Consider the following 144,179-nt stretch of genomic DNA (forward strand, 5'->3'; position numbering starts at 1 on the left):
ACATGAAGGAATGACTGCTAGTGAAGTTAGCTCATTGAAATGAGTGAACCCACAGGCAGGTTTTTTTTTTAAGCTTTATTTATTTTGAGAGAGAGAGAGAGAGAGAGAGAGAGAGAGTCCCAAGCAGGCTTCACAGTGTCAGTGCAGAGCCCGATGTGGGTCTCGAATTCAGGAACAGTGAGATCATGACCTGAGCAGAAATCAAGAGTCTGACACTTAACCGACTGAGTCATGCAGGTGCCCCTCCACAGGCAAGTTTAATCTGTAACAGCAGGAATGTTCTCTTGCCTCCGAAAGTTGGCATCAGCCATAGTTTCCATGAAACTATGCTCCAGAGCAGAACTCTTGGAAACTGTAAATGGTTTTAATTCCTCAAAGGAAGACAGACAAACTCAATCAGAGTGACTTCATAATTGGCTTGGTTAATGGTGTCTATGTGAGTTGGTCATTTTCAGCAGCTCTTAAAATCCTAGACTGTGTGTTTCTATGTTCCCTTTGAGTGGTGAGTGCCTAAAGCATCCTTGATAGTTATTACCAGTTTGATAATGATTTCCTACATTTGTCTGGTGCTTTTTGTCACTATGTAAAGTGGCCATCACATAAAGAGACACACAAATGACCCAATATAATGAACTAAATTGTGTCCCCCCACAAAAAAACTCATATGTTGAAACGTAACCTCTAGCGTGACTGTATTGGAAAAAGGACATTTAGGGAGGTAATAAAGGTTATATAAGCTCGTAAGGGTGAAGTCCTAATCTGATAGGATTGATGTCCTTGTAAGAAGAGGAAGAGACATCCAAGATCGATCTCTCTCTCTCTTTCTGCATGTACAGAGGAAGAGCCATTCATGACATAGCAGGCAGCCTACAAGCCAGGAAGAAAGCCCTTAACAAAACCCAAATTTGCTTGCACCTTGATCTTCAACTTTCCGGCCTTCAGGACAATGAGGAAATAAATGCCCGTGGTTTAAGCCACCCAGTCTATGGCATTTTGTTACAACAGCCCACGCTGACGAAGATACCCAGTCTACAAGGTGACTGTTGTAGTCCAAGCAGTGTGCAGTGCACGGCACATACGACCGTACCCCGTCAGCTGTACACACTCATGTACTTGATTTCAGCATGATATTCATAGCCCCTCTCTAACTGATTTGGTAGAAAAAGTCGGCTAAAACCATGTTTGGATCATGGGCCATGACTTCCCGGCTATGGGATCTTTAGCAAAATCCTAAATTCCTCTGAACCTCAGTTTCCTCTTGTAACAGATGTTTGTCAAGCTGATTAACTCTAGCCTCTCCAACAAATTTAACAAGACTCAGTACCGTGAAGCATTTTTTATCCACTACAAAGAATCTCACTTCATGTATGTTTGGCGTGTGTTTGATAATCTCTAAATATTCAAAAAGAATATTGTGTTGGTTTCTTTAAGAAAAGACTAAAATACTATTAAAAAAATGTCCATTAGTATTGTGCTGAGAGTTTCTCTGCCTTCGAGCCTAAAAATTTCACTTCCTTAATTAATCCTCAGTGGTTTGATCAGGAAGTCATTCAGTGATAACGTCTCTATGCTAGTCATAAGAGACATGGGCTAAAGCTGACCTCTGGAGAGCGGAGGCTTCTTAAAAGTCTCCTTGGGTCATCCTGACTCTGCTTCTGTAAACTCAGAAAATTAAATAGAGTCCATGGGTCAGATCCATCAATATCAAGAATGCAACACAATAATAACAGTTGACAAGAACATGAGGCATCAACTTATTAATAATAATAATAATAATAATAATAGCTCAAAGGTATTGGGACTTTATATGGGCAGCCACTAGCTAAGACTTCATGTGCATTATCTTAATAACCCAGTAAGGTTAGATCCCTCTACCCCCACTTTACAGGCAAGGGGATTGAGGCACAAGAAGGATACTCTGTCCAAGGGCCTACAGCAGGCAGTGGCATAGTAGGTTTGAAATAGTCTGGAGGACCCGATCACCGAGCTGTGCTGCACTGTGTCTGCTTTGGGTCCCTGCTGCCTATCATCTGGGCTGTGGGCTTCAGGCCAAGTGAGTCCTCCTCTCTGTGGCAAGTAACACTGTGAAAGACACCTGATGTTGGAGACATTTCCACACACTTGCAAGTGACACACAAGTGTTATTTCCAAGAGTACAAGTCCTCCCGAAATCATTCTGTGTAGAAAATCAATCTGCGTGTCCTTAATTTGAAAATATAGAAAACATGAAAGGAATTGGAGAAGACGCACGTAAATGGAAATATATTCCGTATTTAGGGATTGAAGGAATTAGTACTGTTAAAATAGCCATACGAACCAAAGCAATCTACAGGCTCAGTGCAGTCCCTATCAAAATTCATGGCATATTTCGAAGAACTAGAGCAAATAATTCTAAAATTTGTGTGGAGTCATAAATATAAATATAAAACCCCAAATAGCCAAAGCACGATTAAAAAAGAACAAAGCTGTAAGGATCATGCTCCCTGATTTCAAGGCATACTACAAAGCTATACCACAATACTGGTGCAAAAACAGACACACAGATCAATGGAACAGAACTGAGGGCTAGAAATAAATCCATACATATATGGGCAATTAATCTATGACAAAGGAGCCAATAACAATGAAGACAGGACAGTCTCTTCCATAAATGGTAATGAGGACCTTGGAGAGCCACAGGCAAAAGAATGAGACGGGGGACAAAACATAGGCAGTAAGCTCCCTTGACATCAGTCTTAGGGACACATCTTTGTGGATCTGACTCCAACAGCAATAGAAACAAAAGCAAAAATAAACAAATGTGACTACAGCAAACTAATGAGATTCTCCTCCACAAAGGAAGCCATCACCAGAATAAACGAGCAACCTATTGAATAGGAGAAGATATTTGTAAACCAAACATCTGAGAAGGGGTTAATATCTAAATATATATAAAGAACTCATACAACTCAACAACAAAAAAGTAAACTACTGGCTAGAAAACGTGCAGAGCACGTGAATAGACATTTCTCCGAGAAAGCATACAGGTGGCCAGCAGGCACAGGAAAAGATGCTCAACATCATTAATTATTAGGGAAACGCACATCAAAACCACAGTATCTCCTAACACCTGTTAGTGTTATGGCTAGTATCAAAAAGACAAGAAATAGCAAGTGTTGGTGAGAGCGTGGGGAAAAGGGAACCTTTGTGCACTGTTAGTGGGAATGTAAATTGGTGCAGCCACTTTGGAAAACGGTATGAGGATCCCTCAAAAAATAAAGAACACAACTGCCACAGGAGTCAGCTCTTCCACTTCTGGGTATTTATCCAAAATAGATGAAAACACGAATGTGAAAAGATATACGCACCCCTGTGTTCACTGCAGCATTATTTTTAATAGCCACGATATGAAAACAACCTAAGTGTCCATTGATACATAAATGGATAAAGAGGTGGCTCCACACATACACACACACACACACATAGCCATAAAAAATAATAAAATCTTGCCATTTGCGACAGCATGGATGGATTCAAGGGTACTATGCTAAGTGACATAAGTCAGAGAAAGACAAATATTGTATGATTTCACTCAGATGTGAAGTCTAAAAAACAAAACCAAAGGACAAACAAAATAAGGCAAAGACAAAAATCAGAGATACAGAGAACAGACTAGTGGTTCCCAGAGGGGAAGGGGGTGGAGGGGTGGGTGAAATGGGTGAAGGTGGTCAACTGTGTGGTGATGGGTTGTAACAAGACTTATGGTGGTGATCACTTTGTAGTATATACAGATGTCAAATGATAAAGCTGTGCACCTAAAACTTACGTCACAAAAAATATATAGAAGGACAATTCTCCCGACTTTTTCGAGTTAACACCAGTGATAATGAAGCCAACTCTGCATAACCAGCCCCCTGGAAAGACAAACTACTGTGTCCTTAAGTCTGAGTTCTTTATAATCATTACTCCACAACCAAATGGAGATACTACCTTCTCTCCAAATAGAAAACCAAGAAAAATTCCAAGATGTTAGTTAGCGAGGAGGCAAAACATCCAGAGAAATCTCTGCCTGTTTCTCTCCCTTCTGAAAGTACTCGCTACTCTCAGGAGCTCTAAGAACTCACCCTTGCAGGTGAGCAGCAGACTCCGGGAGTAAGAAAGTTGACAGCTCTGTTCCTAATGAACACTCTGGACACTTCTAGAAAGTGGAAGCAACACATACAGATGTCTACTTGTTTTCTCGGAAGGTGAATAAAGGACTGGGACTCAAGGTGCAGGGAGGTGAGGGAAGCTTGAGCAAGTTTATGGACTGAGGAACCGGCAGAGTGCAGGCAGCAGAGACTATATGGATGGGAAGGGAATTGATAGAACGAGGTCCAGGGCAGATGAAGGATTTGCTCTAGCAGCTAAGAGGAAGGCTACTTTGGTTGGGGGTCAGGGGGACCAAACAGCATTTCTTTATTAGCGACGAGAAGGAGGATGAGTGGAAATGAGATTTTTCAGGTCGAGAGGAGCTATTTGTGTCTGTCGGCCTCCATTTTCTCGGAAAAGGAGTGAGGGAGTTGAGGTTTGGATAAAGAAATCTTGAGGACGGTGGAACATGTTGAGGGCAAAAGTCAAGTCGAAAGCGTTAAGAGGGTCACCAAGTAGAAGTGACAGCTGGGTGAAGTTCTGGAGGTGGGATTTGTAGGCCAGAGCAGAGAGCTCAGTGCGTCTGAGCTGGGTCAGGCCCTCGGACCACGGTCTCTGACCTGACCCCCAAACTGCAACCTCCCTGGCTGTGATTTATCCAGGGTCAGGTCCTCGCCTCAGTCATTTCAACAGTTGCCTTTGCCTGCAAGACAATTCAACGTCCTCTGCGTGACACACAGGCCTTTCGCCACCTGACCCCACTTACGTCTCCAGCATCCTTTTATACCTTCTGCCATAGCGAGCTCATTTCAGTTCCCCCAAAGGCCCAGGCCCTTTCCTTGCTTCCGGGCCTTGGATCACACAGCTCCCCTGAAATGTTTTTTCCCTTTCATGTCTGCGAGGCAAGCATTTATTTTGTTTCTTAAAGATCACTTCCTCTGAGAAGCCTTCCGAGATCACCTAAGGTGGAACTCATCACTCGGTCTCTCCTCTTGCCAACCTACCTGTGCCCCAGATAGGTTCCTGACATCACACAGCGCTTCCTATTTCGTCAGTTCTAAGATGCACCTCTTTTCACGAAGTTTCAAAAATCTCGGAAGTGGCGATACATCTTAGAAACGGCGCATCATAGTTTAATTGGCAGGGGTTTTTATTTCTTTGTGGTACCAAATACAAGGTGCATTTCACACGAGAGAGCATTAGTGAAATGCAGCTGCTTTTTTAACTTTCTAACATGAGTGGAGCAGCACCTCCCCTTTTGCCCCCAAACCCTGGCTTGTAGAGCAAGAAAAGCAACTCTTGAGGACAGCTCTAGGCTTTCTTCAACATCCCTCCCTCATTTCCTTCTGCTAGCCGCCTGGGAGGCAGCAATGAAGCAAAACTGGAAAGCCAGAAGATCTCAAGATCCGTGACCTTCAACCAATTAAGGTTAGTTAATGACAAAGCGGAGACTGGATCCCAAGCCCCCCCAGGTTTCCACAGCCCCACTCGGGCTGAGAGGCGGCCTCTACGTTCCCCCGCTCCACTGACTTAACAGTTTGGTACCGTAAGAGGAAACGTGCCCTACAGATACGAGCTGCGTGACTTAGCAGGAGTTTAGCATTAGTATTCACGCTTCAACACCCGAAACCCACCCCGCTCTCACCCCACTTTATGAGAATTTAGGTTGACTCTGTAAGGCCTCTGAACTCTGCGGGGAGTTGGATTTATGCAAAAATAATCGTGAGTCTTAAGTGTGAAGGAACTTTAAATAAATCTAGGTGATTTTGTCATGCAAAAGACAGAGGGGACCTCATACGTGTATGCAAGGCTCTGGAGAAAGGGCTATTAATTTAGAAGGGGGGCCAGGGGGAGCGGTCCTCCATCCACAGACGGCTGCACATGTGGAAAGGGCCTTCAGCTGGAGCAGGAAGCTGATTTATGTGAGAGACAGAAAGGAGTTCCAGAGGCAGGTTTTGGCAAGGCTTCCCTGCGTCTCGGCTCCGCAGTCAGGTGGGCTCCAGGTGGGCCCGAGTTCCTGGACTCAAGTCCCCGGGGGTGTCGCCTCCCGCGTTCTCTCTCGCCCCGGCGGAAGGTCTGTGGCCAGCGCGGCCTCGCAGTGGGCGGCCCCGCCCTGCCCGGGGATCCTGCGCCCCACGCGGGTGCGGGAGGCCAGACTCGCCTTCGGATGGTTGGGGAAGGACCTCTCTTGCAGAAGGGGGCCCAGCAGCGTCTGCTCCACGCTGACCAGCTCCGAGGTCGAGGCCACCACGCGGGCCAGCGCGCTGCGCATGCCCATCTGGGCCAGGGTGCATCTCCTTGCCCCCCTCGGCGCCTCGCACCGCTTCCGCTTCTGGGGAGCTGACCCGCGCCCCAGAACCCCCCATTCCTGCCCTCCCCCCATCCTGGCGCCCCAGGACAGGCCCGGCGGCCGAGGGCCTGCCTATGCGACGCGCTGGGGCGGCGGACACGTGGTCTGGATCGCGCGGGCTCCCGGGGTCGCTCGGACCGTCCCCTCAGCCCCACTCCTGCTGCAGCAGCTGCAGAATCTGCAGAGCCACCATTTGGTGGCTGATGGAGGCCACTAAGGGCGCGGGGCTAAGCCGGCTTCCCTGTCGGTGGCTCGGCGCGCTCCGCGGGCAGGTGCAGCAGTGAGCGAGAGGGGCGGGGGCGTTTGGGGTCGCCAGGGTCACATTTCCTAACCCGCGGCCTCGCGGCCCCCTGGCCTCTCCCGGGTGGGGCCGGCCCCGCCCCCGCCCCCGGCCCGCGGTGGGTGACCCGGGCTGGCCGCTGAATTCGCTCCGTCTGAATGGGCGTGTGCAGACCCAAGGCTGCCCGAAGCGCTGCCTCTGTGCGCTCGAAAATCAGCCAAATGCTAAGCGCTGGGTTTTCATCGACTCCAGGACTTTGCTGGGGGAAAAAGCGTGCCGCTTTGAGCGGATGCATCTACCTGCAGGGATAGCCCGCCCCCATCTCCTTTGAAAGAGGCCTGTCAGTGACCATTCATGCCGCGGGTGCTGGAGGTGGCCCGTGAAAGACCCGCCCCAATCAAAAGTGCGAAGAGCCAGAGAACGCTCACGAAAGGAAGACTGTGCCTGATCATGCCCCCCCCTCCCCCCCCCCCCCCCCCCCCCGCTTTCCCAACCCTGAGAATTTTCAGGAACTTCGTCAAGGCCTTGTGTTCCCCCAAACCAAACCAGGGGACTCGGGTATGGGAAGTCCTGCCCCTCTCTGCCTTGCCCCATGCCACGTGAGCTCAGAGGATCTGACCCCTAAAGTAGCATCAGGGCACAGCATGGGGGGGGGGGGGGGGGGGGACGCTCCTGAAGTGACTGGGGAAGCGCGGGTCTGGTAACTGCCCAGATGAGGGGCCTAAATGGCTTTGTGTGAAAGTCCCAGAGGACAGGGGCAGGGAGGTTTGAAGCTAAATCCTTTTACGAGCCATGAACCCCGAGACAGCTGTACAAATAGTTGCTGCTTTTAATTAAACTTAACTTCGCCGCGTCCTTGACTTAGGAGAGAAGACTGGGACATTTAAGCTTTGATAGATTGGAAACTATTGGTGTGTGGTTACATGTTAGGAGGGGGGAGAAAAGCAACACACGCTAGAGGAGAATGGTTGGAAGAGTGTTACAGAGCAGCATGGTCTCTGCTTTCTTCCTGCATGGGAAACTGTTTGCATAACTTAGCAGGTAAGGAGGGTACAAGCCCAGGGACAGACACATAGACCCTAGCCCGGCGGAAGGGGGGGTGATGGAAAATGGGATTTCATTCTTCCTTTAGAAGGGAGAGTCCACTCTTGGTGCCGTCCAGTAAGAGCTGGAGAGACCTTTGTGTGGGAAGGCTGCTCCAATGAGTCTGTTAGTCTAAAGGGGAGTCCTCAGAGCTATGGGGTGAGATTCAGGGTCCTTTAAGGTTTCTTCAACTCTGGGATAACATGACCCCATATAATCCTCCCAATTCTCCAGCGAAGGTTCCTTCTAGTTCTCAGTGTTTTCTTCGCCTATGAAAACAAATCTGAATGCCAAGGTAAAGAAAACCTTTCTTAAACAAAAACGAGCATGTTCACACTAATTATAACTAAGTAAAAATGCATGTCTGTGCATTGACAGAAAGGAAATTACTTTGGAAGGAAGTAAATAGCTTAACATTGATGAGATTCTCTTGATGAAGTTACTTAAGTTCATGACAAAAAATTAAAAAAAAAATCTTTGAGTTTGTGTGTGTTTTAGTCCTCAAACATTGAAATACATTAGGTTTAGCGGAGACTGACCAGGAATAGCAAAAACTAAGCCCTAATTTGCACAGAGCACGTCAGATCTCCAGGCGTGCTCCTCTTTCTAGATAGGCAGGAAATCCAGCTTCGTGGGCTCACTCTTCCGCTATCAAATGGCTGACTGCAAAACCTTCTTGACAGATGAAATTCCAGCCAACAGCAAAATTGAAATGGCTAGACACAGCCTGACCTGAGGCCCCACTGTTCTACAGAGCAGGCTGATTCTGAGACCCAGGAGACCAGCTGAACTTCAGGGACTATGAGAGAAGGGGCCACAGAACCGTGGGGTCCAGGGGCTGGTACATACTCTTTATACTGTCTGGGTTTCCTCGTATCTTTTAGAGAGCCCTGGATCGCCCGGCAACTCAAGGCCATCTCCGGCATCTGTCTTAGCCATGGACCACATTTTTCTTTGCTATGACCTTCTAATGGCTGATGTCCCAAAGCTGGAGATATGAGGCCCTAAGTGAGGAAAAGTATTCATAGGCTTATTGAGATGGGTCAGCGGCACAGCAGATCTACCTTTGGTTTAAACACCCCCAACGTTACACATGCTAGGCTACCAGACCAAGCAACTAATTACACACTCCCAGCTCACTATGGTGACAGTTTGAGGCCACTGTGTAACAGAAGGCACACTCAAATTGGATGAGGTACTAGACACCAGATATTGTTGCTTCACAGCATCTATTTCACTCTTTAATGGAAACAACACCCTCATCACCCAGTAGCTATCCATCCTCCTCCATGCTCAGTCCATGTAGTCAAGTAGGATGAAGCTGTCCCACTGCACAAGTGGACAGGGGCATCTTAGGCTGGGGCCACTTACACATCACATTCTCATTGTGAATGATCAGGAGTGGGCACACAACCCAACTGGAGCAAGTATGACAATAATATTTAGGATGCCTTCAGCTGAATGTACTATATCAAATAAAATGATGGAACTAGAAGAAAGTGTGGACCAAAAGATGAAATAGCAAAAAAAAGGTGAATTCCTCTTTTAACAAGAAACCAATATAAAGGCATTTAATCAATCAGAATAAGCTATTGTCTCGGATCACACACCTTAAGGTAGGATGGCTCCAGGGTTGGTTAATCTCTAGGGGTGTCTCATCTCCAGGCATGCTCCTCTTTCCAGATACCCTGGAAATCCAGTCTCATGCAGCTAATCCTTCTTCTATCAAATGGCTGACTGCAATGATCCCTTGTGGATGTGGAACTAAGAAGACGTAAGCTCCGGAGCTTCTGCAGCCATCTTGTGAGTCTGAGGGATGAGCCTGTCCAGGAAGGAGCCAACACTCCAGAGAGAAGAGCAAGGGGTCCATAGAGAGAAGCCAGTGGCCTTACAACACACGTGAGCCCTACATTTGGCAGCATAACAAGATGACCCCACCTCTGAGCTCTTCAGTTATATAGGCCACTAAAATCTCTTTTTGTTTGAGCCCCTTTAGGTTGAGTTTATGGCCTCTTGCCACAGAAAGTCACAATGAAAGCAAATTGCTTGACATAGCTTATAGGGTGGATATGATGTTACAATGTTAACAGGAGTGATCCTGTAACCCAGTGCCCCTCAGGCAAAACACTGCTAAAAGGTCCTTCCAACCAGTTCCAGCAACACCTCTGTCATTCACCTCAACTTTCTATTATTTCAGCACTTGTGGGGAAAACTCTTGGAGCAAGTCTGGTATTCCGGACAATTGATAGGAGCATTATGAAATGAGCAGTGGAAACACTCATGACCCTGGGTGATGTGGGGTGAAAAGGAGAAGAGGATAGAAAACTCGGTGAAATGAGAAGCAATATTCTCTCTGTTAAGAAACGTGATAGAGTGTGGTTAGAGGAATACGTATTCCGGCGCCTCTGTTCATCCAAAGGTTCTTTTCCACATGAGCAAAAGATACGAACTTCTTTCTTCTTTTCTCTCTCTCTCTCTGTCGTTTCTTCTATTGGCATACAGTCAATGCACAATGTTACACTTGTTTCTGATGTACGGCGAGTGTTAGACATCTCTACACGTTCCACTGCGCTCACCAAGAGTGTAGCAAGATACGATCTTGGATGTGGAATCTTGAAGAAGCCTGGCACAGTGAGGGGAAGGGAGGTGCAGCTACATGAAGCCTTCCTCAAAGGACTTGGTAGAGCCCAGATACATTTGAGCTCTCCTTATATACTTTGGCACTTTTCTCCAAAAGGGATCCAAGAGCATTCCAGAAATGGAGCTGGTAACCTTCAACACACCCTGGCAAAGTTCATAGGCGGGAGCAAAACAAAACATGTCCAAAGAGACCAAAGAGTTATTATTTTTGAATGAAAATTATGGTTGAGGAGAAACAGATGCTGAAGAGATATCCCAAGATAGGAAAATGTAGCGTAAAAGAGAAAACAATGGCACTAGAAAGGATGGAAACCTGAAGAAGAAAGAGCAAAAAAGATCAAATTCCCTTTTTAAACATACAATTGTAATGTTTGAATATGCCAGGTCATAAAAATGCACGTGCAACTCCAAGTTTGGCCTAAACATTTGATTTTCAGAAAAAAAAAAAGAAAAATGCAGGCCTGCCACGAAACCTCTGAACTGCCAAAAACAATTGTTTACATAGGGCAAAGTGTTTTCAGGACATCATGTACGCACTGCCTGCCCAGACCCTATTAAACTGGTGAAGCTAAGTGAAGTTTAGTAAAACTGAGTGGAGAAAAAAAAGGGAAGTGTAGTAAAGGGAGGGGGAGAAAGAAGAAGTTTAAAATGCTGAATCTCACCTGACTGTGCCGACATAATCTGATGTGCAAGTCACATCCTCACCAGAAAATGCAATTCTTTCTGGACATGTAAATCATTTTACTTGGTTCTGTCTTTCTGATAAATTTACCTCCAGGAGGAATTCTTGATGTTGGCAGAAAAAAAAAAAAATCAAAAGTGGATTTTAAAAAGCACAGATAGGATTTTTCCTAATTCTTGTAGCTTTGGTGGATGATTTTATGTTGAAGAGTGACAGAGTTGTTTTGGATTTCATGCTGCCTACACATAATTTCAACAAGACAACCTGGCTGGGTTTCCCCTTCAATTTCTGATTACAGAATGTAACCCTTGAAGAATAACCTTTCCCTTGGAGGAAAAAAAGTTAAAAGCTGCTTAATTCACTGAACTATTTGCAGGTTCTTTAATGTTGGGGGGGGGGGGGCTCGTGAGGGTGTGACCACCCTCATCACTTCCCATGACCATCCTGTATTTCCAGTAGGTACTCTCTTAATACGATCTAAAGAAATATACTACTCCTTTCCTTATATTTATCCTCACTCCCCGCTGCATTTTTTTTTTCTCTAAGGAATTTTCTGTTCTTGTTCCCCAATTCCTCTTCTGTCAGGCTTTATGGTGGAGCAGGCGTTGGTGTTTTTATCTACGTTCTCATTTCCTCCTCTCTCCCTTCTATTTTTCCGGAGCTCTCTTTCCTAAGAGAAATAAAAGAAAGGGGGGGCAGGGAGGAGGGATTTGGGGAGGTACCCAGTTCTGTACAGCGTTCGCTGCAAGATCACTATGCTTATGTTTCTGCGAAGTCAGAACTTCTTACTGGAAGCTTCAATCCGGTTTCCAACTCTTAAACCCTGCGTGAGGGGAGGGGGAACTCGAGCAGTTTTGAGAACTGGATTAGTGCCTTCCCACATTGGCAATCTGTGTTAGGAAAACAAGAGAGGCTGACAGATCTGCTTGTTTTATTTGTTTGGTCATTTCAAACCTTTGTTTCAAAATATTATTGAGAATAGTCAGAAGAGTTGAAATAAGGTAAAAGACATTTTAAAAATAAAGATTTGTTGAATATGACTGGAAGCAATCCATTTTCCCCCCCTTGGAGGAAAAAATATAAACTATTTTAAAACTTCTGTTTACAGAAAAACATGACATTGCGTATTTTGGCATTACGAATGTCTATATTTTAATCCTCATCATCTGTTTCTTTGTTTTTGTTTTTTTTACTGTTCACTGTTAATTAGCAAGTGGGGTCTTACAGATGCTAATCTGACCATAAAACACAAATGGTCCATAGAAGTGATCAAATTTCAAGCATTTGTTGAAAAAACCCATATATAAATTTTATTTGGTCTGTACTTCCCATTTGAAAATTGAAACCACATCCAGTAGGATCTATAATGCTTCTGTTCCAATATCTAAGCTTACTCATAAGCTTAAATTGTAGTCTTTAATGGATCATTCATAGATAATGGTAGATAATTTGTTAAAGAAGCATTGAAGGAATTCTTAACATCTCCTTCATTTCAGCTAAGAATGAAATTTAATGCTTTCTGGGTAAATGTTAATTTTAATACATGATTCTATTTTACAAAGGCTTCGTTTTCTTTTTCTTAATTTTTTTTAACACTTATTTATTTTTGAGAGGTAGAGTGTGAGCGGGAGAGGGACAGAGAGGGAGGGAGACACAGAATCCAAAGTAGGCTCCAGGATCCCAGCTGTCAACACAGAGCCCGACGCGGGGCTTGAACCCACGAACCGTGAGATCATGACCTGAGCTGAAGTTGGACGCTCAACCGACTGAGCCACCCAGGTGCCCCAACAAAGGCTTCGTTTTTAAAAAAAAATTAAGTAAATATTATTCCAAAGTCAGCATAAAATATAAAATGCGTGTGACGGGATGCCTGGGTGGTTCAGTCGATAGAACATGTAACTCTTGATCTCGAGGGCATAAGTTTAAGGCCCATGTTGGGCATAAAGCATACTTAAAATAAAATAAATGCATATGATGAGCAAAAATATATACCTTAAAAACTCTTATTTATCACAATTTACACTATGCTTCAAAATAAAACCTTTTTTCGCTTTCTTAAATTTCCCTGTTAATATTTTAAGTTCCCAAATTTAACATGCATGGAAGCTAACAGATTGGGGTATTGTGGATGATAGAAACACCTGCCTGTGGAATCCAAGAAAATCACCTTAAAACTGTAAGAACAAGTGAAATTTATTTCAGATATATATAGAGTCAACATACAAAAACTGATTAGCTTTCCTATTTACCACAATAACTGATTAGAAATGTCAGGGGGGAAATGGTCCATTTCATAATAACAACAAACCTAGAAAATAGCTGGAAATACAGTAAACATGAACATTTTCAAGACTTACGACAAAAATTATATGTAAAACAAAATTACTAAAAAACTATAAAAGAAGATCTAAATTACTAAACTGTAAGAGAAGATCTAAAAAGAGAAAAACACTCCCTTACAGATTGAACAGTCCAAATTTATAAAGTTATAAATTTTCTCTAAATTAATCTAGTAACTCAATGCAATCCCAATAAAACCTCAATAGGATTTTTATGAAACTCAGCCAACTCATTTGCAAGTTCATCTAGAAGAGAAAACATCAAAATAGCTTAAGAAAATTTTATTTAAAAAATTTTTTAATGTTTATTTATTTTTGAGAGACAGACAGAGCGTGAGCAGGGAGAGAGAGGGAGACCCAGAGTCTGAAGTAGGCTCCAGGCTCCAAGCTGTCAGCACAGAACCTGACACGGGGCTTGAACTCACAAATCGCGCGATCATGACCTGAGCCGAAGTCAGATGCTTAACCGACTGAGCCGCTCAGGCACCCCAAGAAAATTTTAACATGAGAAAAGTTAGGAGGGACTTTCTATCCTGTGTATGAAAATGTGCTGTAAGCTATACTAACTTTAAAAGTGTGATAATGGTACTAAAATGGACAAATGGATCAACAGAGTCAGAGCCAGGTATGTGTATATATACTAGAAGCTGCACATATGGTAAGGGCTTTCAACAGGAGCAGGGAGCTGATTTATGTGAGAGAGGAAAGCGTTCCAGAGGAAGCTTTTGGCACGGACTTCCTGCATCTCTGTTCTGCAGTCAGGTGGGCCCCACGTGGGCCCCAAGTTCCCTGCCTATACTGAGTTCCCATAAATGTATACAAGGTACAGTATATATACACCACAAAGGAAAAACTGGATAGATTTTATTACATAAAATTGTAAAACTTTTATTTGATGAAGACCATAAATAACATTTGAAAACTAGTGAAGTCTGAGAAAATATATTTGCAGCATAAAAAACAGGCAAAGGATTAATATATGGACACACAAAAAGAAACTGTACAATATTTTAATGAGACAGATTTTAATAAAATATAGGCACAAGAGGGGCACCTGGGTGGCTCAGTTGGTTACGTGCCTGACTTCTTGATTTCAGCTCAGGTCATGATCTCACGGTTTATAAGTTTGAGCCCTATGTCGGGCTCTGACTAACAGTGCAGAGGCTGCTTGGGATTCTCTCTCTCTCTGTCTCCCTCTCTCTCTGTCTCTCAAAGTAAATAAATAAACTTTAAAATATATATATATATACATAGGCAAAAGAGATAGAATCAATGGCCTAATAAATATATGAAAAGATAGCCTCACTAGTTCTTAGGAAAATGCAGGTGAAATCAACATTGAGATATGGCCTTCTACTCCTCAGCCCCTCAAACTGGCAGAAATAAAAGCTGATTAAAATACATGTGGCCAACAATGTAGGGTAATGCCTACTTTCATATACCATTAGTAGAAGTATACTAAGTCAACTGTTTTGGAGCCTTTTATCCTCCAGAAAGAGTCACATGCGAGGACAGTTGTACATACACTGTGTGCAATAAAGGAGGAAAATGCAAATAAAGGAAATGCTTCTCTGTAGGGGAATGGGTAAAGAAAATCATGGGACACTGAGAGTATATATCTCTGTTATAAAGAATGCTGATACAAAACATAAGTAGAACTATAGCCCTTAACATGGAAAGAAGGAAGTCACAAGGCAATGCCCTCACCTGACAAATATTAATACTGATTGAGCTTCTCAACTGGTCAGGCACTGCCGTAGACTCTGGGACACAGAAATAAGCAAAACAGGTCAAGTTCCTTCCCCGAGCAGCTTATACTCTAATGCAAGTTTGAAAATAAACAAATCAACAAATAAATGTCACCAATCGTGTTCAATAAGTGCTGTGAAGAAAAAGCAAGCATTGTGTGTCATTTTACTGCATTCAGCTGTAGGACAGAAACCCAAGCAGCCAAGGCTTGAATAAATAAGGATTATTTATTTATCAACGTGTAACGGAAATTCAGGCTAGGGAGAGGGAAGCTGAGGGTAGCTTACCAAAGAACGACGTTCCTTCCAGCTTTCTGCTGTACCATCCTCACTTGTGGCTTTTGTCCTCTTGCCTACAAGAAGCATACTGGCTGTGTGATTCGTCAGCATTCCAGGCGGGGACTATTCTTTTTTCAGTAAGCTCTACACCCAGCATGGGACTTGAACTCACGACCCTGAGATCAAGAGTCACGTGCTCTACCCACTGAGCCAGCCAGGTACCCCTCATGGGGCCTGTGTTAGATATGGCAGTCAAGGCGGTGACATCTGAGTAGAGACCTAGGTGAGGTGGAGGGAGTGAGCCTTGAGATGTTGGGCCTGAGGGAAAGGCTAGCGGTGAGGCCCATGGCGGGAGCAGGCCCATGTGTTTGAGAGCAGCAGGTTTTGTGGCCGGAGCAGAGTGAGGGCTGGGGTCAGAACACACAGGGTGTTCTGCATGGACCTTGGAGGTTTTTTTCTAAAGTTTTTATTTTGGAAAATATTCAACAGAAAAGTTCTAAGAATAATGAAAAGGACTCACGTACTCCTCATCTAGAATCTGGATCAGTGGTTGGCATTTTTGCCCCATTTGATTTATCTCTCACTCAAATCTCTCTTTCACTAAACGTATTTTGTATAACCCATTCAAGAGTAAGTTGCAGACATCAGGACTCTTAATCCCTATGCACTTTTCATGAGTCCATTAAAACAAGGACGTGTTCTTATATAATCATGGTGTGATTGTCAAATTCAGGAAATTGAACATTGATTAAACACCACTGTCTAATACATCCAAATTTCACCAATTGCCCCAGTAATGTCCTTTTCTTTCTGAATCAGGATTCAATCCTGGATCACACATTACCTGTAATCGTCATGTGTGTTTAGTGTGTAAACTGGAACCATTCCTCAACTGCTTTGTCTTTCATGACATCAATCTTTTTTAAGAGTACAGGCAAGTTTTGGGGAGGTTTTCCCTCAATTTGGGTGTATAAACGTTCTCTCATGATTACATTCAAGGCCTGTGCTTTAGACAGTGATGCTGCACAAACCACGTGTCCTCCTCGGTGTGTCGTATCAGGAGGCACGCAATGCCAGTTTGTCCCGTTGCTGGTGGTTTATGCTTCCGATCGCTCATTGAAGACGGTCTCCTCTGCATAGACACCTTTTCCTCTTGGTAAGTAATAAATCATTTGTGGGGAGATATTTGAGACTCTGTAAATATCCAGTTCCCCCCTCCCTCACCACCACCACCAATAAACTTTGACCCAATGGCCCCAAGGACTTCAGACTTTATATTGTGGGAAGCCACTAGAGGGTAATAGTGTGATTCCAATATTTTAAAAAATTACATCTGTATGTAAGTGCTCAGTGCTAAAGGCTGGGAACATTGTTAAGCAAGTGATTAACTGTAGACTTCTACATTATTTAGGTATTTGAGAAGAATAACATGTCCTTGAACTACCTGGGTAATTTTTTTTAAAAATGTGTATTTTTTTTCATTGAAGTGTAGTTGACACACAATGTTTCAGTCGTTTCGGGGATACAACAGACTGATTTGACAAGTCTATACATTATGCTGTGCTGCAAGTGTCGCTCCCACCTGCACCATAGAATGCTACTAAAATACCACCGACTATATTCCCTACCCTGTACTTTTTATCCCCATGAATTAGTCATCCCCTGACCTGAAGCCTCTATCTCCCACTCCCCTTGACCCACTTTGCCTATCCCCTTACTCACTTCCCCTCTGGCAACCATCGATGCCTTCTTTGTATTTCTGGGTCTGGGTCTGCTTTTTTTGTTTGTTTGTTTCTCTGTTTGTTTTGTTTTTAATATTTCACATGTAAGCGAAATCATGTGGCATTTGTCTTTCTGTACCTGACTTATTTCACTTAGTGTAATGCTCTCTAGGTACATCCACGTTGTTATAAATGGCAAAATCTCATCTTTTTATGGTTGAGTCATATTCCATTGTATATATACCATGTCTTCTGTATTCATTCATCTATAGATGGACCCTTGGGTTGCTTCCATATCTTAGCTGTTGTAAATAACGTTACAGGAAACACTCAGGTGCATATATCTTTTCAAGTTAGTGTTTGCATTTTCTTTGGGTAAATACCCAGTAGTGGAATTGCTGGATCGTATGGTATTGCTTTTTTTTAATGAAATTAATTTAAAATTTAAATTCCAGTATAGTTAACATACAGTATTATATTACTTTCAGGTGTACCATGTAGTAATTCAACACTTCCATACATCACCCGGTGTCCCTCACAAGTGCACTCCTTAATCCCCATCACCTATTTAACATATCCCTCCACCCACCTCCCCTCTGGTAACTATCAGTTTGTTCTCTAGTTAAGAGTCTGTTTCTTGGTTTGTGTCCCTCTCCTTTTTCTTTCTTTGGTCTTTTTTTCTCTAATTACTGTACCCGAGTGAAATCATATGGTATTTCTCTGAGTTATTTTGCTTAGCATTATACTCTCTAGCTCCATCCATATCATGGCAAATGGCAAGATTTCATTTTTTATGGCTGAATAATATTCCGTGTGTGTGTGTGTGTGTGTGTGTGTGTGTGTGTAATCCATTCATTTTCTTTATCCATTCATCTATCAATCAATGGACACTGGCTGCTTCCATAACTTGGCTATTGTAAATAATGAGGTATAATAAACGCAGAGGTGCATGTATCCCTTTGAATTGGTGTTTTTACATTTTGGGGGAGTACATCCCAGTAATGTGATTACTAGATAATAAGGTAGTTCTACTTTTAACTTTTTGAGAAACCTCCATACTGTTTTCCATAATGATTGCATCAGTTTGCATTCCCACCAACAGTACAAGAGGGTTCATTTTTCTCCACATCCTTGGCAATACTTGCTCTTTCTTGTGTTTTTGATTTTAGCCATTCTGACTGGTGTGAGGTGATATCTCAAGGTAGTTTTTTTTTTTTCCTCTCATTTCCCTGATGATGAGTGATGTTGAGCACCTTTTCATGTGCCTGTTAGCCATCTGGATGTCTTCTTTAGAGAAATGTCTATACATTTCTTCTGTGCATTTTTAAATTGGATTATTTGAGGTCTTTTGGTGTTGGGTTGTATAAGTCCTTTATATATTTTGGATGCTAACTCTTTATTGGATATGTCATTTGCAAATATCTTCCCCCATTCTGTAGGTTACTGTTTAGTCTTGTTGATCATTTCCTTTCCTGTGCAGAAGCTTTTTATTTTGATATAGTCCCAACAGTTTATTTTGCCTTAGGTGATTGATCTAGAAAAATGTTGCTATGGCCAATGCCAGATAAGTTACTGCCTGTGCTCTCTTCTGGGATTTTTATAGTTTCAGGTCTCATATTTGGGTTCTTAATCCATTTTGAGTTTCTTTTTTGTTTTTCTTTTGTGTTGGTGTAAGAAAGTGTTCCAGTTTCATTATTTTGCACGTAGCTGTTCAGTTTTCCAAACACCATTTGTTGAAGAGACTGTTTTTTCCCATTGAATATTCTTTCCTACTTTGTTGAAGATTAACTGACCATATAATTGTGGGTTTATTTATGGGTTTTCTATTCTCTTCTATTGATCTATGTTTCTATTTTTGTGTCAGTATCATACTGTTTTGATTACTAAGACTTTGTAATATAACTTGAAATCTGTAATCCTGATACCTCCATCTTTGCTTTTCTTTTTCACAATTGCTTTGGCTATTCGGGCCTTTTGTGACTCCATATAAATTCTAGGATCATTTGTTCTAGTTCTGTTGAAAAATGCTGTTGGTATTTTGACAGGGATTGCATTAAATGTGTAGACACTCTGGATAGTATGGACTTTTTAACAATATGTGTTCTTTCAGTCTCTGAGCAAGGAATGTCCTTTATGTGTCATTTCTTGGTGTCATCTTCAATTTCTTTCATCAGTGTTTTATAGTTTTCAGAGTACAGGCCTTTCTCCTCTTTGGTTAGGTTTATTCCTAAGCATCTTATTATTTTCGGTGTATTGTAAATGGGATTTTCTTTTCTTTTTTTTTTAATGTTTCTCATTTGTTTATTTATTTGTTTGTTTAGAAAGTGCAAGGTGGGGGAGGGGCAGAGAGAGAGAGAGAGAGAGAGAGAGAGGAGAGAGGAGAGAATCCCAAGCAGGCTCCACACTGTCAGCACAGAGCCTGACACAGGGCTCGAACTCACAAATCGTGAGATCAAGACCTGAGCCGAAATCAAGATTCAGATGCTTAACCTGCTGAGCCAGCCAGGTGCCTGGGACTGTTTTCTTAATTTCTCCTTCTGCTGATTCATTGTTAGTATATATAATGTAACAGACTTCTTCATATTGCTTTTGTATCCTTTGACTTTACTGAATTCATTCATCAATTCTAGTAGTTTTTTGGCAGAGTCTTTAGGGTTCTCCCTATATAGCATCGTATCATCTGCAAATTGTGAAACTTTTACTCCTTTCTTACCGATATGGATACCTTGGTACTTCTATTTTTAATTTTTTGAGGAAACTCCATACTATGAAAATAATTCTTCCAAAACATGAACAAAGTCTGGAGTCAGGCCGATATGGAGTTAGGCCCAAAACATCTATCACTAGCTGCGTAAATTGAGGAATTTATTTACTCTCTGTGATTCAAGTTCTTCATCTGTAAACTAAGACTAATATTAGTTTTGTATGAATTAAATAAGAAAAAAATAGGTAAAACACCTAGTACACAAAGCAATCTCTGAATTCTTTTTTATTGTTTTTTCCCCTCATAAATTTCCAATTGCACTCTTTATAGTGGCTTCTTTCCATCAGATATGCTTGTTATTTTTCACATCTTAAAAATTCCATCTTCCCTCAGTCCAGTTTCTTTTCTTCCTTCACCTCTTGAAAGACCTGCCTATTCTCTGTGTGCTCACGTCCTCACTTCTAACTCTGTTCCCATGCTGCAGGGATTTGCCTGCCAAACTTCCTCCACTCCAGAAACAGGCCCTTCCCCAGGTCCCGTCAGCCTCCTGTTGTCAGTTCAGTGGTCACTTGTCAGTCTCTTAACCTTTCCATTCTTGGAAAGCTCTCTTCTCGTGGCTTCTGCCACCTTTGTGTATGGATGCTCTCCCAGATCTCAGGTTGGGCCTTCCCAGTCGTCCTTGTGGGATTCTGTCTCTTTGGCCTTTAAAAGCCAGTCTTCCTCTGGCTTCAGTCCTTGGCCCTCTTATCTCTTGGCTCCAATAATACAACATCCCTCAGAGAATTCCTTCCCTAAACACCTGATCTGAAACACAGAGTCATTCACTGTAATATTTTTAGCACTAGGACTAATTGGAAATCTTATTCATTGATGTGTTTACATGTTTATTTTCTGTCCCCAGAGGTTCCCCCTCTGGATTGTAACTTCAGTGAGAAACAGATCTCGCTTCTTCAGTGCTTTTTCCTAAATGCTGACAGTGAGTGACCAGTTTGATGAATGAATGAACTCTACACATTCTTTTTGAGCCATTTCTTTACTTCAGGCATTACCGACTACCTTTATGATAATGACATCCCAAAATAAGACTCACTTAGCTCTCTCTAGAGTTCTGTGGATGAATATCAACTTGCCATGAGACATCTCTCCCTGGATATATCATGATCACTTCAAACTCAACTTATTCAGGACTGACCTAATTTTCTTCACTCTTTGTAGCTACTCTTCCTGCTGTGTTTCCAGCTCCTCTTCCAGTGTCCCAGACAAAAAACTAGATGTCATTCTTTACTCTTCCCTGTCCTTCACCTTCTCCATAAACTCAAGCCTTGTGATTTGTCCATCTGCCTCTGAAATATCTCTGCAAACAACCCACTTCTCTCCACCCACCACCTACACCCTACTCTTACCCATCATCATCATCTGACATCTGGGTGGCTACTACTTTGTCCTGTTTTCTCAGCTTCTGTTGTTACTACCAGCTAACTCATCTTCCATATGGCACTCAGAATAGTTTCTCTAAAATACAATCCAACATTTAGAAAAACAAATGTTCACTAGCTTCTCATTACCCTGAAGATAAAGTATGAACACAGTAAGACAGCTTATATGGTCTTCATGAACTTGACCATGTTCCAGCATGTGTCAGTTTCCAGCATCATGTCTCTTTCTTCCTCTTTCTCACATTACACTTTGCCCACTTAGTGTCACATTCACACTCAGCTCTTCGGATTCAGTATACTTTCTCTGGCCATTGGAGCTTTTTCGTATGCCGTTCTTTTTGTCAGGAGCAGGGAGCCATTCTCTTCCTAGTCTAACTTCTATTTCATCGATGCTTAACTTAAGTATCACTACTTCCAGGACACCCTCTCTCACCTTCTAAGGATGGCTAATTGTCTCTTCTATATACTCTCAAAAACCCCTATCTTACATTATATTAATTAAAAGCTAAAACAAGTAAATTTCAAAAATTCAGTAGTTTACCGCAATAGCAGTTTGCTTCTTCCTTCATTGACTGTCCAGTGAAGATGCTCCTGGTTAATGGGGACAAGAAAGAAGGGCACTCACTCTGCACTTTAGGTGCCAGTGAAGATGAGAGCCGTGGAGATTTTTAGCACCCTCAGTAACTTTGAAAGCTTCACAAGAATATAGCGCAGATTTCCATCTCAGGGATGCCATTGTTGCATTTTGGTCCTACAGGAGTCTGAGGACTTTCAGTTATGAAATTTTAGATCCAACCTAAAACTTTAGTCTATGTTGTGGTTTCATGGCTAAATATTTTGCATAAGAGAGGATGTTGAGCATTATATGGCTTAAAGAAGTATCAGTCAGATAAAAGTAATAGCCCTCACAAAGGAAAGACAAGTGTATGTGGCAGAGTGGGGCAGGATGTTTTCTTTATCCTCATCAATATCACCTCTAACTTGCTAGGACCCTGGGTTCTCACAAGGCCCGAGGTCTAGCTATGTCTCTGTAACTCATCATATGTGAGATCTTGAGCAGCGAGTTAACTCTTTGGTCTTCGTCTTTCCGATTTGCAGCCTTTACATGTGTGATTTCCAAATATCCCTGCTGGTTCTGATTTATATTTTGTTCATTTTTTCATTCTTTCATTCATTCACTCAACAACTATTACTGAATGTCTGTTATGTATAAGGCATTGTTCTGGATATAGCAGTGAACAAAACCAGACAAAATCCATACCTCTTGGAATTTATGTTCTATAAATCTGCTTCCTTACCATTAATGCAGTACAAATTATAAGTGGTCAGAATGCAAATTTTTTGATGCCTTAGTTGATTGTGACTTACATTTCTTGATTTTTCTGATTCTAAAATGAACCCTCAATTGATAACATCCTGGATTAGTGAGGATGTAGAAAACAGAATGAGCAGTCTCTGAGCCTGTAGGTGCAATGTAAATTAAGTCAGCCATTTTAGAGGATGGTTTGGAGGTATTATTAAGTTGTCAACCAAAATTTTAAATGCACATGCATTGTGATCCAGCAATTCCCCTCTGTGGAATATTTCTTATGGACACACCATGTTACCATTCTAAAAAAGGAAAACTATATGATTGTATCAACAGATACAGTAAAGGTATTTGACAGAATCTCACATCCATTCCTGATAAAACTTGCAGCAAACTAAGAGTGGAAAGGAATTTCCTTAATCTGAAAAAGTACATCCTTGAAAAACTTACTGCTACACCGTAAGAATGGTAAAAGACTGAAAGTTTTCTCACTAAGATTTGAGATGAGGAAAGGATATTATTCACTGTTACCACTTCTATTCAATATTGTTCTAAGAGATTCTAGCCAGTGTAATAAGGCAAGAAAAATAAATTATGCATCTAGTTTGGAAAAGAAAAAGTAAAACTATTTTTCTGTTTGCATTCAACATGATCATCTATGTAGAAAATCCAATGGGAACCTATTAAAAAATCACTAGAACTAACATGAATATAGCTTATTTACAGGACAGAGGTCAATATTCAAAACTCAATTGTATTTCTATACATTAACAATAAATCATTAGAAATTGAAGCTTTAAAAGAAGTGTCATTTATAATACATCAAAAAGGAAGAAATAACTAGGGATACATTTAACAAAACATGTACAACACTTGTGTGCTGAAAATGATAAAACATTGATCAGGGAAATTAAAGAAGATCCAAATAAATGGAGAGATATGCCATGCTCACTGATCGGAAACATTAAATATTATTAAGATGTCAACTCATTGTAAATGGATATACAGATTCAACACAATCTCATTCAAAATTTTAGTATTTATTTGTATAAATTTACAAACTGACACTAAAATTTATATGGAAATGCAAAGGCCTAAAATAGCCATAATATCTTTGAAGAAGAATAAGGTTGATTTCACAACTTTTTGTAAGCTACAGTAATCAAGACAATGTGGTATTAGAATAAGCTAGGCAAAGAGATCAATGAAACAGAATAGAGTCCAGAAATGGACCCACACATATCATCAATTGATTTTTTGACAAAATTGCTAACGTAATTATGTGGGGAAAAATCATTTTAACAAATGGTGTTGGAGTACTTGCAAAGGATTTATAATAGTGAGAATTAATTCTGAAAAAAGAAGAATGAAACTATAGAACTTCTATACAGACATTTCAGATAATTTTTTTGACAAAACATCTATCCATGGGGGGAAAGGAAAGTCTTTTTACTAAAATAAAGTGCTAGAAAAAAATTGGATATCTATATTTTAAAAACAAACTTCAACCCCCATGTCATTATAAAGAAGAAAATTAATTTAAGATGCACCACAGCCTTAAATGTAAACAATGTGTACTTATACGGCTTCTAGAAAAAGAAATGTTCTTAGAGAGGGCTCCAAAAACACTAACCATAGTTGCAAAACTATTGATAAAACGGACTTCATGAAAATTAACTTTTCTGCTATTTAAGAGCTATTGTTGAGAAAGTAAATAGGCAAATCGGAGACTGGAGAAAATATTTAAAATTAATATATGACAAAGGACTTGTATTCTGATACATACATGTTAATAATTGAGAAAATCCTATTTTTAAAATAGGCACAAAATTTGAACAGACATTTCACAAAAGAAGCCATTAATAGCCAACAGGCACAAGAAAAGTAGCTGAACATCGTTAGTCATCTGGAAAAGACAAATTAAAACCACAACGTGCTACAATTTCACACTCACTAGAATGGCTTCAAAAAAAAAAGAAAGAAAGACTGGCAATAACAAATGTAGAGAGCATATGGCACAGTTGAAACTCTCATACATTGCTAGTGGGAGTGTAAAAAAATTGTACGAGCAACTTGGAGAACTGTTTGGCAGCTTCTTATAAAATTAAACATACATGTCCCCTATGACTCAGCAGTTACATTCCTAGGTACTTACCCGGAGAAATGCAAACATATGTTAACTAAAGGACTTATAAAATTATATTCACGGCATTCTTATTCACAATAGCCAAAAATTGAAAAAACACACATGTCAATCACAGGAGAGTAGATAAACAAACTATGGTATATTCGTGGAACAAAATACTTCTCAAGAAAAAAAAAACAGTTTAAAACTATTTACGATCGCAAAATATGCCTAAATCTTACAGGTATTAATCTGATTGCAGCAAATGAACCAAAAAAGAGGACTCACCACAGGTGACGGAATTTTGTCCCCATGACCTTGGTCATATGGTTATAAGCTTGTGAATATGTTACATAACTTGGCAAAGGGACTTTACAGATGCAATTGAGGAAACTCATCAGTTGACTTTGAAATAGGGAGATGATTCAGGATTATCCTGGGAGGCCTAATTAAGCATATGAGCCCTTACAAGCAGAGGCTGAAGGGAAAGTCGGAGAGGTTCAAAGCTTGAGAGGAACTCCTACTGGTTTCAAGGCGGAGGAATCCACGAGGAAACTGTGCGAAGGCATTGGATTCTGCCAACAACCAGCGCTCGGAAGATGACCCTGAGCCCCAGACGAGAACTCCCCTCAGCCAACACCTGGATTTTGGCCTTGTGAGCCCCTGAGCAGAGAATTGAGCCATGCGGTGACAGATTTCTTACCTACAGAAACTGTGAGGTGATAAATGTCTGCCGTTTTAAGCTGCTCAGTTTGTGGCCAAGTTTTATGCAGAAATAGGTAACTAGCACGCTATGTGATTTCATCTATTTTAATTACTAGAACAGCAAAATGGATCTATGATAATAAAAATCAGAAAATGGTTGCCTGTTAAAGGAGAGAGCTAACTAAAAGGGGCACGAGGCAAATTTCTGGGGTAATAGAAATAAGTGTTCTATATCTTATTTTACACAGTGACTGCATGGTTTAGAAAACCTTCAAAATTCAATAAACTTTATATGTCCATCAGAAACAAAGAAACACAATGAATGCCCACCAGAGTGCCTAAAAACAAAACAAAACGCAACCGAAACCAACCAAACCAAATACTGACAATAAGCGTTGGCAAGAATGTGGAACAATTAGAGCTCTCCGGCATTGCTGGCCAGAGTATAAAATGGTACAACCAATCTGGAGAATGTTTGGAGGTTTCTTAAAAAGTTAAATACACATTTTCCCCATAACCCAGCAATTCCACTCATAGGAATTTACCTAAAAAAATTAAAACTCTGTCCACAAAAAGACTTGTGCAGGAATGCCTGGGTGACTCAGTCGGTTAAGCATGCACTTCAGCGCAGGTCATGATCTTGTGGTTCATGGGTTCCAGTCCCAGGTCAGGCTCTGTGGTGACAGCTCGGAGCCTGGAGCCTGCTTCAGATCCTGTGTCTCCCTCTGTCTCTGACCCTCCCCTGCTCACACTGTCTCTCTCAAAAATAAACACTAAAGAAATGTTTAAAAAATATATTTGTGCATCAATATTCAAAGCAGTCTTATTCGTAATAGCCACAAATTGAAAAATAACCTAACATTCACCAGTGGGAGAATGGGAAGACAAATTGTGGTATATCCATACCATGAATACACTGTATACTAAGTGGCAAAGAATGATACGGCCACATGGATGAGTCTTCAAAATGGCATATTGAGGGGTGCCTGGGTGGCTTAGTTAAGCATCTGACTTCCTTCCGCTCAAGTCACGATCTCGTGGTTTGTGCGTTCGAGCCCTGCGTCGGCTCTATGCCGTGGGTGGAAGCCTCCTTGGGATTCTCTCTCCTTCTCTTTCTGCCCCTTCCACGCTCTTTCTCTCTGTCTCAAAAATAAATAAATCAACTTTAAAAAATTTAATAATAAAGTGGCATAGTAAGTAAAATAATTTCGGCACAAAAGAATGCATACTGTTGATTCAATTTATGTGAAAGTCCGTGAACAGGAAAAACTAACTATGGTGATAAAAATCAGAAAATGGTTGCCTCTGGGTTAGGGGGATGGGTAATGAATTGGAAAGGGCCAGTAAGAAACTTCTGGGGTGATGGGAGTATTCTATATTTTGTTTTGGGTGATGATGACACAGGAGTAAGTAATTATTAACAATTGTTAGACTGATAGCATAATGTAGAAACTTGTCAAATCACTAAATTGTACACCTGAAACTAATGTAACATTGTGTGTTAACTATACTCACATTAACAACAAAATTATTGGACTGAATACCTGAGTTCTGTGTATTATATGTCAACTGTATTTCATTAAAAACGAAAAAAAAATCCTAAGGAGGCAGGGATAGTATTTATTTAGTCAGGATTTACTCTCTTACATAGTTAATTGAGTCCCTTCTATCTGCCCAGCCCTGTGTGAGCTTTGCATCGGAAGACCATTTTGTTTTGACATTCTCTGTCCTGTTTTCCAGACAGATGTGCCTCACAACAGACATATTCCCTTCCTTAATGGCAATTTCATAATTTCAAACAGATCTCTATCACATCCATAGTGGAAAGCTACACATTATAAATACACTACTAACATGTAACATTTGCATTTTGCAACAACTATGGTATGAAACAGGACGTAGCTTATTTTCCTAGGAAATGGAAATTGTGTATCTGCGAAATGATTTGATTTAGAATTCTGGGTCCAAGCAAACGTTATGGGTTTGAAAGTTTTGAGATTTACGTGAAGGAAGACAGTGAGATTTATATTCCTTTTTCACCTATTTTTATGCTGGCAGGTGTCTACTAGGATTATTTATTTACTGCTTCCAACTTGGCTGATACCATCCAAGATGTTTTTAATATTATATTGCAGTGATTATAAAGATTTCAAAATTTGCTGCACAGTAGAGGGATTATTACAGAGATAGAAAGTTTACTTAAAAAGTCCACTCAGCCTTTGCAGAGCATTTTGCTTCAAAATTTAAAGCAGTTCAGGAAAGGAGAAATACAAACGATTAATAAACCTAGGACAGATGTTAAGGTCTTCTAACAATAAAAGAAAACTAAATTACCAATTAGATACTATTTTTTTACCTCTCAAATTATCAACGATTTTTAAAAGTGACATTATTCAGGTTTGGCTGGGATGGACCATAGGTTGCATCCTATGGTACCACTTTGGAAAAGCAATCTGGCATTTGTGTCTGTAGCCATCTGAAGGCAGGTGGCCCTCTCTTTTGCACACTGTTGTGTGACACTGAAACTCAATCATATAAGAACCATACAAAGTGAGGAGTGTCTTCACGGCTTTGGACACAAAAACCTCCACCCCCAAGAACCTGTGTCGAGGTATTAAATAGGGATGCCTGAAAAGATTAACTATGGTTATTGAGGCATTGTTTATAATAAAAAATGGGAAGTAATCCACATGTCCAACAATAAGGAACTGGTTAAATAAGTTCTGATGCTTCCATACAGTGGAACAGCACACTTCCATAAAAATCATGTTTTCAAACAACAGCTAAAGACATTTGGAAATGCTTATGATACAGTATTCAATAAGAAAGCAGGATGCAAAAAATTACATACAGAATGATCTCAATTTTATGTGCATCCGTGCAATCGTGCTCCCAAGGAATATACACACATGATACTATTTTAAATTGAACCAAAATGTTAAGAAAGCTCTTTCTGAGTGATGAGATTATGGGTAATCTGTAATTTTTCTTATAAGTTTCTGTACTCCCTGAATCTTTGTTATGAAACCGTACCTTTTATAGTACGTTTTAAAAATCTGGACCTATACAGAGTAAAAAGTTCAAATTTCCAGCCTACCTCCCTGTACAGAGGTGATGGTCCAAACCATTTTCTGTGCTCTTGCATATGTCTGAAGTTGTATATCCATATTAAAAAATGGCTTCATTGAGGTATAAGTTACATATAATAAACTGCAACTTTTTTTAGTTAATTTATTAACAGAGAGAGACAGCATGAAGGGGAAGAGCAGAGAGACGGTGAGGAGAGAATCCCAAACAGGCTCTGCTCTGTGCTGTGAGCACACAGCCTGAAGCCAGGCTCGATCCCAGGAACCATGAGATCACAACTTGAACCAAAACCAAGAGTCGGACGTTTAACCAACTGAGTCACCCAGGAGCACTCTAAACTACATCTATTTAAATTGTACAGTTTCATAAATTTGACAGATGTGCATCCCTGTTCAACTGGCACCATAATTAAAACATAAAACATTCCTATCACCCCCCCCACAAATTTTTTCACGCCCCTTGGCAATCCAATGTTCCCTCCACTAATCAATTTTTTGTTACCATGGATCAATTTTTTTCTAGAACTTTATAGAAACGAAATTGTACAGTATTTAGCCCTTTGCATTTAGCTTTTTTTACTCATCATTATGGTTTTGAGAATCATCTATGTGGTTGTAAATAGAAGTAGTTGTTTTCTATTGTTGAGTAGTATCTCAATGCATAGATATACTACATTCTGTTTATGTATTCACCTGCCGAAATACTGGGGTTGTTTCTAGTTTTTGACTAATATGAGAGCTCTGCTTTATCATTTAGTGCAGAAGTTTTTTATCTTGATGAAGTCCCAAGAGTTTATTTTTGCTTTTCTTTTCCTTGTCTCAGGAGACCTATCTAGTAATATGTTGCCATAACCAATGTCAAAGGAGTTACTGCCTGTGTTCTCCTCTAGGATTTTGATGGTTTCCTGCCTCACATTTAGGTCTTTAACCCATTTGAAATTTATTTATGTGTATGATATAAAAAAAATAGTCTAGTTTCATTTTTTGCATGTTGCTGTTCAGTTTTCCCAACACTATTTGTGGGAGAGGCTGTCTTTTTTCCACTGGATATCCGTTCCTGCTTTGTCGAATATTAGTTGACTATATGGTTGTAGGTCCATTTCTGGGTTTCATATTCTGTTCCATTGATTCATGTGTCTGTTTTTATGCCAGTACCATGCTTTCTTGATTACTACAGCTTTGTAATATACCTAGAAGTCCGTAATTGTGATGCTTCCAGCTTTGCTTTCCTTTTTCAAGATTGCTTTGGCTATTCGGGGTCTTTTGTGGTTCCATACAGATTTTTGGATTGTTTGTTCTAGGTCTGTGAAAAACACTGGTTGTGTATTGATGGGAATTACATTAAATGTGCAGATTGCTTTGGGTAGTATGGACATTCTAACAATATTTTTCTCCCAGTCCATGGGCATAGAAGGTCTTTCCATTTCGTGGTGTCATGTTCCATTTCTTTCATCAGTGTTTTATAGTTTTCAGAGGACAGATCTTTCTCCTCTTTGATTAGGTTTATTCCTAGGCATCTTATTACATTTGATGCAACTGTAAATGGGATTGCTTTCTCAATTTCTCCTTTGCTGCTTCAATATTAGTGTATAAAAATACAACGGATTCCTGCACATTGACTTTGTGTCTTGTGACCTTACTGAACTCATTCATCAGTTTTAGCAGCTTTTGGGTAGAGTCTTTGGTGTTTTGCTTTGGGTAGTATGGACATTTTAACAATACTCATTCTTCCAATCCAGGAGTGTGGGATGTTTTTCCATTTCTTTGTCTCATCTTTGATTTATTTCATAGGTGTTTTATACTTTCCAGAGTACAGATCTTCTATCCCCTTGGTTAGGTTTATTCCTGGGTATCTGATGGGTTTTGGTGCAACTGTAGATGGGATCGGTGCCTTGATTCCTCTTTCTGTTGCTTCGTAATTGTTAATTACATGTATATTGGATGATTTGCTATTTTCCCACAGGTGTTTTAAAACAAACTTTCTTAAAGGAATAGTTTTAGATGACAAAAAAAGCGCAAAGATAACATAGTTCCCATATACCCCATATCCGATTTCCTCTGTTGTTAACATTTGGGCCATCTGTGGATCTGCTTCTAATAACATTATTTGTATCTTGACTTTGTGTCACATTGTCCTATTACTGTCAGTAGCTCATGATATTGTTGTTTTATACTGGCCATGGGGTCTAATAGAGCAACAAGGATGGAGGTAAATAATATTTACTCCTACTGTGCAGCATGGATCCTGCTCTCTGTGTTTGAGGGGCTGGTCAACCTGATCTTTAGTTGGGCGGGTTCCAAGCTTTGTTGCAAGTTTTTGGATTCAGTTTATGACTGGTTTCATGAGCTTTAAGAGTGGGGTCAGGACTTTCCTTTTGGTATGTCTTGAAACCCTAGAGCCTGCAAGACTCTGGAAATTTCCTCAAGCTTCACAGGCCAGCTCAAGCTCTTCACAGGCCAAACTATGGAAACCTGTTTGTGCTTTATAACACAGCCACCAAATTTTGGAGGTTGTTGTAGCATTTTCTTTGCCCCCCCCCCACCCCCACTCTGCCTCTTCATCATAGAAGTTTGGGATATCTATTTCCAGTCTTTTGCCCTCCCCCAGCTTTCAGTAGGCAGCTGCAATGTGTTGAGTAAGGGCCTGCTGTGCCTCCAGTAGGGGGCATTCCTGTCAGTTCTCCTGCTTTGCCTCAGTTTCTACAGGCTGCTTCCTGGCCCCGGGTGAGAGCCCGTGCTCTGAGGAGAGAACTCCTCTCAGCTTTGCTGGCTACACCCAAGCTTTGCAAGCCAATGCCTAACAATCAATGAAATTCATGTACCTAAGAGAATCTCTCTTCCCGCTCCCGGTAGGCTTCCACCTCCAGCAGGCTGCTTTCCTGTACTGGGGAAGCCTTGATGTACCTCTGGGGGATATTTTTTGGCACCCCTGCCCTGGCATGAACTTTCAGTGTACTCAGCCCATGTACTCAGCACAGGTATCATGCCTCCCCACATACGATCATTGCAAGTGTGTTTACAGATAGGCTGGTCTCTCCCTTCCTTTGCTATATCCCGTCCAGACTGCCCTAGGGGTGAAAGCAGTGTGGGACTCCTCTTCTAGAAAGTACCTGATTCTTTCTAACATTTAGTTAGTTTAGTTATTTTTGCCTCACGAATTCTCTGATGGGTATAAAACAAGTAAACAAAAACAGCAACAAATCCAACTATGATTTTTTAGCATTTCTGGCCTGTTCTTGTTAGGGTAAGAGTGACAGACTTGAGGGGTTCCTGAGTGGTTCCATCAGTTGAGTGTCTGACTCTTGATTTCAGCTCAAGTCATGATCCCGGGGTCATGGGATCGAGTCCCATGTGTGGCTCTGGGCTGAGCGTGGAGCCTGCTTAAGATTCTCTGTCTCTCTTTCTCTCCCTCTTCCCCTCTCCCCCACTCACTCTCTCTCTCTAAAAATAAGATAATTTGTAAAAAAAAGAGATGAGTGACAGACTTGTAACTTTCTGCATCTTATACAGAAATTAAGTCTTGTCCCCTCACTAGATGTGCATTGTCCTGAGGGGGTAGGTTGTATACCTGTCACAAGGTTACCTGAAATACACACACACACACACACACACACACACACACACACACATTCCTTTCAAAAGTGGCTAAACAATGCTTTAAAGCCTCAAAGTTCAACATCCATACTAATGTAAAGGAGCTTAAACTTCCCTTTGTCTTCAAAAATGCCCTGTAGCATCTCCCATATTAGTGATGGACTTTATTCACATAATTCTTTATCCAACAAATGCTTGTTGTGTGCCTACTGTGTGCTGGGGGCCATCTCAGGGCCTGAAGGTACAGGATAAAAGTCCCATGGAGCTTACATTTTAGTGTACTTGTAGAAAAATAAAAGCATCATGATTTAGATGGGAGAACTCCCACAATGTACAAGTTCACCATGCTCTAACATTGGAAACAGCCATTTCAGGAGCCAAATTATTAAGGATAATTTATTCCAGATCTCTGCTGAAATAAACAATGCTTCTGAGTTCTGTACAAATGTGTAGCCAGCAGGGAGCCGCCTGACTCCATCAGTTTCTAGGCATCTTTCAGCAAAGTCAGAGCTCCACAAGGAAAGCCGAGTATTCAGGGCCTCTGTGCATATGCAGGCATGCCCTGGGGTCTCAGGCTAATGAGGGGATTACACTCTTCTTTGTGTGCCATTATTTCATTGGTGACAGACTTAATGTGGACAGTAATGCTCACTTAATAAGCAATGCAGTATAATTTAACAGGAGTTATGAGTATACGTTAAAGTGAATCTTCATCTGCAATTTGAAGAGCTTCATGTGTATGACAGAGCCGTGAATGAAGAACTCACCTAAAAATAGTGACATCCCGAATTATGTTACTACATTCAGTTCTTTTACTTAAACTTCTTAGACGATGAAAAGTGGAAAAATATATTTCATGATTCGGGTATAATACTAAGAGCTTAAGCCAGAAGATGGTACTATTCACCGAATGTATCACAAGACATGAAACCATGTTTACTCACACAGTTTTAGCTTACCAACTGAATCGGGGTCATGCGTAATTTGTATTGATCCATAGCTGGCTACAGGCAGAAATCCGTGGCTGTGTGTTATGCGTAAAATATGACTCTATCATGCAGATATATATGCAGACGTACATGATGGAATTTATGAGTGAGAATCATATCGGTACATAATGACGCTGTGCCTGAAGGTAGTCAGGGAAATAGATTTTCAATAGACTCTGATGTAGTAGCTTTCCTCTGGGTGGGGAAGAATTAATTAGATTAAGGTCCCTTCAAAGTTAGAGATGTTTTCAACACCATTCCTTCGTCCGGCCAGCACTGGTGTTGTTCACATCATGCTAGGATCTGGGGATTCAAAGATAAATAGAAAACAGTATCTGCTCCCAAGGGCACACAGTCTAGTGACAGAAAGTGTTGAAAAACTAAGACTTAGAGGGATCTGGTAAGTTCCGTAGTAAAAGCATGAACAAGGTACTCTGATATGGAGAAATGGAATCTCTCGACTTTTCCTGAAGATATTAAGGAAGACTTTGTGACAAAGATGTCATTTATTTGGTCTTACAAGAGTCAGTATTTGCCAGGCAGACAAAGGGAGTAGATAATTTCAGACAGGCGGGCAAGTTCATGTCTCTTTCTTCACTTTTCCTTAACTCCCCGCCATTTGGCTTTTGTCTCCGTACCTTAAACTATTCTGTCCTGAAGGACACCAAGCCATTAACAGTTTCTCGGGCTGCATTCTCTCCTTGACCGTTCTGTCTCATTTCACTTTATTAACCACTATCTTCCCCACGCTTCTTTAAACAGATTCCTCCTTTTGGAAGATCACTTAACCTGAAGTATGAAAATGACTGCAGGGAGTATTGGTTAGGATTTTATTGTGTTAATCAAAGTGAGAAATGATAGGGCCTGACCCGAGACTTGGAGTGCTAATACAGAGGGGGAATAGGTTCTAGAGTGATTCGACAAACAGACCCTAGGGAGGAAGGGCAGATTGGAAGTACACTGTGGGAGGTGGGTAGGGTATGACCCCACCAGATTGGACTTAATGTCTTAGAACCTTGACAAAGCACTTAACTTCTCTCTCAGACGGGCTGTCATCCCTGGACACGTTATAAAACAGATCCAAAAAATAATGTTACTCATTTCTTTAATTATTTTTAAAACTGTCTTAAAACACACATAACAAAATTTATCACCTTCCCTATTTTTAAGCGTGCGGTTCAGTGGCAACAGTTACGTTCACATTGTTGTGCCACCATCATCACCATCCATTTCCAGAACTTTTCTCATCTTTTACAAAACTGAAACCCTGTATTCATCAAGCAATAACTCCCCTAGCAACCACCGCTTATATTCTATCTCCATGGATTTGACTGTTCTAGGCACCACATATAGATGGAAGGTCATACAGTGTTTGTCTTCTGATGACTGACTGATTTCACCCAGCACAGTGAAGCCTCCTGGTTCATCCGTGCTGTGGCACGTGTTCAAATTTCCCGCGAAAGCTGAACAATATTCCATTGTACCTATTTAACGGATTTTGTTTACCTGTTTAATCGTCGATGGATACTTGCGTTGCGTACGCCTTTTGGTTATCTCCTTGCTTCTTAAGGCTGAAAATAACATTTGAAAGATGCTTATACTATTCCACACTGAAAATATCTGCAAAGTACCCATTCTTTAGAAAAAGCATAAATCTGTTATTTTTTTTTTCTTACTAACTCACATCATGGAAAAAAGAGGCAAGCACCAAGTTTGATCTCAACCAGCACAGATTTCTCAGGATCTTCACCTTCTATTGAGTCTTTCTGTTCTTCTCTCTGCTTTGCCCTTTCTTACCTTCTATGATATCGTTAAGAAGAGATTGGCTGTTAAGTAATGGTTGGAAGAGCCGACGTGTATTATGATCATTGCTTGATGGTCGGTGCTTGTTTTGTTTTAGTTACATCTTTGCCAAACAAAGCAAAGATGCACAGCTTTTCTTGTATCTTAATTCTCTCATCTGGTTTCAATTTTCTTCTGCCAGGGGTGTATCTTTCACAGTAGTTCTTTTAGCAAGGATCTAGTAAATGTACCAGGCTTTGTTTCTCTGAAAGTCTATTTTGCCCTCGCTCTTGAATGAAAATAATAAGACCACAGCTAGACCTGTTACAGTGAAACTTCAGAACGCCAAAGACAAAGAAGTCTAGAAACTTCGATACAGACATTTGAAACAGCATTACAAGTTAGTAGTCTTGAGGAAATTGTCTATTCAGACACACGAAAAACCTAAACGTCAGAAAAGCAATATTGTAAAAGTTTGGACGAGAATAGAAAAATAATATCTTTATGGCATTAGAATAGAGACGTAATTATTATGTAAAATTCAAGACCATAAACCATGAAAAATAGAATATACTTGAATATCTTAAACTTTAAAAAAATCCTCCACCCAGTACCATACAAAAGTAAAAAAGCAAATAAAACAAAAACAAAAACAAAAACAAGACAAACAAAACAGAAGTACAAAAGCAAGATGCACACTAGGATATTTGCATAGTACACAGAAATTATTAGTATGTAAAGAATTCCAACCAATCAATAAAAAAAAAAGCCCAACAGCCCAATAGAAAACCTGGACAGAGGATGTGAATAGGCAATTTATAGAAGAAGAAACATGAGTAATCAGTAACCAGGTGAAAAGATGGCTAGTCTCACCAGTACTCAGAGCAATTAAAACTAAAACAACATTGCAATGCCCAAGACACTCATTGGCTTGACAGAGAATACATTTTAACCTGACAACACAGAATGTTGGTGGAGATGTGGGAGAAGAAGAGCTCCTGAAAATCACTGGTTCTAGAGTAAATTGCTACACTCACTTGGGAAACAACTTAGCACTACCACAGGAAATTTACTGGGGAGTGACCGCAGGATCGACACCTGTAAGGGAACGAGAGGCGCTGAACCGGCAGAGGGGCAAGTTGAATCGCAGCTCAGCTGCAAAAGAGTCTGTCTTAATTCCATGGGGTGGTCTGGAGCTGCCTCTCCCTTCAGAGTTCCCCTGCATTGAGGCAAGAGACCAGGTCTTTCCATTGGCTCTCCTCCCCCATTCAGATGCTCCCAGGCAGCAGGTGTGACTTTGGGCCAGGTATCTCCCTTTGGCCAATGGAAATTTTCAGAGAGGGAATCAACCATGGTCAACACTACCAAGTAGAGGAAAAGTACCTTGCATCTGACTTCAGCTCAGGTCATGATCTCACAGTTCGTGAGTTCAAGCCCTGCGTTGGGCTCTGTGCTGACAGAGCAGAGCCTAGAGCCTGCTTGAGTTCTATGTCTCCCTCTCTCTCTCTCTCCCGTTCCCCCGCCTCAAAAATAAATATATTTTAAACAACTTTAATAAATAAAAAATAAAATGAGGATAATAATAATAATACCTATTCTATTCTACATGTCTCCCAAGGTTATAATGAGGATCCAGAGAAGCATTGTGTGTAAATGGGAAACAAATATTCTGTAATAGTACAAAAAGTTTTCCATTTGTAGTCAGCAGGGCAGTATTGGTGACTTGAAATCTGTTTTATCTTTTCTGAGAATGTATCATGACTATTGCAGCCTTCAGGTCTTCCCTGGCCTGGAATGGCTTCTCCTCTTTCCTCCACATAGTGAAGTCCTCAGTGCCCTTCAAGCACACTTTCCCCACCAAGGTGCCCTTCTTTTGAGCTTTTCTGAGTCTCCTTAGTGGAGTTTGTGGGATCACTATTGCATACTGTCTTTCTCTGGCCATTGCTTTAAGTCTCTTTCTCCCTTGTCGGGGACATTATTTTATACACTTTCTCCTCCCACAGTACATGACAAAAACAGCGGACTCACAGTAAGTAAATGTTTGTTGAGTAGCGTTAAAAGGTAAACTGAGACATATCAAAATTTTTAAGAGCATGAGCCAAAATTAATTCGAATCAGGAGGTAGCCAGTGAGGCAATGTAGAAAGGAACTCTGAGGAGCCATACAAAATGAAAGACTTTTACAGCCAATGTAGCAGGATCAAGGAAATGACACTAGGCAAAAAGGATGTTGGTGATTGCAAGATTATTTTCCTTTGGGGGAGAGCATTGTTCCATCAGGCAGTCTACCTAACTAGTACTGGCCAGGTGATTCCTGATTGGTTCAAGATTCCATTTCTGGGAGAAGATTCCATTTCTGTAACTAAGTCTCAGTTTGGTGATGGGGGGTGCTTAGCATAAGCAACTCCATTTTGGATGTGTTGTTTTTAACAGTAGTTTAATAATCTCTGAGTTGGCTCGTATCCGTTCCCAAGAGCCCATTATGCATATCACTTCCCAATTTTTCACTTAGTGATGTCAAGTTGGTAGCTTGAAAGTGGCAGTTCTGGGAGCGTTTCTGCCACAGGAATTGGCAAATGCTACAAATTATAGCCCCACGCTCTACCATAGCCAACTGTTGACATTTATCAGCACACCGTCCACGAAGGTTCTGCATGAAGATGGTCTGCAACGGAGAAGAGAGCACAGTTCCTAAGATGGAGTCACAGCTGGTAAAGGGTGCAGAAGGGTGGCCTGAGCCTTTAAAGATAGCCTGCACTGGGGTGCCTGGGTGGCTCAGTTGGTTGAGCATTCAACTTAATTTCAGCTCAGGTCATGGTCCCAGGGTTATGGGATCAAGCCCTGCATTGGGGCTTAGGATCCTCTCTCTCTCCCTCTGCCCCTCTCCCCGACTGTCATTCATATATATATATATATATATATATATATATATATATATATATATCTCCATATTACAAGTACATGTGGGAAGGCTGCCTGATCTTTCTCCTTGAATTCCACTGATGCCCTCTTTTAATCAAGAGTATTACAACTATGATAGACATATAGGAATAGGGGAGGCAAGGTATTTTTATCATTACCGTCAGAGGTGTAGAAACAAAAGAGCAGTTTAAAAAATCTTTAAAAATATAGGTGGGGGGGAAAATATAAAGGTTTGACCAAACTGTACAATTACACAATTAGTTATGGGGGGAAATGTGATTGCTGGGTCTTCGTATTTTAGCCTTACTATTCATGGCATTGAATATGTTAGTATATAAGAGATTTTGTTTAGAGTGAACGGAAGTGAGAGAGGATATAATCTCCTGGAGGGTGCAAATGACAGCCTAAAGAAGGAGGGCATGGCGACCAGCCTGGGGTGATCAGGAGGAGAGTAGGTTGGGGCATGATCCACAACCTTTTCTACTAGGTTTTTCAGTCCCTTTTCTTAATGCCAGTTATCCATTACCTAAAGCAAGATAAAATAGAGATTTTTCCCTCAAATTAGGGAATAGGGTTAATCTAAATCGTATGTTCCCCTTTTATGAATTAATACACTTTTTAAAGGCATTGTAAGAGAAGAGTACTTTTTGGCAAACCTCCAGCCAAATGCCTATCAAGATAATGCTTTCCACATAAGTTTAAATCTTCAGTCACCTGATTGATTTTAATGTAGAAATTACAGTATCATAACCTATCACCCTTAAGGGTAAAATCAAGAATAAATAAAGGCCAGCCTTTTGGTCCAACCACTTCCCACTCAATGAGTGATCTCATTATTGTCAAAATATTTGCCTACAGTTGTGGGCATCTGTGGTGCCGTGCACAGTCTCGTCCTCACTGCCACACAAGAAACAAGGGTGGGGGGGGGGGGTCCCTGGGCCGTGTAACATAGCTCTGGGATGGTGCCCGTTGTCTCCTTGCTCCTGCTCTGCTGTGTGGGCACTTGGCTGCAGCTCATTTTCTCTGGGAAATCTCATTTTTTCTGAGAAACCTTTCCCTCTGTAAAAGAAACATGAGTCAAAGAGCAGAAAAGAAATTGAGGTGATGGAGGAGAAAAGCAAGAAAGGGAAGATGAACTACAGAGTGTGGTTTGAAATGCAAAGCCTGGATAACAGAAAATTAAAACAGAATAGAGGAACACAAATTTAAAAGCTTTGGAACAAAGTAATCAGAGAAACCAAATTTTAAATCTGGAAAAAGAATTATCTGATTATAACAACGGGAGATGGAGACTAGAGCATCCTGAAGTCTCCTTGATTACAGAGAAGGCAGAACTGGACCGAAGCGTTTCCCATGGTCGTTTTATGTCGTAAGGATGGTCACTAAAATTTTAAATGATGAAAGATAGCCGTGTAGAAGAAATCAAAGAACTCGCGTGAGTTAATATGGGCCTGCCTGAATGAGTTAAATACATTCCCTCCCTCCTAGTGCCCTGCAGTAGTCAGCTTTCCAATTCTACGGGACCATGACAATCTCAGCTATGCTTGGGATTCTTTCACTTTATAATGTTGGTACCAAAGCCTTATAAAATGCTGTTTGTGTAGAGAACTCAGTGATGTTAAAAAAGCAATCGTTCGTAAGAAAAATTCCGAAGGGAGCAGTAACACGAAATGATGAAAATGCCAAAGATATGAAAAATAAAGACAATTGTTACAAGACGCAATAGCTCTGAATGTTTGCTTTTATGTGACAGATGTTTTTAACCAAAGCTCAACGTTGGCTGTTTGAGTACACTTATGATTTTAATTTGTGCTCTATTCCCTTTTCATATCGATGTCTACTTACAACATCTGTGAAGGCTCTGTAACCTGAATTTGACAGGGGAAAGTGAACAGACTGCTTTTGGAGTGTTTCCATTAAGTCCACATAACAGACTGTTAACAAAAATCTTAAATAGCTATTCTAATCATCAACAGCAATCTTACACAAATTAAATTAGACCCAAAGGGCCCGATTAACTTTAAAATGCCTTACAGGCATGTAACATAAATTTAACTTTTTTTTTTCCTTTGGAGAAGAAATAGGATTTTTCAGTGTGAGTCAGATATACAGTTAAAAAAAAAAAAAAAGCCAGCATGCATGTTAGACTCATAATAACGTGGAGACAGGATTTCATTTTCTTTATCAGGAAACCACACTTATGTGCATAGAAATTCAGTTAGGCCGCAACCAAGCTCCCTGTTTACATGCAAAGTAGATGCATTGAATGAGGTCTTATTGCTGAAGAAAAGAGGCATGTATCAATTGGCCTTACCATTAAAATGATGCCATGAGCAGAGGTAAAGCTGAGCTAGAATTTCTGCGGTTCGTCAACCCCACCTACCAAGAAATAGGCTGAATTCATGATTTAAAGCATAATTAGACCATGAATCAAGGAAAAACCATTAAAAAAGATATCTTCCCTTCTCTGCTTTAGCTAAATCCCCAGGGGTCTGTCCAAATTCATTTCTTGAATTTTCACTTATTCCAAATCCCAGCCAGCAGGTTCACCATCTATATATTTAATAGCCTCCATTCCTCACACACATTGGATAACTTCTCTTAGGCAACTTCCTTCCAGCTGCATGAAACATGTGATTTCTGCCCAAATCAGTAGCAGCAAATGAGAAACTTCATATTAAAGACCATGAACTGTCAGAATTAGCAAAGCTACATTTGGACAGCCTATTGGTTTGAGGAAACCGTGTCCTTTCAACTCTTGGAAAACTATCACAGACAACCTCCTTGGCAGGCAACACCCGCGGTGTTCTGGTGCCCTCAAGGTAAGTGTTTTCAACCACTTGGAGATGCTCTCTTCTCCCCCCCTCTCCAGATGCTAGGTAAGAGTCTTGGGAGATGTTCATTGCCTGCAGAATATTCATTGGTACCTTACAGTACAAAAGTGCTTTTCAGAAACCTACCCTCTTCCACACATTGCTGGGGGCTTTGACCGCCACCTGGATCATCAACAATAGAACCTGATTAGTTCAAGTTCACATCAATGGCCGTCTCCCAGGCACTGTGTTGGGCACATAATCTGAGATGAGATAGGCATGAGGTATTTCATGCCTCAGATAGACCAGGAAAGCAAGTAGCTCCGTTGCCACTGGCAGCCAAACTGGGACTACAAACAGAACCAGTCTTAGGAGAAGACTAAGGCTTCTCTACCTTCAGGATCTGGGTATAGAAATAAGTATTCTGGTTATTTATGCCAGGTGGAGTCAGCTATTTTGATTCCTCACAGTCGAAAATACTTGGGGCACCGGGGTGGCTCAGTTGGTTAAGTATCTGACTCAGTTTCAGCTCAGGTCATGATCTCATGGTTTGTGAGTTCAAGCCCCGTGTTGGGCTCTGCACCAACAGTGCAGAGCCTGCTTGGATCCTCTCTCTCTCCTTCTTTATCTGCCCCTCCCTTACTTGTGCGCACTCTCTCAAAATAAATAAATAAACTTAAAAAAGAAAAGAAAAAACTACTCCACTGATTTAAGTGGTCTTCTGAGCAATTTGTACACCAATATCTCAGAAGTTTTCCTAGAATTCAACCACGAGTCCATGAGGGCTGGGCCAAAGAGGCTCTAAATAGCAGACAACGCGCTTCATATTGTCTCCATTCTCCAGTGTTGGAGAACTGATTGTGAACCGTGTGTGTGCGTGACTCTCTAGGACTGAGTTCTTTTCCCAAGAGACTTCCTCATGCAACTAGACCTCTTCTGCCCACCTGTCAGGTATGTCCAGTGATACCCTAGAATATGCCAGGTTAAACTCAAGCTAGAACCCCAGGTACATAAATAAATATATTTAATGTATTTTCATATAAAGTTTGAACTGAAAAATGTTGTTTTGTTTTGTTTTCATTTATCAGACTTAATTCCCCTTAGTTTTAGATAAAACCTAGACTGGAGAAGTGACTTGACCTGACTTGAGTCCGGAAACACTGACGAGGCACAGAGGTAGGACAGAGCCCACATTTCCTGCTCTCCACTCAGTGCTCAGCCTGCTGCTCTGCAATCCTGAACCTTCGAGCATAACTCTCGTGCCCTTTTCCAGTAGCAGATGAGCATTCTTTTAAATTTTTAACTTTTTTTTAACGTTTATTTATTTTTGAGACAGAGAGAGGCAGAGTATGAATGGGGGAGGGTCAGAGAGAGAGGGAGACACAGAATCTGAAACAGGCTCCAGGCTCTGAGCAGTCAGCACAGAGCCCAACGCGGGGCTTGAACTCACGGACCGCGAGATCATGACCTGAGCCGAAGTCGGACGCTTAACCGACTGAGCCACCCAGGCGCCCCTAGCAGATGAGCATTCTACAAGCATTTTTTGAGGATCTGAAGTAAAACTGTTGAGATCCTATATTTTAGGAAGTCTGAATTTTTCATGGCTCTGCCGTGTTAAAACTGTTACTGCTACTTTCCAAGAAATTGTCCTCGGATGCAATGAAAATTTCAAGAAATACTAACTGTCAGGAAAAGAGTTTTAAGCTCCAGGTTAAAGCTCAGCCTAAACTGAATGATAAGAAGGTTATTCAATCATACCTAGGCTTCTTTCCTTCAGTGTGTTCTAAAGTAATTAAGAGTAGTCATTTAACAATAACAAAAATCCCAAGTTTTAACATAAAAAAGAAGCAGAGGGGCACCTGGGTGGCTCAGTCCCCATGTTAAACTTCCAACTTTGGCTCCGGTCATGATCTCCCAATTCGTGGGTTCGAGCCCCATGTCAGGCTCTGTGCTGACAGCTTGGAGCCTGGAGCCTGCTTCGGATTCTGTGTCTCCCTCTCTCTCTGACCATCTCTCAACTGCACTCTCTCTCTCTCTGAATAAGTAAACATTTAAAAGGGACTCATCATAAACCCCTCCTCAGTGACAGTGAGCCCAGCCCATAATCTTTCCTTGCGTTCAGAAGTACTTGCCATTGATTATCAGTCAGTGTGTTGTTTTTCTAATTATTTCAAACATATGAGTCCTTTCTAAGTTGAGTGTACACTTTTAAGGATAAGCAGTAATATTATTCTTCCTATATTCATTCTTCAGAGCACTTTGCACATTATGGATTTCTAACGCTCCTCTACGAATGCTTATTGACGGGTGAGTAGAAATAACCTGGAGTACAGATGAAGCCACACCTTACCCTGCATCACGGGTCCCCCAGAGCCCTGGTCACCACTAGTCCGTTGGCGTATGACAGTTTGTCATTAATTAGTACAGGCTCTTATAAGGGCTGAGGACCAAGTTTCTTGTTCTCTTCCTCGGTGTTCTTCCTGCCTTGCTGTAGATTCTGAGATCTGTTGAGATCTTCATACCTGGAGAGTTCACAGACCAAATCTCAAATTTCAAAGGACACCTATGACGTTGATAATCCTTTCTAGTTCCAAGTAGGCTAGGATCTCGGCTATTTCAGCAAAGCTCTTGTTCTCCAAATCCCCAGGCAATCTTGAATGTCTTGCAGAGATATGTAGTTATTTCTAATGTCTAATCTAAATCTCTTTGGCTGCAACTCAAGTCTGTTGCCTTTATCCCAACCCTAAGTGGAAACAGGGACCAGGACTTTCTTTGCTGAAAAGCATGTCTACATCATATAACTGATTTCTTTAAATGGTATTTACCAGCCTGTCTTCTTTACAAATTAAGGATGTGGTATAGTGTTTTATATCTGGTCTCAGTTTTGGTTTTTTTTTTATTTTTTTAAAATGTTTGTTATTTATTTTTGAAGGAGAGAGAGAGAGAGAGAGCATGAGCGAGGTTGGAGCAGAGAGAAAGGGAGACACAGAATTCAAAGCAGGCTCCAGGCTCTGAGCTGTCAGCACAGAGCCCGACGGGGGGCTCGAACTCACGAACCGCGAGATCATGACCGGAGCCGAAGTTGGACGTTTAACCACCTGAGCCACCCAGGCGCCCCAACAGCAAATTATATTTAAAAAATAATAATAATAAAATACAGTAAAATCTTGGGGGAAAAAAGGCATTCTAAAAATTTGTGTGCTATCAACAAATTCTTCATTCTTGAGAAATCATTTTGTACTTTGTGCTTTAAAGGCTCAAAATCTTTGGATAAAATTGTCTGTTTAATCCAAAGTGAATCACAATTAATAATCACTAATGATTTTTTCTTTTTGTAATTATTCTCAAGCAACTATTTTGGGTTTTTTTAGACTTTAAAAAATTTACTTCCCCATCCATTAACAAGCATTTACTGAGCATTAATTATATGCCAGGTCTTGCTATGGGAAAATAAGACAAGATAGACAGAGCCCCTGCCTTATGGAGCTTACAGACATTAAATAAATATGTAATCACAGGGCCAAGCTTTCACTACCACCGTAATAAGTGCTCTCCAGTGCCCTTCTTCTTAGTCCTCACGTAATGTGGCTTCTTTTCCTTCAGAACTTCATTGAAAATGTCATATCCTCTGAGAATCCTCTCCCTACCTGCCATGATTATCTGGTTTGGTTCAGAGCCCAGATTTAAGAAGCTTATCACAATTTACTATTATTTAGATTATTTATTCTAAAAAGTCCATCATCCTAACTAGACTATAAGCTCCACAAAGACAAAGGGCCTGTTTTATCGTGTTCTGTTGTCTTTGCTGTCACTTGCTAGCATGATGCTTGGCTCGCAGTTGGAACTCTAAAAAATATTTGCTGAACGAATGGGTAAGTGAACCAATAATAGAAAGAGACCTAAGAAATGAATAGGCTCTGGCCAAAGAAATGGAGGACGTGAGAGGCGTGTTGGGTGGGGGTGGAGAGAACTTTCCTGTCAGAAGGAGCAACCTGTGTCAGGTCCTTGAGGGTGAAAGGAGCATGGCATGTGGCAGGAACAGAAAGAAGACCAAGGAACCCTGGCATTACAGGAGGAAAGTAGTGGGCAGCTCAGCTCCTCTTGGCCCTGAATATCAAACTGAGGACTTCAAATTTTATTTGAATCATCATTGGAAGCCACTGGTGTGGTTTAAGTAGGGAAATGACTTGTTCAGCTTTTCTTTGTAAAGCTGCTCTATCCAATATGGCAGCCATTAGCCCAGCATGGCTACTTAGATTTAGATTAAGAATAAACGAAATTAAAATTTCAGTTTCTCAGTCGTACAATCCACATTTCAAGTGCTCAAAAGTCACAGGTGGTTAGTGGCTATCTTAACAGAAAGCACAGTTAGAGTGCTCAGTGGTTCAGAGGACGATTCCAGTTTACTGTAAAACTTGAACCTAAAAGCCTAAATGTGAGACGTGAAACCATAAAACTTCCAAAAGAAAACATAAGCAGTAATCTCTTGTACATTGGCCTCAGCAACATATTTATGTGTATGTCTCCTCAGGCAACAGAAACAAAAGTACGAACAAACTGTTGGGACTACAGCAAAATAAAGTTTTTTCTTTTAATTTTTTTTTTTTTTTTTTTTGCATAGCAAGGGAAACCAATAAAAAGGCAACCTATTGATTAAGAGAAGATATTTGCAAATGATGTATCCAATAAGGGGTTAACATCCAAAATATGTAAAGAACCTATACAACTCAACGCCAAACAATTAAATAAATAAAATAAATAATCCATTTAAAACTGGTTAGAGAACCTGAATAGACGTTGCTCCAAAGAAGACACACAGGTGGCCCCAGACCCATGAAAAGATGCTCTATATCCCTCATCATCAGGAAAATGTGAATCGAAACCATAATGAGATAAATCCTCTCACACCAGTCAGAATGGTTAGTATCAAGAAGACAAGAAATAACAAGTATTGACAAGGTTGTGGAGAAAAGGGACCCCTTGTGCCCTGTTGGTGGGAACGTAAATCGGTGTTTACTATGGAAAACAATATGGAGTTCCCTCAAAAAATTAAAAAGAAAAATGCCATACGATCCAGTAATTCACTGCTGGATACTTACCCAAAGAAAACAGAAACTCTGATTTGAAAGGATACATTCACCTCTACAGCATCATTTACAATAGCCAAGATATGATGATGAATAGATAAAGAAGATGTGGTATATATATATATATATGTATATATATATACACACACACATATATATGTGTGTATATATGTATATGTGTGTGTAATGGAATATTACTCAGCCATCAAAAAGAATGAAATCTTGCCATTTGTGACAACATGGATGGACCTAGATAGTATTATGCTTGGTGAAATCAGTCACACAGAGAAAGATAAATATCATATGATTTCACTCATATGTGGAATCTAATAAAGCGAATGAACAAACAAACAAAAAACAGACTCAACTACACAGAACAAACTGATGGTTGCCAGAGGGCAAATGGGTGAGAGGATGTGTGAAATAGGTGAAGGGGGTGAAGGGGTACAAACTTCCAATTGTAAAATAACTAAGTCACAAACAAGTAAACTGGAACCTATCCAACGGCAAATGTAAGAACTTTTTTTGCAGCGGAAAAAAATATTTAAAACTATAGCGCCGATTTAAAACAAATTTTGAGTTTTGAAAGAGCAATCTAACAGTTCAGAAAAGTACCAGTGCTCATAAAAAGAAGCTGCTCTCAAACATGTTGAGAATCCATCAAAACATTTTGAGATACAGTTCTAAAATTTGTATTATCTAAAAAAAAAAAAAAAAATAAATAAATAAATAAATAAATAAATAAAATTTGTATTATCTAAAAACAAATACATCTAAAGACTGGTCTGGAGATAATGAACAGGAATCTATTAGCAAATTTACTAATCAGGGTTACATCTATGCTTTTATGGAAACACTAAACATTTATTTGAAGTCAAATCTCTTTAGCCAACTACCGTGAATATTGGCTGCCTGTCAAAAATGATGTGCCCAAATTTCATATGTTTTACATCTCCTGGTAGTGATCCAGCCCACGCAGTATTTTTATATAATGACAGCTGTCATGAAAGCAGAATATCGTATATATACATTGGATTTTGATTAATGAGCTAATGGTAGTTCCCGGTCGAAGTCATTAGGTCGTGTGTGGTGTCTGGCATGCTCAGAGTTGATGATGTCGATGACGTCATCCATGTGTTAGGATGTAGCTAAAATGAGCACATTACTGATAGCCATTCTTTTTTAACGGCAGATCACAACCTATTACTAGGGTGTGAAATTAATTTAGTCAGTGCTATCAGCGTTGAATAAAGAACAGAAACCTAATAGACTAGAATTAGAGTCCATTGAACATGATGCAAGTAAGTATTGGTTTGGGAAAAGTTTCAGTTGTGTGTCTGTCCTGTGACTGCTGGGTCATACTGTAGAATGTATTTCTTACTGTGGGTTACAGTGAAAATAGTTTTTTTATGTTTATTTATTTTTGAGAGAGAGAGAGAGACACAGCGCAAGTCAGGGAGAGGCAGAGAGCGAGAGAGGGAGAGGGAAACACGGAATCTGAAACAGGCTCCAGGTTCTGAGCTGTCAACATAGAGCCCAAGGCGGAGCTCGAACCCACAGTCCGTGAGATCATGACCTGAGCTGAAGTTGGACACTTAAGCAACTGAGCCACCCAGGCGCCCCCAGATGTTGCCTTTTTTAATGAGGCCTGCTGTGACTTCTTTATTCAAGACTGCAACCCTCCTCATACTCTTTCCTCGTAACCCCCCTTTCCCTGCTGATTTCATTCCTCCATAGTACCAGCCACCCTCAGTCGTACTATAGAATTTATTTATTATGTGTATTGTTTGCCTTTCTCCCTCTACTAGGTGTAAACTTCAGGAAGTCAGGTATCCTTGTCCCTTGTATTTACTGACAACCAGAACAGGGTCTGGCACATTGCAGGTGTCAATAAATATTGTAGAATTAATTTAGATTGGGCCCACATCAAGAGAGACCAAGCATCAAATTCAAAATTATCAGATGGATTTTGCATTCATAGGTTATTTTCTGCATTTTATCAGAAACTTCTAACCCTTCTTAAAAAGCAGGCATTCTAACTTACATTTGCTCCTTATAAGGCTCAGTCCACATCTGGTTCTATAAGCCATTAGACCAAGAGCCTCTACTAACTTCTTAGAATCCATCCCAGAGGAGTATAGCATAAGAAATGAGCCTCTGGTGATAATTTATAGATTTAATACAGCTAATCTAGGTAAAATCATCAAAACATGTGCCTCTGCTGAACGTGCTTATTTATCCAACATGGAAAATGAAATAGTAAAGGAGGTCAGAAAATAAATTACAGTGTCACGTCGTTTACAACTTAAAACTTAAGGAGAAAAGTAACCGGATCAAGGTGATGGGCCCTGAAATTTTGGTTCCGAAGCCATCCAGTTCAGGGAATAAAGGCACCCAGTTCAGGGAATAAAGGTCCCCAGTTCAGGGAATAAAGGAGTTGGCTCTGCCACCCAGGTAGGAGGGTTATGTTGTTGGTATATTTCATTTATCTTTCACCTCAAACTTTCCAACATAGAAGCAGGGACTACTCCTGGCATCTAAGGGAATCACCAATGCCTTTTTGTACTTATTCCAAAACAAGTTACCTTGATCTGGTGAGTGTTATGAGCATCACATATGAAGTAGTTTCCATTTTTAAAAAGCTGGAAGATGGTTGGGGCACCTGGGTAGCTCGGTCGGTTGAGCGTCCGACTTCGGCTCAGGTCATGATCTCGCGATCCGTGAGTTTGAGCCCCGCGTCGGGCTCTGTGCTGACAGCTCAGGGCCTGGAGCCTGCTTCGGATTCCATGTGTCCTTCTTTCTCTGCTCCTTCCCTCCTCACACTCTGCCTCTCTCTCAAAAATAAATAAAGATTAAAAATTTTTTTTAAATAAATAAGTAAATAAAAAATAAAAAGCTGGAAGATTATGAAATAAATAATTTCTGGAAGAAATGATAGAAATATCATTTTGGGTTTGTACATGATTGCAGTATGGATGCCATTTATAAAATGGCTCACAGAAGACATATTTGATGTTAGAAATAACAAAAGGAGACTTCAAATAGATTGATATCATATAAATAGCGAAAAACTCCAAAACAAGTGCGCCAGGGTGGCTCAGTAGGTTAAGTGACCATCTCTTGGTTTTGGCTCAGGTCATGCATGATCTCATGGTTTGTAGGATCGAGCCCCATGTCAGGCTCTGAGCTGACAGCACGGGGCCTGCTTGGGATTCTCTCTCTCTCTCTCTCTCTCTCTCTCTCTCTTTCTCAAAATAAATAAATAAGCATTAAAAAAAAACCCTTCCAAAACAAAATATAACCAAACACTTCACAAAAGGGATGCCTACACATCACTTATTTTAATCATTATCTTAATTTGTGCTTATTTATTTACCACACTGTTGTGAGAAACTTAAAGCTATATTATTTTTCCTTTTGTCCCCAAATCTATCCCCCCTTCCTCCCAATCCGTACTGATATTTGAGGAATTTGAACATAAACTCAACTTGAAAGCTTTCTTCTATCTCAGTGTTTATCTCCAAAGCCAGAAGAATTGCACCAAATCTTATTCATACTTCTTAATATTGTTTTTATTTTAAGCTACATTTTAAATAAATGGAAACATGTCTGCATGGTTCCTGTCTACAAGAAAGATGACAGAATCTGTTTCATTATAGGCTTGTCACGGTTCAGTCAATATTGCCAAAGCTGTGGAATAAATATTGCAGCCTTTCAGTGTAGGGCAATTCTTTCACATCTTAAATCAATGTTAAACTTTTAAAATGTCTCTGTTTTTTTTTTTTCCCAACTCCAGAACAAGGGGTACTTACTTGGTTACAAATTCTTCACCTCTTGGCATGATCTTGATAAGAAATACATGGGATTAGGGGCCCCTGGGTGGTTCAGTTGGTTACGCATCAACTTCAGCTCAGGTCATGATCTCACGGCTCATGAGTTTGAGCCCGGCATCGGGCTCTGTGCTGACAGCTCAGAGCCTGGAGCTGTTTGGGATTCTGTGTCTCCCTCTCCCTTGGCTCCTGCCCCACTCACACTCTGCACTCTGTCTCTCCCTCTCTCTCTCTCAAAAATTAATAAACATTAAAAAAATTTTTTTAATAAAAAAAGAAATACATGGAATTCATTTGTTTTGTCTAGAGGTCTTGATAGGTTTTTTTTTAGTGTGTTTCATATTTACACTAAAACGTAGAAAAAATATATAAGCACTTTTAAAAGATAATCATTTTATTAATTTAACTAAGTTCTTAAAGAATTAGGGATATTTATGAACTAACAACATTCATTTGTTCTGTCTTGAGACCTAGATGATTTTTTTTCGTAAATTTTCTTCATGGTTATGCTAAAAATAGAGAAGTTATAAGCTCTTTTAAAAGACAGTCTTTTTATTAAGTTCTTAAAGGATTAAGGATATTTCATGGACTCTGAAGAAGACTCTAAAACCTAAGAAAAGTTACATGGTCAATGTAATTACAAAGCTTAATGTGAGGGATGCCTGGGTGGCTCAGTTGGTTAAGCACCCAACTTCAGCTCAGGTCATGATCTCATGGTCTTGTGAGTTCGAGCCCCTTGTCAGGCTGGGTGCTGACAGCTCAGAGCCTGGAGCCTCCTTCGAATTCTGTGTCTCCCTCTCTCTCTCTGCCCCTCCCCTGCTCTCTCTCTCTCTCGGAAGTAAATAAACATTAGAAAGCTTAATGTGAAATTAAATATCCTGTAGAAGATGCAGAAGTTCCTCTTTAATCAATATTACTAATTTTTGCTGTTGAGCAAAATGTCGGGTGGACGTCACACTACCAGGAAAATTGTTCATCTTTGGTGATGCATTAGTCATATTTGTCAGTTGCAGTTCCTGTTTTCAGATGGTCGGACAGGATGAGTTCCTAAAATATCTCATTACTATTTGAAGAATATTTTACTTGTAGGCAGAGGGCAGCAGAAATGTACTGCTTTGATGTAATCAGTGAACGTGTATCCTCAACCCTCTTAATTGTGAGACCATTGGTAAAGGTAATCGAGACCAAAAGGGAGTAAGAATGTTATTCTTTAAACAGATTGGAGGGGGGTGGCCCTGGGTGGCTCAGTTGGTTGAGTGTTCAACTTCAGCTCAGGTCGTGATCTCGCGGTTGCTGAGCTCGAGCCCCGCGGCGGGCTCTGTGCTGACAGCTCAGAGCCTGGAACCTGCTTCACATTCTGTGTCTCCCTCTCTCTCTGCCCCCCCCCTCCCCAGCTCATGCTCTGTCTTTCCCTCCTCAAAAATAAATAACCATTAAAAATAACAACAACTACAAAAAAAAAAAAAAACAGATAGGAGGAAGCACAGAGTAAAATGAAACTAGAAATTAATAATATATTTTTAGAGTACATTATTTATTTAATTTCAAGTTAGTTAACATACAGTGTAGTATTGGTTTCACGAGTAGAACCCAGTGATTCATCACTTGCATATGACACCCAATGCTCATGCCAACAAGTGCCCTCCTTAATGCCCATCACCCATTTAGCCTGTCCCCCACCTACCTCCCCTCTGGCAACCCTCAGTTTGCTCTCTGTATTTAAGAGTTTCTTTTTTATATATATTAAATATGATTTATTGACAAATTGGTTTCCATACAACACCCGGTGCTCATCCCAATGTATTTAAGAGTTCCTTAAGCTTTGCCTCCATCTCTGTTTTTATCTTATTTTTCCTTCCCTTCCCTTATGTTCAGCTGTTTTGTTTCTTAAACTCCACATGTGTGAAATCATATGATATTTGTCTTTCTATGACTGACTTACTTTGTTTAGCATAATACACTCTAGTTCCATCCACGTTGTTGCAAATGGCAAGATTTCATTCTTTTTCATCGCCAAGTACTATCCCAGTGTGTGTGTGTGTGTGTGTGTGTGTGTGTGTGTGTGTATACCACTTCTTTATCCATTCATCAGTCAATGGACATTTGGGCTCTTTCCATATTTTGGCTATTGTTGATAGCACTGCTACAAACATTGGGGTGCATGTGTACCTTCAGACCCGCATTTTTGTATCCTTTGGATAAATACCTAGTAGTGCAATTGCTGGGTCATAGTGTAGATCTATTTTAAATTTGGGGGGGAACCTCCATACTGGAGGTTCTGGAATCACATTCCAGAGTGGCTGCATCAGTTTGCATTCCCACCAACATTTCAAAAGTGTTCCCCTTTCTCCTCATTCTCACCAACATCTGTTGTTTCCCGAGTTATTAATTTTAGCCATTTTGACAGGTGTGTGGTTGTATCTCATTGTGGTTTTGATTTGTATTTTCCTGATGATGAGTGATGTTGAGCAGCTTTTCATGCGTCTGTTAGCCATCTGGATGTCTTCTTTGGAAAAGTGTCAATTCATGTCTTCTGCCCATTTCTTCACTGGATTATTTACTTTTGGGGGGATGTTGAGTTTGATAAATTCTTTATAGATTTTGGATGCTAATCCTTTATGTGATACATCATTTGCAAATATCTTCTCCCATTCCATCGGTTGCTTTTAGTTATGTTGATTGTTTCCTTTGCTGTACAGAAGCTTTTTATCTTGATGAGGTACCAATAGTTCTTTTTTGCTTTTTTTCCCCTTGCCTCTGGAGATATTTCTAGTAATAAGTTGCTGCAGCCGAGGCCAAAGAGGTTGCTGCCTATTTTCTCCTCTAGGATTTTGATGGTTTCCTGTCTCACATTTAGGTCTTTCATCCATTTTGAATTTATTTTTATGTATGGTATAAGACAGTGGCCCAGTTTCTTTCTTCAGCACCATTTGCTGAAGAGACTTTTCCCATTGGATAAACTTTCTTGCTTTGTCAAAGATTAAGTTGGCCACACATTTGCGGGTCCATTTCTGGGCTCTCTATTCTGTTCCATTGATCTATGTGACTGTTTTTGTGCCAGTATCGTACTGTCTTCATGATTACAGCTTTGTAATACAGATTGATGTCTGGAATTGTGATGCCTCCAGCTTTGGCTTTTTTTTTTTCAACATTACTTTGGGTCTTTTCTGGTTCCCTCCAAATTTTAGAATTGTTTGTTGTAGCTTTGTGAAGAATGCTGGTGTCATATTGATAGGGATTGCATTGAATGTGTAGATGGCTTTGGATAGTATAGACATTTTAACAATATTTGTTCTTCCACTCCATAAACATGGGATGTTTCCCCATTTTCTTTGTGTCTTCTTCAGTTTTTTTCATAAGCTTTCTATAGTTTTCAGCATACAGATCTTTTACCTCTTTGGTTAGGTTTATTCCTAGGTATCTTATGGCTTTTGGTGCAATTGTAAATGCGATCAATTCCTTGATTTCTCTTTCTGCTACTTCAGTGCTGGTGTATTGAAGAAGCAGATGCAACCAATATCTGTACATTGATTTTACATCCTGCAACTTCACTGAATTCACATATCAATCAGTTCTAGCAGTTTTTTGATGGGAGTCTTCCGGTTTTCCATGGACAGCATCACGGCATCTGTGAAGAGTGAACGTTTGACTTCTTCTTTGCTGATTTGTATGCCTTCTATTTCTTTTGGTTGTTTGATTGCTGAGACTAGGACTTCCAGTACTATGTTGAGTAATAGTGGTAAGAGTGGACATCTTTGTCGTGTTCCTGATCAGAGGGGGAAAGCTCTCAGTTTTTCCCTGTTGAGGACATGGCCTTTGTGATGTTGAGATATGTTCCTTCTATCCCTACTTTCTTGAGTGTTTTTATCAAGAAAGGATGCTGTATTTTGTCAAGTGCTTTTTCTGCATCTATTGAGAGGATCAGATGGTTCTTATCCTTCCTTTTATAATGTGGTGTATCACATTGATCGATTCGGGAATATTGAACCAGCCCCGCAGCCCAGGAATAAATCCAACTTGATCATGGTGAATAATTCTTTTAATGTACTGTTGAATCGGATTTGCTAGTATCTTGTTGAGAATTTTTTCCTGCAGCTTCATCAGGGATGTTGGCCTGTAGTTCTCCTTTTTAGTGGGGTCTTTGTCTGGTTTTGGAATCACGGTCATGCTGGCTTCATGGAATGAGTTTGAAAACTTTCTTTGCATTCTACTTTTTGTAACAGTTTGAGAAGAACAGGTATTAATTCTTCTTTAAATGTCTGGAAGAACTCCCCTGGGAAGCCATCTGGCCGAAGAGTCCTGTTTGTTTGTAGATTTTTGATACCTGATTCAATTTCCTTGCTGGTTATGGATCTGTTCAAATTTCCTATCTCTTCCTGTTTCAGTTTTGGTAGTGTGTAAGTTTCTAAGAATTTGTCCATTTCTTCCAGATTGCCCAGTTTGTTGGCATATAATTTTTCATGGTATTCTCTTATAATTGTTTGTATCTATGTTATTTGCTCCCTGTGTGGCTCAGTAGGTTGAGCGCCCGACTCTTGCTATCAGCTCAGGTCATGATCCCTTGGCTCTGAGATCCAGCTCCGTGTTGGGCTCTACACTAGTGTAAAGCCTGCTCGGGATTCTCTCTCTCTCCCACTGCCCATCTCCCCACCCCTCTCTCTAAAAACAAAATAAAAATTAAAAAAATATTATCAAATTAAAATATTAACTGCACAATTTAGAAAATACACCAAAGAAAGAAAGAATGAAAGAACAACTCTGGTTAGATTTTAGCCACCAGTCTTTTATTTCTGTTATTCTTCTTAGTTGTGACCATACTTTCTGTACAAGTTTGTATCCTGCTTTTGAACATAAATATTTAAATGAAAAGTAGCCGATATTTGAAACATTCTCAATTTATTGACTTGCTAGGTAATTCATGGCTTAAAAACACACATCTCAAAAGCATTGTACTGCTGAAATATTAGTATTATATGAAAGTAAATTAAATGAGTAATGAAGACATCAAGTTATTAAAATTTTCTGAAGTGTATGATAATTGCTTCATCTGTCATGCAGCAAACTATGTAATTATCTAATTATCTGATTCATGTGATCATGGTAGCCTATCTTTACAGATAGTTCAGGCACAAAAGTATATTTTGGAGTTTGAGTTGCCTGAGATTTCTTGCTACCTTGATTTTATGTAAATATATATGATGTTTATAACTCCATATGCACACCCGGACTGGAATGTGTAAGCATAGTGCCAATAAGCTTCAGCCAAAGACTACCAGAAGCACACCTGTAGTTGAACAAGTTCAACTTGTCACTTGTTGCAGGGAGGGTGAATACACGCCATGGGAAATCATGGGTCTTAGTAAGACAGTGTTAGAAGGAAGCTTCAGTCGTGTGACCCGGGGGAGAGCCTAAGGAAGCAGACATGGCCTCCAGATTGGGTGCTGTTGGAAAGTGGGGCAATTGTGTGATTGAGGGTCTTAATGAATCTCATCTATAGGAAGGGAAAACTGGAATGATGATAAAGCTGTACATGGTAAAGAAGTAGCAGTCACTCATTTGGTCTAAGAGAGGGGAGGTGTGTGGCATTTTGTGGGTGGCACAGTGACCTGTTTTTGTCTGTGCTTGGCCAAAACCATGAAGTGGTCTGGCTTTGTCTCATTTTCTTCTGGTTTCAGGGCAGGCTTGTGTGAGGCTGGTATTCTGGGAAATTGTTTTTGTCTCCTGGCAGAGTCACACGGTCCAGCTGTGAGCCCCGGGCCAGCTTCTCAATGTCAAGGGTGGCTCTTCTTCCTTTCCTAATAGCTTCAGTCATTTTTCTTCTAGAACTGGCAGATCTCACTAGTTTACACGTGCCACACTGCCCGTCTGCAACAAGTATAATCCAATTTTAGGCTGGGTTGGATAAGAGAGTGAACATAAAGGAAACATTCTCCCCAGAAAGGATGGTTCACTACTACTACTCATTGGTCCCCTTTGTAAACAATTGGCTCTTTTGAGAGCTGATCCTTTTCTCCTCCCCAGCCTAGGCTCAATGTTGTTTTCTCTGTTGTCACTAGATGAACACTTGGCAACAAGACAAAAACAAGGCAACAGTCTTTTCTTATGGTAAAAGTGATGATAGATGTGAATTTTCATTTGCATTTTGTTTTGAAAGAAGCATCTCATAAGTTTTTAATAATCTCTAAGGGGAGAAAGAAATTGTTCTCTACGCCTTAGGTCAAGGATTTTCTGCTCTGGTCACCACTAAGCATTGCTAGAGGTCATTTGATTCTGAACGTCTTCCTCCCAGTTCCTTTTTTTTTAACTAGAAAATGAACATCTCTTGCTTTTGGCATTTAGAAGAGCTTCTGTGATTCTCTATTGAATTCTCTACCTGCTGTTTCTTTCTTATTCTTTGGAGAATGGCCTGCTTGACTTTTTTCATGTTAGCATGACTAGTATAAAAATTAATTTCTGGAATATTTTATGGTATATTGGAAAATCCATGTGTTCTTGTTTGTAAAACTTAGAAATACCAGAAGCCACACTATTACCATAACTGCCTATTTATCTACATACATATTTATTCAAAAGATATATGCTAAGCACACGGTGTGCCCATAAGCTTTGTCCTAGACATTGGACACCAGGGCAGGAGGGAGGAAGGGTGAAGAGCCATCTATGGGTTGGTATTCCTGCTCGGTCACTTGCTGGTTGGGCATGCTGAGCAATTAGTTATCTCTCTAAATTTACATTCTTCCTCTGTACAATGTGGGGATCCCACTAATACTTCCCCTTAAGGCTGCAGGAGGATGGAAAGAGATCATCTGAGTTAAATGTTTAGTACGGTGCTGTCACAGTTAGTACTAAAAGAAAGCCATTGCTATTTTTTGAGGATTAAGTGGTGAATAACTAGATGCTATCCTTCGTCAAGGAACTGGTGGAGGCTTGGGCTCCGCTACCTAGTGATGTAACTGGGAAGACTGGAGGCATCTCATTCTTGGGGAGGGTGTTGGGGGGCAGGCAGCAAGACGAGTGCTGTAGAGAAGGAATTGCCTAAATAAGACCTGGTGGGTGAGTAAAAGTTGACCAAGCGGTGGTGAAGAGAGAGAAAGTGAAGGAATGCGGCTAGTGGAGAGCAGGGTGTCCCTGCAGTGGGAACACAGTGTCAAGTGCTCGATGTGACAAGGGCAGTTCCTCGTGGCTAGACTGTGGACAGGGAGGGAGGCAGTGGGAAGTGTGGTTGGAGGGGCAAGTGAGGACAAGATCTCAAGGTCCCTCTGTTCAAAGCTTAGTATCTTGGACTTTATTTATCCTGAGGACAATAGGACTCTGGAGTCAGTTTCCTGTATCACCACTGGTACCCCTTCTAAGAAGGTACTCAAATTAAACATTTTAAGTGGATAAAGGAAATCGTTTAGAAATGTTTGTTGGAACAGATTTTTAAAAAATGTTTTTATCCCTGGACGGAAACGCCAGAAAGTAAATTATACTCTCATTCATAAAACATAGTGACAGTCGCCCATGTGTGCCCTGGCTCCTCTCTGATTTGACTTTTCTTGCCCCCTCATTCTTTACCTGTCCCTTATCCCATTACCCTCCATTTTGAAGATGCCATTCCTTATGTGTTCCATCCATGGTCTTAAAACTGCATGTATCCTTTTAAAAGATAGAATGTTTTAAGTGGGTTTTATTTTTTAATGTTTATTTTTGAGAGAGCCAGAGAGCAAGAAAGCATGAGCGGGGGAGGGGCGGGGAGAGAGACTGGAGACACAGAATCTGAAGCAGGCTCTAGGCTCCAAGCTGTCAGCACAGAGCCCCACGCGGGGCTCAAACTCACCAACGGCGAGATCATGACCTGAGCCGAAGTCGAACGCTTAACCCACTGAGCCACCCAGGTGCCCCTTATGTGGGTTTTTGACTTATCTACTTGGTATTCTATTAGCCCTGCATCTTTTGTTTTCCTCTTGATATGAAGCATCCATGTTGCTGTGTGTACATGTAGTTCATCATATGAACATCTAGTCCATTGCTTTGAACTGTCGCAAAGTCCATGTATAGTATGCATTGTAGCATCATTTATAATAACAGTTTGAAATAACCTAAATATTGCACACTAGGGAATGGCTAAGTAACCTCGGTACATTAGCAGTATGAAATAATGCCTCCATTAACAATACTCTGGATGCCATGGGAAACATGTTTATATAATGTTAAAGGAGAAATGCAGACAAAATTGTCTTTACTCTGTGCAAACTACCTCCTAATAAATACATATTCATACAGCCAATGGCCGGAAAGGATCAGAGAATGAAAACAATTCTGTATGTCAGAGCAAGGGAACTGTGGGTAACGTTTCTCTTGTAGCTGTTAATAGCGATTATGGTGTGCCTGGGAATTTAGCCTACACACGCTTTTCCCCTAGTATAATCTTGGGGGAGGGAAGAGATCAGAGCAATACTAATCTGCTGCCTGTCCCAGCGTTGGCATCTGGATGTCCCTCCTGAGGCAGAAGGGTGTGTCCTCCAATTTCAGCCGCATTTGCCACCACCACTCCCCATGGGAAATTGGACTGAAATTGAAACTCCTTTCAGAAGGCTGAGATAGATGGAGTTCTGCCAAAGTTAACTATCTTCAAGAAAAGGGAAGTGCATTAAGCTATGTAAAATATTATTCTTCCATTCGTGCAAAAAGACACGGACTTGTACGTGCATGGAAAATTTTTGGAAGAACAGACAAGAAACTGTTAACAGCAGTTGCCCCCCCTGGGGATGGAGATTGGGGATCTGGGGTAGGAGGGAGACCTATTTTTCTTTAAAGTATAAGAGAAGTATTTATTATTTTCTTTTAAGAAACCCTGTACCAGGTACCACTTTTTCAATTAAAATTTTATTTTTCAAAGTTTAAATCACCAAATTTCATGAACTTAACTTTTAAACATCCCTTTGATTAAAAAAAAAAAAAAAAAACACAAACTTTTTACTTTATTTATCTGTTTAGAGAGAGAGTATGGGGGGGGGGGGGTTGTGCAGAGAGAGGGAGAGAGAATCCCAAGCAGCCTCCACACTGCCAGTGCATGCAGGGTGAACTTACGAACCCTAAGATCATGACCCGAGCGGAAACTGAGTCCCACGCTTAAGGACTGAGCCACCCGGGTGCCCCTTAAATATCCCTTTTAAAATGTCTTAAATTTTTAACTCGTTACAAAGATTCTCCCCAAATAACAAATTCGTATTTTGAGCACCTCTTTTTAGTGGTGAGAGCTAAGCCCAATTCGAAGACTACTTACAATGCATTATGAATCCACAAAGCACAAAATACTGTGACCTTAATTCCAACGCAGAATGCAACCGACAAACAAGATAGACTAACAAGAATGACATCAGGATTAGAATCTGATGGCAGTTGTCCTTAACACGGATCTGCTGCAGGCTTTTTCCTCCACGCTTGGTGTTCGCGTTCCCCAACCCTCCGGGTGCGGCGGCCTCATCTGTCCCGGGGCCCCCCCGCTCCCGGGGGGGGGGGGGCCGGCCTCGCTCGCTCTCCCACCTGGGACTCCTTCCGCCGCCGGCCGCGCCACCACTTAGCGGGCCGAGGCTCCCCCGCCCGCCGCCGCGTCCCAGGGTGGCCGCCCCGCGCGCCGCGTCACTCCGCGCCCTCGGTGAGGACCTACCACTGGCCGCGCAGCGGAGGGGAGAGGCCGCGACCCTTCCCCTGCCGGCGGGCGACGCGCCACCACTCGGGTCGCCTCGGCCTGGCGCTAAATTTAAAACCGTTCACAGGCGCGGCCGGCTGGCTGCGGAAACGAAAGTTAATTCGTCCCGCGGGCCGCCTCCCGGGCTCCGCCGGCCCCTCCGCGCGCCGCGCTAGCGGGGATACACCCTTCCCCCGCCATCTTCCGCCGGCTCCGGGCAGGTCCCGCGCTCCGCGGGTGAGGCCTGCTCGCGCCCCGCGAAGAAGGCGGGAGGCAGGGACGGCATGGACGGCGGGGACCGGGCTCGCGCCCGGCAGCACGTGTTCCTGCTTCCAGGTAAATACGCCCGCCCCGAACGGCGGCGCGCCTCGCCCGGCCCTCCGCCCGCGCGGTCCGGCGGCGGCGGCGGCGCGCGGCCGGACTTCCACCTGGGGCGGCGGGGCGCGCCCCACGTCGGCTCTCGGCGCTCGCGGCCCTGCGCGCGCACCCCAGCGGGTCCCACTCCCGCGCGGAGCCCGGGCGCCGCGGGCACGGGCGCTGCGCGTCCCCGGGCCCCCGGTGTGGGACCAGATTCTCTCCCCGACGCGTCGCACCCGCTCTTGGTCACTCCTTACAGCTGGCTGCGGGGTTTGCAACCCAACGCCGAAAGCGCAGAAACGGGCCGAGCGTTATTTCTCCGGCTGCGGTGGGCTGCAAGGAGCGGCCCAGGCCTGTGGAGAATGACGCGGGCTCAGGGTCTCGCGGCACGCTGTGGGGCCCGGAAGTGTCTGTTTCGGGGGGCAGTTTGCTGTCCCCCTCTCTCTCCCCACTCGGCAGCTGGCCCAGCTCTGGGTTCCTGCCGGATAGGATCCAGTGAGCCCGGAAAGGCCTCAGACGCTGTGCACCTTTCTAACAAGGCCCAGATGATGGTAGGGGTTAGGACAAGTCTTCAAAGAAAGTCAGGTGGGTAGTTAATGACATAAGTGATGGAGCCAGGCCCTTTTTCAGCCTCCCCCTAGGTGGTGAGGGGCCATCCGGGGTCTGCAGAGGATTGGAGAAATAGATAGTGAGATACCGCACGCGATGGGCTCCAGGAAGTGTCAGAATCAAAGGCGTTTGGGACTAGGGAATGCAAGCCCGTCAAGTTTGGCCCTCTTGTAGATTGATACTTTGATATGATGGCATAACATTGGAAATAAGGAGAATCCTTGGTTCACTGTGTTTAATTTTTAGGTTTAGCTCAGCAAATGCAGTGTTTTTACACCAAATCATGGTCTGATGATGTTATAGGTATGTAGCAATCTAGACTTTCATGATGAATATTGAAAATTCTTACCTGACAGTGTGTCAAGAATATTTTTGTGTGTATGTTTCACTTTCTCTCCCTTTATAGTTATTACACACAATACAGTATACAAATTTAAGTGTGCAATTCAGCAAATACACTCATGTATTTTCATTGTGTACATGTATGTGTACACCCCTGTAATCATCCCCCAAGTCAAGATGTAGAACTTTTTCAGCAAGCTCATGCTTGCTGCTAGATAGCCACGGGTCAGTGCTGACCTTTGTCACTAGAGATTTGTTTTGCCTGTTTGGGTAAGTGTGTACTCCTGTAGGTCTGGCTTCTTTCACTCAGCAGTATTTCTTGAGATTCATCCATATTATGTGTAGCAGTGGTTTGGTTTATTGGTCGATTTGTGTTTTCGTTGTTGTGTGTATTTTATTGTATGAATATCCATACTGTTTATTTCCTCTGCTGTGGGTGGACATTTGGATTGTTTCCACTTGGTAACTATTGTGAATTGCACTTTTTTTTTTTTAAGTTTATTTATTTTGGGAGCAAGCAAGAGAGAGGGGGAGGGGCAGACAGAGAGGGAGAAAGAGAGAATTCCAAGCAGGCTCTGCACTGTTGGCACAGAGCCCAACACGGGGCTCAAACTCACCAACCTTGAGGTCATGACCTGAGCTGAAACCCGAGAGCCAGATGCTTAACTGACTGAGCCACCCAGGCACCCCGTGAATTACACTTCTAAGAACATTCTTTTATGAGGCTTTTGGTAGAAAGAGGCACTCATTTCCCTGGCGTGTGTACCCAGGAGTGGAATTACTGGTTTTGGGGATCTGTATGTTCAGCCTTAGTAGATGCTGCTAACGGTTTTCCCAAGTGGTTATACCGATTTACACTACCACCAGCCGTGTGTGAGAGTTCCCATTGCTTCACATCTTCACCAGAGATTTGTATAGGCAGTTTTTTAAAAGTTTTGTATTTGAGAGAGAGAGAGAGAGGGAGGGAGAAAGGCAGAGAGAGAGGGAGAGAGAGAGAATCCCAAGCTCAACATGGGGCTCCATCTTGCGACCCTGAGATCCGGACGTGAGCCAAAATCAAGAGTCCGACACTTAAACAACTGAGCCACCCAGGTGCCTGGAGATGTATATATGCTACAACCATTAAAGCAAATTTCAGGGTTTTGATAGAATCTAGCAAAGGCCTACTCGTATACATGTTTTACATTAGAAAAATCTTCTTCTTGTTTTTGTCGCATCAATTCAGTGAGATTTTAAGGGTAGGAACTCCAGTTCTTTCACAATCAAGTGCATTATTATTATTTGGATACACACAACGGCTGCTGATAATTTGAGTTTCTTATTTTGTTCTGTTTAATTGGTATTGACATTTTCATTCTTGAAAATGCATATATCCTCATCGTATTAAACACAAAAACCTGGGGCGCCTGGGTGGCTCAGTCGGTTGAGCTTCTGACTTCGGCTCAGGTCATGATCTCATGGTCTGTGGGTTCGAGCCCCGCATCGGGCTCTGTGCTGACAGCTCAAAGCCTGGAGCCTGCTTCAGATTCTGTGTCCCCTCTCTCTCTGACCCTCCCCCGTTCATGCTCTGTCTCTCTCTGTCTCAAAAATAAATAAACATTTAAAAAAAACCCACAAAAACCTTCATTAACTATTGCATCCCTGAAAATTAAAAAAAAAATGTAATGTTTTACTTCTTTTTGAGAGAGAGACAGAGACAAAGTATGAGCAGGGAGGTGCACAGAGAGAGAGAGAGGTAAACACAGAATCCAAAGCAGACTCCAGGCTCTGAGCTGGCAGCACAGAGCCCGACGCGGGGCTCGAACCCACAGACCATGAGATCATGACCTGCACAGGAGTGAGATGCTCAACCGACTGAGCCACCCAGGCGCCCCATATCCCTGAAAATTTTAGGTTTAATGTGTTTACTGCTGGACTGTGAGAAGTTCAGTCTGCTTCCCGTTCAAAGCTGAGATGTCCTGTGGCCTATGAACTCATTGGAGAGGGCTGAGCCAGCTGCTCAGGAGCTGCGTTGTCTGGCTGGCTTGTTCTTTACCACTACTTGAGCTTCCTGTTCCTGCCTGTCCGGCCGGCCTTTAGTGCCACCTGCAGGCTTTGAGCGTACAAACATTGGTGGTTTCACAGTTCCTGCAGTGCAACAATGCCACTCAAACTTGAGGGCATAGGTCACCTGGGGAACTGGGCCCCACCCCCAGGGTTTTTGAGTCGGTGGCTCTCCGGAGAGGCCTGAGAATGTGCATTTCAAACAAGTTCCCAGGCGACGCTGATGCTGCTGGTCTGTGGACACCACTTCGAACCCCCGCACTGAGACAGCCCTTGGGAGTGAGTAGAGAGGAGTAGGAATGGCCAGCCCCAGGTTTAGCTCTCTTTTCGTGGGCCGGAATTTGTGTCCTCAGGGGTGTGCGTGTAAGTCCAGGGTATAAGGCCCATTTTCACAGACACATATTTGTGGGTTTTTTCTAGCAGATGAGAAATCAGCTACGGTAAGCTATGCATTTGAGACAAGGAGACTATATCCTCCTTGGAGTGAGCACCATAGCGCCAGTCAAATTGGGCCCTTAATTAAGAAAACAAAGATTATAGAAGATTTTTCAAGAATATTTGGTGGAAGCCGTTTGTACTCAGTTTTAGGACATTTCTGGGATCGGAGGAACTTACTCTGTTACTGGAACACAAGCTCATTAACCAACAGATGAATAGAACTTTAGAGATTTACCCATGAGGCAAATGCAAAGCCACTGGTCCTTGGGATGACACTTTTTTCTTGCCATTTAGTTCATGTTGTTTATCAAGTTGTCTACAATAACATTGTGTTATACATTGAAGGATATATTAAAAAGGACTATTTAGGCCTCTTGCTTTTTAATTCCTCTGAAGAAGTCAAAATTCCCAGAGAAACAAAAACTGAAACTTGGAAAGGATACTTGTGAGGTAGTAAGGCTTAGGGCCTTCCTTGACTTTCATAGGCTGCCAGGGACAGAACTGCCTCCCATGCAAGCAAGACAAGCATTTCTTGTAGTTTGGGATGGCCTTCAGTGTTTCTCCAAAAAGGCCTGTGGGTTCTAGCCTATTCACAGTTTTAGTTACTGTAAGAGACCATTAACATCTCTATCTTTTAGAATTTGGTATAAGTTTCTATCTCTCTTTGCTGCCCTAAAAATAAATGTTTAAGCCATATTCTTAATATTTTTCTCTAGTCTAAGTTTTGTACACTTGTCAACTCTACTAGGTTGGGATAGACCCTAACGTGAAAGGTGGGCTGGGAACCGATTCACCAAGTATAGAAGTCTGTGTGGATTGTTTGTGTGGCTGCACCCTGTAGCTGGACCATCTCCAAGGAGATGTCAAAACATTGGAAAACCCTAATGTTGTGTGAGGGAAGAAAGGAAGGACAGAAATGATCTCAGGACCAGTAAATTGATTTGGGTTAGCTTAGGCTGAAAGCATCCCTCATTCAGCCCCCTGATTAAAAAGCCCCCAGATCAAGGTAGATGCCACATCACATTTTCAGCTGTAGACAAGTTTTGCAATAAAATTATTCACCTTTATCTCCAGAAAACACACGTTCAAAAGCATTTTAAGAAGAATTGTATTTGTTACTTCTTTCCCCACAGCATGAATAGTGCCAGCTTTTGCACGGTAGAGGATGGGTTGCTTTTGGGGGGGAGGTAAGAATCACAGGCCGGCCGGCCTGCCTGCCTACCTTAGACATTCCAAATACATTAATGAGCCTTTTATGAGAGGCAGCATGATGATCACAAACAATACGATCCTCTTTGTCTCTCCAAATAGAATACAGAAATAGATTTGAAAGCATTGTGAGAATGCAGGCTTTAGAACCATGTTCTAATTAAAGGATTAAAAAAAATCAACTTTAAAAGGCAAAAGTAGTTTTTGTAATTAATGGTAGAGACAATTTATATTAATGTTATTTCTGATTCGAGTCTTGTAACTTTTTAATAAGCCCACAAGAAACACCTCTTATTTGAAAAAAAATAATAATAATAGTGTGAAGTATGTGGTAAAGGAAGAATTGCTATAGACCCAAATGACTTTTTTTTCAGTGACCCTAAAATGCATAAATAAATAAAACTTTTTTCCTCCTTTACCTAAAGGCACATGGTTAATGTCAGAAGAAAACTGTAAGCAGATTTTTTTTTTTTAACATTTATTTATTTTTGAGACAGAGATAGACAGAGCATGAACGGGGGTGGGTCAGAGAGAGAGGGAGACACAGAATCTGAAGCAGGCTCCAGGCTCTGAGCCATCAGCACAGAGCCCGACGCGGGGCTCGAACTCACGGGCCGTGAGATCACGACCTGAGCCGAAGTCGGCCGCTTAACCAACTGAGCCACCCCAGGCACCCCAGATTTTTTGTTTTTTTGTCAACACTGTTTACATGTATGCATGTTTGTGTTTGGAAATCTAGCTTGTGGGCTGAAAGCTTCCTTATTTTCAGAAGAGCTTATTCACAGGGCAGGAACCTGTACTGTACTTGGTAGGAGATGGGGCACAATTCCAGCACTGGTTTTAGACAATCTCTGAATAATTAAGCTCCGCTTCTTGGGAGATTTGTCTTTTACTGAATAGTCTTCTGCAGGCCGTCAGCAGCACGGGAGTCTCTGAGTTCCCCAGCATAGAGCATGTTTAACGTTTTCCACACAAATCCTGAGGCTGGTTTTGTCTTTACGAGGCTTTTTTTGGTGGCAGTTCCGCCGACCTTTTCTCAGACGGCCACTGGATCTGCCCTATCTGAGCACACTCTGAAGCGGGTGGACTTAGTCGGTTGTCAGTTGTGCAGTCAAGCTGAGCCTGATACTGTCCCGCTAGTAATTGTTCCGAAAGATTTAGGATATTTATAAGAACTTTTAACTCTCACACATTTATCCTCCAGGGCAGAAAAGAGTTTTCATAAAAGGAAAGTAAGAAATGTTCACAATTTTTATTTGAGTATGGTTGTCACCTCATGTTATGTTAGTTTTAGGTGTGCAACATAGTCTTTCAGCCACTCTGTGCGTTATGTGTGCTGTGCCCACCACGAGTGTAGCTGCTGTGTCACACACCCTGCAGTACTATGATACCATTGGCTGTCCTCCCCATACCCTACCTTTTATTCCCATGACTTGCTCATTCTGTAACTGATACCTGGATCTCACACCCCCCTTCACCCCACCTCTTCTCCTCTGGCAACCGTCAGTTTGTTCTCTGTATTTATGGGTCTTTTCTGCTGTTTACTTTGCTTTGCTTTGTTTATATTCCACATGTAAGTGAGATCATACGGTATTTGTCTTTCTTTGTCTATTTCACTTAGTATAATACCCTCTAGGTCCATCCATGTTGTTGCAAATAGCAAGATTGCATTGTTTTTATGGCCAAGTAATATTCCATTGTGTATGTATGTATACACACACATTTTACACACACACACACACACACACACACACACACAATCACATCTTCTTTTTCCATTCATCTATTGATGGACACTTGGGTTGATTCCATATCTTGGCTGCCGCAAATAATGCTATAATAAATATAGGGATGGCCATAGCAACCTTTTTCTAGATAGGTCACCTAAGGCAAGGGAAACAAAAGCATGTCAAAATAAAAAGCTTTTTTAAAAAGTTTTGACTACATCAAAATAAAGAGCTTCTGCACAGTGAAGGAAACCGTCAACCGAATGAAAAGGCTACTCACTGAATGGAAAAATATATTTGCAAATAATATATTCAATAAGGGGTTAATATCCAAAATATAGAGAGAACTTATACAACACAACATCAGGAAAACAAATAATTTGATTAAAAAATGGGCAGGAGACCTGAATAGGCATTTTCCCAAAGAAGACATCCAGATGGCCAATAGACACATGAAAAGATGCTCACCATCACTCATCATCAGGGAAATGCAAATCAAAACCACAATGAGATGTCACCTCACAACTGTCAGAATGACTAAAATCAAAAAGACAAGAAATAACAAGTATTGGTGAGGATGTACAGAAAAAGGAACCCTCATGCACTGTTAGTGGGAATGCAAACTGGTACAGCCACTGTGGAGAACAGTATGGAGGTCCCTCAAAAAATTAAAAGTAGAATTGCCATATGAGGGGCACCTGGGTGGCCCAGTCGGCTAAGCCTCCAACCTTGGCTCAGGTCATGATGCCTGTGTTTGAGCCCTGCATTGAGCTCTGTGCTGACAGCTCAGAGCCTGGAGCCTGCTTTGGATTCTGGGTCTCCCTTTCTGTCTTCCCCTCCCCCACTGCACTCTGTCTCTCTCAAAAAATAAATAAACATTAAAAAAATAAAAAAGAAATACCATATGATCTAGTACTTCCACTACTGTGTATTTACCTAAAGAAAACATAATTTTTTATTTGAATAGCAGAAAAGGGGGGCACATGGGTTTTTCCCATATCCTCTAAGCTTTTACCATGATGTTAAGACACAAACAACTTATCAGTATTTTCTAAAGTGTTGTAATAAAACATACCTAAAACTAGATTTATGCTATTTATTGGCTCTGTGTCCTTGGACAAATTGCATCTTCTTTGTAAAGCCTCAATTTCCTCATCTCTACAGTGGGGAGAACAGCTCTTTCTCCTAAGCTCCCCTTTGCACCCCAAGATCTTAGTCCCAGACCTGGGACAGAGTAGGCATTCGGTAAACATTCACTGAAGGATGCATGTCTCACGTGCCATTTTTTCCTGCAGTCTTTGCTACACTGCCCTTTGTCCTCCTTTTACACTTCTATCCAAATCCTACCCCTTTCTTCAAGGCCTGGTTCAAAGTTAGTTTCCACAAAGCTAAGCCATTTGTATAGACCACAAATGAATTCCAGTATTCTTCAATTTTTCTCATTTTTCTATTTCTGCCTTTATTTCACTCTGCACTCACACTCCTCACTAAAATACTCAGGGTTATTGGGGTTATACAACATATCTCTGTTTGAATGCCCGTGACTTTGGGTCTGCCTGGACTCTCCTGCCTGCTCGTCTTCACGTTCTCTGCCTGCCAAATGCCTGCCTGTCTCTTAACCTCAGCCCCTGGCTCCTCCAGGCAACCTTCCCTCCGAGCCTCTCCCCTGTGAGTGTGCGAGCTCGCGGTACCTTCTCGGCCACCTACGCATCTTGTGATTATTCTGTCCACTATCCTTTTTATGTAAAGATGTATCGAACCCCCAGTACATGCCAGCAGCTGGAGAGAATCCACGTGCGTTCCGCCTGCATCACCACCACCAGCTCCTCAGTGCTGGGCACCTTGGCCTGAGGCTCCAGAGCCCTCCCCTGCCCAGTGCCTCTGAAAGCAGAGGCGTGCCACTGAGGACTTCCAGCCTTTTTGTTCAGAGGTCCTTTATCCGTGCCTTTTAAATATCTGCCTTTCTAGGTATACCTTGCCTTTCCAGGTATGACTGTTGCTAAAGTGGAATGGGCTGCCTGCTGGAGTGGTCAGATCTGCATGTTCTGATGCCTGTTTTATCATCCGCCTCTGAAACGCCGAGGATCCAAGCTGGCCGAGGTCTCTAGGCGGAGCTAATTTCTCTGCAAGAGTCTAAGACATTTGGTGAGGCTCTGCTTTATCAGTATAGAATAGTATAGATTAGACTATACTGTACTATACTATGCTATACTATACTGTATATTTTAATAGTAGAATATTATTAGAACAGTAATACAGACCCAGTGCTGTATGGAAACTTTACCCAGTTCCCAGTATGGAAACTTTAGCGATGCAGAAAAATATAAAGAAGGAAATAATTTATCTATCATCTTGCCACTGAGAAATAACAATTTTGGAAATATTTCTTTCCAGTCTTTTTATATTGTATGTATCCTAGTGTGAACTCCGTGTTTTTCATTTTTTTTTTCTCATTTTTCTATTTTTAACTTTATCTCACTGTTTATTCTTTCTACTTATACTATGAATTTATTTCTTTTTTAAGAAAAAATTTTTAATGTTTATTTTTGAGAGAGAGACAGACAGAGCATGAGCGGTGGGGGAGCAGAGAGAGAGAGAGGGAGACACAGAATCAGAAGCAGGCTCTAGGTTCCAAGCTGTCAGCACAGAGCCCGGTGCGGGGCTCCAACTCACAAACTGCAAGATCATGACCGGAGCTGAGGTCGGACACTTAACCAACTGAGCCACCCAGGTGCCCCTGAATTTATTTCTATTGTAACAAATATACCAAATAGGTTTTGCTTCAGGGCACCGAGGTGGCTCAGTTAAGCCTCTGACTCTTGATTTGGCCTCAGGTCATGATCTCATAGTTTGTCCCTGCATCAGGCTCTGTGCTGTCAACGTGGAGCCTGCTTGAAATTCTCTCCCTCCCTCTCTCTCTCTCTCTGCCCCTCCCCTGCTCATTCTCTCTCTCTCTCTCTCTCTCTCTCTCTCTCTCAAAAAACAATTAAAAAAAAAAGTATTACTTCACAGCATAGACTGCATATTTTGAATGGATTATCTTTAACAGTGGGTAAAGACTGAAAATACAAATAGATGCAGGACAGGTGAACGTAAATTCACAGAACCATGATGGCCACAATGGCAAGCTGGGATTCTTTGAAAGCCATTTGAGGTTGAAGTTTTTAGGACAACCATGGCCTCCTGCAAACGTCCCTTGGTGTGCTTACCATAAATAGGATGCCAGTTTGAGTAGACCATGAATCTGGCTTGGTATGGAAATTACTATGCATTTAATGTTGAGACCTTCATCCTAACTGTGTTGCAAAACCTGGCTAGCCAGTTCATTGATCCCTGGGAAGGGCTGGCTGTGTGTTGGGGGTAGAGGCGGGGTAGAGAGTATACAAGCATTGGGACTCGGGTGTTGCAGCGCTTAGAGGTCCAGGGCTTCTGTCCCCCTGAGAGTTTACTTCCTCTGCTCAAACCAACTTCCTCCACTTAGTAGATAATAGGCTGCACGCTGCACCCACGCCTCAAATCCCCCAGTGTCTACTGGGAGAAGCTGCCCCTTTTCTCTTCTTCTCTTACAGCCTTTTGACTGGCCCCACTGTGATCACATGCAACCCCAGCCTCACCCCCCCGTTAGCTGTAGCCTTGGAGGGGCAGCCTCCACTACAGCACCAGGTGGAGACGGGGAGGACAGAGGGGTTCTGGAGGGTAGGGAGCACTTTTCCAGAAGAAGGAATGGCGAGGCTGGGCAGCGCAAGAGCTAGCTGCTGCCCTCACCCCCCGGTGTGCCTGAGCTCTGGCCCGAAGCCTGCACTGCGTGTGACGGGGTGGTCTCAGCTGAGCATTCTCAGTTTCCCAGTTCTTGGGGGTCTCTTTGGCTAGATGACGTATAGGTGGGGCAGAGGTTTATCCTATGAAGAAGTAGATTTGGGCTGTAACTTGCTCTCTTCTTCGTTTACCCAAGGTTTGTGTAATTTCTAGGAAGCCCATCTTCTAGGTCCTGTGTCTTCTGGCTCTTATACCTTTGCAGTACACTTTGATGTCTGCTGTTGTATTTGACCCTCACGATGGCCTTGGGAATTAGTCAAGGCAAGCTTTATCATCACCATTTTACAAGACTTGGAGAAGTCAGACAATCTGTCCCAACACCCCACAGGAATTAAATGGCAGACACTCCAGGCCCTCCCTGGGTGTCTAGGACCCCTGCTGTAGGCCAGAGGCCACTCTGTTGGCCGAATGGTGGCATCCCACCAGGATGGGAGAGGCGGGAGGATCAGAAAGGGCTGGGGTTCCCTCTGTTGTCAGTTTGATGACGAGGGACCAGGCACACCGCCTGTCCTGGTGCCAGCCCTGGTTATCAGTAGACATCCCAGTCGGGTCTGTCCTTTCTGCCTCTCTAGAATATTTCTGCTTCGCAGATATTTCAAAAGCTTAGCTCCATCTGTACGTGTCGTTGGTCTTCGTGACTCTGAATTGCCCGCCATCCTGAAGTTCTTCATCAGTTTCTTCTTCAGCGCACAGGTCCGTCCTAGAAACATGGCTATTGATAGGGGCAGCCTTGAGAAAATGGAAAGTTTATCATCTATGGCCTTGGTGAAGGCCGGTTTTTGGTTTTTTCTTTTTTCTTCAAAGCTTTAAAATTAAAAAGACATTCTTAGAGGAACCCATTACTTGAGAATTATTTTTCTGGTGCGTGCCTCTGTCTAGCTTTCTTGGTTTGCCTCCTGTGGTGTTGAAGGAAACAGAGTGCCCCAAAGCCAGGAAAGTGACCCAGATCTCTTTGATGGCAGTGGTTAACATCTTGGGAAGGGAAGACATATAGTCATTGCTTAAATTAACATTCCTGGAAGTGGCAAGTAACTTAAAAATTATGCTGATTTGTCTTGCGTGCATTGCAAGTGTCCTAGCCAAGTGTTCCCAAGGAGCTGTCCCTGGCGATCAAACCAAAAAGAACCAAGGGGGGTGAATATGTTCTAATGGCTGATGACTGCAAAAAAATGAACCAGAACCTACTTAGGACAAGGTATTGCATGAGCATGAGAGTGATGCTCTCATCTTTTTTTTTTTTTTTCCTATTAGATCTTCTTAAGAAAACTGAATAGCCTTGATATAGTATCTAAAAATAGAGTAAATGGTGCTTTGATGTCTGTCCTTTCTTCTCCATGTAACAGCGGGTGTGTGTTTCTCAGAGCTTATCTGCTGTGTGCCAAAAATCAGACAGGGTCACGGACAAATGTCCGTTGCTTCCAAGTCATAAGAACACTTGGCAAAAAGGTGGCTCTTTCTCCTGTCTCATGTCTTTGAACTTTAAATGATACGAAGCAACTTGTCTTAACCAAGAGAGGGATAAGAAAGAGCTGCCAAGTTTAAAAACTGGTTGATAAGTAACTTCGTATCAACGGCACAGCCCATACCATGTAGTCTGAAGATGAAAAATAATGTTGCATTTTGGCTTCTACAAGACTTCCTGACCAACTTTTCAATATTACATAATGGTTAAGTCTGTGCAGTGATACACGCTGTGCACAGGCAAGTTTTCTGTGAAAACTTGGGGGTGTATGTAACTGTGTAGAGGATGTTGTATTCTCTAATGGGAAGAGCAGTTTCCTTTTCTTACCTTTGGTCAAACTTCTTTATCTGTTTTTATCGCCTGATGTTTCTTGTTTCCCACGACAGATTTCTCTCATCGTTTGTTCGTATATTTTTTGATCCAGCCCTTTTTGTCTCTCTCGCTTTCCCCAGCACCCCCGCCCCTCTTTTCCTTCTGCCGCACCCCTGGCAGTGTGGGAAGCCGGCTGGATTGGAGTGGGGGCAGCTGATTAGACGACCCTCTGGTCCTCAAAGCTGAACAGGACACAACAAGAGAAGACAAATGGGTCTGCGACGTCTTCGTTGTAAGAGAACAGGCGTGCAAGATAGTCACTGCGCCTCAGAGCTGCAGTTTGTGTTTTCTGAGTTAATGCGGATGGGATTTGAGATGAAGAGTTTCTCTCAAGTGTCTCTTAAATCTTGGCTCTCTGTCCAGCTACATAGCTCTGTGACCTTGAACAGGTTTCTTAACTTTGGGCAAGTTTTCCACCCAAAAGAGTGGGAATCAAAATAGCACCTACCTCATAGAAATAGTAGAAGGATGACATCATGTAACTTGTGTCAAGGATGTTGCCTGGTGTGGTGGATGCCCAATACGTATTAGCTATTATTTGCTGTTTTACATTCATCGGACACAGTTGTCTCTTGATCACTGGTATGTTTTCTTTAAAGTTCAAATGTCAGGAAGGTAGCAATGAGACTTTCCTTTCTGTTGAGGTGTTTAGATCGGGATGGTAAACAGATGGAGAATTTGCTGCTAGAGTTAATGGTGACCAGTGGGACATAAAATTGGGTCTTTGTAGAAAACACAAAGGCCATAAGAAAACTGCCGTGGAATTGGTTAGACAAAAGCTAGCAGGGCTTGAGACAATTGGCAATTAGCAAGTTTGAGATATCACTGAGTCCAAAATGGCCCAAAATACCAAGTACCTATGTCTGAATTTTTTTATTTTTCTGAAAACACTTTTGGCCAGCATGGCTTAAGTCATCTCTTACATAAGAGAAAACAGTCAGAAAAAGAAGGGTGGGAAGCTTACTCTTTAAAAAATGTAATTTGAATCTTATTTTATTCAGCGTAGCTTTAGGTGTTTCATATGAGTCAATTTTCTAGATAAATGAAGTTCAACTTGTTGGTTATCAAAACTTGTTTTACTGTTTCTTACTGAGCTTTTTCTAAAGTCAAACAACGCATTCATGTAACGTTTATTGAGCACATTCCATGTGCCAAAAACTGCTGGGTACTTTACTGTATGTTGGATTATCTTCATTTTCGCCCCTAAAATGAATATTGTGTTTTGGCTTTTAGAAAAGGATATCCTGGTCCTAACTTAGTCTCTTCTTAAAAAGCTAATCATTAAGCCCTTAGGTAATTCTGTGTTTAGAATTTTTAACCTTTATATTTTGATCTTATTATTCCCTGCATATTCTTAATGTTTCCATGTCACTGAGAGAAAGGGAACTGATTTTTAATTGTTTATTACATGTTCTAGGCACTTTGACATATACTTAAGTTTAAGAAAAACTTATAAAATTTGGGGGCGCCTGGGTGACTCAGTCAGTTAAGCGTCCGACTTCGGCTCAGGTCATGATCTCGCGGTTTGTGAGTTCGAGCCCCGCGTCAGGCTCTGTGCTGACAGCTTGGAGCCTGGAGCCTGCTTCGGATTCTGTGTCTCCCTCTCTCTCTGCCCCTCCCCTGCTCATGCTCTGTCTCTCTCTGTTTCAAAAATAAATAAAACATTAAAATTTTTTTTTTCTTTAAAAAAACCTATAAAATTATTTTATAAATGAAACAACTGAGGCACACAGTTCATACTGTGCCGAAGTTCATACTGCTGAGCAAGAAAAGGAACTGAGAGTGGGTTATGCGGACCTCTTTGTCTCTGGATCTTGTACTCTTTTTTTGTGCTGACATTATCAAAGAAATAGGCCTTAGTTACAACTAGGTTAATAGAGGACAACCCTTTTCCAACTCCCACTCTCATACACTTCTTATTCTTTCTAAACGCAGATTTTTTTTCCTTCCTTAATTAATTTTGCTATCCTTCAGCTGTGCTAGATGCAGGTAAAAGTTAGAAAAAAGATAGAACTTTTAAGCTTGTGGGTAAGGAAATAGTCCATAGGATGACCCAGAATTTTCCAGATTTAAATGAAAATAAAAACACTGTGACTTTTATAGAGCCTTTAATTTATAGTCACAAGTAACTTTGTGTGCCTAAGGCCAGGTATAGACTAAAGAATTTATCAGAAGTCTTATAGCAATATGAGTTCTTTACTCATGCTAAGCCTTCAAGATTCAGTGGGGGTAAATCCACCCCTCCATAAAAGCAATGAAAACATTGGCAAAGATGGCCAAAATCAACTTTTTCAAAACTCTTGAAATTAGCCAAAGTCTTCCAACAATCTGAGAAGTGTTTATTCAAGAAAAACTGCTGAATCTCATTAAGCAGGGTTTGTGGCATTGTAACTTGAACTGCTCACATCTCCCTCTCTCCAGGTCTACAGGAACCTTGAAAACCAACAGTCTTGCAAACATGGTGCTTGTAAAAACCAGCAGCATTGCAACCCCTGGACGGGACAGGCCTTGTTGGAGCTTCTCCAAATGTTCCATTCCCAGAGCATTGTCCCTATTTGACCTGTCTTGCAGTTCCCTAGAAAAGCTAGATTGGAGCTCAGAACTTGCTCTGCAGGAAATACCCTGTCCCCAGGGCCTTTGTCAAAAATAATCAGTGGCAATTGTTAATATATCAGCTCCTGAGGGAGCAATTGCAGTTGGGCAAATAAGAACCTGGCCAAAAACTTAAAAGAAAGGTACGAGGAGAAGATATCCATAAGGGACTTTGAAAAGCTCTGACATATTCCTAGGAAATTAAAAGGCCGAGCACATATTCAGGACGGTATGCATGCCCAGGAGAGACCTGAGAGGGCCCTAATCTCTCACATTTAGGTAAGCAGTAAATAAAAGGTAAGGTAGAAGTTTAAATTGGTTGAGTGTTGAGGGCATGTCCCAAAACACATGCAGAACTCCTTAGCAAATGTTGGAAGGTTTATTTGTTCAAAACATTTAAGGGAATCTCTGACTACTCATTAGCTAACCACTAAACTAACTGAGACATCAGTGGTTACAAGCGTAACAGACTTTATAGGATTAGTCCAGGAAGGTCACTAAAAAAACAGCAACAACTACAATGATGACAAAAAGCAGCAACAACAATAAATCCTAGGGACTTGGTGCAGGGGGTTCTGATTTTCAGAATTGTCACATCAATCATTATATTATCTAAAATGTCTAGCTTTTTGTTTTTTTTTTTAAGGGTGTGGGACACCTGAAGAAATAGGAAAGTAGGTTTGTACACAGGAGAAGAAAAAAGTAGTCAATAGAAACTGTCCCTGAGGGGACCCAGTTGTTGGACTTATTCTGTGAAGATTTTAATCAGCTCTTATAAATACATTCAAAGAACTACAACCAATTATATCTAAAAAATTAAAGTATGATAATGAAGTCTCACAAAATAAAGTATATCAATAAAAAGAGATAGAAATTATAAAAGAATATATAAATTCCAGAGTTGAAAAGTATAATAACTGAAATGAAAAATTCATGAGCAGGTTCAATAGCAGATTTGAGCTGACAGAGGAAAGAATTAGCAAAACTTGAAGATAAGCTAATTAAGATTATCTAGCCTAAGGAACAGAGAGATAAAAATATTAAGAAAACTGAACATAGTCTCAGAGACCTATAGCATACCACCAAGCATAGCTGACATATGTATAGTGGGAGTCCCAGCAAGAGAAGAGAGAAAGAGGTAAAAAGAATATTTGAAGAATGGCCAGACCCAAATTTGATGAAAAACATTACATATCTAAGAATCTCAACAAACTCTAAGTAGGATAAACAGAAAGAGATCCATGCCTACACACAGCATAGTCAAACTGTCAAATGATGAAGAAAGAATCTTGAACGCATCAAGAGCAAGTGATTTATCAAGTACAGAGATCCTCAGTAAGATGAATAGCTGACTTCTCATTAGAAATCAAAGAGCCCAGAAGTTAGTTGGATGGCATATTCAAGATGCTGAGAGAAAAAGATACTCAACCAAGAATTCTGTATCTGGCAAAACTACCCTTCATAACTGAAGGATTCTCAGATACAGAAGAACTGAGAGAATTCATCACTAGTAAACTTGACCCTCAAAAATCATGAAGTTAGTCCTTCCAACTGAAAGGAAAAGAGACTAGATGGTAACTTGAATCCACACAAAGAATGCAGAGCACTGGTAAAGATAAATATAGATAACTACAAAAGACAGTAAAAATGTACTTTTGTTTGTAACTCTTTTCTATCTGATTTAAAATATAACTTCATAAGCAAAAAAATATAAAATGGTTGATGGGCTTATCATAGATAAAGATAATTTGTGTGTATATGTATATATGTACACACACACATAGATATATGGCACATAGTAATAGCACAAAGGAAGGAGGGGAAAAGGAATATATTGTGGGAAAATTTCTAGATACTATTGAAATTTTCAAGTTAATATTAATTTGAGCTACATTGTTGTAAGTTAGGTTGCTAATTATAACTCTCAAGACAACAGCTGAGAAAATTGCTCCCCCAAAAGTATGGTAAAAGAAATGACAAGGGAATTAAAATAATGCCCTAGAAGATATCTATTAAACACAAAAGAAGGCAATAATAGAGGAATACAGGATCAAAACCATATGACATATAGAAAATAAAGTTAAATGGCAGATATAAATCCTACCTTATCTGTAATTACATTAAAGGTAAATGCATTAAACATTCCTATTAAAAGGCAGAGATTGGCACAATGGGGAGGCATGATGCAACTATATGTTATCTACCAGGTGCACACTTTAAATTAAAAGACACACATAGGTTGAAAATAAACAGATGGGAAAAGGTATAATGCAAACAGTAACCAAAGGAGAGTTGAATGGCTCTACTAATCATATGAAATAGACTTTAAGACAGAAATTGTTGCTAGACACAAGAGTAGATACTTTATAATGATAATAATGTTAGTCTATTATATAACATATATACACCTAACAACAGAGCCCCAAAATAGACAAACCAAAAACTGATCAAATTGAAGGTATATATACACAATTGAATAATATTAGTGGGAGATCTAAATAATCCATTTCCAATATGGCTAATACAACTAAGAGGAAGATCATCAAGGGAATAGAAGACTTGACCAACACTGTAAAACGACTAAAGAGACATCCATAGAACACTCAATAATTGTGGAATACACATTCTCCTTAAGTGAACATGAAACATTCTCCAGAAATGACCATATCACAGGCCATAAAACAAACCTCAGTAAATTTAAAAGGATTGATATTATACAGAATATGCTCTCCAAAAACACTGAAGTGAAAATAGAAAGCAATAACAGAAACAAATTTTGGAAATTCACAAATACGTGGAAATTAAACAACACACTCTTAAAATAACCAATGGATCAAATGAATCGAATGAAAATGATACATTATATATCAAAAACAGAAGAGATGCAGACATATGAGTGTTTAGAGCAAAATATGTAGTTGTATATGGCTATATCTAAAAAGGAGAAAGATCTCAAATAATCTAAACTTCCAGTTCAAGAAACTAGAAAAAGGAGAACAAACCAAACCCAAAGCAAATAGAAGGAAAGAAATGAAGATCAGAGCAGAAATAAACAAAGGAGAGAATAGAAAAACAACATAGAGAAAAATCAATGAAGCCAAAGTTGGTCCTTTTGAAGAGATCAATGAAATTGCCTAATCTTTAGTTAGAATGACCACAAAAAGGGAGGGGAGGGGAGAGAAAGAGAGAGAAGATTCAAATTACTAAAATCAGGAATGCAAGAGGGGACATCACTAATGATCTTACAGAAATTAAAAAGGACCCTGGGGAACGCTATGAACAACTGTATTCCCATAAAATAGATAACTTAGATAAAATGCACAAATTCCTAGAGTGGCATAAATTACCAAAGCCAACTCAGGAAGAAATAGACAATCTAAATGGACCTATAGCAAGTAAAGAAGTTAGTAAATTAAGTTTCCCATAGGAAAAAAAAAAAAAAAGCCCAATCCTACATAGCTTAACTGATAAAGTCCACGAAACATTTAACATATTGGGGCGCCTGGGTGGCTCAGTCGGTTAAGCGTCCGACTTCGGCTCAGGTCATGATCTCACGGTCTGTGAGTTCGAGCCCCGCGTCGGGCTCTGTGCTGACAGCTCAGAGCCTGGAGCCTGTTTCGGATTCTGTGTCTCCCTCTCTCTCTGACCCTCCCCTGTTCATGCTCTGTCTCTCTCTCTGTCTCAAAAATAAATAAACGTTAAAAAAAATTAAAAAAACATTTAACATATTAATATTAATCCTTTTTAAACTTTTCAAAAGGAAAAAGAACATTTCCCAACTCATTCTGTAAGGCCAGTATTACTTTCATACCAAAACCAGACAAAGGCATAGGAAAAGTATAGATCAATATCCCTAGCAAACATAGATGCAAAAGTGCTCAACAACTAGCAAACTAAATCCAGGAGTATGTAGAAAAGGATTATAAACCATGACCAAGTGGGATTTATCCTAGGAATGCACGGTTAGTTCAACATACTGAAATCAATCAATATACCATTTTAATAAAATAAAAGCCCCAAACCACATAACCATCTCAATAGCCACAGAAACAGCATTTGAAAAAATACAGTACTTTTCATGATTAAAAAAAAAAAAAAAGTTAAAAAATTAGGAATAGGGAACTTTCTTAGTCTGATAGAGCACATCTATAAAAAACAGGTAACATGCTAACACATTTCACACGAAAGTGTTTTTTTTTTAATGTTTTTTTTTTCAATTTTTTTTAACATTTATTTACTTTTGAGACAGAGAGAGACAGAGCATGAATGGGGAAGGGTCAGAGAGAGAGGGAGACACAGAATCTGATGTTATGAAAATACTTTAGGTATATTGGGTTAAGTAAAATATATCATTGACACTCATTTTACCTATTTTTAATTTTTATTTTACCGATTTAAAATTTTCTAAGTGACTCACATTTGTGGAATGCATGTTATTTCTGTTCTGGACCCAGGGCCTCCAGGTTCTGGTACATGTGGGCCCTATCCCCTGTCTTGTAGCATTGGATGATTGAGAGGTTAAGGGTAGAGCATGGGGATTGATGAAAATGGGTGGAGAAGAAGTAGTCGGAGATAAAGGGGTGTAATGAATGCAGTCTTGCTCTGAGAACTGGGGCCTTGTTTTATTCACAGCTGTATCCTCAGTGCCTAGGTTAATACCTGGGCTGGTAACAGAAAACTGGTTATAAAATAAAATAAAGATTGGCAATAAAATAAAAAAGATTCGGTAAGAGGGTGGTGTCTATTACTAAATGGTTATTTATTCAGCACTTGATACTTGTTAGGTCCTGCTGTGGGTACACAGAATCTAGCAGACAAGAATGCAGTTCAGTGAGGACATATGTGGCATCTGTCAATGGTCTGACCATGGGATGGATGTACGAGCTGCCCTAGGGGAATACGGGAACTAGAGAGTGGTAGTTGGGGTTTCACAAAGTTAGCTTGTTGTTGCCAGGTTTCTTTGATTGCACAAGGCAAAATCTTTGCCTAGTAATTTTTTTTTTCACGTTTAGGGAAAATATACTTAATTTGCAGTCTGCACTTTATGTAAAATCACCTGATTTCCGAATATTGGCACCTAAATTCAGATTTTTTTTAAAGGCACACATCAAACAAAACCCTTCTGTGGCTTGGGTTGGGCCCAGGAGACAAGGGAAGATTTAGCTGGTGAAGTGAATGCATAATTCCTTTGACTTCTTAGCCATCAAAGCAAAGTACTTAACCATTGCTAGGCACCGGAGGCCTTAGACCTCCTCGTCTCTGTTGTTATCCTCTGTCTTAAGGTCTCAAGTTCCATGTTTTTTTTCATCTTAGCAGCTGTTATATTTGGAGTCCACATTTGTGTGATAATTTCACCCAATATCTTGCTCTTCCATGGAAAGTCCAAAAGCGTCTCATGAGTAGAGGCTGGGTCGGCTTTGCTAATCAATAGTTAATAAATGAATGACTGAAGTAGGGAGGAGAGATTAGTTTTAAAATCCATTGTGTCGTTGAAGAGGAAAAACAACCTGAGTATAGCATCTCACTTGGAATTCTGTGTTGAAAGATTGAGTCCAACAGCAGTTCATTTTATTGGCACGACTGAGAAAAGATGACTTTTCTTCCCTACCAAATAGACATTTCAGCATTATCTACACTAATACCTCTCAAAGTATATTCCAGAGAACCCTGGCATTTGCAGCAGAACACATTGTCAGTATTTATTTGTGCTTAGTAAATCCAAAGTTCTTACAGTTTGACATTTTAGGCCATACCTAATCCTCGGACTTAGCGCTCTTCCTGAGAAAAATGGAAACAGTGCTTCCCTTGTCTAGTTGTTAAAAATATATTTTTCGGCCCTTTGGTGTTTGTAAATTTTAATTATTTTAAGCTCTGCAGGAATGGGAAGGCTGAAGGAGACCTGGCAAGAATCACCACAACTGGCACTTTCTATTAAAAAAAAAAAGGAAACAGAAAAAATCAATAATGATTCACCGAGTTAACGGTGAAAGATTTACTGTGGTATTGATATAAAATAAAGGGTGTATTGCCGAAAGAGAGAGGTCGCCTTTTCTGTGCCTGGAGACACAATGGAGATAAGCAAGGCTGGACAAGTGAGAAACGGCAGGGGCAAGGAGGGAAACCAAAACCTGTTTTCGTTTTGTGGAAACGTTTTTAACAGTGCTAAACTTTATCCTTTACATTTTTACAAGTTGCAGAAAGGAAAGTCTTAAAAGATTCTTAAAATTAAATCGGTATGGTTCCATTTGTATCACATTCTCCCAAAGCACAAAACTGTAGAGACGGAGAACAGATTTAGTGGTTGCCAAGGGTTGAAGATGGGGCAGAGGGTTCTCTGAGGGTTGGCACATCCTGCGGCTCTGTATTTGTGAGCGTAAACATTTAAGATGATTTCCTCTTGGTCTTTTTCTCATTGTGAAATGACATGACCGGCTTTAAAAAAAATATTTTTTTAAATTCCAGTAGAGTTTTATTGGCACATACATACGTTAGTTTCCGGGGTACAATACAGTGATTCTACAATTCTATACATTACGCAGTGCTCATCATAGTACTTGTATTCTTTGTCCCCATCACCTATTTCACCTATCCCCCAACCCACCTCCCCTCTGGTAGCCGTCAGTTATCTGTAGTTCAGAGTCTGTTTTTTTGTTTGTCTCTTTTTATCTTTTTTCGTTTTTTTAAATTCTAAATATGAGTGAAATCATATGGAAAAGGGTATGGAGTTTCCTCAAAAAAATTAAAAATAGAATCACCGTATGATCCAGTAATTTCACTACTGGAAATTTACTCAAAGAAATGAAAACACTAATTTGAAAAGATACGTGCCCCTGTATGGTTATTGCAGCGTTATTTACAGTAGCCAAGATACGGCAGCAACCCTAGTGTCCGTCGACTGATGAGTGGATAAAGAAGAGATGATAAATATATGACGGAATATTACTCAGCCATAACAAAAGAATGAAATCACCATTTTCAGCAACGTGGATGGAGCTAAAGGGTATAATGCTAAGTGAAACCAGTCAGTCAGTGAGATGACCTTCTCCGTTCCTGGTAATATTCTGTGTCTGTTATTAGCAGAGCTATTTCATCTTTGTTTTTATAAGTAGCATGATAAGGGTGATGTATCTTCTTCCTTCATTGTAATCTGCTAGTGCTTTCAAGTATGTCTCTTACAGGCAGCATATGGTATTACCTAACGTTTTTAACCAATCTGAAAACTTCTGCCTTTGAATTGGGGTGCGCAGAGGTTTATGTCACATGTGACGATTAATAGGGTTAGGTTTGCGTCTGTCAGCCTCTGTTTTCTCTGTATCTCATCTGCCCTTTGTAACTGCTTTTACTCTCTTTCTGCTTTTTTAAGACTGAGACGGCATAAGAAACTCACAACAGTATGCTTTCATTTCCCCCATCCTGGCCTTCGTGCTATTGCCGTCATGTATTTCATTTATATGTAGGTGGTAAGCCCCACACTAACTTGTTATTTTTGTTTAGTCAGTGATCTAAAGAGATTCAAGTAATAAAACAATTCTTATTGATTTGCCCCTGTAGTCACCATTAACGGCACTCTTCATTTCTTTGTTTAGATTCATATTTTCATCTGGTATCGTATTCCCTTTTTCCAGGACTTCTTTTAGCATTCCTTGGTAGTATGGGTCTGTTGGTGGTTATTGCTTTCAGCTCTTGCTGTCCGAAAAAGTCTATTTTAATCACCCTCATTTTTCAAGGGTATTTCTCTCGAGGATCATCATGTTTTCTTTCAGTGCTCTAAAGATGTTTCTGTTGTCTTCTGGCTTGCATTATTTCCAACAAGAAATTTGCTGCCATTTTTAGTTTTGTTCCTCTGTACATAAATGTGTCCTCTTTTCTTCTGTCTGTTTTTAAGATTTGTCTCTTTATTACTGGCTTTGAGCTATTGATTATGATGTATAGTTTATTCCTCTTTCTGTCCTTTGGGTTTATTGAACCTCATGGATGTGTGGGTTTATTGTTTTCATCAGATTTGAAAATATTTAGCCATAATTTCTTCAAATATTTTTTCTGTTCCCCACATCCCCTTTCAGAACTCCAGTGACATGTATATTATTAGGATGCTTGAAGCTGTCCCACAGTTCACTGATACTCTATTTATTTTTCATTCTTTTTTCTCTGTGTTTTCATTTTACATAGTTTCTATTGCTATGTCTTCAGTTCATTAATCTTTTCTCCCACCGTTAATCCCATATAGTGTATTTTTCATTTTAATTTGGGTCTTTAAAAAGAAAAAAAAACTATGTCTCTGTATTTAATTTTTTGTGCATGAGGAATACGGTTCTTATGCCCTTGCCTGTTCATTCTAACATCTGTGTCTAATATCAGTACCCTTCTCTCAATATTGATTTCTTTATTTTTCTCATTACAGGCCATATTTTCCCGCTTCTTTGAATGCCCAGTAACATTCGATTAGATGCCAGACATTGTGAATTTTACCTTTGTGGCTGATGAATACTTTTGTATTCTTATAAATAATCTTGAGCTTCATTCTGGAGCACAGAGGAGGTACTTAGAAACAGTTTGATCCTTTTAGGTCTTGCTTTTAAAATTAGTTTGCTGGGACCACAGCAGCATTTGGTCTAGGGCTATCTGCTCCCCACTGTTGAGGCAAGGCCCTTTTGAGTGCTCTGAATTGTGAGGTTTTCCAGTCCATCTGGAATTTGGAGCCCTGAGTGAGCGTGAGGTCCTGCTCCCTCTAATCCAATGCGGGTGGCTCGTCTCCTGGCCCTCAGGTAGTGTCATCATATGCATGCACTGATCAGTACTCCGTTGAGTACTCAAGCAGTACCTTTGCACATCTATGGCGTTTTCTTTCTTTGTAGCACTCTCCTTTCCCGTAAACTGCCCTGTGAACTGTAGCCGTGGTGTCTCTAGAACTCTCCGCTCCACCTCTAAAAGGGAGTCTGCCAGGCTTCACCGGGGGCCTTCCATTCTGCTCTGTGGACCGGAAACTCTCTCAAAGCAATAAGCTGGGGCATTCACAGGACGCACCTCGGTTGTCTCCCATCTCTCCGGGGTCACTGTCCTGCAGGGTTCAATGCCCAGCGTCTTGAAAACAGTTGTTTCATGTATTTTATTGTTGTTGTCATTGTGGTTACTGTTTTGGTTGTTTCAGGTGGGAGGATAAATCAGCTTCCTGTTACTCCATTTAGTTGCAAGTAGAAATCTCAAAATTAGGGTTTTTAAACCTTTATATATTTAGTGTTACTATTATTTTAAGAAGAAAGTTGTATTTTAACCATGTATGAGTAAGCCGATTTCTAATCATGCTTGCTGTATTTAAGTTTATGAAGATCCGAAATGGGGTGAAGGGAATGTGGGCCACAGAAAGAAAACACACCGAAGTGCCAGTCCTTACCCCAAAGCTCTCCCATTTGCTCTTTGGTAGGTTGTTGCTCTGCTCGATTAGTAGAGCCCCTTTGTTCCTTTTGGAGAGAGATTCTCCAAATGACTTCTATGAACGTGCATTTAAAACGTCTGGAAGAAATGTTATAAATAAAATTGTCATGATCTTTTGTGTTTCGATCTACACAATTAAAACTTGGACAGGAAAATATTGTAGAGGAAACATACCGTGAGAACTTACTTCAACAGGTAATAAAGTGCATTTTAAAGCCATAATAATTGAAATATTGAAGTAATAATGCTAAAGCAGACACAGATTAGTGGACCAAAATAGAATTTCCATAGACAGACTTATAAATGTATTTTAAACATTCAGCATAAAGGACTTGTTTCAGTAATGAGTCCTTCAGAAGATAGTGTTGGGACAACTGGACAATTCACTGAAAAAAAAAAACAAAAAACTGGATCTCCTCTCCATATCTTACACCCAGATATATTTCAGATAGATTGAAGATACAATGTTAAGGTGTTTGGAGAAAATACAGGTGATTCACATAAGCTTGAGGAAGAGAAGCCTCTCTAAGTATGACCCAGAAGGTCCAACTCTAATGAAGTTAAAGGTTTTACAAAGAAAACCATATAAACAGAGGGAAGAAAAACCAAGTAAACTAAATAAGGTAAGCAACAAAGCAAATGCCCTTTAATCTTACAGACTCATTGTTTCTTTTCAGAATATTTCAAAGATGCTTCAAAGAAGATGAAAAGTGGGCTTATGTTTGTCAAACTGGTGAACCCGTGTTCAGGTAAGCTTTCCTCCTCTCTCTTCCTCACCGCCTCCGAGAACTGTAACTTTAATGTTTTTTAAACACTGCTGCCCCAAAGTGTACATACTTATTACCGTGTATGTTTGTCCTTCCTTAATAGCTTTGAAAGGTAAGCTGGCATTACTGGATGATCAAAACAAGCTTGACCTAAACATTTTTGTTGTTGTTGTAATTTAAATCTGTAGACCATTCACTCGTCAGAAATGCACGCAGGACAAAAAAGTGGCATGTTTGGTTTCTCTCGGAAAACGGACTAATTTTCTTTAGCTTTCTTAAGCCAACTCTTCTTAGAGTAGTTATCCAACATTAGCCTCCACTTATATTCATTTTATGTTGTAAAGTAAAATAAACAACCAGAGTGAAAAAAAAAAAAAAGTTTTTACTTGACATGCCAAGATTGTGAGTGGTTTCATTTTTAGCGGTACTTTCCTTATTTTGTTCTGACCAAAAGGCAGTATATTCGTTCCCAGTCAAGGGGCGAATTTTTTATATTAAAAGCATTGCATACGGAGATACCTATTTTATTGCAACCCGTTTCAGTTTAACTTTATATTCAGTGCATTTTGTTTTCTAATTTTTAGGCAAAAATGTTAAAGTGTACCGTAAATATACTGTAATATTGATATTTGTCTTTATGTGGGATTGTTTTTTCATTCATTTATTTTACAAGGTTTATGTTATAAAGTTATTTTATAAGGCTTTGAGTAGACACCTAATACTTAGCAAATTAGAGCATTGTGCTGGCGGGTACAATATTGAATAGTGAAAGCAAGGGAAAGCCAATGGGTAGTGCCTTGTTATTATTGTTGATGGAAAGACATACAAATAGAAGCCACAAGTGAGGCAGAATTTCCTGGCTTCCTCCAGTTTTCTTTCCTCAAGATGAAATTGAATTTGAATTGAAAATGAAATCAGTCAGCTACGTTATGTGGCACTCCTCCCTGGATGTGAGACTAAGCTGAGGTGGGCAATTTTGTTCAAGAGAAGTCTTAGGTAGTGGTAAAGGTTGTACAGAATCAAACGAAAATAAAGGTATAAAAAAAAAAGCTAAGCTTCTTGTAAAATTTCCATTTTGTCTAAATTGTCTGTAAACAACAGAAGAACAAATGTTTGCATCTTCTACATTGGCTGTGGAAAAATAAAGGCTAACATTTGCTGAGCGTTTACTATGTGCCGAGTACTGTTTTAGGAACTTTACATATATTCTGTCTTTCTACCCCTTACAAAAACCTGTGAGGTAGCTTCAGTATTGCTTCCGTTTTACAGGAATGGAAACAGAGGCACAGAAAGGTTTCCATAACTTCCCCAACGGCACACGCCAAGCATGTGGTACCCACGGTTCAAACTCAGGGTCCTTGACAGTGCTGTGGTTAGAAAAAGATTTCATGCATTGAAGGGCCCTCGCCTTTTCTCACTTCGAGCTGGCCCTGGGGTGTGTAGGATCCGTCCCTTTCTTGGGCCCTCTGTGTGCGGAGCCACACGCTGCACTGTTGACAAGGACCCACATGCCAGCTCAGTTCATCTGGCTGAACCATTAGGTTTGGGTAGTTTAATAATGGGCTTCCCCTCATGATCTAACGGAGGATTCAGTGAGAGGCTTTGTAGCAGTTAAGATGAATGGCTTGTACTTTTGTATTTATTGGTTTAAGTTCAGTGAGGATTATAGAGCTGGAAAACAAGCATCTGTATATAATAGCTATAAGCTTTCCTTGGAGTCAGTTTGTGTAGAATATATCTATGTATGTTTATGTTCATATTAGGAACATTCCTCAGAACTATTGGACAGTCTTTTGATTTTGTGTGTGTGTGTGAAAACTTACAAATAAAAAACAGATTTGTCTTAACAGGGGAAGGAACCATTTACTTGTTCAATATGTGTCTACAGCAGCTGTTTGAAATAAAAGTTTTCAAGGAAAAACACCATTCTTGGTTTATAAATCAGTCAGTTCAATCAGGTAAGTGACTAGCGTATACGTTTCCATTAACTAAACACATACTCTAACTTTTCCAACCTTCATGCATGGTGGGGGTGTGGGGGGTTGGTACAGGCCTGTCTGCCCAGTTTGGAGTCTGGTCCATGCCTTAGCCTTCCTTGGCACCAGAGCAGGGCTTAATCAAGGGGAAAGGAAAGATAATTTGAGCAAGTTTAAATCAATACCTACATGTCTTAGATAGTAGGAAAATTTAAACGAATGCCTCTGCTTTGTCTCCTAAAACATTGACATGTCCTTAGTCAGAAATTAGAGGATCTTCCTACCACGGAAAGTACAAATCTTTCATTTTCACTGCACATTGCGCAGACTGGGAACTCTTTCCTCTTCTGTTAGACACTTTTGAAGATTTTCAAGTTTTAACATCTTATTTCTTTGCAAATGGATACCGATATTGCTTCTAAAATAAGATAGAATGTAACAGATTTTTTAATGCTTTGTCACATAAATCACTGCTGCCCCCACCCCAACATACCCCCAACACACACATATACTCAACACCGAAGAAGAAAGTTCTGTTTCTTTTAATGTTCTAATTTGGGGGTAGTATTGACTCAGAAGGAAAAAGTAAACCGCATGTTGTTCTGATGGTTCTGGCAGTTGCGGGGGAGTCAAAGATAGTTGAGGCATTCTGTATTCTCTCTGCCTATTTTCTCATTGTTTCCAGAGAGTGCTTTCTGTTTCTTTCTAAGCCCTCTGCTTTCTGTTGACTGTGTATGTCTCCACTTAGTGCCAAGGTAGAAAAGCCACTTTGTCTTTCTTCTTCTCAGACATTCCAGAACAAGGGTTTATTGCTGGTGATAAATTTCACATGCTTGTGTGCATGAGAATATCTGAAATGGCTTTCAGTTGCCAAAATGCAATGGCAGTCTGTGTATAGTCTGGCAGGTGGAAAGTATATATTCCCTTTTATTGTCACTGCTATGCTTATTCATTTGGCAATATATGAGAGTTCTAACTTCTAACGTAATACACTTGCAGTTGGGTTTAGCTCGATAGACACAGTAATATCCAGATGAAATTGGGATACATTGGGAGGCAGTGATTGATCATCTCTCCCTCTGAGCTGGTACCTGCTTTTTTTTTTAATAGATCTTATTTATTTGAGTGGTTTTAGGTTCACAGCAAAGATGTCTGCTTTTTTCATCATTGTCTTCTTTTAAACTTAGCCTTGAAGAAAGAGCTGTTTTTAAGAATAGCCACCAGGATATTAGAAACCTGTTCCTAATTTCTGACTATCATGGATGCCTCCTATAAAATGAGCTTACAGTTTGTTTTCATAAGTTTCTCTTCTACTTTTAATAAAATAATCAACTAATATAATACGAAATTACTTTCTTAATTTTTCTTTTACTTGCTATGAAATGGATTCACATATATAATTTAGGGTTAGAATTTCTTGGCTGTATAGATACGTTGTTCTGCTAGGGAATAAAAGTAAGCACATGTGTTTCTGAAACCAAAATAAGGATTGGAGATAAAGGAATTGTTTATTGTTCCATTTGATGAAATACCTCTTCTGGCTTACTCCCATGGGAGAAGGAGTCTTGGATGCTTGGAGGGGGCTGTGACAGAGGAAAGAAAAGTGGGGAATAGGTAGGCTAGTTTGTTTGATTCGCCTTTTTTCCCTTCAGCCTGGATGGTAGAGTTAGACTCTTACCACAGAGTTTCCTGTTTCTTATGCTCAGTCTTGTTAGATTCCTTTCCTCTTGCCTTTTCTTCAGGAGTAGGAGGATAGGGTAGGATGTGGATAGGATAGGGTCTGGGGTGGGGAACCACCTTCTGAGCCTTCGATCATTGGAAGTTCCGAGCTGTGAACCCACAGACCATAGAAGGAGCTATGTATGGAGAGAATACTATTGCTTGCCCATGACCTCATCCTCAAAAGCATAGGAAATTACATTTTCCTGCAGCTTTATAGATAGACTTCTACAGGTTTCGTAATGTTTTACTGGTTCACGTTCTGTCCATATTTCCCCCAATTCTTGCCTTTTTAGGGGTGGTAGGAGGACCTCTGCTAAAAAATGATTTCTAAATATTCCACACACACACACACACACACACCCTATCTTCTTTATTCATTCATCCTTCAGTGGACACTTAGGTTGTTTCCATACCTTGGCTGTTGTAAATGATGCTGCAGTAAACATCAGAGTGCACGTATCTTTTCAAATTAGTGTTTTCATTTTCTTTGAGTAAACACCTAGTAGTGGAATTACTGGGTTATATGGTACTTCTATTTTTACTTTTTTGAAGCATCTCCATAATGTTTTCCACAATGGCTGCACCAATTTGCATTCCTGTCAGCAGTGCACAATGGCTCCTTTTTCTCTGCATCCTTGTCAACACTTGTTATTTCTCATATTTTTGATTCTAGCCGTTCTGACAGGTGTAAGGTGATATCTCATTGTGGTTTTGATTTGCATTTCCCTGATGATGAGTGATGTTGAGCATCTTTTCATGTGTCTGTTGACCATCTGGATGTCTTCTCTGGAAAAATGTCTGTTCAGGTCTTTGCCCATTTTTAAATCAAATTGTTTTTCTGGTGTTGAGTTGTGTAAGTTCTTTATGTATTTTGGATATTAACCCTCAATGGGATATATCATTTGCAAATGTATTTTTCCATTCAGAGATTTCCTTTTTGTTTGGTTGATGGTTTCCTTCACTGTACAAATCTTTTTATTTTGGTATAGTCCCAGTAGTTTTTTTTTTTTAATGTTTTTATTTATTTTTGAGACAGAGAGAGACAGAGCATGAGCAGGGGAGGGGCAGAGAGCGAGGGAGGCACAAAATCCGAAGCAGGCTCCAGGCTCTGAGCTGTCAGCACAGATGATGACATGGGTCTTGAACTCATGGACTCTGAGATCATGACCTGAGCTGAAGTCGGACGATTAACCAACTCAGCCACCCAGGAACCCCCCAATAGTTTATTTTTGCTTTTGTTCCCTTTGCCTGAGGAGAAATATTTATATACAATGGAATATTTTTTTACTTGATTTGTTTGGGGAGAGAGAGCACAAGCAAGGGAGAGGCAGAAAGAGAGAGAGAGAGAGAGAGAGAGAGAGAGAGAGAGAGAATCCCAACCAGGCTTCATGCTGTCAGCACAGAGTCCAATGTGGGGCTCGAGCTCACGAACATGAGATCATGACCTGAGCCAAAATCGAGAGTCAGACGCTCAACCAGCTGAGCCATCCAGATGCCCCTATATACAATGGATATTAATCAGCCATAAAAAAGAATGGGATCTGGCCATTTGCAACAACATGGATGGACCTAGAGGGCACAATGTTAAATGAAATAAGTCAGAGAAAAATAAATATCATATGATTTCACTCATGAATGGAATTTAAGAAACAGAACCAACCGACAAATAAAAGAGACCAAAATAACAGGCTCTTAAATACAGAATGAAAACTGGTGGTCACCAGAGGGAAGATGGGCTGGGAAGATGGGTGAAATTGATAAAGGGGACTAAGAGGCACACACTTCCAGTTGTGAAATAAAGAAGTCACAGAGATGGAAAGTACAGCATAGGAAATATAATCAGTAAGAGTGCAGTAACGTCATTTGGTGACAGATGGTGAGCACTGAGTATAACATATGAGCACTAATGCATAGAATTGTTGAATTATGTTGTACACCTGAAACTGATAACATTGTATGTGAATTATACTTCAGTAAACAACAACAACAAAAAGATGTCTAAAGACAAAAGGAATTTAAAGATCAGTTTCATTGTCTTGGCTGTCCTCTCCACGTACGGATTTGAAGCTTTTTGGAGTAGAATCTCATGGACCGCATCCTGCCTTTTGAAAGAGTCGTGTAGAATCTTGGGCTTGTGGAGGAAAAACTTCTGAATTTGGAGTTTCACATATATTTTTCTTCTTTTTAAAAAAAATTTTTTTAATGTTTATTTCTTTCTGAGACAGAGACGGAGCATGAGTGGGGGAGGGCAGAGAGAGAGGGAGACACAGAATCTGAAGCAGAAGACACAGAATCTGAGCTGTCAGCACAGAGCCTGACACGGGGCTCGAACTCACAAACTGTGAGATCCTGACCTGAGCCGAAGTCGGTCGCTCAACCGACTGAGCCACCCAGACGCCCCTCTTCTTTTTTTTTTAGATGTTTATTTAGTTTTGAGAGAAGGCACAAGCAAGGGAGGGGCAGAGAGAGAAGGGGACAGAGGATCTGAAGCAGGTTCTGTGCTGGCAGCAGAGAGCCCAACGTGGGGCTCGAACTCGTGAGCCATGAAATCATGACCTGAGCCAAAGTCGGTAGCTTAACTGACTGAGCCACCCAGGTATATTTTTCAGTAAATGGTTTCCACACTGGGATTAAGATGAAATAACTAAGTTGTCTTTCCAAGACATTTAATTCCCTTTGTTCTCTTTTTAATCTATAGGAGGTCTTCTCCACTTTGCCACACCTATAGACCCTCTATTTCTGCTTCTCCACTACCTCAGAAAGGCTGATAAAGAGGTGAGTTCCCAGTTTGGGATATTAACAGTGAGGGAAAGAATGCACTGTTTTGGCTTGATCTTCTCTCTCTCCTTTTAATGATCCAAATGTAGATTCCCCACAATTCACATTTGATTCAATTTAATTCAGGTTGGTATAGAACACCTGTATCACATGTGCTGGTATGGACTCGATCACTGACTCAGATCTGAGAAGCCGCACTAATCTCAGACTAGTTTTCCTGTGTCTTCTGAGAATCGCCTAGCCCTCCATGCTATATATCTTACTTGTTTGACTCAGCCTGACAGTGAAACTTTTATCATTAACTACCCTTTGATACTACTCCAAAAATCAACAAGGAGTAGAGGTTTCTGAGAAGTTAGTTGCAATGTGGAATCTGAAACCCTGTTAATGAACTTCTCATGCTCTGTTCACATGAAAATCGATTGGCCTGTCTTGCACTGAGAATGGATTTTTTTTTCCCATGTATGACTTTGTAATGTCATGCATTGATCACTTAGAAAATATTGTTTCACTGAATTATGCAGATCTTACAAATGTTGACACATCTCATTACACGCACATAGATTCTCCTTCTCTCTCTCTCACATTTGTTAATATTACCACTGGTCTCATCAGAAACCTATTATTATTATTTATTAGGAAGCTGTCATAGTGGCAGATATAACTTTTCTACAGTTCTAATTTTTGCTTAGAATTTAAAGTTGTATCATTGATTATAAGCATTGTCAGTCTTTTCCTTGAAGTGACAGGTTCACTTCTTTTATGTTCTATCGAATTCCTAAGTCTAAATAGCCATTGTCTGTAACGTTTCCTTTTTTTTCCAGTTAAAAATGGTATCCTACAAAAAATGATTATTTTTGCTCGTGACTCAGTGACGCAAGCACTTTTCCTTGAGGTGATCACTGTGCCTGGGTAGTGACAGAAGGACTTTAGCATCTGTCTTAACACACAGAGTATTTAAGTTTATTTATTTGTTCTGAGTGGGGGCAGAGAGAGAGAGAGAGGGAGAGGGAGAGGGAATCCCCAGCAGGCTCTGCACTGTCAGTGCAAAGCCCGCCATGGGGCTTGAACTCGCGAACAGCGAGATCATGACCTGAGCCCAGATCAAGAGTGGGACACTCAACCAGCTGAGCCACCCAGGTGCCCCTAACACACAGAGTATTTAAAAGATTTGTACTCAGGTTCAAGGTTTAACTAAAAGTAGTTGCTTTTACTCCTTGATCAAGGATATCCTTAAAGTGAAACTGGCTTTTTGAAAAAAATTTTTTAACTGCTCTGCATGGCCATGAGGAGAACAGGGACTCCTAGGACAGTTTGTTGGCATGGCCGTGACTGGTGCTAAGGAGCCTGCAGTTTTACCCACCTTTGCACCTGAATCTTCAGTGCAAGTGTCAACACAGTGAAAATGCAGATAGCATCTTCTTAGCATTATTGTGAAGATTGTTTTGAGTTTGCGGACCCCCTGAAAGGATGCTGGAGACTCCCAGGGATCTATCAACCACAGTTTGAAAATCTGTGAATTAACAACTTTAAGGAGTAAGTTGTTATTTAAACTGCTTAGAAGAATCTGGATTTTCGTACCCTGGTGTTTACTTACAGTTTAAATGTTTATAGCTCATCTTATTTAGTCCTTAGACCAAATTTCCAAAACTTCCATATCGTAGGTGTGTCAGTTTAATTTGCCATAAAAACTGAAAGTAATAAAACTGATTTCAAACTTTTCAAGTCCTGCTTTCTCCTGATGCAGCTTAACTTCTTTTGTTCTCCTCCTTTCCTACATCCTCTGTCCTTTAGTGTGGATTAGTGAAGTTGTATTCCTTACTTTATTCATGGTGCTCATTATCATGGAGCCAGTCTATTTAAGGCATGTAAGCAGTGAGGCAAGTAAGTCTTATATCTCTAACAAACAGAAATGGTTCTGGTCACCACCACGAAGGCCCTAGTAGTATTCAGGGAGGAAGCTGAAAACTTCCATTGGCTCCCATTTGCTTTCTAAGATACATTAACAGAGAGAAGGCCGTGAACCAGTACCTGTAATGATGCACATTTAAAGTGCCTCCCCACCGTGTTGTAGTGATGTTTCCCTAAGACCATGACTGGGGTGAATTAACTCTCACCTTGGCCATCTGTGAGTCCTGAGTGTGCTGTGGCTGGTTCAGAATGGCATAAAATGAAGAAATCCTGCTCAAAGTGGTGGTTGGCTTTCATTGTAAGCCATCTTACTTCCTCTTCTGAAATACTTGAAATGCCCTATAAAATAACTCATGAGACATTTAGGTATTTCCTTCCCTGCATTTTAGACATGGTCTTTTCCTGTTTAGTTAAAAAATATCGGTATGCACTTTTAAAATGTTGACCATGGCGCCTGGGTGGCTCAGTTGGTTGAGCGTCCAGCTCTTGATCTCAGCTCAGGTCGTGATATTGCAGTTCATGAGTTCAAGCCCTGCATGGGGCTCCGTGCTGACAGTACAGAGCCTGTTTGGGATTCTCTGTCTCCCTCTCTCTGCACCTCCCCTGCTTGTACTCTCTCTCTCTCTTTCGAAATAAATAAATAAACTTAAAAGAAATAAAATTAAAATGTTGACCTAGTCTTTTTTTTTTTAAGTTTCTTTCTTTCTTTTGGGGAGTGGGGGCAGAAAGATAATTCTAAGTAGGCTCTGTGCTGTCAGCACATGGACTATGAGATCAAGACTTGAGCCAAAATCAAGAGTCAGACACTTAACCGACTGAGCCACCCAGGCACCCCAGACCTAGTCTTTTTTAATCCTGAGATTTAACGTCAGGAAATTTCTTTTTTCTAGCTGTCCCAACTGTTGTTAACTTTATATTCAAAGCAAGTTGCTATTACATTTCCCTTTGGGGCATGTATGGTAAAGAAAATGAGAATAAAACGTTAGTTAATTATGAAATTATTATATCATAACTGTGTGGCAGTCCATTGTATATAATTAGAATATTTTTTTAAATTGCTAAATATTTAAGGTATTGGTTGATCATGGGATATAGATTAAGGTAGAAGTCTAAGAGAAAGCCACTAACCAGCCTTAGTACCTATAATGATGCACATTTAAAGTGTCTCCCTCCTGTGTAGTGGTGATGTTTCCCTATGTCCCCTTAAGACCGCGGTGGGGGGGGGGGGGTGCGGAATTAACCCTCACCCTGGCCGTTTGGAAGTCCTGAGTGTGCTGTGGCTGGTTCAGAAGGCACAGAATGAAAGTAAAATTAAGTAAGTAAGTGAAAGTAAGACTTGGAAAATCCCTGGATTATTCTTACTATCTGAAGGAAAAAGATAGCATTTAAATTGAGGCACTTCTTGCCACTTGTTGACCTAAGAGAAAGTATGACAAGCTTTCACATGTGCTGCTGAATGAATGAGATTTCATCTCAAAACCAAAGAAAGCTGCATTTGCAGAAAGAAAAACGATCAGTTTTTCTGTCTTCAAATGGAGTTGTCACTAAAACAGAAAAGCATAGCGAGCTAAAAGTGGGACATGGGCAAAAGAATACATTTTTTATAAAGTCTGGTATCGTTAAGTCAGGGAACTAATCATTTAGACAGACTTCACCCCTCCATGCCCCTGTACAGTTCAGTAAAAATAAACCTGACTGAGAAGAAGAATGTTCTGAATTCCTATGTTCTGCCTTCTGGCCCATTGGCTACCAGGCCTTATACACGTATATAGATGAGCCTGATTTAATATGCATGCACCTTCACTGTACTCATCCATCCGGCTATCTTTTCTTTTATTACGGTCTGCATTTGGAAGTACTTCAGACAGCTCTGGCAGGAGTGGGTTCATTTTGATAATTTTCTTCTTGCTGTGGGATTTCTTTCTTCAACCTGGAGTAAGGATAGGGAGCGAAGCAGTTTGCTCCGGGCACGATCTGGGCTTATTCCCGAGTGGTGGTCAGGACTCCTGCTCTGTTCACTCGGCTGGTTCTTCTTCATGTTGAATGGGTCGGAACGGCCCCAGGTAATATCTGCCATCTTCGCAAGCTTCCATGGCTTCTCGCATTTTTTTCAGAATTTTGTTCCCCTCTTTTATCCAGTGGCTGTGCCTTTGATGTGGCTTGTATGCTGCTTGGAACCCCGGTGCTTTCAAGAGCTTGCTGAGGGGAGCTGAGAGTCAGTTCTGGCACCAGTCCCAGTGTAGGGGTTCCGTAGGTGGAACCAGTGGCTTTGAACTTAGTTTAAAGGTTCAGTTACAAGACGATGCATCTTTTCCTCTTTTTTATGTGTGAGTTTGCTGACTGGAGTGCCTACATTCTGACCGAATAAAGTCTTTTTTCAGGGCAAGTTCCAGCCCCTGGACCAAGTCGTGGTGGATGACATGTTCCCAAACTGCATCTTGTTGCTGAAACTTCCTGAACTTGAGAAGTTACTTCAACATGTGACAGAAGAGAAAGGTATAGTACATGGCCTTTGAAATGAGGCTTTGGCTGCTGGAAAGGCTGGGCGTCCGTCCCACCGAATGTAATACTTGTTCTAGTTTGGTCATAGGAGAGGCTGACACTCAGACTTGCTTCCCCTTGTCAGTACTGGTCCTCTATTCTGGATTGTTCAGCCTGTGAAATTCCAACCAGTGGAATACAGTGGCCTGTCTCCTACAGGGCCAGGAATCGTGAAGCTTGGGCTTTGGTCTCAGTTCTTCTTTTAACTAGTCTGTGACTTTAGTTAAGTTTCCTGCCTACTTTCTGCCTTGGATTTCTCACTTGTAAAATTACATAAAATCTATATGATCTTCACCGAATCAAGATGTGTTTATTGAGGGCCAACTAAGAAGCATATGTTGAGCACTAGGGTTAGACTCTAAGCTAGTTATAAATAAGACATCATCCTTTCCCTCACTAAGCTTTGAGTCTGCTGGGGACAAATGCAAGTAGGGCAATGACAGCAAGGAGTCACAGGAGTGAACTCTCGGTTTTCTGGGGATGCACAGGACAGATTCATACCCTGGCAGGTAGGGAGTGCAGAAAGTTGGGTATTGTGTTGCTCTCCTGGGGGAAATGACCTCTAAATGGATCCCTGAAGTGCTCTTAGAGCTCTAAGTGGAGCTCAAAGAGTAGCAGCATGACAGGGGCATCAATTTATGGGAAAGTGTCATGTTTAGGAAGCTCCAAGGGGTTCAGGGTAGCCAGCGTATAGGATGCCTGGGATGCATTTAGGTTGGTAAGGAAGGAATGGGGTAGGATGTAGGGCAAGGGCTCACATGGTGAAGGGTCTTGTATGTGTCTGACTCTACCTCGTGGTAGTGGAGTGTCGGCAGAGTTGGAGCAGGGCAGAGCTATAACGTGGAAAACGTGCTAGAGAAGCCAAGCCCAGGTCCATGGAGGCTGCCGCAGCGGTCTCGGCAGGAATGGTGGTGGCCTGAGCTTAGCACCTGCGGAAAGCAGCGCGAAAGGGAAAACCGGCCTCATCTAGTGTTGGGTGGTAGTCAAGGAGAAGGAGGAGTCAAGGATGACTGTAGAGTTGTGCCCTGACCCGCAGTGAGGTTGGCGTCCTGGAGACACAGGTGAGAGGAGCAGGCTGGGGGTAAAGAAGAGATGAGTAGCAGATACTCTTCATTTGAATTCTGAGAGGGGGAAGTGAGTCGATAAGTTGATAAGTTAGAAACACTACAACCTTAGTGTCAGTGTCTCAAAAAAGTCATCCAGGTAGCTTCAGGGTTAACATGGAAATATAGCATGGGAACCAAAACAACAGGCTGATGAGCTGTGGTTGTTCGGGGTCACGGTCGGTTTGGCAACTATGACGGATCTGAGACCAAAGTAGCCGTGCTTCCAAGAAGTGTAAGCTTACTGTGGGAGAGGGGAGAACCTTACTGACTGCATTTCACATTTTAGGTTCTGCTAAATTCACATTTGGCCAGGCCCAGGGCTCCATTCTGGATATGGTGTGTGGCACCAAGGTTTTATCAAAACAGGCCCGTTAAAGACATTCCCTGATGCTGAGCTCGGAGAAGATGTCCATTGTTTTGTGGATGACAAATAGCCATTTCTGAAAGCTTAAGTAGTGGCGAATAATTACAAGTCATTTTAATTTTGCCAAGTTACCGGAAATTGAAAATGCAATTAATTCATTATCCCAGATTCTTACATTAGCTGAATAAAGAACAATTACCTTAAACCCAAACCCAGAAACCCAAATTCAGAAGCAACGATAACACACTGGCATTTGTTAGCTTACAGCCTGCATTTCAAAGCAAGATCTTCTCTCTCTCTCATTCCTTCCTTCTTGTGTACTGAACTTGTGACCATTTACTGAGTCATTATCTGAACTCCTGTCGTCATCTCTTTCTCTCCTCGACATCACCTGATCATTGGGAGTTCTACTGCAATAGAAAGTACATGCCCTACACTTCTCTTGTTTGACCAGCTCTAAATAAACTTCAAAATACGATGCCTTTCCCTTTGGATCTTCCTGGAAAAAGATGTCTGACTCAGTATGCTGTCCTTGTATTCAGAACTGATGTAAAGAAAATATTTCACATATTTGTGTTCTGGATTAGGGGTGAAATAAGTAATGTGAGATTGCTTATGTGTATTTTGATGAAGAGGCCTTTTTGAGGGTGAAAAATAAGAGATCCTACTATTTTCTTTTTTTGTATTTGTTCTTAAAATTTTTGGTGTTGCTTTTAAGCCTTCCATTATTTTAAGATTTACAGAATGCAGTTCTTTAGGGGAAGAATTTGATTATGAAGAAACTGTCAAGGCTTTTAGAGAATTTCATACATCTTTTAGTATATGAAATGTAATCTGAATTACTTTATGTTTTGCCTTAATATCACTGAGACAGAAAGAAAAATTTGAGGCCTGGAATGTTTAGAAACCTGGTTTATGTATAGGCTGATACTATATCTGCTTTGAAAATGAAAGCACATGGGCAGGTAAAATAATTATTTTAATTAAAAAAATCAAAGATACAGGAAAAACTCAAGAAAAAAAACTGCAAATATTATTTGTACCCAACCCCAATAATCAACAAATGTTAATATTTTGATACAGTTGCTTCAGATATTTTTGAGGAAAGAATTTTTTAAGAACAGTCTGGTAATCTGATCTCAGGATCTGATGGCTTGCAAGAAAAATTAGAAGTGTATTTACTATATAGTTTTGAAGAAATCGTTCAAATTTTTCATCATCTTTGGTTTGTAAGATGAAGAGTTTGAAGGGTTGAGAGTACCCCTCATACATTGTATTTACTACTTTGCAAAGTTGTTCTAAATCACAAAATACAGCTTTTTGCTCTTAGCTTTATAGCATTGAGATTACTGAATGACCAGGAATGACCAGAATGTGAACATTCTTTAAATATTGCAGTTAATAGTGTCTGGTATCTACCTTAAAGAGATGTGCCATGTCCTACAAGTAACTGAGTGCCAAGAGAGTACTGAATATATAGTAAGTGCTCAATAAGTGTTCATACTGTTAAGGCTGCTAAATTAGAAATTTTAAATTCTTTGCTGATGTTTAAGTACTATATACACTGATACCATGTGTTTTTGAAGGTCCATTGCTAAATTATATTCAAATGGTTTAAGGAGAATGGGGATAATCAGATAACAATAAAAAATATCTACCCTATAATGAGAAATTATTATGTATCATTTCTGTGCCTACTGCTCTACATATGTTATGGTATCCTTACAGTAATTTCCTTTCACTATTATTACAACCTGCATTTTTACAAATGAGGAACAGAGGCTCAAAGAGTTGAAGTTACTGGACTAGAGTCACAGAGGTAGAAGTGGTAGAATCGGGATTTGAACCCGTGTCTGACAGCAACTCTTTCCTTTCCTTCTTGCAACTGCAAAACACTTCCAGAACACTCCATTAGAATTGTCAGTTGGTGTCTCCTATAAAAATAGAAACATCTGAAAAATCTTGTATACCCCGTCTTAAAAGGCAAAAAGAGATAGGAAAGAAGACAGAGAACTTCAATAACTTAAGGAAAAGACGTCTAAGTTTCTCATCCCAACAATGAGCTTTCTTCCGTTCTCAGGTACCCATTCCCCTCTTTTTTAGTCATTGCCTTGGCTACTGGTTGCTTGTTTGAGTTTGGCTTACTGTCCATTTATAAGTTAGTGTTTGGTTCTGTTCTGTGTTTTACTGCTAGGATTTTCAAAATAAGTAACAAAAGAGGACTGCTAGGGAGTGGTCAGGTGATATCCATGAGAAGGAGCAAAGATAAAGAAGAGAGCTCATTATCTTTAATGTCCTTCTTTCCCCAGGCACTGTGCAGACAGAGCAAAACCTGAAACACTCACATTCCCCAGCCAGATGTTTTGATATTAGACTCCAGATGCTGTCTCAAAAGTCTATGGCATTAAAGACCTGGTTAAGCCTGCTAGGTTTATGAGAACCTCCCCCTGCTCGCGTCGTCCCTGCTGTCCCTGTGTCCCTACCGAGTAAACCCAGCCATGGTCGTTTGCATCCCAAATGATGATGGTGGTGACCTTAGTTAACATCGCCTGCTTTGTTAGTGAAGGAAATGATGTATCTCTGTTTGCTAGCTCTGGGGCCCAGTATATTTTTTGCCAAAGAAGCTCACATTCAGTGGAGGGATGACAGAGGAAAGGCCTAATAAAGGCTTATGAACTTCATCTTGAGTGTAACACTGTTTCATATTGCAAGCCAGAGCTGCGCTGGGCTGTCCGATGTGATTAACAGGAAGAGCCAGGAAAACTTACCTGATTAAAATACCCCAAGTACAGTTGCCAAGTTTCTATCCCCAAGAGGCAGGAAAAAAAAAGAGACCATATGAGTTTCTCTGTTATGGAAAACATTGAGAAAGTAGATGTGAGAATGTGCTCTAGGCAGTTTGTTCAACAATGCATCAGGGAAATTCAAGATTGTGAGCCGATTACCCAATTGCTGAACATGTTATTTAATTGTGGACTCACTTTTATTCCATCTTTATTTTGTAAACCCAATCTTTCCAGATGTTCGAGACCAGTTTTATCGGCACCAGACACATTAGGGAAAGAAACCTTTCCAGCATGTGCACGTACTATCTAACTCACCAACTCTTGCAAATATTAAATTTAAGACATGAGCAGACATGTTATGTTATTTTTCATAAGTGTGGGTAATTCATAATTGTGAGCCTTCGTGGATATTTTGAACTCCCTTGCTTATCAAAATTTGATAATTTCAAAATTAAGCAGTAGTTCAGCACTTGATCCTTTTGTAGCATTCTGGGATATCCGAGCTGGATGTTTTTTAGTGACCATCTTGTCCTGGGAATGTTTAATTAGAAACAAATTTATAATTAAAACCTTCCTAGAAAAACTCCTCCAGGCCCAACTAGCTTCATTGGCGAGTTCTGCCATACTTTAAGAAGAAATAATACAATGGAATAAAAACATACCATTCATAATATTATCAAAGATCATGCAGTCTTAGAAATAAATATAGCACAGTATGTGTAAGACCAGTACACTAGATATTATAAAATATTGCTGAGAAATTAAAGAATTAAATAGAGAGATATACCATCTTCATGAATTTGAAGACTCAATATCGTTAAGATGTTCATTCTCTCCAAATTGATCTATACATTTAATGTAATGCCTATGAGGCTTTTTTTGACGGGGAGTAGAAATTGATGAGCTGATTCTAGAATTTATATGAATTTGCAAAAACCTGCAATATCCAGAACAATTTTGAAAAAAGAAGAACAAAGTTGTAGAACCTACACAATCTGATGTCAAGACTTACTCTAAAGTTATAATAACCAAAGAGTGTGGGGCGCCTGGGTGGCTCAGTCGGTTAAGCGTCCGACTTCGGCTCAGGTCATGATCTCGCGGTCTGTGAGTTCGAGCCCCGCGTCGGGCTCCGTGCTGAATGCTCAGAGCCTGGAGCCTGTTTCAGATTCTGTGTCTCCCTCTCTCTCTGACCCTCCCCCGTTCATGCTCTGTCTCTGTCTCAAGAATAAATAAACGTTAAAAAAAATTAAAAAATAAAAATTAAAAAAAAAATAACCAAAGTGTGGTATTGGTTTAAGAGTAAATATGTAGATAATGGAACAGAATAGAGAATGTAGAAGTGGACCCACACTTATATAGTCAATTGAATTTTTTCAGTGGTGTCAAGATAATGGGAGAAAAGACAGTCTTTCCAACAAATGATCTGGAAAAACTGGATATTCATACAAAAAACAATGTTAACCCTCACCTCACAGTCATACAGAAAAATTAACTCAATATGGATCACTAACTTAAATGCAAAAATCAAAATTATTGAACTTCTAAGAGGAAACTTTGTGACCTTGGGGATAGGCGAGGATTTCTTAGGACACAAACCCACTAACCATAAAAAAAAATTGTAAATGTAACCATAAATTACATTTCATCAAAATTAATATCTCCTGTGTTCTGAAAGATACCATTAAGAAAAAAGAAAAAAGTCATAGTTGAAAGAAAATGTTTACATGGCACATCTGATAAAAGATATAAATATATATATTTCAAAATATATATATATATTTTGAATCTCAAATATATAAACTCTTAACATAGTAATAATATACATATACAGCCTAGTAAAAATTCAGCAAAAAGTTTGAACAGACACTTGGCAAAAGAAGATTTATAAATAGCCCATAGGCACATGAAAAGATGTTCAATATCATTAGTCACCAGGGAAATGTAAACTAAAACCACAAGGAAATGTCATTAGCATTCACCAGAGTGGTGTGAAATAAAAAGAAAAACTATAAATTGAGGAACAACTGGAACTCACCTACCTGGCTGATGGAAGCATAAAATAATATAACTACTTAACAATTTCTTATGACTCAGTAATTCTAATCCTAGAGATTTACCCAAGCCTTACAAAAACATATCTCCATGTAAAAAGACTTGTGCAAGGATGTTCAGAGCAGCTTTTTTGTTTTTATAGCAACTTTTTCAAAATAGCCCCAAACTGGAAAAAATCGAATGCCCTTCGGTAGGTGAGTGCGTAAACAAAATGTAGGATATCCATACACAGGATACTACTCCATAATACAAAGGAAGGAACTATTCCTAGCTGCAACACAATGGGTGAATCTCACAGAAATTATGTGGAGCAAAAGAAGATGATCACAAAAATATACTTACTATATGATTCCATTTCCATGAAATTCTAGAATCAAGCAAAAACTCAGCTCTAATGACGGCAGATCAGTGGTTACCTGAAGTCTGGGTAGGTGTGAAAGAACTAACTACGGAAGGGCTCAAGAGAACATTTTGGGATGACAGTTACGTGACCATATGTATGCATTTGGCCAAACTCCTCAACTTGTACACTTAAAACGGGTGTATCAACCATATGCACATTATTCCTAAATAAAGGTGATTTTTAAAAAACTAAAGTAGTTACTGATCCAGCACAAGAAGCTAAGCCTCCTCATTTCTGATACAGTGTGTTTTGTGTTTTGTTCTGTTTTGTTTTGTTTATCCTACCCCACAGCTCCCACAAGGTAATGCTGGAATCCAGTGATAGAATGTGGGAAGCAAGGCAGGAGTGAGTAATGGCTTTGAGATTCAAGCCTGGTTGGCCAGGAGGATGGTTTGGGAGAAAGCTGAACTGTCTGTCTTTGGATACAGAGCCTCAGCTCAAGCCTTTGGACTTCCTGATTGGGTTTGTTTAGTCTGAAACAAAATGAACTCCTCCCCCCCGACCCCCCTGCAGAGAAAGGTATAGTTAGCCTTGGAGCAGCGGGAAGCAGAGCCAGGAAAGAATCAGAGGAAAAGTCATCAAAGACAGAAGAACCAAGAGGAAAATTTTTGTAGAACCTAGAACCATGGAGGAGTTCTTCCCACAAAGAACAAGGTCAGAAATACTGAGAAGGGTGAAGACCTAATCGATCTCAATAAAATGAGTATTAGATCCACAGCTCTGAAGTCATCTGGAGTAGGAATCTGGTGCCTCTGCTTACTAGCTCAGTGACTTTGGACAATCTAGTTAACTTCACTCTAACCCAGTCTAGGAAGGTAGGGACAAACAATGGTTTTGACCTGAGATCCATTCTGAACATTCAATGAGAAATGTATATAAAGAACTTACAAAGGCTTGACTGTATATTTGTTTCTGATGCTGTTATCATTAACAAGCTGTCATTTAATCTTTTTTTAAAGTAATATTAAGTATTTGTTACATGCCAGGTGCTGTGCTATTGGCTTTGTGTGGATCGTGTCACATAATAGGTGACACTGTGCACTGGGTGGGTCGGAACCCAGGCAGTATGGCTCAGAGCCTGTGGTCTCTGCTTCTTCTGGTAGAGTATTAATGAAGGGCCTACAAGGGGCTCAGGGAGTGGGAGAGAGGAAGGAAACTGTGGCAGATTGTGGAATGTTCTTGCAGGAAATGCGGAGGTGGAGGCCAGAGAGAAGTGAGCAGCCGAGTCAAGGTGGGATTTCTTAGGCGAGACCTGCACGCTGAGCTTCTCTGGAGATTTGTCTCGGGCAGTGACCAGAGCTTCTTTAGAAGTTTTAACCCATGCAGCAGCATACATTTATTAAGTGATTGCTGTATGCTCTCAGAATGCCCCTTACTCTTGCACATGGGTAGGACACTGTCTCCAGGGAAGTTGAGTCCAGCCTCGCCTGGTTCCACAGCAGACTGTTGGCCCCGGTGGTCCTGGCTCCAGCATGACAGACTTTGCACCTTGGAATTCTCGAACTCCTGTCAGTGCCACTTGCGGCGGTCTCCTTTTCATTACACCAGTGACACACGCCGAGGGGATGGATGCAAAGGCCCAGCCCGTGCTCCATCATGCCTCCTGTTGCCCACAACGTGAACAACCGAAGGCTGCAATGGGGAGGAAGACTACAGGTGCTGAGGCCAGCCCCTCTCCCACCTAAGCCGTCCCACGGAATGCAAGCAATTTAACAGACTGCAGGAAACGATCCCTCCCTAAGCATTTCCACTTCCCACGATGATTATGGAAGAAAGAGAAATTGTCATTCTGCATGGCTAGCAACAATACATGGCGCAAGTCTGCATCTGGCTTTAGGATATTGAAGCGTCCCCAAGATAACTCCTGCACTGGGCAGGAGGCTGGGAGTGCAAGCCCCGCCTCTGCGGACTGCACAGAAAGCAAGAAACTCCATGAATGAAATGTTACCAAGGAACTAACAGCTCAGGTCACAGTATGCAAAGCTGGGTGGATTGTAAGGGGGGGACAGTATAACTTACAAGAGGGGAACCTTTTATCCCCCATTACGGGCCAAGTCAAGCCTATCATAAATCTAAATTCCCCTGAATAGCTATGGTTAGACTGGTGATGTGTTCAAAGATACGCATATCTTTTCTTCCTTCTCACTAATCCCACCAGGACAGTACTAAGTAGTTAACGAGATTTTTTTTTTCCTGAATGTTTGCAACACACTTCATATGCATCTCCTTTTAGTTTTTGTTTTCTTTCTTGGGATTTCCATTTTTATTTTAGAAAAGAAGTCTTTCGGGGCGCCTGGGTGGCTCAGTTGATTAAGCATCTGACTTTGGCTCAGATCGTCATCTCACGGTTTGTGAGTTCAAGCCCTGTGTTGGGCTCTGTGCTGACAGCTCAGAGCCTGGAGCCTGCTTCAGATTCTGTGTCTACCCCTGTCTCTGTTCCTACCCCTCTGACACTCTGTCTCTGTCTCTCTCTGTCTCTCAAAGATAAATGAACATTAAAAAAATAAATAAACATTAAAAAATATTTTTTAAAAAAGGAAGAAAAGAAGTCTTTCATTGAAAACACTGAGGTAAGCTTAAACTTATGTCGACAAATGAAGGTTGCTTGGCATGTTCATTTGCTGAGTTTTAAAAATTGCAGATTTTCTACAGATTTGTTGGTAACCTTTTTTCCAGTTTTACTGAGAAATAGTTGACACACATCACCTTATAAGTTTAAGATGTACAGCATAATGGCTTGACTTACATATATTATGAAATGATCCCCACAATACGTTTAGTTAACATCTATCATCTCCTATAGGTGCAATAAAAAGACAAGAAAGAAATTTCTCTCTGGGATGAGAACTATTAGTATAATTTGATGATTTTCTTAAATTCCCATTCATTTAACGGTTGGATGAAACCTGAGTCACCCAAGTTCTGGCTTGGGATGATTTTTTAACTTCTCAAGTATGTTCTCAGGCTTAGAGATTGACTTTTTTAAGAATATAAACTGTTACAAAACATTTTTAAATGATTGTGGATGTTACATACATATCTTGTATACGATATAACCTTATGAGTCTTTTTTTTTTTTTTTTTTTTTTTGCTTAATCCACGCTTCTGTTTTGTTTTGTTTTTCTCTTTAATCCAGAAATAGACAAAAAGAAATATTACAAGTACAGCAAGGAGAAGACGATAAAGTGGCTGGAAAAAAAGGTAGAGTACGCCTCCAGTACCTTACGGCAGAAAAAGTTTTAATGCTCCTTTTAAAAAATATTTACAGAAGGAGGTAAGTGTGAATCTAAAGGGCCATGTTGTTTATCCAGCTAAAATACAGAAACTGTATAGAGATACCCAAATACTCTTCATCCTCCCTAACTCATGTATCTCTGGGTTTAGCTCCATGTTTTCCTTTGACCTGCATCCCCATTTCCCATGATCCTCACCCCTGAATGAAAGAAGTTCCCACCATCTGGTGATGGATATTTGAGTCTTACAAGCCAGATAATACCAGGAGTGACACGCACTTACTGCTTTCGGTCCCTGTCTCAGAGGTTGCTTTTGCTCACACAGCGAGGCAGGGGGCTGAGGCAGACAGGATTCAGGCCTAGGGGAAGTGTGTTTCACCTTCAGCATCCGGATGCTGGAGGGAACTTAGTGATCCTAACATCCCAGAACTAATCTCAGGTCTGGGGCAATGGTTTTCAAATAGATTCTGTGGGTCACAACCAGTATTTCTCTTGAATGGGATGGGATTGGGGTGGGATGGGATGGGATAGGGTAGGATAGGATGTATTAAAATGTAGCACAGAGTAAGGGCAAGTATTAAGTGTGGTTCTATGAAGCATATATATGTGTTGAAGTACTGGGTTGCTGGGTATTGCTTACTGTAGGTGTAGTAGAAACAAACTCCTTTGAAAGCCACTGGTCTAAGAATATTGTGGACTTTCATACTGATTAAGAATCTCACCAGTCTAGGTCTACTGATGACAGAGTTTTTCAAGTTCAGTATAGTACGGATTCTGAAGATTCTCTTCTGTCTTGCATGTGGAAAACACACTTGACGTACCATGTTACTGGGCACACGGGGAACCCGGAAACATGGAAGCGAACCTTGCGGAATTAATCAGGTTCCTACTATACAAAATAGTGGAAAGATTTTACAAGTGCCCCCCCATGGTTCAGTTTTCATTTGCATTAGTAGTAGGTGAAAAATAAGGGTGAGTGCTGAGCAGGGTCTCGGCATTTAGGTTTTGTTGTTAGCAAGTGATGATGACGTGAATCGCAAATTCACATGTATATTTATCAATTGTGTTTCTTTTCTTAAATTCCTAGGAAGTGGGATATTTATATGATTTATTCCATTTAGAAAAAAAATGATTGCATATAAACTTTGTGCCAGGCTCTTTTCTAAAGGCTCTACATATATGAACTCTTTTAAGCCTCACCACAATACTGTGCATTAGGTACTATTTTTGTCCCCATTAGATAGAGGCACAGAGAGGTTAAGTAAGTAGTCCATGGTCACAGAGCACAGCCAAGTAGCCTGACTCCGGAGGCAGTGCTCTCATACTGCGTAGGCATTTAGAGGTACATGTTTTGACATCATCCCCAAATGCTGCCGCTGTTGCTCAACTCCTGTCCAAATGTGCATCTCTCTCTCATCTTCTGGTATCTGGTTAAGACATTTCTAGGTCCTCAATTACTTCTTCCTGGATCTTAAATGGATCGAGGATCATCTGGAAGGCTGTGGATCTCTAAAGTTCCTTGGAAATACCCTGATGTTTCCCTTTTGGTTACTTTATAGGTTAATCAGATTGTGGCAGCCTTAAAAACCAATAATGTAAATGTCAGTGCCCGGGTACAGGCAACTGCATTTTTCTCTGGTGACCAGGCTTCCAGTGACAAGGAAGGTAAGGAAATCAGTTTTTTTAATATTATGTATTTATTTATTTATTTTTAATTTGAGAGAGAGAGAGAGAAAATGAGCATGAGTGGGAGAGGGGGCAGAAGGAGAGAGAGAAAGAATCTTAAGCAGGCTCGATCTCAAGAATTATGAGATCATGATCTGAACCAAAATCAAGAGTCTGACGCTCAACCAACTGAGCCACCCAGGCACCCCGGTAAATCACTTTATCAGAAATTACTTTTGCCTGGAGTAAGTTGCTGATTTACAGATGCCTGCCTCATGATTTTAAAATCTTAATGTCCCAGAAGCTTCGCATTCATGTCCATGTGTTCTCATAGATCTTGTGGCAGTGTGCATTTTGTTTCAGAACCAAGTGGTATTTCTACCATAGATCGCTGCTGTCACTAATCGATGCTTAAATAATTCCTTCGACAAGTACTTATTTTGCAAAAACAGTAATGGCCACCCTAACAACTCTGGCCGTCATTCGTTGAGATCATGTTGTGTGCCAAGCCCTTGGCTAATTTGCCAGTATACACACAGTATCCCAGCTAACACTCCCCTTAAGTCTCACTTTACAATGAGAGTCTGGAGGCTGCACCCAAAGCCACACAGCCAGTAAGTGGTGAAGCCGAGCCTGCCTGACTCTGGGGCCCACACGCTTCCCCTTTCTGTCATACTGCTGTGTGTCCCTAGGCTTCCAACGGGCTGCTTCTGTTTGCATCTTGGTCTCCAGAATTGTATGTCCTACCATGGATCTTAATATTTTGATTTTCGATGGAAATTGATGCCCTTGGCAATTTTTTTCTTTTAGATTCTTAAGGTACATTCTTTTGCTTTTTCCAGTGTAGCGTCCCCTTATTTTTGTATGTACAGTTGAATAAAAACAGCTGTATAATACAATTAACATTCTCAACCGTGGGACAGAAATTATTCTGGGGGCGCCCGGGTGGCTCAGCTGTTAAGCGTCCCGTTCTTGATTTCAGCTCAGGTCATGATCTCACGGTTCATGAGACGGAGCCCCGAGTCAGGCTCCGTGCTGACAACGCAAAACCTGCCTGGTTTTGCCCCTCCCCTGCACTCACTCTCTCTCAAAATAAATAAATAAACATTAAAAAAGAAAAAAACTTATTCTGAGTTTAAACTCCAATTCAATGTTCCCCTGTTCTAGACAGGCATACGACTCCAAAGCATCAGAATTTCATCATTAAAAAAATTAAAACTAGGACCAGGGATCTGTTTGTGATTGAAGGCGATTCAGGCAGTCCTTGATTTGCAGAAATCTACCTTAAAACACCTTACACATGTAGATGTTAGCAGGCTCCAGGCATTCAGGAAACGGTGGACAGCTCTGCTGAGCTGAGTTTACTGAGTTTACCAGCTATCACTGGTTTTGACTGGCTTTAACAAAAGAGAAGGGATTGAGTCAAATGGATGGATGGACCCCAGATTTTTTTTTTAAGTAGGAGAAGGGATGTTAGACATTATTTAGATAGACCTCATTTTAAAAGTGAAGACTCATGGTATCAGAGAAGGAGATGACTTATCCAGGGTCACCCGTCATAGCTAGTAGACTTCTGTCTCTGAATCCAGTGTTTGAACCAATCTCTAAAGATAAGAGTCTGGGTGTGGCTATCTCACCACTTGGGGTCCTAGCCATAAAGTAAGCTTTACAGTGTTTCACACCATTTCCTTTTTTTATATCTTTAGTTCAGTATGCTACCAGAAGAGGCAAACCAATCATGTGTTGGCTCTCTTAGTTCCCTTTGTCTCTTCATGACTTATTGGATAATTACTAACCTAGAACCAAGAGCACATTTAAAGAAGCATCCCATGATAACTTTCAGTTCTGTCTTGGGGGTGAGGGTCCCTCACTGAAGACTCTTTGAGATCCTGTGGTCTAGGCAGCACTTTAATACTTAGGCAAATTATTATCTTAGTTTTAAGGCAGAAGAGGAAGAAAAGAAGAAGCAAATGACTATCACAGCAACAAACCTGAGATAGTGCTTTTGGTAGTTTATATCCCCATACGTTGATCCCATATATCGTGTTTCATTATCCTCTAGTATTCTACCTAAAATACCAAACTGAAAAACAGGGTTTTAAAAAAGATTTTGTCTTATGTATTTCATTGATACCATAGCTTCATTTTAGTACTGACTGTCCAGGTGCTTTAGAATTCACGATTATACATTCTACCGAGGTTAGTTTTTTACATTTTTGAAGGCATTTTTCTAAGTTTGAGAGTACATATAATGTTCAGGACTCTTACAAAGCAAGTGCTTGACAGAGAGAGACACGTCATGTCTTACATCTCTTAGATGAACATATTTGTTACTGTTCATTAATTAGATTTACCCGGTATTGAAGCAGACCTAGAAAAGATTACTCTTTAAAAGACGTGAATATGTCGTCGTATTACCCCTGACTTGGAGCTTTATTTGCTTTCAAAGGCCCCAACTAAGACAACAACCCTGAATTTGTTTCAACTCTCATTGGGCAACTGCTGTGTTACTTGATCTCCTCATATCTTTGCTATCATCCTGTCACACCTCATCCATGAAGTCCCTCACTACCCTAACAGCTGGATGTTAGCATCCCCAGTTTACAAATGACGAAACTGACGGGGCGCCTGGGTGGCTCAGTCGGTTGGGCGTCCGACTTCGGCTCGGGTCACAATCTCGCGGTCCGTGAGTTCGAGCCCCGCGTCGGGCTCTGTGCTGACAGCTCGGAACCTGGAGCCTGTTTCGAATTCTGTGTCTCCCTCTCTCTCTCTCTCTCTGTTCCTCCCCACTTGTGCTCTATCTCTGTCTCTCTTTCAAAAGTAAAATAAACATTTAAAAAGTAATAAAAAGAAAAAGATGATGAAAAAGATCGGCCCCTCTTTGTTATGCCTAATTTTTCTACCTTGAAGTCACAGCATTCACATACCACATACCATAGCAACTATTAAAATATATAAAAACAGGGGCGCCTGGGTGGCTCAGTTGGTTGAGTGTCCGACTTCGGCTCGGGTCATGATCTCGCGGTCTGTGAGTTCGAGCCCTGTGCCGGGCTCTGTGCTGACAGCTCGGAGCCTGGAGCCTGCTTCGGATTCTGCGTGTCTCTCTCTCTGACCCTTCCCCGCTCGTGCTCTGTCTCTCTCTGTCTCAAAAATATATAAACGTTAAGAAAAAAAAATTTTTGTTTTTTAAATAAAAAAAGAACAAATGACGAAACTGAGGCTGTGAGCTTAAATGAGTCTCTAAGGCCAGCTAGAGCCAGAATTTTAACTCTGGTCAATTTGGTTGTAAAACTATCATAATTGTTACTAATTTTTTTTTCTTTCACTCTCCATTCTGTTTCTTTCAGAGGATTATATTTGTTATGCCCATGGTCTGGTATCTGATTACATCCCTAGAGAACTCAGTGACGACCTGTGTAAATATTTAAAGTAAGTATCATTCCTCTTCAGTCGTAATTAGGAAGTACCTCGGCGCTTTCTGGTCTCCCAGCAATAGGTCCTTTATGGCTCATCACATCACATCACTATTTTTTTTTTTTTAACGTTTTTATTTTTGAGACAGAGAGAGACAGAGCATGAACAGGGGAGGGGCAGAGAGAGAGACCAAGCCACCCAGGTGCCCCATCACATCACTATTTTTGATAAGAGAGTATTCTCGACTTACCTCCTGGACCGTGTGGTTTGAAGGTAATTTTTAGTGGACACTGGTGGATTGGAACAAATTAATTTGGTGGATACTGATTGCGGAAACTTGTGAATGTTAGGACTGGATTTTTGGATTGGTATGATTTTAGAGGGTAAACAGTATTAAAATTGATCCCCAGTTACACTTAACTAATTTGGTTCTTTGTGATGATTTTAAGAGAAATAAAGGTTAGAAGGAAAGAAGAGATGGCATGTGGAATATTCTTGAAAGCTACATGTAAAGGCTTTGTACCATATTTACCGTCATTGGATACTCACCAAATACCTTCATTTTGCCCAGCACTTGAAGTGGAAAGGATGAAACACAATCTGTGTCAGAGGGCGGAAAATGGGTTTAAGAAGGACCTGATTTGTGTTATGTCCTTCATAACGATATTTAATATACTATAAAGACTTTACCTTAGGCTGAAAAGAATGTGTTTATTTTCTAGATTTTAGCAACTATTGTTAAGATTTTATGGGTGTGATAATAGCTCTCCCTGATTCTTCTAGTAGCTTTCTCCTCTGATGCATAAACATAAAGCGACTTCTTAACAGATGCATAGTTGCTGTTTTTAGCAAATGACTTAGGTCCTATTTTAAAAAATAATCAGCGGGGCACCTGGGTGGCTCAGTCGGTTAGGCATCCACCCAACTCTTGGTTTCAGCTCTGGTCATGATCTCATGCATCGGGCTCTGTGCTGTGGCACAGAGTCTGCTTGGGATTCTCTCTCTCTCTCCCTCACTCTCTGCCCCTCCCCAACTCACGCTGTCGCCATCTCTCTCAAAAATAAACTTAAAAAAAAACAACAACAGTGGGAACTGGTTTCTAGTGTAGTTAAAGTGCTTGCAAAGCCTGCTTTCAATCAATAACCCTATCTTTCTGTTTAATATTTCCCTGTGTTTCTCAGTGCCTGTTTGTCTCATTAGAGACCTATGTCTCTGTACTCCCATTATTTTTTAGATTCTTTTCTTTACTCTGAAGTGTTTGAAGATTTGGGGAGAAAGATAGGTCAATTCAACTTCTCTTTAATTGAAGAAAAGTAAAGTTTGTGTGACTTTTTGTCAACAATTAAAATAATTTTCAATTTCATATATGTACTGCATTCGTCGTTTTTGAAGGAAAAAAATCCTACAATGCCAGAATGCAAATTTCTAGAGGCTAAAGTAAAGCAATTCCATTTCAACAATGAGTTCTAATTTTGTTTTTTAGTTCAGACAGTTTCACTACAAGGAAAATGAAGATTTCTTCATTTAGAGAAATTTCATTCCTTTCACTGAGGCAGTTGTACAGTCAGATACATGGAGGTGAAGCTATTCCCCAAAAGTGGGACTTGTAAGTCCTAAGCTGGCCCAGACTCTCTGTTTGCTTGTCTATGGAAAACAATGACTATGATTCTTATTTTTCACTCCTTAGGCTTCCAGAACCTTCAGCTTCATTGCCAAACCCTCCATCAAAGGTAAGGAGCTGTGACTAAGCTATCTTTGGGGCACTTGGAAAAATAATTCATTTTTACCACATAAGTTTCGTTTGTTTGGGTACATTTGAAAGCTTTTTTTTTTTTTTAAGTTTATTTATTTTGAGAGGGAGAGAGCACAAGCAGGGAGGGGCAGAGAGAGAGAGGGAGAGAGAGAATCCTAAGCAGGCTCTGAGCCATCAGTGCAGACCCCGACATGGGGCTCAAACTCACAAACTGTGAGATGGTGACCTGAGCCGAGATAAGAGTCGGACGCTTAACCGACTAAGCCACCCAGGCACCCCCATTTTAAAGCTTTCTAAATCCACCTTGCACGGACTGATGTCGTATGGATTAAAGATTGTAATGAGCTGTCCATCGGTATTTTTTATTTTTGTAGAGTTTACCTGAATGATAAAGTGCTGTGAAAACCAGATAAGAGTTGGTTTTAGCCAGATACCTACGTAAAAGTCTTATAGATACGTGACGAACTCTTCTTGAGTCAGCCAGATCCTGCAATTAACTTTATTAATCATCAGGAAGACTCCATGTGTAACTTAAACTCACTTTGCCAGATCTAATTGTTACTGGCACAAAGGTGAGCAGAGCATGATTTTTATAACACAGAGAATCCTTTGAACAAAGATAGCCAAACTTTTTTTTTTCCTCCGCTTGAAATGGTCAACGCAACTTTTGGGTTGCACAAAACCCTTCCTCTTCCAGCTGTTCTCCGACCGCCACCCACCGCTCCCCTGCTCCGTGGGCCGCAGCTTGTTTTTGTCTCCCAGATACAGAGAGTAGAGAAGGCAGCCATGAACCACACCTGATGGCACACTGTGACGTCCCTCAGTCCAGGCCTGATCTCAGACAAGCGAGCGCTGCTCAGAGACAGGGAAATAAACACATGCATCAGCTTGTCAGTGAGGCCATTCTCCTGCCAACAGAATAATGGATGCCCTGAGAATGTACAGTGGACACGTCATGGATGTTAAAGCACTTTGTGTCTTCCCGGCCTTCACGATGACCAACATACTCGGGGTCGTTTTTGTTTGTTTGTTTTTGTTTGTTTGTTTTGTATCATGTCCTGTTAAAGTGCATCAGTAGTAGCTATGGGCCATTTTCAGCAGATCGTCTGAGGAGGGGCATCCTTTTCTCTGGAGGAATAGCACTGGGCAGAGGTCAGTTGCTAAGGTCATTCTAGGTCAGACCCACACTTCTTCCAGTCTGGTAGTTAATCTCTGACAGTAAGTAGCTCTAGGGGACAGAGACATGATTGCCTTGCTGTAAGTAAGGAGATGGGCATATCCGTTTCTCTCTCATATTTCTCCTTCCAAAACCTAAGCATCTTTCTTTCTCCCAAATATCCGTCTTCCATAGTAACTTAGAGATCATTCGTGAACAGATCGAAGCCTGTTCTTGAAGCTGTTGGCCTCTGATAGCATCCGGGGTAATGCATCTCATACGTTTGCTTTTAACCCGGTTTTCTGTTTTCCTATTTTAATTTCCAAAATGTAAATCATTTGTGATGTCATTCATCATTTATGATTTAGATCGGAGGTCAGCAGACTTAACTCTGCAAAGGCCAGAGAGTGAATACTTGAGGCTTCGCGAAGCAGCTGGTTTCTGTCACAACGGCTCAGCCCTGCTGTGGTAGCACAGAGACAGCCACAGACGATTCATAAACGAAGGCGGGCGGCCGTGTTCCAGCCAAACTTCATTTATAAAAACAGGCGGCCGGCAGGGCTTGGCCTGCGGGCGGTTTGCCAAGCCCTGATTTAGATCTCCCAGTCCCGTTTCCCCTAAATCTCACCTTCATCTCCTGGATTGTTTAGTTGCTTTTTGAGGTCTCCCGGTCTATTGTGTCTTCCTGGGGCTCCGGCGTGCAAAGTGCGAACTGCACTGGATGATGTACCACGGCTTAAACAGGCTTAGGGTAATGTCTTCTGCTAGCTTTCTTGTCTGCGTCCAGGATTTGATTGATTTTTACAGTAATAGAGTTGACCGTTTTCAGGAAATACGTTCCAGTGGCTATTAGGTATCTTTGTATCTGTTTGTAATGATGGCACGAAGCCTGTCATCCTTAATATGTTTCACATTATTTTCTTACTATCACATGGTTGCCTGTATTGAAGCCCTGCTTCCACCCGTCGCCCCCTTCCATGCTTTGAATTTATCGCTGGCAGCTGGCAGAGCCGAATGCAGTCAGTAGGTTGGAGACGCTCCTGAGCTCCTTCTTGCAGCTCATTTGTAAGAATCAGACCATCGTAGCTAGCATGAATCCCTGTGGTACTCTTCTGTTTGCCCCCCTCTCTTTCCAGAACTGTACCCGCTTAGTCATACCCTTTGTTACTGTCTTTCTGAGCCCTTTTCTATTTCTTCTGAAACATCCCTCCAAACCTATAGTGATTTGGTTTTTTAAATAACAAAAATTCAAGTGAGTGTAACAACTATGACTCTTTCAAGCATATTCAACGTGAGCTGTGAATAACACTCAAGAAAATTCCAGGCAGAGCCTTCCACAATCAATTTCTGTTATTGTAAGCACTGATAACTGGTGTCTTGCTTAGCAGTGAGCCATTAAAACACCTGGACAAGTCAGTCATCTTATGAAACATTTTATATTTGTAAAGAAGCACTTTTCATCTTAACCTTTACCTTGAACATTTTTCATTTGACTTCCTTTTCCGTGAAAAGTAAATACGCCCAAGGGTTTATAATGACATCTGTAGAACATTTTGCCACAGAGAAGGAAAGCAAACCACCTTATAACGTTAAGCTTTTTGCAGTTTGCATCAGAGCCTTCATCGTTATTACCTGCGAGTTCCACTCTCCTGGCTGAAGAGACTTTTCTAGTAAAAATATGCATCACCTAAATACCCCTGATCTTAATTTAAGTAGAAACATGTATTCTTAAGTTCCTTGTATACATTCTTTGCTGGTAGGTAGTTCATTCGTGATAAGCTAGTCTTTTTCTTTTGAAGGTTCCCTTCTTAGATTGTGGTGTGCCCAAGAGAAGGTTTTGCCTTATAGATTTCCAGGATGCCCCTGTTTTTTTTTTTTTTTTTTGAGTGTCACATAATGTTATAGATTCCCAGGAGCGCGCCCCCCCCTCCCCGCCCTTGTTTAGAATGAAGTATTTCAAGACCTGTTGTTTTATCCCCTTGGGTTTCATTCATGTGCCAGGGTATCTTTTAGCCCTAGCCCTGCAGTTCTTTGTTTAGCAAAAGCTGGGATATGAAGAGGGAAGCCGGGAACAAATCTGCATTTCCCAGGGAAGAGTCACGTTAGATCTTGTCAACCCAGTGTCTCCACAAAGAACCCAAAGATCTATAGAAGACCAGGTTGTGGTCACTGTGCAGTTCTCTGTGTTAATCATCAAGACTTCCCTGCCCTGTTGTGTGCCTTTTACATAGTAAATGTGTCACGATCCCTTCTATAATGGGACCATTAAGGCCACAGTCTAGCTCTTGACAAGATTCTCCCATTCCTTGGTGCACGAGGCTCATGTGGATGGTGAAAATATGAGGTAGAGGTGGGCTTGGTTGCACCGGGCCTCATGGAAAGAGCACTTGTTAAGAAATGGGGATCCTAGCCCTTGTCCTCTGCTAGGTGGCCTTGATCATTTGTTTAGTCTCTCTGTGCTTCCTTCTGCTGGCTTCATGCTTTGCAAGGTTGTCCTTGTGTGGACAAACTGAGATAGTTCAGTTGAAAGGAGGTAAGAACATGAAGCTATACAAAAATGGTAACAACAGAATCATGGTGTGCCTTCTTCCTCAGTGGACGTTACACCAGCCCAGATGGTGAATGCAGTGGGGGTTCTGGCTGGACACCTGGCCCCCTTAAAGGAAATTCTTGTCTTTGACCACTGTGCCTGCCTTCACCCCGTTAGACTGTCCTGGAAGTCAGCAGTCACCTAGATGCCTCCTGGTCCTGGTACATACAAAATATGTGATCAGTACCACTAGACTGCCCAAGGGGCTGGGTCGTGGGCTCACCTGATCATATCCCCCCCCATCACCAAGGCTGCTTTTCAGAAGGGACGTGTGGCTTCATTCCCCAGACAATTGGCAAAATGCAAAGTAAAGCCCTTTGCCGGGTCTGTTGTTCCATTTGGCCTTGATGTGGGTCCAGATTGGCCCTGTTGTTTTCTTAAAAATGGAGTGATGTGTCGAGGTGACATTTTATACCACTTTACTGCTCTAACATTGCAGAAAGTAAAGTTATCTGATGAGCCTGTAGAAGCAAAAGAAGATTACACTAAGTTTAACAGGAAAGATTGGAAGACTGAAAAGGTATGTGTGTCCAGCTGTAGTGGCATATTCTTGGATCCCGTAGGTGATCCTGCATGAGGACACGTAGGAACAATTACATGCTTGATTGTGATTTTACAGTTTTAACCATGAAGAATTGTTAACTTGCATTTCTGCGACTCAGTAATTCAAAATTGTGAATGGCAATGGATATGTCAAGTCAAGAAGACTTGTGAGGCACGAAGGCAATATGCTTAGCAAGAGTGTGCCTACCCTTTGCTCTATATTAAGAGTAGGGGGGCACAAAGAGAGGGGGCCTCCACAGGTCATTTTTTGTCAACTCTACTGCCTGGAAGCTTCCCGGAACTTATGACGAGGACCATAATTACTAATATTAAATAGGGTACAAATAATTTTCTAATCTGTGTTTATCCTTTTCATTTGATTTTTTTAACAGCTTTAAGTTTTTCTGAGGATTAAATAATAGGAATTGTTTCTTCTTGTGATTTTCTCATTATTTTTATCCTTAAAAAGACCTTGCCCAATCCAAGATAAATTAACTTCCAATTGGACTTTAACATTTAACCCCCCCCCCTCACCTTAGCACTTAATGTTTTTTTTATAATTTTTTTCTTTGATCTATACGTAATTCATCTGGGCATGTGACGTCAGGGGAAAATCCAGGTTGAGATCTGGCAAGATAGCTGGTCACCTCAATGGCTTCTGTAAGCAGGGCAGGCTTTGGCATTCTCTGTGAGAACTGCTTCTGCCCCACCCTTGCAACTGCTGCTTTCTGTTGTATCTATTTGGGCACCGCCCCAGGGAAATGAGGGGCTGGACCCTGCTGTCTGTTAAAGACAGGGGATAACTTGTCTCGAAGAGACTGCCACTTTTCACCATCCCGTGAGGAAATAAGCCTTCTAAAATATAAGTACAGAATGTGAAAAGCAAGGTTTCAGGGATCAGACGCCGTGCCCTTAAAAGGTTCTCTGTCAATGACTATCTCACAGTTCACAGGGAGACACAGGAATTTTTTTCCTTCGCTGCTTCCCATCGCGTATGCTTCTGCTGAGAAGTTATGATGCACTGAAGGAAACTCGGCTACTATTTACCTCCTGCTAGTGCTCGTTCCAGGATGTGGCAACAAACCAAAACAAAACAAACAGTGACCATAAAGAGATAGAAATTTAAAAGGCAGAGTCACTTGAAGTCAGCTTTTTGAAAAGTTCTTAGTTGGAGGAATCCCAGGGCAGTGGTCCTGCTGGTCCGGGATGCTCTGCAGTACAGGTTATCTTTTGAATATTACAGTGTTGGCCTTGGTTTCCCGGAGAGCCTATGAATAAACTCCAACGGTAAATTGTTGTGAATTATTCATCGTGCTGTAATACCAGGCTGTAATTCCTCCTCTGACAACCGCAGCCTATGTCAGTTCCTTTGTTGGTGTTATTGCACTTAAAACACCCTCCAGAATTATTCCCCTAAAGTAAACCATTGGTTGCAACATTCCCCTCCTTAGAAGGCAGCCGTTTTGCGTCCTGCTTCTTTTAACGTATTTTGTGTCTTAGGTCTGAATTCTGAATAGAAATCAGAACTTTAAAAAAAAAAAATAATCATTCCCTTATGAAGCACGTTACCAGCAAATACTTCTCTTAATGAACCTTGAGACATGCGTGGTCTTGTTTGATTTGCATGTATGATTCATAAACGTTACATTTGTAACAATTGTTCTCTTATTTTCCTTCACAGAAAAATAACAAAATGACCGCAGCTCAGAAGGCTTTGGCTAAAGTTGACAAGAGTGGAATGAAAAGTATTGATTCCTTTTTCGCTGCAAAAAATAAAAAAAAAACTTGAAAAGACTTGAAACTTTCAAAATGAAATCTGGCAAAAAATATTCGCCTTTTCCACGTTCCGTTTTTGTCCTTCCTCCATGCCACTCTACCTCCTGACCCGTAATTACCACCTTTTGAAAAAATAAAAAAAAAAAAAGCTTTTTTAAAATGAGGGCAATTTTCAGAGTCGAACATTTCTTGGCATTTGATTTTTGTGTTTCTGAACAAAATATGGGAAAGTAATTGGGTAACTTCATGGCCTGTGGCCTTCAGAGTCTTGTCTGACATCATGAAAAGTCATCAAGTGAACAGAGCTGATCTGTAGCTAGCCTCACAGTTTCCTCAATAAACGAACATGTGACCATATTTGAGTGTATGCCTATAATTTTGCACAACTTTCCCACATGGTAGCTGTAGCAATCTGGTTTTCAGGGTAGCAAGAGAATTCAGATAACAGCTGTCAGAAACTACTAGTTTGCTAAAAGCCTTTAGTTTTTGGTAAATCTTTTGTTTAACACTGTCTGTTTTATGAGTACCTGTTCTTTGCAGAAAATAGAGAAAAGTATAAAATTAAAATTCGAATCTCCCACCTTGACACTGGCTGGAGATAATATGGCATGTGTTTCTATAAGAATAATTTTTTAAGGAATCATAGTAGTAATTTTATAATCTTTTTTCTTGACAACATCATTTCGTGAGCATTTTCCCAGGCTGCCAAAGTATTTTTCATAAATATGCTTTTTAAATGATGGTCATTTTAGGGGCGCCTGGGTGGCTCCGTCGGTTAAGCGGCCGACTTCGGCTCAGGTCATGATCTCGCGGTCCGTGAGTTCGAGCCCCGCGTCGGGCTCTGTGCTGACGGCTCAGAGCCTGGAGCCTGTTTCGGATTCTGTGTCTCCCTCTCTCTGACCCTCCCCTGTTCATGCTCTGTCTCTCCCTGTCTCAAAAATAAATAAACGTTAAAAAAAAAAAATTAAAAAAAAATTGTTGGAGTGTCAGTATTTTTCTTATGGACCCTAAAGATATTCTATAACTTAAAGGCATTCTTGTTTGTCCACTATATTCATTGTTAATTTTTTTCTTGGCCTGTAAATTGTCTTTAATTTTGTGTGTGACTTTTTTGTCATGCAGATGGTTTTGGTTTTTAAGTAGACGTGCGTGTGTGTGTGTGTGTGTGTGTGTGTGTATAAACTTTTCCTTTATATTGATGTTATACTTAGAAGGATGTTTCCCTTTGCAGGAAGGTTAACCACTTATTTTCCTCTAATTTTTCAATAATTAATTTTTTGTTTTATATTTAATTACTTAAATCATCTACAGAATTTGTGTTTAAATGTGCTGTGAGATAAAGTTCTAATTTAATTGTTTTCTCACCTGTTTATTTTTCCATTGGATCTGTTGGATTATTTTGTCAGGTTCTAAGAATAAGCTCCAATGAGATTTCTATTGAGATGTTGTTAAATCAGTAATATTTGGAGACAAACAGATGTGTTTATAAAATTCATTGTTGTTATTCAGGCATGTAGTAGTTTTGCATATTTCCTAAAATCCTAATCATACCTTTCACTAACATTTGGTTCTCCATCTCCATATAGGTTCTAGATATTTCTCTTAAGGCATATCTCTAAGGTATTTTTGTTGCTATTAATGAAATCTTTTTTTTTTTTCCTTTAGTTAGATCTTCTAACTGGCTATTTTGTGGCAGAGTTTTACATTTTTACATATTTATCTTTTAAATGACCAATTTACTAAACTATTAATTTAAATATTTTTATTATATTCATATTGGGGTTTTGATGCATAAGATACATATCTTCAAAAAATTGTGTGTAACTCTAATTATTATATCTCTTATATCTTTTATGTCCTTTTACATGGGTTAATACCTAGAACAGTTAAAGTATAATAATGGTAGTCATTCTAATTTGTGATTTGATTAATGTACGTTTCCATTAATTCTGACACTAGCTGTAGTTAATATAAGGAATGTCTATTTTTGAAATTTCCTTTCATACTTAGTTTCCTTAAAGTTTTAATTAGTAATTGGTGTTGGCTGTTATCATATCTTTCTGGCATCTCTTGAGATGACAAGAGAGTTTTTATCACTATTGAACTGTACTTGAGTTCCTACCATAAATTCCACCTGACATTAGATAAAGAATACCATAGTGTATGCTTTCTATGTGGTTTAGCCATGTCAGTTTGTTTTTCTGGGCTTTTACTTAGAATTTTTGCATCTGTATTCAAAAGTAATATTGCTGTTATGTTTAGCGTTAGAATTATGCCACCTTTCCATATTGACCAATGTTCTGGAAGGAATAATTTTGCATAGGAATATTCTAGTATTGAAACATATTAAAGAAAACGTTTGATAAAACCACCTAGCACTGAGACTTCTTTTTCATTGTTGTTACAGTCTTTAATCTGGAAGAACTTCCCACCTTTTCTTTGTCTTACTTGATCTTGACATTATTGAATACAGGCCATTACTTGGTAGAATGTTCTGTACTTTAGGTAGAATGTTTGCCTAATGTTTCCTCTTGATTAGATTTGAATGATACCTAATGGGCACCCACGGAGGTGATGATGTGTCGTTCTCATTGCACCATATCAGGAGTCACAGTGTGACCCAATACCAATGATGTTCACCTAGATTAAGGTGGTGGTAACCTTTGATACAGGTTTATCCACTGTAGAGTTACTGTTTTTTTCTTTATAATTAATAGATAATTTACAGATAAATACTCTGGGATTTTTAACTATACTATTCCTCATCAAACATTCGCCCACAAGGTTTAGAATTGACTGGTGATGTTTCTAACTCCTTCATTTCTTCTATATTTATTTTTTTTATTTAGCTGGCATTTTTAAAATAAGGAATAGCTTTCCCTTCTCTACTTATTTTTCATCTATGAATTTATATCAGTATGGACTTGTAGATTTTTTACTTTGCCCACTGTTATATTAAATTATTTTGTTGTTCATATTGTCCCAGAAGGGCCAGTGGGAGCCCCTTCTAGCTGGCCTCTGTATCTTCTTGGTGTGTTTCTATTATTCTTTAATACTTCCTTTCTTCTTCTGTGACAGTGTATTCCAGGCTCTGGTACTCCTTCTGCCCAAGCCGTGAATCGGCCTTTTTCCTAAAAATCCAGGGTTCCTTATCATGGAGAATGGTATTTAGAAACCAAAATCTAGGCACAAAATGTGCTCATTGCTTCTATCAGTCGATATGCATGGTTTTTGTGGATTTCTCTCCTACCCCCAGTTCACCAAGAGTTTTGATCAGGAATGGGTATTGAATTTTGCCACATATTTTTTTCCTAATTTATTGAGATGATCATGTAGTTTTCCTTTAGTAGAGGAGTATCTCTTATATGTGAAGTATAATGATTGATTTTGGAAAATTAAAATATCGTTAAATTCCTGGGAAAAACCCTACTTGGTTTATTGTGTATTATTCTTTTCACATACAGTATTGTGTTTTACTTCCTAGTATTTTGTCAAGGATTTTTGTATCTCTGTTCATGAAGGATGTTGGTCTGTGGTTTTCCTTACCTGTAATAATTCTGTCTAGTTTTAGTGTCAGAGTAAAACTGACCTAAGAAAATAAATTGAGAAATATCCTCTCATCACCTATTTTCTGAAAGAGTTTATATGAGATTAGTAATTGTTGCTTCCTTTTATGTTGGACAGAATTCACCAAATGAAGCCATTTGGGCCTGGAATTTTCTTTCTGGGGAAATTTTTAATTACTAATTCAATTTCTGTAATAGATAGAGAGCTATCCTAATTTTCTTCTGTGTGTGTGCACCAGTTTAAGTAATTCCTGTCTTTCAAAGAAATATGTGTTTCATCTGTGTTGTCAAGTTTATTGACATAAGTTGTTTCTCATATTTTTATTATCTCTTTTATATCTGTGGATCTGTAGTGATTTTCTCTTTTCATGCCTGATTGGTCGTGTCTTTTTTTGTTTCTGTTTTTGTTTTGTTTTGTTTTGTTTTGTTTTTGGTTGATCCAACTAAAAACTTTTTAACTTCTTTGATCCCTTCAAAGAATCATTGTCTCGTGGCTTGTGTGATTTCTGACAAGACATCTGTGATAATTTTTGTATTTCCTCTAGCTTATGTAAAGTGTGTTCCCTTTCCTCCCTGGCCTCTTTTAAGATTTTTCTTTATTGTTAGTTTTCAGCAAGTTGATTATGATGTGTTGATGTGGGTTTCTTTGTGATAACTTGTTTGTGGGCCTATCGAGCTTCTTGAATCTTTGAATTTGTAATTTTTTATCAAATTTGGAAAATTTCTGGTCGGTGTTTCTTTAAATATTTTTCTGCTTTTTTTTTTTTTTCTTCTCACCCCCTCAGCTTCTAGGACTTCTATCTACACGTATGTTAGCCCACCAGTCCTCTCACTGAGTTTCTGGATTTTGTTTTATGTTCCATTTTAGACAGTTCTCCCACTGTGTTTTCAAGTTTACTTTATCTTATTCTGTGCCATCTTCCATTAACCTCAGCTAGTAAATTTTTATTTCAAATATGGTAATTTTCAGTTCTGGATTCTCCATTTGGTTCTTTTTTATGTCTTTCCATTTCTCTTCTCAAATCCTTCATTATAGTTACAGTAGTTGCTTAAATGTCCCTGTCTACGGGTTGCATCATCTCTGTCACTTCAGGGTCTCTTTCTCTTTCTTTTTTTCTTTACTTTTTAATTTTGGAATGATTTTAAATATATAGAAAAGTTGCAAAAACAATAGAGTTTACATATACTTTTCACCCAGCTTCCTCTAATGTCAACACCTTATGTAAACATAGTATAATGATCAACCCCAGGAAATTTACAATAATGCAATAGTATTAACTGATTTACCACCTTATTTGAGTTTCCCCTATTTTTACATTAATGTTTTTCTATTCCAGAATCTGTTGAAAAAAATTTTTAAGTTTATTTATTTTGAGAGAGAGACAGAGTGAGCAGGGGAGGGGCAGAGAGAGAGGGAGAAAGAGAATCCCCAGCAGGCTGTGTGCTTTCAGCATAGAGCCTGACGCAGGGCTTGAACTCATGAGCTGCAAGACCATGACCTGAGCCAAAACCAAGAGTCAGACGCTTAACCGACTGACACTCCACGGCTCCCTAGGCGCCCCTCTACTCCAGAATCCAATCCGCCATCACGCGTTGCATTTAGTTGCCCTGTCTCCTCTGATTTTTCTAACATGCGAGTCTCTCGATCTTCCTTTGTCTTTCAATGACTTGGACAATTCTGAGAATACTGGTCAGTTATTTTGTAAAAATGCCCCTCCGGTGTTGAAACTATGCTAATATCCTGTTTTTCATGTGATCATGTCATAATACTAAGACCTGATGATTCTAATAACCACGCACACTGTATAGCATTTACGTATTTCTGCTGTTCTGAGCACTTTACATATAATAACTCCTTGAATCCCCACGACAGCTACAGTCGTAGGGCAGGGTGACATAGGAGCCAGGATAGTGACGTCTAACCGAAAGAGCTTACTTAAATCTCTTGGTCCTTTGCTTCTGTTACTTAACGTTATTTATCTTTTTTGATTCATGTGCTGAGTTCAGGTAAGCTTCAAAAACTTCTGCAAACTATAAAACCACTTAGGTACTTACACAAGAGCCCCCGTTTTCACCAAACCATACATAATTCTGAAGCGGATCTCAGATTACCAGCGTTCTTTTCTTTTTTACGTCTGGTTTATCTTCCATTTAAATGTTCCCTGTACCCCGGCTCTCAGGCTCTCTCGTCTTTCGAGGCTTATACTTCTCTGGTCCTGCGTTCCCGAGGAGATTCTCCTCCATCCGCTTTAATGTGGATGTCAAGTGGATTGTGTTGTGTTAGTTCGGGTGTGTTGCTCGTGTGCTGTGCCCATGCCCAGGATCATGTTTCTCTCATGAGGAGACTTAGCAAGACACGAAGGCAATTTGGAAGTGAGAAACTAAAAAGCATCCATTTACTTACCCAATGTACAGTGTTGCTTTTGTTATATGCGAACTTATGACACTAACAGGAAACAGATATCTGAATCTGTAAAAATGTAATAAAGTGAAAAGTGACCGACAACCACCGTGTTTCCAACTGAACTAAAAAGTTTTAAAAAGTAAGAATAATTGGTCTAAAAAGACCGGTTAATTTACAGTAGCTGGATTATACTGTCCCTGGAACCTGCCTTAACTCTGTGGGCCCGGGAGCAAATCACTAGCTTTGCTGGCCCACAGCCGTGTCTTCCCTGTGAAAAGAGTCTCGATCAGTGAGTCCTTTTATGTCCTTCCCTGCAGTTGCTGCTGTGTGGGGAGCCTCAGCTCCTTTATACCCGGGAGAAAAATGCTTCAGAGTTAGTATCCATCCAGTACTTAGCATGCATCAGGCACTCCTCTGAGTTCTTTAAGTGGATTATCTTACCTGTTTGACTGGAAGAAAGTCTGAAGGAAACCTGCCAACATGCTCGTTCTGGCTCTTGCGGTGTGCCTGGTATAGACTTGTCTCTTTTCTTCATTTTCCTTAGATTACATTACCTTGCAGCAAAAAAAACCCATGAAGAACACCGTTTGGGGGAAGTAATAACAAAGGCTCACCAAGTGCTCAGCAGATGTTAAGCACTTTTCACGTGGATTTATGTGATTGATCCTTCCAGAAACCGTAGGGCACAATTGGTATTATTTCCCCCATTTTACAGTTGGAAAAGCGAAGGTCACCTTATGTGCCTGAGGTCACTCGGCTGATAAAGAGCTGAGCCAGAAGCTCACCTCAGGACCCTGACTCCCAGACCAAACTCCCTCTCTCCAGAGGAACGGACTTCCGTCACACTCTAGGAAGTCATGCCATCACTAGATTTGAAAGATAGTCTCCTCTCATGGTTAGGACGGACTTCCTCCGTTATTAAAGGTGATGGAACTTGCTAGACGCCGTGTATCACATACGTCCTCCCACAAGCCCTCTCTCCAGGACTAATGCAAGCTTTGGAGAGCTCCAGAGTCAGCTGCATTGAAGAGTCAAACCTCTCTGTAGAAGACAAAGAGCTCCTGGTCCAGGAAGGGAGGTGTACTGGTATTTTCTTAGTGTCCTTAGAGGATGGCCACAGGCTTTGACTCGTCTGAATGATGGGAAGAAGCGATCAGGCTTATACACTTTTCATACACTGGTGTTTATACACTGCTCAGGCTCATTAGACTGACAGAGCGGTTTCCTGCCTTGTGTTTGAATAGCCCTTTATGGTTTCCGCAGCCACCACTTATCAGTAGCTGCACTGATCCTTACAACAACCCTCTGACGTAGACCAGAAAGGGAGGGTGTCCCTGTTCCATGTCGGTCACGGTGGGTGGCACAGACTGAAAGTGGCTGAGCCCACCGCTGCCCTTTTACCCTCCGGCCCAGGCCTCTTTCCTTTCAGCCTACCTCAAAGGTACCTTATTCATACCGTTGTGTGTGTAGCTTTATGGCCGTTTCTCCTTCGCTAGTCTGTTTTAATCGTGAGTTTTATCTTAAGGAAGGGACAGTCAGATTTCCTGGGCTTCATCTTCTTGCCATATTCAAAACGGGTTCTGCATGTCCGTGCATCCTCAGCAGTGGTGAGCCAGAATTTAAGGAAAGCCTCTACTTAGCTGGTGCCTTTGCACATCAGATCTTCAATTCAGCCTCAGCATTTTAGCCTTTACTGTACTTTGGTTAATAAATGTTATTTTGATGGCCTCACGTTAGTCAAGCCCGAGTGAGAGGGAGGAAAAACACCATATGTGATTTATAGAGGAATCGACTTCTTCACACATGTTAAAAGAGGTGTTACCTTACACGTGTGTTTGAATCAGAAGATGTGTAAAGTTAAAGTTAGTCATGGTATTTGCTCTTTGAGAAGAGAAAAAAGCCAAGGGACAAGCACAGATCCATTTATTCCTTTAAAAACATATACCGAGCACCTGCTACACGCCAAATGTCCTGGGCGCTGGAAATGCTGTTGTCAACGTGGCCAACAAAAAACACCTGCCTTCAAGAAGTTTCTGGTCTGTGAGCAGAGAGGTGGGCGTGTCGTGTGGTGCCAGGGCTATGGCAGAAGGGGAAGGGAGGGTGATAGTCCTGGGGAGGCAGGTGCTTAGGGAAGGTCATCCCCCATTATGGCATGGAAATCTGATTTCCATTAACTTAAAAAAAATCTTTGACAACACAGCTCCAGAATAAATGATGTTTGAACTTGGACACAGAAAACAGCGGATCGTAATTACACGTGTTCAGAGTCAAGTCTTCTTTAGGGACGACAACTTCCGCCAACAAGTCTGTAGATACCTATTTTTTATACACTGGAGTCCACATAAGGCCTCCCACTGTCTCATACAAGGATCTGCGTTTAACAAAAAAGAAAGGAAAAGGCAAAGAGTAGAAAGGATTTAAGAATCATTCATCGTAGAACCTTGTTTTCATAGGTTTCTTATATTTTTTGCTAAAATGATGGTGTCCATTCCATAAATTCGGGTGAACTGAAGATCTCGTCTTTCACTCCATTTGAACAGTGGAAAGAAAATATGCTTCCTCCCCACCCCTGCTCCTGGAGGAGACTAATACTAGCTCCAGAAGGAGCTTGGGGATGGAGGCTGGCCACGACGGGAGCCCTGGCCCTTACCTGAGGTCTTCCCTCAGAAGCAGAAGTTTAACCGCTGCTGTTTCTCAGAACTAGAACAGCCCGCCTCGCTTTTCTGTTCTAGAAGGTGCAGATAGTGCTGGGGGTGTCAGGTGACTGCTTCTCCTCGGCGGAATACAACATATGTTTTCCTTTTCTCTCTAGGTGGCAGCACAAAGACAGAGAAGGGACAAGTGACAGCCGTTCCACTCAAAGCTTGGCTGCTTCTTCTAGAACTTCAGATACTCTCAAAGGGCTAAGACTGTTTCTTCTGCGCCTCCTGGAAATTCTCCAAATGCCAAAAGGTGTATTTTAAAGAACTACCCACTGATGATTCATTTCTTCTTTGACTGCTACCGCCCGTCCATTGGTTAATGGCATGCCACCCTGGAAGCAATTCCGTCCCTGGAACTTGAGAGCAGCCTCTGGGTGTGAATCCGCCTGGGGTCTGAGGAGCTCCGCCCCTCTGCCCGCAGCCTGTCTTCTCTTCCACAGCCTCGTGCTTCTGATTTCAAAGCACTGGGAGGAGAAGGCTCTTTGTGAGATTGGGGTCCTTTCGAAAACCTGACCATGCTGGCCTAGAAGTAATGCCTCCCTGGGGCCAGGTGAATGTGTTTTAGGGATGTGTGTGCCGACCATAAGTACTTGATTTCCACGCACTAAAAGCTCTGTTGAACCAAGTTTCTACCCTTACTTAAAAAAGAAAGAAGGGGGGGCGCCTGGGTGGCGCAGTCGGTTAAGCGTCCGACTTCAGCCAGGTCACGATCTCGCAGTCCGTGAGTTCGAGCCCCGCGTCAGGCTCTGGGCTGATGGCTCAGAGCCTGGAGCCTGTTTCCGATTCTGTGTCTCCCTCTCTCTCTCTGCCCCTCCCCCGTTCATGCTCTGTCTCTCTCTGTCCCAAAAATAAATAAAAAAAAAAAAAAAAGAAAGAAGGGGAGGGAAAGCCTGACTTTTCTTTACTCTTTATTAATTTGTCACCTTCTTCTAATTCAACGTGGTAGCTGAACATGGGTATCTTACGACCTGCTGGAGTTATAAACATTGACATTTTTAAAACAAGCCTAGTATGTGTGTTATGACTATTTTTAAAAGTGAGGACCTAAGACATGGGGGAAAGTGGCAAGTACCTGCCAGAAAATTTCATGGGGAAATCGATGCACAGTGAGTATGTTGTAGGGGGCAGTGGAGGGATTTGTGCAAAGACATCCAGGGATTTGAGCGGGCTCGTCCACCGGACACACAAGGGGAGCAGAGTAGAAGCCACTCGGTGATCTTCCTGCATTCAGACAGGACCCCGAACCTCTTCTTCTTGAAATAGCTTTGTTTCTGATTCTCTAACTCCAGCAGGTAAGTAGAACCTGGTTCTGGAAAGTACTTTGTAATTTTTTTACACATCTCCTTCCACACAGAGAAATTTGCATTAGCCTTGAAGGACTTTTAATATTCCCGTGCTCTGTAGTTGGTACGTGAACCGTCCTCTTCAGAAACCCAACTCTAGAGAGTCAGCTGTGGAACGAGGGTGTACTACAGGCTTCCAAGAGGGAGCACTTGGCAGAAATCACCTGTTTGGAATCCAGGCCATTTGGGTAAGAACCAAGAGCCTGACACCTAGTTCAACATACGGTTGTAGAATTAAAACCTGGCCTTTGCCGTCCTCCCCTTGCATAATCTCAAGCACTGTCCTTGGAGGCCAGTGTATATTTTGGCCCAGAGCAACTGCCAGCCCTGGAGTTTTATTGCAAAGTGTGCTATGTATCCGGGAGCAACTCGGTTAGCCTCTCAGGACCTCGTACCAGGGCAGGAGAGCCAGCGGATGTGACAGCTGCCCCTTCTCTCTTTCTCCTCCAGAAAGACACTGCTGGGAAACCTTGGGTGGGCACCAGGCTCCCACATGGACGAGGCTTCCCCAGCTTGAGAAAGTCTTGTTGGAACAGTTCTGAGTCTTCCACTGGATCCACTTATCAATTGTGTCCTTGCTCCTCTGCTTTCTTTTCTCCTCTTCTCCTCTCCCTCGCCCTCTCTGTCTCTCGCTACACACACACACACACACACACACACGTACACATACAAATACATACACACACAAATATACACACACACATATGTACACATACAAATACACACACACACACACACACACACACACACACTACCTCAAATATAACCCACTCCTTGGTGGCCAAAGTCATGAACACGGGTGACACCTAACTTGTCACCGGAAGCCCCACTCTCTTACCCGTGTCCCGACCTCATATTTCATTGACCTCAGAACTGTGAAGAACTACCATCACTTTAAATTCAACACACCTAAAATTCTAAACATTCGTCACCTTTTTAATCTTTACGCAGCAATTCATGAGACATTCCCCAAAAGTTTAAAAGACAAGAGAAGGTGAAAACAATCCCCACCCTCACCACTGCTCAGGCTCCTCTAGGTGACTGTTTCATTGGCCCTGAACCAGCTCCTTTTCTTAGCTGTTCAATTTCCAATATCGAGTTTCTAGCCTTTTCCAGCTGGCAACCCCACACTCACTTTTCATGCAGTCTCTTTCATTGTTTCATCTACGTGGTTTTCATGTCATATACTCATCAATGCCGTATATATTGTATGTTACTATGTTGTCTTATTGGTTCCTTCTTCAGAAATAGTTCACAGGAAAACTAAAACTAAAGTAGATCAATGGCACTAAAACCCCAGCACTTTCAAAAAAAAAAAAAGCCCATTCCTCCACACGCCCGCTGCCCCCAGGTTTAAGGCTGTTGCCCACCTGGATTGTCGGCAGTCTTGAGGGTAGAGACCATGTGGCCCGTGTCTCTAGTCCCCACAGAGCTGAGCGTGTCTCACGTGTTCCCCACTCAGTACAGGAGTCGCCGATGCACAAATACAAGGAGATCCTCCTTCTTCGTCAAATTGTCAAGGACTTTTAAAAAACAGTCCCGCGTAGAGCCAGAGAGGGTGCTGGAAGTGAACACTGCTGGGAAGAATATAAAAAAGGACAACTTCGGGAGGCCGAGTGGGAAAATAATATCAAAGGCCTTCAAATGCTGCATTCCCTTTGCCTCAGCTGTGCCCACCGTGAGCCACAGAAGAAATAATCACGAATGTGTACAAAGATTCAGCCACACTGTGTGACCCCCTCACTGGAGAGAGAGAGAGAGAGAGAGAGAGAGAGAGAGAAGCATGAGAAGCCTGCACAGGATTTCTCCCGACCACCTGTGTCTTTGTCCCTTATGATCTGGCTGTATTCCCTTCATATGCCACTGTAATGAATCTTAGCTGGGAATACGGCTATTTGCCAACTCCCGTGAGTCCTTATAGCAGATCTTCAAACACGGGAGTGGTCTTGAGGACTCTCCCAGCACCATTGTGTCCCCAGAAACTTGCACAGTATTTGACATTTATTAAGTGCTTTATTATCTATTTTTTAAATGAAAGTGAACATGACTTCAGAGGGCTGGGGCTTAATCTATCCTGTGGAAATTCTCAAAAGAACTAAGAAATATTGTAATTTATTAACTATATCCCCATGACCCAAATAAAGAATGCACAAACCTCCCAAAAAAGTGGAAGAAGAAATGATTCCGGAAATTTAATACAGTCAAAGCCAGTCAGAATGTTTTCTCAAGACAATGAATTTTCTGTGTCTAAAGTCGGGGGAGGCACGGGGAGCAATGGGCTAGAACCTTCACTCTGGCCCAGATGCGTCTTCCCTGGCTTTCCTGTCTCCCTGCTGCCCCACCACCCATTGGCTATCACATAGAGTGACACACAGCGTGGGGAGCAGTGAGTGCGTCCCAACTTCGACTGCGCATTGGGAATCATCTGGAAGTTTTAAAACACAATGACGCTGGGGCCTCTGCTCTAGGAATTCTGATAGAATTGGTCTGAAGTATAGTCTGGGCACCAGGATTTCAACGTGCAGCCCCTCCTGACACCCGTACTGCCCTTCTCCCCCCGCCCCCCAGGCCATGTTTTTTTGACAATCATATTTCACAAGGCCCAGGCTTCCAGTCAAGGCCAATTTATCCTTATTTTTGAAAGACTTCTTAAAACTTCTGTTTTCTGGCATCTTCGCTCACAACCAATAGGCAGGCACACTGATAAGAGGAAGAAATAACACCTCGTAATCTCAGCAGGGCAAGAAGAGGGCAACAGGACACGCAGTTGGAAGAACTCAAAACCATAAAAATCAGGACGATTTCAGAGTGGGTCACTCCTAAGAACATCCCTGTAGGGCTGAACATCCTTCGTGAGAACGTTGTGTTCAACAGTGAGCGGTCTACACCACCACTTAGTGCCATGCCCATCATACTACCTCACTTTACGTATAAGCTGAGGCCAATTAATTTTAATATTGGTTGTGAGTATTTGGCAAGAGCTCAATATCAGTAGTAAGGATGCGTATGTTACATACTGTCTTGGGGAAGCTCTCTCCTCCAGTAAATGTAAACCCATGCATTTGCTATTTTTAAACTTTTCTCTAGGGAAGACCGCAGACTACGAGGCGCAGCAGCTGTTGATTGGCAAAGCTGTGAGCTCTCCTTGCAGGACCCAGCATGGCTGCTCAGGGAATCCGGGAGCAACGTGTAGTAAATTGGGTGAGGTCAGGTTATCCAGCTCTTGAAAGCCAGGCAGAGGAGTTTGGCTTGGAAATGGATGGAAACGTAGGTTCTCAAACAGAACAGAAGAGCCACAAAAAGAGATACGGACTGTGGGATACAGACTGGAAGGTTCCATGGCGAAGGTGCACCTGAGCTGGGATGATTGGGATCTAGGCAGGTGCGGCCTGAGGCGAGGCCCCAGGGAGAGTGAACTGTCCGTGCGCGCGCAGAGACTGCGTGCGCCCCAGCCCTTCCTGAAGATTGAGAAGCAGATGAGAACTCAGGAGGAAACAGTCTCAGCACCTAAGGGTTTGGAGAACCTCTTTGGGATCTGATTTCACTTTTCTCTGCCTGGTGCCATGGCCTAAAGGTGGCAGCGATAATTCCAAGTTGAGTGGTGGTTCGAACCCGTGCTCCAAGGAGACACCACAAAGGCTAACAGGTCTGTGAGGAGACCTGTCCAGGGGCCCTGGAGTCGGGCAGGCCCAGGCAGGGCCCCAGGAGACCCCATCTACCCAGGTGCGGAGGAGGAGTCTGCTTTCAAAGCCCCTCAAGTCAGCTCTTAAAGTCAGCTCTGTTAAGCCCAGAGGTAAGTAATCACTAAATGGGCACTCATCATTTTACTGCTCATTTATCTTCCCAGGCAATGTTTTTCAACACAAGTGTTTATATTTCCAAAGAATAAAGACTTGTAAAAAGGGTAGTGGAGGTTATGGCTGCAGGAAACTGGCTCCCAGTTTCCTCTGCTGACAGGTTTATAAGGCCACGAAGTTCATAAGGTAAAAAGAATTTCTAAGCAAATGTATTTTGAGGAAATGAATTTTTCGCCTTTTTATTCTTGTAATAAACATGAAGGTTATTTGCATTGATTTCATTAGTGAACAATCAAAAACGGTCAAAATGAGGTATGTAATAGTTTTTAAATGTGAACAAAAGTACCGATGGGTTTTTTGTTTGCTTTGTCTTGTTTTAAGAGATGAGCTCCGTGAAAGGTGCCTTGGGTCTTCTAATATATGTAGTTTGTCTCGTTTAAAAATGGCTGATTTGGCTTAAAATTAATTAAAGTTTTAGTAAATGAATACCGTGTTGTTTAGAATATAGTTTCCAGAGCATTAGCCTGAACAGGCATGATGTAGTTACCTTAACACAGCCTAGATGTGGCCATTGGGGGATTAATAGCAGAGTGGGTCCAATTAGCTTGGTTGCATCCATGATTATATCAATATGATGTGTATTAAAACATCTGGTCTTTTAAATAATTACCATGGAGACGGGACGGAAGGCAGGGAAGCAGAAGGCCTTAGTGACTGGGAATGTTACCACGGCCCATGCATTTCAGGCAGGACAGGCCTGCACACCAAAGAGAATTGCTCTAGAAAGAGCACTGAGCTCCAAAACCAAGAAGGTCAGGATTTCTGTCTTGGTTCTGTCATCTTGAATAAGTTATCCAACCTCTTAGAACCTCATTTTCCATGACTCTAAAATGGAGCCGATAATAATACCTGCCCCCGTGAACATTAATGTATGTTAAGTTCCTAGCACAGAGCCAGGCAGATGTTAACTTCCCTGTATAACTTAATTCTCCTCTACTTCAGGGCCCCAAACTTCTCCCCCATCCAAGTTTCCTCATGCCCAAGTTTCACCGCTAGTCATTAATTTCTCGGAGTTAAGCCTTGGGTTGTCCACTCTGTCTTAAGGCTTTAGAGATCCTTTCCCTTCATTGGAGAAATGAGGTCCAGAGAGATAACTTGCCCAAATGATAAGCTAAGGAAATGTCCTGAATACTTTAAACCCATCTTGAGACTTCAAAACATCACATGCTCTGGAAAGTGAATCCCGTATTGTTTTTCCTTAAAAGATTTTCGAAATTAGCTGCTTTAATCCTTCAGACTGTTGGCATTGAATCTGAAATATGAATGTCCATGAACTTTTCTTATAGGAGTGTAAAGATGAAAGGTCTATCTGTCTCTCTCCCTTCTCTGAAGTTGTGGAACGCAAAAGTAAAATAAGAAATGAAAATAAAATACCCATTTGCAGCAAAAGGAGGAGGGAGTTAAGACTAAGAACAGCAAAATAGAGGGAAGGCCTGCAAATACTGGAGAGCAGGGAAGGGGAGAGAAGAGCACGTGGCTTCAAATACCAGGATGAATCAGTAAAATACGTTTGTTAAAAGGGCACAATGAGGTGAGGAACAGAATCTGGGGCTCGTGTTTTCCTACAGAGGGAACAATGTACAAATAAGGGTGGCAAGAACTTTCTGGACCCAATTTGGTTGTGATAAGTAGAAATGATGGGGTTAACACACACACACACACACACACACACACACACACACACACACACTTGCAGGGAAAGCCCTATCTGCCAGCAGCAGGAAAGAGAGGAGCTTTTTGAAAACCCTACTGCTGCCTGTCTTTATTGGCTGGGGAGACTAGATCTAAAACTCATGCACAGGGGCACTTGGGTGGCTCCGTCGGTCAAGTGTCTGACTTCGGCTCAGGTCATGATCTCACAGTTCATAGGTTCGAGCCCCGTGTCGGGCTCTGTGCTGACAGCTCAGAGCCTGGAAACTGTTTCCAATGCTGTGTCTCCCTCTCTCTGCCCCTCCCCTTTTCACGCTCTGTCTCTGTCTCAAGAATAAATAAACATTAAAAAAAAAATTTTAAACTCATGCACAAACTCTTAATTCATAAAAAAAAAAAAAAATTCCTACTAGGCTTGGATGGGACCCTGCAAATATTTGGTACAAGAAAAACTCACTGGCTCCAAAAGTGAGACATCAAAAAGGACCCACCCAAATTATTCCAGAGACTCAAGACATAAAACAAGATCAGGAAAAGCAAATGGCAGATAAAATGTTGCCAAAGAGCAGATGAAAATAGTATAAAGTATTGTACTACAGATGTGAAATATTTAGCGATGAAGTCACCTCTACAAAGTTGGGGCACAACGCAGAGGCACAGCCCTCCGTTAGCAGTGACGGCAAGACAAGAGACCGAGAATGAGCTGGCGACATCCAGGGTAGAAATGGAAGAAAAAATGAAACATCAAAGAAAGAAGGATGAATTGGGAGAGAAAATGGATAATAATAAAACATAGCAAGGAGCTTAGAGGGTCAAAATGAGAAAAGCAAACAAAATGAAATGGATATGGGTGTAGAAAAGACGTATTAAGAAGGACACAAAAGTGAGCATAATATTGAATTTAAAAACCTGATAATAACTGTAATTTTTTTAAATGAAATAATTTTAAAATACCGATGCAAAAACACAAAGCAAAGTTCTACCGAGTAGAGTCAAGCAACTCCTTAAGAGAATAGTATAGCATGAAAAAGTGGCATTTATTCCATGCAAAGATGGTTCAATTTCAGGAAGTCTACTTATATGAATTCACCATATAAATGATCAAAGAAAAGAACTATGTATTTATCTCTTTAGGTGCTTTGAAGATATGTAGTAAAATTAAATTTCCATTCTTGATCTAAAAAATTCAGTGAAATAAGAATAGATGTGCACCTGCTAGGATAAGCCAACTTGAAAGTCAACATATGTTTAAAGGAGAAATACCGGGGCTCAGTCAGTTGAGCATTTCTTGATTTCAGCCCAGGTTATGATCCCAGGGTCTTAGGATTGAGCCCCACTTTGGGGTCCATGCTGAACATAGAGCCTGCTTGGGAATTCTCTCTCTCTCTCTCTCTCTCTCTCTCTCTCTCTCTTTCTCTCTCTTTCCCCCTCTGCCCCCTTCACACTCATGCTTTCTCTCTCTCTCTAAAAAATAAATAAAGTGGAAATACCAATATCACCCCTACTAATGTCAAGAATAAGCTAAAAATGTTACAAACAGGAAAGAGAAATTAGACACAGAAAAATTGAAAAGATATAAAATTATCATTATTTGCAAATCATATATTTGTATTTTTGGATGTCCCAAGAGGATTATGTGAAAAAGATTCTGAAAATAAAACTTGAGTAAGGTGGCTTAATATAAAATCAATATATAACTTTCAAAAGCTTTCCTTCATTTATGCAGCCGATTAGGAGACGTAATGGAAGGCCTTTTTACACTTAGCATAACAACAAAAAAGCTAAAATAACCAAGAATAAGCCTAAGAAATGTTCCACATCTTTATGAAACAAAAACTTTAAGCTGATCCCGAAAGACACAAAAGCAGTTTTAAACAAATGCAGGCATACCATATGCTTGGATAAAAGGAGTGACTATCTTCAAGATGGCAAATCTCCCTCAATGAAATCTCCCTGTGTTGTAATTCCAACCCATATACTGCCAGATTATGTGTGTAACTTAACAAGTTGACTCGAAAGCTCACGTAAGAAAATAAGTTAAGAAGAACATTCAGGACAATCCTTTGAAATAAGAATAACAAGACACGGGGCGCCTGGGTGGCTCAGTCGGTTGAGCGTCTGTCTGACTTCGGCTCAGGTCACGATCTTCTGAGATCTCATGGGTTCGAGCCCTGTGTCGGGCTCTGTGCCGACAGCTCAGAGCCTGGAGCCTGCTTCGGATTCTGTGTCTCCCTCTCTCTCTGCCCCTCTCCTGTTTGCGCTCTGTCTCTCTCAAAAATAATAAACATTAAAAAAATTTTTTTAATAAAAAAAGAACAAGACATACACTAGCTGTCTCACGTATTAAACTATAGTTCTATGTTACAAAAATTAAGAGTGCAGTAGGAAATGAATAGATGATAAAGAATCAGAATAAACATACTACGGGTAGACCTAAATGCGTACTAAAACTTAGTATATGCTAAAGGTAAAATTTCAAATCAGTAGCAAAAATATGGATCTATTTCATACATGATTTTAAGACAAGTAGCAATTTAGAAAAAACAAAGTTAGATGTGTGCATCAGGATGAATTCTAAATGGATCAAAGGTTAAGTGATAAAAGATCAAAGAAATGAAAGAAATACGGGAGACTTAAAAATAGAATTCTTCCTGGCAAAAATCAATATAAGCAAAGTCCAAATACAAAATAAATGGGAAAAACTATTTGTATCTCATTTCACAAAGACCCAAGTTTCTAGAAACTGAGAAGTAAAAGAACAAGCCAATAGAAAAATGCACAAGGAATTGGCACGTTAAATGAATGGAAATTCACCAAATTGCAAATGCATCTGTCCTTTGACTCACTATCCGGTTCTGAGAATTTATAAACCTGCGACTGTGCAAAACATATATAGGTAAGATTATTCATGACCTCATAGGTTGACACAACAGAAGATTGGAAACAACCCTAATGTGTGTTTATAAGGGGCTAACTAAATAAATTATGTGTATCTGCACAATCTGCACAATGTGTTCCGGTTATCAGTTGCTATAGCCAAATGACCCCAAAATACAATAGTTAGAACAAAAACACATTATCATCTCTCAGTGTTCTGTGGGTTGACCGGACTCAGCTGGGCGGGTCTCACTTCGGAATTCTCGTGGGGTTGCAGTCAGATGTTGGCTGGGCTGAAATCATCTGAAGCCTCCACGGTCTTCATTGCCATGTCCGGTGCACAGGCCAACATGGCTAAAATAGCTGGGACTGGCTGAGATCTCTCTGCACACGGTCTCTCCACATGGCCGGCTTGGCTGCCACACAGCATGATGGCCGCAGGGTAGTCAGATTTCTCCCCAAGCGTCTTTTCCCCCCCAGGGGAGTGTCCCAAGAGGCAGGGGGGGGAAGCAGCCAACCTCTTCGCTCCTGACCTACATGCACGGCCTCACTCGCACTGTGTTCTGTTAACCGAGCAAATCACTACGACCGGCACGTCTTCGAGGGGAAGGAAGTAGAATCTACCTCTCAGTGGGAAGAGGAGCGAAGAATGTGGTGCTGTCTTCAGTGTGTCACCTCATGAAAACCTACACAGTTGCAAGAAGAAGAATGAGGATGTTCTCTAGATACTGACGTGAAAAAATGTCAGGTTCTAGTGTGAAGTGAAAAAAGTAAGTGTAGAACCATGTAGATAATATCTCTTGGGGAAGGTAGGTAGGTGTGGGGAATGAAAACACCTATGTGCGTGTGCCTGTAGTTTCATAAAGAAAATATTAGTGAGAAGTTAATTTCAAATGCTGATCTATAATGACAGCAGTGGGTGGATAGGTTCAGAGATCGGAAAAAGACATCGGAAAAATTATGCCACTTTATGGTATTATTATTATTATTTTATGGTATTACTTATCTTGACTTTTGAAATAAACTGGAAAAAAAAATACTTAAAGAAATCCGAAGATGCTCCACCTTGCTCCTTTCCTCAGGGTGCCAGAGCTATCTGGGGACCCGTGGAATGGACTCTGCTTTGACAATCCCATTGGTTTTCAAGAAATCTTCATCTCACCATTGCAATAATAAAGATCAACCCAGAAAACAGTCCATTTGGCCACATGTTTAGTTATGGCTAATGGCCCCTACTAGTAATATTGTCCCCAAATTCAGTGCCATATTTGTGCTGGCCCGGGGGTATGGAGAGGGGAGTTATTTTTTCTTCCCTGTCAATCCCAACCTGCCATTTAAAATGCAATGTTAGAGGTGCCTAGGTGGCTCATTTGGGTAAGCGTCTGACTCTTGATTTGGGCTCAGATCCTGATCTCACGGTTGGTGAGATCAAACCCTGCGTAGGCCCCCGTGCTGACAACACAGAGCCTGCTTGGGATTCTCTCTCTCCCTCTCTTTCTGTCCCTTCCCCACTTGTGCTCTTTCTAAATAAATAAATAAATAAATAAATCAACTTTGAAAATAAATCCATCCATGAATACATAACATGCAATTTTCAAATGTAGGAATCGTCAAAAGAGAAGTTCGCCAGTGGCATGCTGGTTCATGAGAGCGAATTGTTAAACATTCAGGAGTTTCCCAAGCCGTTTGCGAAACCACTGGTAGCTTAAAATCAACCACGGTGACTACTTCCAGCACATATAAACAAATCAGCTAGGGTCAGGCTGCAATGGGCGTATGAATGAAAAACACAGGGGAGTGTGGAAGAACAGGAACCGGAGGAATGCTCACTTACACCAGGGATCAGGCAATGCGGCAAATGGAAATTATATTTGGCTTCATCAGTGAGACTTGGGGTTTCCGCTTTTTCTATTTCTGTAAGAAACCGTACAGACATGGGCCGTTAAAGGATTTTTCTTAAATGGTTAACATTTATTGCACAGTTCCGTGCCCAAGACGCTATGTGCTTTGCAAGCATTATCCCACTAGCCATCCTAACAACTTTCTGACATAGGGACTGTGATGGTTGCCATGCTACAGATGACATGGAGAGCCCAAAGGTGGAAAGTGATTTGCATAAGCCAATGAGCCACAAAACCAGACTCCAAACCTGGGAGGCTTGGCTCCAGTGCCCATTCATTTAAGCAACGTGCTATAAGCCCTTTACATTATTCCTTGGAAAACTCAGAAACTCATGATGAAGAAAAAGAAAGTCAGCCATAATTCTAGCTTCTAAAGATGACTGCTATTAACATGTTGATCTAAATCAGTGGCTTTCAACTGTTCCTTCAATTCGATCCATCTGAGAACTGTGACTCACTTCTGTGAGTGACTGTGGCTCCCTTTGAAAAGATTTTCTCAAGGGTGTGAAGGGTGTAATCTGAAAAATCCCACATGTGTTTTTTTATATGGTCTGCTTGCTGTCTCATTTTATTTCTTCTTCCAATAAACGGCACGGTTTTTCAAAGTTCACATTGTCCATAATCACGTATAAAGAAAGTTGATATGTTTTTACTAGAATGATTAATGGAAAGCTTTCCTGCACTGTTGCATTCCCACTGTACCCTCATTATACAGCAATCTGCTTTACTTTTCTTAAGATGCTAAGTACTGTGGTGATATGCACACAGTCACATACAGAGTTACAATACCTAGATGACCTGAGAGCCAGGTTCATATTCAAACACACACACACACACACACACACACACACACACACACACACACAATTTTTTGGAAGAGATGGGTCAAAATCAATTTTGATTTTGCCAATCATACTCACTTTGAAAAAACTCACAATCACAAGATGACCATAATATTTACAAACAAATGTGTTAGAGACAAGAAAAAAGCAAAACCAAAACATAAAACAACTTTTTTAGTCAGAGGTGGTTTTTTAAAAAAAAACTTTCAAAATGGTAAATGGTTGAACCTGAAAAATTTTTAGAGATTTCTCTGTGAACTGATTTATTTTTTGTCAAAGGTTTAATTAAAAATACTTTTGATATGGGGGTGCCTGGGTGGCTCAGTCGATTCAGCGTCCAACTTTGCCTCAGATTATGATCTCATGGCTTGTGAGTTCGAGCCTCGCATCGGGCTCTGTGCTAACAGCTCAGAGCCTGGAGCCTGCTTCGGATTCTGTGTCTCCCTCTCTCTCTACCCCTCCCCTGTTCAAGCTTTCTCTCTCTCTCAAAAATAAACATTAAAAAATACTTTTGATAGGTAAAGAACATATAATGAAGATGTTAAAGTTCTTTGTGGAAAGATATTATAGGCTAACTAATCATGGACACTAGCCAGTGTCCAGCTGGTTAGCTATGGCATATATTTTGAGGCTCTTAACCTCTGTTTTAGCTCTTTTTGATTTAAAAGAAAATTAATGTTTATTTATTTATTTTGTGGGGGGTGGGCAGAGGGAGAGGGAGAGAGAGAATCCCAAGCAAGCTCTGTGCTACCAGTGCAGAGCCTGACATGGAGCTCAATCTCATGAACCATGAGATCATGACCTGAGCCAATATTAAGAGTCAGATGCTTAACCAACAGCTACCCCAGTGCCCCAGCTTTTCTTGATTTTTAATTTAAAAATTTTTAATGTTTATTTATTTTTGAGAGACAGAGACAGAGAGACAGAGCGAGAGCCCAGGAGGGGCTGAGAGAGAGAGACACAGCATCTGAAGCAGGCTCCAGGCTGCAAGCTGTCCACACAGAGCCCGACGTGGGGCTGGAACCCACGAGCCGTGAGATCCTGACCTGAGCCAAAGTCGGACGCTTAACCAACTGAGCCACCCAGGTGCCCCGATTTTTTAGATTTTTTAGTTCCTGATTTTTAATTAGTATTCCCATTTTCTTTGCTCCTATTTTTCCTCCCTTCGGTCCTTAGTGCTTGGTCTCTATGACACAAGTCCTTGCTGGGCTCATGGGTTCCTCAGGACGGCAGGCCCCACCCAAGGGATGAGGTTCCTGCTGCTTTGCTGAGCTCCTGAGTGGCCCATTCGCGAGTGATTTGTAACTTCAGTCTCTTGTGCTTGTCACTGGTGTTTTCAATCCTTTTTAATTGAGGTCTTTATGTAACAGAATACTTTAATGGTATTTTTTCACTTCTTCAATGCAAGCTTACCATTCTAATCTAATATCTTCAAACAAATGTGTTCAGCAGAAATGAAAAAAGGAAGACTAATTTTCCATAAGCAGAAATGTAATTTATTTCCTAGCCTACGACAAAGCTAACAGTGCGAAGAGTTGTCAGTCTCCTTAAATGTTCTTCCACCCTCGGACAGGGTAGAACAAGTCACGATCAGAGGGCGACGTGCGTGTGACTGGTGTTTACTGATCACTAGCAAATTAGTAAACCTTTTGCCTCCCGCCCGCCGCCTCTGGTTTTGTTGGATTAATGTTTTCTCCCTGTCACGGTGCTCCAGGCACTTTCAAAGTGGCGTTTGCTGATCTGAGAACGCGTCAGCGATTCCTATGTAAAGCTGTTTTATTTCTTTCATCATATGCTTAGTTTAAAAATACAGTTTCTGGAAGATAAAACGTCTTCCCTTTTTTCTCAGTGTTATTTGGCATCCGCTTTCATGTTAATTTCCTGTTAATCCAAGGCAGCCGAGTAACGGGGGATCTTCAGGGACTGCTCAAGTCCAAAGCGATGAGCCAAAGCCTGCTCCGAGTTGTTTCTTCCCCGACAGGAGAGAGCAATGAGCAGGATTTGGGGACACTTTACTTCTTGGTAATATAAATGAATTTGAACTCAGTTTTAGACACATCGAGCGATGAATCTTACGGCATGCTTCAGGCTCCAACTAACCATTCGTTTAAACTGCTGGATATTCTATGGGGAAAAAATTCAGTTTTAACTTTCATGTAGGTCTCACCTATTTAGTTAACTCCAACTATATGTGTCTGACCTCGGGGGCTTTGTCGAGGGAGCAGGCGCGAGCATGCACCTTTCCCCCTACGTCTGTGGAAGCATCAGAGAGGCTGCGAGGGGCCTGAGCCAAGACCAGAGTTGGGGTGGGAGTCGGGGGCCAGAGCCGAAGCCCCGTTCTCGCACTCAGCTCTATGCCTCTTTCCCCAGCTGTAATGTCGGATGGTAACAGTACTCACCTCACACTCACAGGACCGGGGCACCCGGCTGGGGCTTGGTGCCTAACACGGACGCAACCCCTGGTGGCCGCGAGAGTATTGCCACCACGGTTCCCAGCCAGCATGAGCACTCCATGTCTAACGCTGCATGTCGACAGGAAGCTGCTGGTCACGTAGACCTCAGGCTACAACCAGCCCCTCTTGTCTTTAGGCCGACTGGAGCCCCCCGCGAGAGGGAGGCAAAACAAGGGGAAACACTCTGAAGCCGTGCACTGGGAAACTGAAAAACATGCAGAGAAGGGCGTCTGCCCATGTTTGAATGCACATTGTGGTCGGTTTTCTAATGCTGCCTTCACAGGGATGAGTTAAGCAGTTCGTTGACATATCATTATCACCTTTTGAAGTTAAACAGCCACAGGAGCTATGAACTCGCATCACACGGCTCATTATTCCTCGATTTTTCTGCCCCCCTGCAACATATTCTATTTATTTCACCATCTCCTGGGAGCGCTGGTCGCCTTTGTCCCCGTGACACAGCCAGTGGTGTAAAACTTCTGCATCTGTCAGATGTCTCCATGTGGAGCATAATTGCCTGATTTCCATTTGAAAGTACAGCCCTGACGTTACAAGTACATAGACCCACCAGTGATAACAATGATGCCCTGACACCTACAAGGGGGCGGGGAGTGCATAATGCTGTAACAAACGTGCGCACCAAATGCGGGCTCGCCTTCGGAGGGACCAGGTCTCAGTTTACAGCTGCAGACGAAGTGTTCCTCGGGAACAAAAAAATGAAAAAATAATAATAACAAAATAAAAAAAAAAAAAAAGACTAAAGAAAAAGAAACCAACGGATTAGCATCAGCGTGGGTCTGGTGCAGCCAGATGGCTCTCTGTGGAAATCGAGCTTTCCCGCTTTCTTCCAGTAACCCCGACTAGCAGACAGCAAGCCTGCTAAGAGGGGAGAGAAATGATCTCATTCCTCAGCCAGGCGCGTGATTCGCCTTCTTTCTCGGGCTGAGGGAAAGCTGGAAAAGAAGACAGGGTGAGAAAGAAAAGGTGGGGGAGTTCGGGCTGTTGTAAAGAATGAGCGCTGGTACCTAGAGGAGGGGTGAGACCCCAGCCCCTGCCAGGCCCCAGCGTTCGAAAACGAGGCTCAGATGGCCCTGGAGAAAGCCAGGTGGACGGGCAAAATGGTGGCAGGAGGGGCATCCCGGCATATTGTCGTCCCCTCCACCCGTGCCCATGAACCCCACCTCCAGAGGCTGGTGTGTAAGGGTTGGGAGGTCGGGCTGGCTGTAGAAGCCACAGGATTAAGCTCTGGGCTCCCGTGGGGAAGGACGGTAGATGGTGTTTTCAAGTTCTTACTAATGAAAACGTCCACCTCTCTCCATGGGCTGGAGGTCAGCGAGTCCGTAATAGCCCTTGGCTAGCTAGACCGGGTCAGCAGCCATCTGCTTGGATCTAAGTCGGCCGTGCCCAGGACTGTGGCCTGCGGTGCAGGGAGCCGAGGGGCTGGTGCCAGACAGGGTGACAGGATGAAATGAACCTAACAGGTGGTAGGTGTGGGAGGGTCCCTCTCCCCCCAAGGTCCTAAGGCCTGGAGGGGGCTCTGTGTGGACTCGTTGCGCCTTCCCTGCTGAGCAAAGCATTCGCGGCTCATAAACAAAAGTCTGTTTCTGGAGTGACAGCCAGATGTTCAGCGGATGGGCATCAGGCGGACCACCAGATGTTGTCGGGAGAGCATAGCACTTGCAGAGGTGTGCAGAGGTACAGGCGTCCCCCAAGCCGACCTGCCCTCTTAGTGGACGGGCACACGCCCAGCTTGGCAAGGGGGCCCCTGAGGGCTCCAGCGGCGAGGAGGGCATCCAAGAAAGAACGCTCCCTTGAGAGTGCCAGGGGCTCACAGAGCATGTCGGCAGCCCAGCCGGGTTTCTCTGGGCGCCGAAGTTCGTCTCCACCAGTGTTTACTCCCGAGTAAACAGCAGGCTCCGGAGGGATACCAAATGCAAGATGTAGTCATTCATTTACAGCTGGAAATAATTATTTCAATCATAATAAACACTGAACAAAATCCTCTCCATTTTCACGCAAGGCGAGGGCACCTGCTTCCCAGTCTCTGGCGGTCTTAGGTATAACTGAGCGTTCAAGGGGCACATTCTGCTGGGGCCAAGGAAGCAAAGCGAGCTGCGGGCGGGGAGCCCTGGCTGCAGGCTCCCGCTCTGCGCCCTCCAAAACCAAAACAAAAAGCCGCCACTCTCCCAAACAGCTGTTTGCTCTCCTGTCTCCAGCCATGCTGCCACCTAACCGTGTTCATTCATAGTCGTGGGCTGGGTTCTTGTGGCTCAAAGCTGAGCTAAAGGACTTCGAAGGAAAGTGTGCGCGGAAAGTAACAAGAATTGTGAGCCGGATCACTTTTGCTCGTTTCAGAGGCGCGT

The 144,179-nt window shown here is 41.2% G+C and overlaps 2 protein-coding genes across 5 annotated transcripts in view; one reads left to right on the plus strand and one right to left on the minus strand.

The window, feature by feature from the left end:
- Positions 1-8,740, minus strand: part of DLEU7 (deleted in lymphocytic leukemia 7) — a 19,193-nt gene extending 10,453 nt beyond the window's left edge. The window contains 3 exon segments of the mRNA XM_060634222.3: positions 6,272-6,404; positions 6,406-6,894; positions 8,673-8,740. Coding sequence (XP_060490205.2) covers positions 6,272-6,404; positions 6,406-6,894; positions 8,673-8,740 — 690 coding nt within the window.
- Positions 8,741-59,287: 50,547 nt separating this feature from the next.
- RNASEH2B (ribonuclease H2 subunit B) lies at positions 59,288-118,578 on the plus strand. 4 transcript variants are annotated; one of them, XM_060637241.3, is made up of 11 exons: positions 59,288-59,622; positions 84,363-84,434; positions 86,303-86,410; positions 90,849-90,925; positions 95,221-95,335; positions 105,228-105,292; positions 106,884-106,989; positions 110,337-110,418; positions 112,091-112,133; positions 116,342-116,422; positions 118,127-118,578. In XM_060637241.3, the coding sequence occupies exons 1-11, from the start codon at positions 59,571-59,573 to the stop codon at positions 118,232-118,234; spliced, it is 909 nt and encodes a 302-aa protein (XP_060493224.1). In that variant the 5' UTR covers positions 59,288-59,570; the 3' UTR covers positions 118,235-118,578. The 4 variants fall into 4 exon arrangements, with proteins under 4 accessions (XP_060493224.1, XP_060493221.1, XP_060493222.1 ...); XM_060637238.2 differs by lacking the exon at positions 59,288-59,622 and adding an exon at positions 59,635-60,228; XM_060637240.3 differs by lacking the exon at positions 59,288-59,622 and adding an exon at positions 82,658-82,791 and having other exon boundaries at positions 86,289-86,410.
- The last annotated feature ends 25,601 nt before the right edge of the window (positions 118,579-144,179 follow it).

Source organism: Panthera onca, chromosome A1 (assembly GCF_046562875.1).
Source record: "Panthera onca isolate mPanOnc1 chromosome A1, mPanOnc1 haplotype 2, whole genome shotgun sequence".
In the NCBI taxonomy this organism is placed as follows: domain Eukaryota; kingdom Metazoa; phylum Chordata; class Mammalia; order Carnivora; family Felidae; genus Panthera; species Panthera onca.

Bases quoted from the DNA above. Each gene is read 5' to 3' on its own strand.
- RNASEH2B (XM_060637238.2), top strand. From the start codon at position 60,006: ATGACGCGGGCTCAGGGTCTCGCGGCACGCTGTGGGGCCCGGAAGTGT. The intron at 95,336-105,227 runs GTATAGTACATG...TCTTTAATCCAG, and splicing joins ACATGTGACAGAAGAGAAAG to AAATAGACAAAAAGAAATAT. The intron at 110,419-112,090 runs GTAAGTATCATT...TTCACTCCTTAG, and splicing joins GACCTGTGTAAATATTTAAA to GCTTCCAGAACCTTCAGCTT.